The 144,179-nt window shown below is 39.7% G+C and overlaps 4 protein-coding genes across 10 annotated transcripts in view; 2 read left to right on the top strand and 2 right to left on the bottom strand.

Annotated features, from left to right (window-relative positions):
• KLHL7 (kelch like family member 7) overlaps positions 1-23,668 on the bottom strand; it is a 24,741-nt gene extending 1,073 nt beyond the window's left edge. The window contains exons 1-11 of the mRNA XM_017823847.1: positions 23,434-23,668; positions 19,261-19,363; positions 17,768-17,861; positions 16,436-16,560; positions 14,512-14,687; positions 11,729-11,903; positions 10,151-10,293; positions 5,310-5,550; positions 2,157-2,358; positions 1,764-1,861; positions 1-171 (exon numbers count right to left, since the gene is read on the bottom strand). The exon at positions 1-171 is cut by the window's left edge and continues 1,073 nt beyond it. Coding sequence (XP_017679336.1) covers positions 1-171; positions 1,764-1,861; positions 2,157-2,358; positions 5,310-5,550; positions 10,151-10,293; positions 11,729-11,903; positions 14,512-14,687; positions 16,436-16,560; positions 17,768-17,861; positions 19,261-19,363; positions 23,434-23,553 — 1,648 coding nt within the window. The 5' untranslated portion in view covers positions 23,554-23,668. The remainder of the gene's footprint in view (positions 172-1,763; positions 1,862-2,156; positions 2,359-5,309; positions 5,551-10,150; positions 10,294-11,728; positions 11,904-14,511; positions 14,688-16,435; positions 16,561-17,767; positions 17,862-19,260; positions 19,364-23,433) is intronic.
• Positions 23,669-48,116: 24,448 nt separating this feature from the next.
• On the top strand, positions 48,117-93,435 carry FAM126A (family with sequence similarity 126 member A). Of its 7 annotated transcripts, none has more exons than XM_017823884.1 (12): positions 48,117-48,220; positions 69,283-69,362; positions 70,245-70,346; positions 73,962-74,141; positions 76,959-77,039; positions 77,444-77,559; positions 77,893-77,988; positions 80,160-80,276; positions 80,984-81,071; positions 81,552-81,711; positions 87,872-88,166; positions 89,026-89,440. In XM_017823884.1, the coding sequence occupies exons 2-11, from the start codon at positions 69,312-69,314 to the stop codon at positions 88,138-88,140; spliced, it is 1,260 nt and encodes a 419-aa protein (XP_017679373.1). In that variant the 5' UTR covers positions 48,117-48,220; positions 69,283-69,311; the 3' UTR covers positions 88,141-88,166; positions 89,026-89,440. The 7 variants fall into 7 exon arrangements, with proteins under 7 accessions (XP_017679373.1, XP_017679374.1, XP_017679367.1 ...); XM_017823885.1 differs by having other exon boundaries at positions 87,872-88,086; positions 89,026-89,182; XM_017823878.1 differs by lacking the exon at positions 87,872-88,166 and having other exon boundaries at positions 89,026-93,435.
• Positions 93,436-119,872: 26,437 nt separating this feature from the next.
• TOMM7 (translocase of outer mitochondrial membrane 7) lies at positions 119,873-125,338 on the top strand. Its single transcript, XM_017823854.1, has 3 exons — positions 119,873-120,064; positions 123,872-123,920; positions 125,114-125,338. Exons 1-3 carry the CDS (start codon positions 119,962-119,964, stop codon positions 125,127-125,129), a joined length of 168 nt encoding a protein of 55 aa, XP_017679343.1. The 5' UTR covers positions 119,873-119,961; the 3' UTR covers positions 125,130-125,338.
• A 7,188-nt stretch (positions 125,339-132,526) lies between these two features.
• Positions 132,527-136,581, bottom strand: IL6 (interleukin 6). Its single transcript, XM_017823837.1, has 4 exons — positions 136,333-136,581; positions 136,115-136,228; positions 135,752-135,898; positions 132,527-133,905 (listed from the first exon to the last, which is right to left on the bottom strand). The coding sequence occupies exons 1-4, from the start codon at positions 136,579-136,581 to the stop codon at positions 133,714-133,716; spliced, it is 702 nt and encodes a 233-aa protein (XP_017679326.1). The 3' UTR covers positions 132,527-133,713.
• Between the last annotated feature and the right edge of the window lie 7,598 nt (positions 136,582-144,179).

Raw genomic sequence — 144,179 nt, 5'->3', positions numbered from 1 at the left:
TGTTATATTCAAGAATGTGCCCTAAGCGACCAACACCCTGAAAACCAGCCAGGACATAGACTATAGATCCCACTGCAGCACACTTCACTGTTACACCTTTCCATGGCATTGGAGACACCATCTTCCATTCATTCATCTTGATATCGTAATATTCTACATTATCAAGGCCACCTACAAAACAATGAAATAGATAATTGCTTATTACATTATACTGTATGGACTGAACTAGAGCATGCAAATATTCCATGAAACTGAAGTCTTTATTTTTAAGGTTTTAAAAACCCTACAGTAAAAAAAACAAACCTGAAAAAACACCCTAGGTTTCTAAACTAGCAGTTTACCCTTGTATAAATACAGAGAAAAGTAAAAAGGAGATTGAAAGTAAGATGTGTTGTAACAAATTCACATTAGACGCTTTCTAGAGAATCCAACGTGTTACTACTTCATGAACAGAAGAACTAATGATGCTGAATTTGTGATGGATTTATGGCTAGTGACTAAAACTTAGGAATCTATCTGAAACTTCCCTATAGTTAGGGCATTTTATTCTAGAGGACTGACAGATACTTCTACCAGAATTGGCCATTTACTGATAGAGGATGTCTCTCTTCATGATGCTAGTAAAATCACTGAAGTGTAAAAGCCTTTGATAAGGGCCAAAGAAACCAAGAGTTATTAGAGAAGAGTAGATTTTATGACTAAGATTCGCTTCTTCAAGAAATATGTTAGTAATTACACCTTACAATAGCCATAAACATTCTGTTATCCCTGTTTAGCAACTCTGAGTCAGTTTTCACTTCCAGTCCCAAATTACTAGATCTGAGAGATTAAGAAACATTTCTATCATGTTAAGAGGTATGAGTCTTTCACCCCATACATAACTCTTCCTCATTCTATTCCAGTAAGAACAGTCATTAACACTTCTAAAAGGAGCATTCAGCTAACATTGTACAAGATGGCAGCTCCGGCAGTTACAGATTGATAAAATGTTTGGGCAATAAATGCATCTACCGTTTTTGCATTAGGAATCAATCACGACGGAATAGTTTTAGTAGCCAATTAAAAATCAAGCTGTATTCTAAAATAGCATTCATCTGATATCAAGTATACCAGTTACCATAAATAGTGACTTTAAAACCTCATAAATTAGAATTTTCCATTTTGAAAAGCACTTTAGAAACCCTCGGTAATTAAAATTCAATTATTCTGGTAAATAAACTATTATTCTTCTAGTTTTAAAGACAAGGAAACAGGCAGATCATAAATGACCTGCCCACGACAGTAAGTCTTATTTCAAAGCTGGGCACTCCAAAGAGGTCTCACATTTTCACCACTTTATAATATCTGACTATCTTTAAGTCTTTGGACTGAAGTTCCTAAAATAGTGGCTATACCTTTACCTGTCTCTCAAAAGAATGCTAAAATATCTCAAAACACATCATAAATAACTAAAAAAAAAAAACCAAATTAATTCTCTTTTCTTAGATGCCTGGTTTAGCCATATTAACTACTTCAGAACTGGGCTACAGTAGAGGTACATATCTGAACTTGACGGTACTCTTATTAGTACAAGAATTTAAAAAATAAGATACAGTGAAGTGGGGAGGTGAAAAGAGGAAGGCAAGACTAAAGTGGCAACAACAGGATGTTTGATGGTGTTGCTCAGAGTTTTTCAGTTGAAAAGAGCAGAATTCATTGCAAAATAGACCAGAGCAGAATTCATTGCTGTGTGACCAGCTAGAGAATTAATAGAATTCAAGTACCTAAACCATTTTGTCCACCCACAGCAAATATTTTGTCCTTTACAAACACCAGCCCATGGTTCTTCCTGGCTTCAATCATTGGACACAGTTCAGTCCACCTGGGGAAAAAGAAACCCAAACACAAGAGGAAGAGTCACCATCTAGTTCATAGAAATTAAGTATAAAATATGTAAATGAAACCTATCGTTAAGAAAATGAAACAGGGATGAAAGCTGCTTAAGAAAAACTGCCTTTCAAGTAAAGCTACAAATAAGTGATTCCTCACTGCTGACTCAGGGAAATTCCTTACCATATACATTTTTTCCTTTAGTCATCTATACTTGAGTCATTTACAGAGCTAGCAAAGACCCAAATGACTAAAAATAACATTAATACAATTAATACAATACTTACGTTTCGGTGGCTGGATCATAAACTTCACAGGAGTTTAGGACTCTTCCAGAAACATTGTTTCCCAAGCTTCCTCCGCACACATAAATGAGACCGTTCGCCTCTACCATTCCATGGCTGCATCGCTGAGTCAGCATGCTGGGCTTCGTGTGCCAGCTTTCTGTTCTCGTGTCATAGCATTCAAATAAATACAGTGCAGAATTTCCTTGAAAAAACAGAAACCCACCAAAGTGGCATTAATTTTTATGGTTGTCTTTCAAGGGAAGAGTCTAACAGCAATTATCAGACTGAGACTTGGTTTCTTAGTTGAAAAGGGAAAGCTGCTTTCCCACCTCCAAAAGCAGAGCTGACCAACTTGAAATTTGGGACTATTCAAAAGCACATACTTATAGTTTCTTTCACTCATTTATTCCAGTAAGTAAGTTGATTAAATTGCTATTTTTGTTTAAAAACAACAAGAAAAAAAATAAAGTTTGGGTTTTTTTGAGGGGAATAAATGCTGAACAGATATATATATATATATATATAGATTACTGATCCCCTGTCATCAGCTCATGCTACTCTTACTACTTGGAAATATATTGAACTTTCAGATGTAAAGATGTAACCATCTTTGTAAACTTACTACAAGTTCATGAGTTTTTTCTGTATGCAATGTGATTTGCCCAATTCCCAGAATACTCATTGCCTTTGGAATTTTGATAGCTTGATTATGTCATACCATACTCCTGAATTATTAACAATCACCAAACAGCTACCCCTCCCCACTTTATTTTCTTCCTGAGGAGTAGCAGATACGCATTTTCTGGAAGTGCAGGGTCTGTGTACTCCTCCCTCAAGGGCCAAGAAAACTATTACTGAAATCAAAAGCGATTTTTCTAATGAAGATAGATGGGAGCTTAAAGACTTGTGCTGAAGTAACTGAATCACAGGCAAGGCAGAGAAGGCTGCATACAACTTTCTCAGAAAAGAACCAGGGTCCTTCTTCCCTTTGCTTCAACAGATATATTCTCCTAGAACAGTTAAAGGTGGCTTTTCTTGTGCCTCTTCTTCCTTGGATTTCTACTTCCAAAAACTGTGTCATACTAGCAGTACTCACTACCAGTTGAGGGTTTGAACCTTCAAAACAATGCTATGTTTCCAGACCCAAAATACAGAAACAGACTCCTATAAACTGTGCATTTGTTTACTTCTACTCTGTAATTCTCAATTTCACCAAAAATTGTATAGAGTGGGATGTATTTTTTCTTTGATGTAAACAGTCATCCTTATTGTTTTGAAGTTGTAGAAATTCCCATCCATAGAAAATAAGGCAGATCTGTCTTTAATGTCTTTTTTTAACAGATAAAAACTTCCGTTTTCAGTATAATGATAAGTATTTCTCCTGTACGAAAACAGAGTGGAACAATTCAGCTTCTAAACTCTGCTAGTTATTGCAAATAAAACAGGACTCCCATCAATTCAAGAAGGGGAAATGAGCCATGGACTGGCACAGTAATCCAACCTCTTCAATTGATGCAAAAAACAGGCAATTTTTTTACATTTCTTTGTAGCTAAACACACTGCAGCATTTTATCAGATTAATGCTTTTACGTAATTGCCTGCTTCAAATTAGAAAATACTAGATTCAGGAGAGACAGACTTTTCCAAACATTCAGTGTTCACTGAATCTAAAGAAAAGAGTACAGGCAAAATAAACTGCATTATTAAATTTGGGCTTTTACTGTTCTGTCTTGAGTAATATTTATGGAAAGCAAAGTGAAGCTGTGCACAGTGTGAGGGTAGTTTTCAAAGAAAACCGCTAAATTAAGACCTCCATTACAGTTGTATGGACTATTTAACACGTATTCAAAAATAAACTATACAATCAAAAGTTTCTATCATTATTCCCCATGAACTGAACTGTGGGAAACTATGAAGATTTATGAGATTTTGTAGTGTTTCAAGTTTCCCAGCGCAGCCTTAGTTAAGTCTATTTCAAGTAATGGGAAAAGTGCTATTTCACATTTACCACGTGAGGTGGCAGCTGGGAACTGCCTATTCTGCTGCTTTATTAGACCTCTTAAAATATCTGAGGCCAAATTACACGGCCTACATGTTACAACCTCCCATTAAATGACTTATCAATGTTAAGCACTGATTATGACCTTTTTTCTCTGTTCACCTCCCTCTGCACCGATGCAGAACTCAAAAGGATCTACTAGAAAATTTCATTCTTCTAGGATTTTTTTTTCCCCAGAACATAGCTTTTTTTAAAGCTCTACTTTCAAGGATATAGCATGCCTACATTACAACTTTTGGGTTGTTGATGATGTATCAGGTGTAGACAAAATAAAATGTTCCTATAACATGATAGTATAAGTCAGCCTCTAGGGTTTTTTGGAGAGAGAAAAAATCCCAATGGTCTTATTTTTTCTTTACTATTTTGAGTAATAACATCTAGAGAAAGTATTTTATCTCCCTTTGCTGAAGCAAATCAACAGAATAACAAAATAAAAGAAGATAACTTCTGCCATTTGAAAGAAAAATTGGACAAATTCCTTTAGAGGACCAGGTATCATTTCACCACCAAGAGCAATAGTTTTAAAAGATTTCTTTTCTACCTTTCTTTTTTCCCCTTGAAAAAAAATCTCATTAGGCTCAACATATGCTGCATACAAGGAAGCTGTTGTCAAAACGCAGCTGTTCTGGCCACATATCGCAGAAAATTTTAAACCACTCTAAGTTTTGTCGATTTATAGAAGTGGGACTCCCAAAACATATTTCATAGAATCACAGAATAATTTGGTTTGGAAGGAACCTTAAAGATCACCTATTTCCAACTCTCCTGCCATGGGTAGGACACCTTCCACTAGAACAGGTTGCTCAAAGCTCCATCCAACCTGGCCTTGTCCCTAGTCAACCCCTAAGAGCTGCAGTCTACTTTATGCTCTAGTTAATGTAAAGATTAATCATTTCATTCAGTGAAACCATTTTAAAAACACAGGTTGTTGGATTGGGCAAAGGGGGATAAAATCCTAAATATAGGAAAATAATCTCATTAGGCTAACATGGCAAAGTGCAGTTTCTTGTCAACAGTCATGCAAAAACCAGAAAAATTTCCAGCTATCTTTCTTTGTGCTTTTTTGTTTGTTTTAAAGATTTTTAGTGTCTTACCCACTTCTGAACCACCAGATGTATAAATTTTGCCCTCAGCAGCACAGGCTGCAAGGCTATCTCGAGGTGTTGGAGGTCCTAGCTTGGAATACCAGCTATCCTTCACCACATTGTAGCAGTCCATTCGCTTTATAGGGAAGAGCTGGGAACCACCCAAAATATAAACTACGTTGTCCCAGAAGACACAAGCTGCATCCCTGCGCTTTTCAAAGGGACATCGGATGTCTGTCCAGCTGTAATCCTGCATTACAAAGAACAAGTAATGTCTAATAGATTATAACACTTACCTGCACAGCGAGTGTTTTTCAAACACAGCTTTTCATAGAGATTTAGATATGGTCAGTTTTAAGTTCCTTTTCAAAAAAAACATGAACACTGTTTATTGAAGAATACTCCTCAGGCGTACTCTTAAAAAATTCTTTTAGACACAGACACGGTTAGCTGCAATGAACCATGACATTATGAATTTCTATTTCATTCCCTGTGTGCACCCAGTACAACGTCCCTGAAAAACAGTTGTGTTTTTTCCAACAGAATTGACCTCCTGCTGCTATTATGTTAGAAACAATGCATGTGATCAATAAAGTAGGATTGCATTTTCTTTTATAGCAATGGAAGAAGACATCTTACATATAGTAACAGATTATTTCTAAAAAATAATAAAATACAGAGTGTACCAAAGACAATGGAAAAAGGAGAATATCCAAATTGACAAGCAACTCAGTTAAAAAGCTCTGATACATACTTTATTACCATGACAACTAGAAGCTTATTTACAGAATTTACAAAACACAAATGATCTCTAGCTATCCACAGTTGATCGCATGAGAAATAGGGTAATGCTCCATCACAAATACTGGCAGTCACGTTGCCTAGAAACTGATTTTGCACAGATTGGCAAAATCAGCGAGTATCAAATACAGGCAGTAATGCCCAAAGCCTTAATAACACCAAACTCAGCAACTGATGGCAGACCAGGATAGCATACAGCACAAGAAACACTTCTTGAGTAAAAGCATCTCACATATTCCATGAGCATAGTTTGTATCCTATACCGAACAGGAAAGTACGGGACCTTAACTGTTATCTGTGCCACCTCAAGATGGTCTACCTCAACCTGCTGAATGACCTTCACTGCAATGGTTCACACAAGACGTTACATCATTACATTTTCTTAGCAAGGACATACTTCAAACACCTTGGTCAATGAGGAAGAACAGCGACTCCTACATGGGGGTTCAAAGAAAGAGAGGCAGAGCATGTTATAGTCCAAAACATCTTACAATCTTTTCTTGTAGCATCCCCCATATCAAGAAGAGCTGGCAGGTGCATGTGGCCCTTTATGGTGAGAAACAGGTCCTGGGGCATCCTAGAAAGGAAAGCCATACTACAGCATGGCAAAATAAATAGCTGCATAAATCTTAAGAAAATGTCTCAGCGCATTGTGCAAGATCAACATACTTTCTAGCTTAAACTGGCAATTTTACAAAAAATCCTGTTGTTTTCCTTTACTGTTATAAAGGGCTGTGATCTGACCCACTTTTATAGCTTCAGCTCACGTATCCATTTCATCCATACCTTTATCAAACGGAAAGCCATAACTTGAGCATGCTCAGCAGTATCCTCCTCTTTCAGCAGGAGGCAATTTAGGCCATCCTCTTGCAATGCTCTTCAGTGTTAGTCTGTACCACATAGAATTGATTCAATTTTTGCATTTAACACATTTAGGAATTATGCAGAAGAGTTGCTTTACACCACAGCCAATATCCACACAGCCCTGGGCAGTGCAAGCCTCATTTCTGGGGGCCTGAGTAAGGAAAGACAGACCAAGACAGGTATACGGTGACACTTCCCCTGCTGATCTCTGTTTTCAACAAATGGTTGATTTCATCAATTTACTTAACCACTTATTAAAACTATCTGAACTCCTAAGAGCCACAAGACCCTGTGATAAGAACGGCACGTGCAATTATGGGTCATGTGAAAAAGCACATTTCTTGTTTAAGACTTTTCCCTCATTTTCAGTTGATACCTTCTCTTCAAAGTTTGTCACAGAAAACAGCAGACATGCTCAATATGGACAACCTCCCCACTAACAGCTTATTGACTACACCTTCATCTCCTCCTAAAAGGTATGCTGTTTCCCTTAGTCATCAAGAAATAGCGTTGCCAGGCATCTGTCCCTTTTTACTTGATATTGTTGAATTTTACACTGCTAAAAAGTTAAAACTTCCAACCATTTCTGGTCACTAGAGACAGCAATTTCAAAAGAATAAGCATATTGCTGACCTGAAATCTCAAAGTCATGTATAAATTTTTTATCAAGAACTCATAGAACAAAACAACCAGTATGTTATTCCCAACCTAGGGGAAAAAAAAAAGAATATATTTTTTAAAAATAATATGTGGAAAATTCAACAAGAAAATGCTTCCCACAACTGTTAATAAGATTTCTAGTAGTCATCTGAAAACAAACATCTTTACTCAAATTAGTGCCAGACTGCTCCACAAGTGTTATACCCATCTGCATCTGCCCCATTGCATCATTTTGCTCTCTTGATGAAGTACATGCATCAATAGAAATACCAGTTACAGTGCAACACAAACAACAAATATAGTCTTAAACTCATACTGCTAACAGTCTCAACAAATAACACACAGTATCCAATCCAGTCTTATTTAAAGCATCCTTTTAACAAGAAGGAAATGAAAATCAGCATTAGAGACTAATCTTGTGTGCAAAGGCATCAGTGAAAATTAAAATTTTTGCACTAGTTTTATCGTGTCAGAATACAGAAATCTGCATTACAACTGTCAATTTAGGTGACATAAGATTTTAATTAAATTACTAAATTTAATTAAATTCACAAGTGAAGGACTAGGTCACTATTCCATTAACAGACAATAAACAAAATTTCAATTCTTTCCCAAGGTCCTAACCTTGCAAAAGTACATACACAAGCTTAATTCCCTGCTCTGTGACCCTTTCATCATCTTTTGATGAGACTAATTAAAGTGAGTTAAATGCTAATTCAACGGGGGTTCTGGATCCTTGGCTTGTTGCATTTAAGAAGCTACTGTCACAGTTTTAAATATCAAACTCAGATATTCAAGCAGAACATTCAGAAAAGGACCTTTAAATAGATTAGAACTGGAAGTTAGGTAAAAGCTATCCAACGAGACATGACAGGCTAGCTAAGAACACCCAAGAAAGGATACAAGCACTAGGAAAACATGCTTGTTAGAAAAACAATCTCCAATTTCCCACTTCTTGAATTTTCCTTCCCTGCCCCATTCTCCCCCTGCCCATTAATCCACATGGCAAGGCCATAAGTCTTGATCGGGAGGCAGTTCTGTAAAATTTCTTCCCAATTCAGTTACTTTTTGGTGTTATGCCTGGACAAATAGTCTATGAAAGAAAAAGGCATTTTATCCTATGCTTTATGTAGACTTTCATGGATGGTACTTTTTGTCCACAAAACAGATTTCTTTGCCAAAACCATGTAACTGTTTGAAAAGTTCTGAATGCCCTGATCAAAGACTTCCTCAACTCAGACCTTGGAAAGGAAAGGATTATCTGCTCTGCACCCCTCACCTCCTCATCCCCAGCTGGAGTACTGCTTATCTTGGGTATGTGTATGAAGGAAAAAGGTGGTCATTAGCTGGGAATCTTGAACTCCAAATGGAAATTCGTATCAAATGTCTCTCAATCTAAGTCAGCAAAGGTAGTAGGTTTTTCTTCTCCCCAGGTTTGAGTGGTACTCAAAGAAGGTGGCTTCAATTTCATCTTACATAGGAATGTGACAGAAAAGTTCAAAACACATCCCCAAGGCTCATTCATTCTGAATTAATTTGACAGGGCTCACATTGACTATAAAGTTCACACAGATAACACACAAAACCGTTTGAAATCATAACAAGCATTTAATATGCTGAGTTAGAACCAGAATTTCTGCACAAAATATTACATGCATGTGATTTCATAACTTAGAGAGCCCTGATGTTTATGTAGCAACTTTTTTCTGTATTACTACATGTGCTTGCCTGGTAAAACAGAGTATGGGTAAACCTTCTGCATGCACTTGATGTTTCTAGACCATTTAGTCTGTATAGCTGAAACATACATCATTCCTGTGGCTCGATTTTATTCAGGAAACACGGGAACAAATTTCAGGCAGAAATTTCAGTTGCTATAAATTGGCCAACTCTAAGTTTTTTGTTGAAGAAACTCACTCTTTTCCACTTATGTAATACTTTCTCCTCATTCCCCATCCCACTCTTTACATACTCTTAAGAACAAACAAAATCCTGAACCATTAATATTTAGAAGTGGTTGCATATTTATAATAAATGCACTAAAAAAACCCAAAAAACCCTTGCACTTCAAAACTGGATTCTACACTAAAATATGAGCCAATAACTTAACAGTGCTAAAAAAAATTGCTTTGAGTTACTCTAAACACATAAGCGCATGCACATGCATACAGACTTTTCTATATTCCTAACCAATTGCCTGATGTTTTGGTGACCTTTTATTTCTTTGCAGCTGTGTGATGCACATACCAATCAATTCTCAACTCATGGATTGATCAGATCTCCGTATCTAATATTGCCAAGAAACAAACACAATCATTCTATTCAAAATGACGTATTACATCTTGGTACACAGACTTAAAAATAGTTAATTAACCATATTCTTCCAACTGCATACCCAAGAGGCAGGGAATAAATCCTTCCTAATACCATTTTGTAGATCATAATCTCTTAGTTAATACCATCAGCAAATAAAACAGGTGAGATTACAAACAGTGAATCTTAATGCATTCTGAGGTAACGATTACCTTGGGATTAAAATATCTGCAGGACTGGGGCTGTGAGCCTCCAAACAAAGCAATGCGATAATCATGTTTTTTTCTTCTTGGCCGTGTGCCTTCCACCAACTCTTCTCGGTCTTCTGGGGAAAGGAGATGGTACCGCATCCCACCTGGAACGAAGACAGCAACTGTTGCAGATCTAGTGTAGCTCACACATAGCAAGGGAGGTTTCAAAGGCAGGGACAGGGGAGAGAGGGAAGAGAAGGAAAAGAGAGAAACTAAGTTTCTATATTACACCTATATATAGCTTTGATTTAAAAGGGAAGAATAATGCACAGCAGCACATGAGGATAAGGGCATACATCCAGACTTACACCTTGTCTCAAACTGCCTGCTCCCCACAACAAGGACATGGATATAGACTCATGTTATATACCAACTGATCGATAGCTAATTTATACAATATTAACAAGCAATTAAGTTTGTTGCATTGAAACAGGCAAAAGGAGTCAAACCCAAAGAAAAGGAACAGCAAAACTGGGAGTCTAAAGAAGGGACCTGAATACAATCAGAAGTCAACTGTGGCACTTCCTCACGCCACACTTTCCGATTGATAAGAAGGCATCTCTAGCACACTGCACACTCATGAAAACCCCTTACTTTTGTTCTTAGCTGACAATGCAAAATATTAGTTATAACTGGTAGAAGAGAATAAGCATTCGCCTAAGAAACATTCGAGAGAATGCAAAAATATCGGTGACATTACAAGCCACTAAAACTACACAAAAATCCTTATTTCTTAAACAATGCATCCAACTCCATGTTACACAACAAGTATGACTGAGATGTCAAAGGTCAGCAAATACTTACCAACATATAGGTTAATTTGAATCTTGCTCATTGAATCTGAAGGAAAGCAGTTGTGTACTGTTTTTTAGATCTACACTAAAATGAAGCCAACTAGTTAACTGCTACTGAAATCAAAAATTTATTTCCAGAATATTTATTAACATCTAGGCTTTTCTTTCTTACATGACAAAATTTCACAAGTGGTATCTAAAAACAAAGGGGAAGCTTGTTCCCTATCTTATTTGCACCTTGAGAATGCAAATGTAGGATCAATCATTTTAGGATCAATGGTCAGTATATACTAGAGATAAAAATAGTGCAACATAGAGTTAACATTCTAATTTGCTTAGGGAAGCTTTATAATACTCAAAATTTTGACATGAAGTATTTCTTTTATTAATTCACATATGAGCATGAATGATATTGAAATTACTAGTGTGTCCCAAAGGCAGACTAACTTTCAATTACTCTAATAAGTCATTGACAAAATCTCCATTCCATTACTTCTCATGGAGTTCATGTCATTTGCTAGGAGAAAACAAATGAAAGTCACACTGTTACATAAAATAGGTTTTATTTACGTAATCATCTCCTAATCCAACTTCAACTAAAGGCAACATACTAGAGGGAACACAGCCAGATGGATTTAACGTGGATATGTTGTCAGAGCATTTAAAGCAAACAATCCTCAAAAATTCCACAACATTTTTTTAATTATACAGAACATTATAAAGATTTCAGCTAGAGGTCACTTACTGATCACCATTTTAAGGCATTCTGGGTTATCCTGAATAAGTGGTTCAGCCTGAACTGTTTTACTTAGGAAGTTCTTTGATATCAGAGGAAATCGGACTTTAGCAAGAATATCAACCATGTACGGCTGGCGATTGGGCTCATCGTACTTCAGCCATCTGACTGCTGCATCATAAACCTTAAACAAGAGAGATGGAAAGAAAAGAATAAGGTACATCACCATACAGTAAGACACATAACTGAACCCTAATGCTCTAAACTGGAGGTTAATTTGTTGTATCATTTTAGTATGTGTGGATCCATCGCCATCTTCCAGAAAAAACCCAACTCCCACCGCAACAAAACAGTTACTGAAACCCAAAAAAAGACAATGCTCAGACATGAAGTAAAACAAATACACAACCATAGAATAAAACTCATCTACAAATTTTAAAACTCCTACTACTTCTGCTATTTAACTTTTTTCCTCCAAATGGAAAACATGAATCTGCAATTCACATTTATGTGCGTAACTCCTGTACCAGGTTAAGTCTAGTATTTGAAGTTCAATGCCATAACATCAGTAATAATTCCCCAGAAATGTTGAAATAGCTTCTACTTGATATGGTTTCCTAAGATGACAAACTGCTTCTGTTACCAAATAATCATGTTAGGGATCCAAATATATTGCTATTGTTGTGTCTCAGGGGACCATTTAAATCAGAGTTTTTAGCTGCAGACTACTGTAAATTTATCAGAGGGCCTCCTCTCTTTCTCCTCTTTACAGGAAAAGGTAATGGGTTTCCTTAAAGGGCAGTGAAGACAGAACAGGGAAAGTAATCATGAAATCTGCTCTATTTATGACTGTACCGCGAGTCAGGAAGAAATGAAACAAAAGTCTAGTATTATACATGAACTATGATACTCCCGTGCTGCTCTCGGACACAGCAGGCTTTATCTAGTAGCACTGACTCTAAAGTGGCAGGATAACTTCATTACAAGCACAGCCAATACCTATGCCTGTAGCTGAAATTGGTCACAACAACCAGTAGTGAGTGACTGAGACATAACATGGAAAGAAACTTAATGGCAGAATTATTCAGAAGGACTACTAAACCACCCCAGCTATAATTTTGCAAAATTATCACGGAATGAGGGAAAGTAGAGAAAAAAATACTTATGGCTCAATTCCATCAGCTAAGGAAATTCAACAGAATGACTGGGATGGAAACATTGTATAGGACAGGCAGTAATTATTGCCACCTTTCTTTTTGTACTAAATGCAAATATGCTTTACACCAATACAGACATTAGAGTACTATGTCAATTTTCTAGCAGTACTCATGAGAAATAAGATTCCTATAGTACCACTGGCAAACTTCTGTAGTTTCATACTGCACACTGCTAGTTTCCTAAAGGAATTGTAATGATGATGTACAATATGTTTTCTACCACTGCTGCCAGGTTAAAGCATGCCATCCTCCTACCTTACCAACAGAACTTCAAGAACATGAATTCCAAAGTGCCATTTTGGCTGCAAGCCAAACAACACTTCCAGCTCTGAGAATGTTACCCTGTGACCTGATTTTCATCCAGCACTCGGTAAGAATGTGGAACTGTGACATAGCTCATATTTATACTTCTAACCGGCCTACTACTATATTCAATGACCTGATATTATCCCCCACTCCCAGGAATTCTTATTTTCATAAAGTACATCACCACACTGTAAGACAGATAACTAAACCTTAATGCTCCAAATTGATTCTTCTGCCTGTTGGAGGTCAACATAAATGGAAACTTTATAGTCAGCAAAACATCCACTTCTAAGTGGACACACATACCATCTTGGCTGCAGGATCTCTCTGTTGTACTTCAAAAGTATGAGTCAACTCATGATGCCATACCCAAAGAAAGTTAAATTAAATTAGATTTCAGTTTGTTTTCAACAGATTTGACTGAGAAGCTACAAACATCCAGCAGCTACAAGTACTACCCAGCTGCTACGACCACCCTACAATCAACTTTTTGGGCTGCAGTGCAGACACCTATATGCTTCCTATTTTCCTGCAGTAGGAAGAACAAGCTGGCAAACAGGCATTCAGGGCTGTGCTGTAAGCTGAATCAAGCATTCCAAGTAGGACAGTTGCAAATGTAACTTCTACCACAGCTTACAACCTTTAACTGAGTGAAACTCCAGGCTCCTTTCAGCGACCTAAACTTTTTTATGTCCGCTCCCTAAATAAGGGCCTTCCATCACTGCCAATTCATCTAGCTTTCAGTGTTTTGCTCATCTTGCTTCCAAGTCCCTCAGTTCCCCAGGCTTAACTTGTGTATGCATATGTTTCCATCAGAAGCAACTCCTCTCTAGAATAGGCCGAGACCATACTCAGGTAGAAACATGCAGCCATTAAGGCCCAGTTTGCTCACACTTCGAAGCACATAAATCCCAATCTAGAAGCAACTGCTATGATACATCAAACTTAATTTAGCTCATATACTACGGAATCAGAAGCCCTATAGCTAACTCAATAAAGGAAACTGTTATGGTAATTCCCTCTGTGACTTCTTTCTTCCTAGTTTGCTGAAACACATACATAAACCACACCTGAAACATGAATATTTATTAAAATTTGATTTTGACCAAGCTAGAATGCATGTTTTATTCCACAATTTAGCAAGCACTACGTGCATCATATCCTCTAGGAACATCAGAAGTGAGATACTTGAATGCATGCAACAACTTCTTGATCAAAAAAAGATAGTGAAGTTCAGTGCTCTTAGCTGGTATGAAACAGGGATCTCACCTGGTCTTCTGCCCTCACTGTCAATGTATCTTGGTTCAGGAGGTGTGTCACACGCTTAACATCCAGCTGAAGAAACTCATCTGTCTTGTAAACTTCAGTGAAATGCTGATGGATGAAGTCATCTGCAGTGGCTTTCAGTTCTGGGCAGTCTAGGCATTCTGCTAGCACACTTATGCCTATGAAGTAAGAAAAAAACCCTTCCGAATTTGAACTGCAATTACCTTTAATATATTAAAATAGACTATAATTACCGTAATTTCAGTGATACTTGCAACCCCAGTTTAATATTTATTACCATGTTTGTTTTCTTTTTTTAAACACATGCTATCATAACTTATCTGCAACTCAAGACAAACTAAGACAAGGACAACCTGCTTATTCCTATCCCTTCCAAACTAATTGGAATGTCAGACTTGCAACATTTGCTGTATTAAGTATCTTTCCAGCACTATTTCCTCATGTTTCTTTCCCCATTATGAAGGTGACAACAGTACCCTAACCAACACGCCACAACAACAAAGTCTAACCAGAACAGCTTGAGAAACTGGATCCAGGTTTTATGACCTTCCCTGACCTGCTCATGCAGCATCAGTCACCAACCAAGCCCAATTTCCTTCAAGAGTCATGGTGAACTGTGACTTTTCTATAGAGGTAGCACAGTCAGCTGCAGACCAACACAAAAAAGTCATGTCCATGTTGCTGGAAGGGCAGAATGTTTGGCACAAAGTTATAAATAGCAACTGTTACTGAGAAGCACCATTGCCAGCCTTCCCACTATAAACTACATAAGCACAGAGCTTTTCAGCAGGAACTCCTGCTCATCATGCTACAGCCTTCCTCCTTTTATGGAGGAGATGGCAAGTGTACTAGGAGTAACTCACTATCCCATGGGCTACAACTAGTCAGAGCTGCTCTAAGTAGTAAAATGCAAAGCAGAAAGATAAAATCCACGTCTATGACCTCTTGACAAAATTTCAAGAGACTCAAATTAAGCCATAGTCTCTTTCAAATCCATTTTTTTAATAAACCATGCATTTGCCTATAAGTCTGCACAGAATATGTTTCAACTTACAAACAATGCCTTAAGGAAAAAAATTATTTAATCTTTATCTCCCTTTTTGCTATAAATTAGCAACAAAGTATGCAAATGTTAGCATAATTGATTTTCCAGCTACATAAAAGCCACTCAAAGCAAGCCTAAGTGGCATTTTCCTTAGTAGATAATGCCTTTCTTCCAGCAGTTGTTTCAGAGCCACAGCTGTACTGCATCGAAGTGTCAGTTGAATCTGTAATTCAGACACTCTGCAAAACATTTCTATTGCTATAAACATCTGTAACATGCTTGAGCTGTTACTAGGAGAATTACCTAACAAATGTCAGTAAGAAACCCTAAAAAAAATTTTCTCTTTAATCTCTGATTAAATGAAGTGCACCAAATCTTAAGTATGAAAAAGTACTTAGTTCTACTTGTTTACCTTTTCTGTAACACCAAGTTCACATTACAGCTACAGAACATATTATATCAAACCTGCCCAGATGACATTCATGGATTTCAGTCAAAATGAAAAGTGAATAAAACCAAAAGTAACCTAAACTTATTCTGTTCATTCTTGTAGAAGATATGCTAGTTTTGTAAGTTACAAATCTGTCAAATTGTGTCTGCAAGTACAGTAACAACTGAAAGCTCCACCTTTTCAACTGTGGTTCTCTAACCAACAAGAAGCCCCAGTGTCCTGCCAAGCTGGATGAGATCTTGCACATTCAGTGGGCCCTGTGGCAAGGGGAAACAGTTCAGATCCAGAGCAAAATTATTTTTATTTGCCTAGATTTAGCCAAACATTACTGTCTTTTAGACAATATTATCTACTTTTCAGGAACAGCAAAGTTAAAAAATAAACAGTAAGTTTAAGTCTATTTCTCTTACCAAGACAATTGGAAGCATCAACTTGTTCTTTTAAAAAGTCCACACACATTTTTTTCACAGGTTCAATTTGATACTGGTTTGCTGCATCTAGTAAAGACTGGACATTATTGCTGTTAACTGAGATTCTGAAAAAGAGAAGGTATAAAATTAGCATCACTGAAATTACCTCATTTGCTGCAGTAAAAAAAAAAAGCAACTTATGCCAATTCACAGAAAAGGCAAAATTATTTCCCTGCTATATGCCCAAGAATCTTTCACACACAGTCTGAAGACACAATCCCCCTTTATGATCTTTCCAAACTGCTTTCATTTGCTCTGCTTTACCAAGGCAGGGCAAAGGGTAACCAGTCTTGGGATCTGAAGAATAAGCCTGTAACACAGGTCCACTGCAGTCCTATACTATTGCTTTGACTTGTGTGGTTAGACACTAACACAAAAAAAAATCAAAACCCAAAAAGACCTTTTTTGTGACAGTTTCCTACTCCCAAATAGATGTCAGCATCAGCAAACTGTGTCTAAACCACTGTCAGAACTGCCCTGGCTGATTTGCCCAGAGTTCATCAGCAGAACTAGTATGGCAGTGCTTCAAGAGAAGGTACAGAACCCACAGACTAGGGCTTGGGCACCAGGGCAAGCAACCATGTGGCTGGGGTGGGGTGTCTACATAGACTGTCTCTCACCACTCACAGAGTATACAAGAAGATTCCTCTTAAAAAAAAAAAAAGAGAAAGCCTCCCTAATGAGAGCTAATCCCATTAGTACAAAGATGAAAGGTCTGCCATCCATAGATCTAATTAAAGCTGATTAAGTACTGTTTACAATCCTCACCATCTGTAGGAGCTCTGTTTGAGGGAAAAAACCAAACAATCCACAAAAAATCCCAAACACACTGACAACCTGAGATAGGAGGGAACTGCTGTCCACAGAACAGTTACCCACACTACCTGTTTTGAGACGAAGGTATAACTCCTGGAAATGGTTCCATGCCATAGCTACCATGGCCACAAAGAGAGACTGTGCTGACAACAATAAAGGCCTGAATTTCAGAACAGTGGGAAATATCATTTGACTCTAACACTGAAGTCAAAAGCTTGATGTGCTTTGAATTGCCTTCTGGAGACAAATACCGTTCTCTTTGGTCTGTAGACCTTCCTACTCATTAAAAAGGAAAACGGAGGAAGGATAGAAGGTCTAGTCACATCAGGCTTTAAACAAAGTAAAGAACCGTAATAGTAACAAAACTGATGAATCACAAAAGCATTATTTTAAGATTTTATCATTTACAATTGTCAGGCTTCCTAGAAAAAGGGTAAGCTTAAATAACAAAACTACCTTGCGGTATAAGCAAACTCCACAAGCTGTTCAATAATGTCAGGCTCTGCATCTTTTAGCTCCACTTCAAAGGACTTTGATTCAATCATATTTGCTGCAAATAGATTAAAAAACAAACTTTTAATCAATAAAGCCACTCCAGTTATTGTATGTTTTGCAAACAGTAGAAAATAAAGTGATTACACAAAGTGAGAACCTGCTAAAAACAGCACACAGTTGATTGCTGTTTTCCCAGGGTTACTAATGCAAGTCAGGAAAGAAAGGAGGCAGTGGAACAAACAGGATCACTGGTGTGTGTACATGCTTGTATTATGTAAATTATGATAACTGTATTAAATAGAAAAGGTCATAGATATCATTGACTGCAGCACAGACTGCCAAGGTAGCATTACCAAAACCAGGAAGCACACGTTGCACTATCAAAAGCCATTTCCACATTCAAGCCGAGTTTAGGAATAGATACATTTCCAGAAGAATTTGTAATGGAAAGTTAGAACTCCTTTCACTAGGAAGGCTTTCTGCCTAAATGGTAACTTTCTCAAAGGCAGTTTCAATTCTTTCCCCCCCCTTCCCACAGCAAGAGAAGCTCTCAGCCTTGCTCTCTGGTATGCAGAGAGATAACATGTTTGCAGACATGTACAAGGCCTCCTTGGGCCAGAGAGAGTGTGAGGGAGGAGAGAGAGAAGATACAAAAAGCCTTGGAGGAGGCGGGACTTTGCCTTTTGCCCCTGGAGGCCTGATGTGTGCAACATCATAAAAAAAGTGGTCCTTGCATCTGAAATAAACCTTTTTTTTAAATCCTTCCACAGCCTTGGCATTCTTGGGAAGAATATTTGTTACACTGATAACAATGGAGACAGCTCCAAGCTTCACACACACAGGCACAGCACTAAGCTTGCCCACAGATGGTTACCAGCTGACCACTGGAAGTCATGGTTATTTTACTTCTACTTGACTTTGATTTCACAGTAATTTTACAATTAATGGGTAAGGCATACAAAAGATAAGATACCATGCAACAGAATTTTTAAAGAGAGCATAAACACAAGTATTATAGAATTACAGAATCACTGAGGTTGGAAAAGACCTCTAACATCATTGAGTTCAACCATTAAACCATGTTCCTAATCTCTGAAAGCCTGTCTTATATGCAGAAGTGCCTAAGGGAAGCAACGGGGCAGACAAATTCTGTCATGGGAGCAAAACCTCACAGTTTTCAGGTTAAGGGAAGGGGATCGACTCTAATAGAGAGTGTGGGCCCCAATTATTAAGAGAGCTTACATATGAAGTAACACTTGACTTGATCAAAAGAGTGTTAAAGGGAAAATGAGGGGAGGGGTGAACAGAGATGAATGAAAGGACAGAAAGTGAGAAATCTTCATTTATACCTATCCCTCGACTTAATCACTTTCATAAAATAAAAACTTGTCAGCCACAAATCTAGCAGGACATAATCATAAAAGTTTAAAATCAATCAATTTTAAAAGACTTACTAGTAAACATCAAGTTAAAAAAATGACTGGCTGAAGCAAGCACAACACGGTGAGCTGGGATCTTTCTTTCTTGAACCATAAGAATGACATCACAGAGAGTTTTCTAAATCAGAGGAAAAAACAGACAAAAACCACAAAAATCAGCATTTTTTAAAATATTTGAGCAATATTTCTTTAAGAACAACTTACAGAAATTCATTGATTTTTGTAACCCGCACAACTCAAGAGCATTATGTGATAAAAAGGTTTTCTGAAAGTCTAAGTTCAGTAAACCTGGAGAACTATCAAAGGTCAGTTTAGCCCTAAATTTGTACCTTAAGAATGGCCACAAATAACTTATGAACTCTGATTATAGTTTTTCCTTTGGCATTTACATCAGCCTCCAGTAACGTAGGTTCTGCAGCACCTGGCAGGGGCTGCACTCTTTACATCTCTCAGTCACTTTCCTCTACTCTGCTGCTGATTTTCAAGAAAATTCACAGAAATCTCATATCGGAAGGCTGTCATCATATTGCCCAACTGGAGTGAAAGTTATGAATGAGTTAAAAGCATTCAATGGAACATTTTAAAGAAAATGTATCTGAAAAATACCACTTCTGTGGAAGGGTTTGACAGGTCATACCTGATGAGCAACTAGCATCCAGACAAAAAAATAATTTATTTCTCATTTGTTTGCTATCTATATGTAGGCAGCTAGTTTCTCCCCTACATGTGAACTGTCATGCACTAGAAGGAGAAAGGAAAGCGACAGAACTTACAAAAGTTGTCAGAAGAGGTGAGAGGAGAGTAAGGGACTGGGGTAAAAACACATAATTTGAATAGATTCTGAAATGGTATCCTTTCCAAGAACATACTGACTGAAATAAATGCATATGATACTGCAGTTAATTATAACATACTCTCTATTAAGAAAGAAAAACCAAGCTGCACTGCTTCCTCAAAATACAGGAATTCATTTTTGACTACTACCTTAAGTTCATGGATCTACCTTCAGAAACACCTATCTACAGTCATCCCAATGCTAACCTCGAAAAAGAATGCTTCTACTGTGGGTAATATATACATGCTTAGAACTGTGTCAATGTTTTCCATGTAGAGACAATATTATCTAGGGCCCAGGTCAAGAGGTTGATAACCCATATGTACAGTCCCTTCAAATATGTCTGTCTTCTTAGTTTTTTTAAGGACATTCAGAAGCAAATGTTGGACAAAATATAAATAATACGTTTCAAAAATATTATTTAAATGAAAGTTAGATGGGGGTGACATACAGCTTCCTTTGTACATCTGTAGCTTTAAACTATATAGGACTGAAACAACAAAAGAGACCATTCTGGAAAAATTTCAGAGAAATCCTTTAAACCTGAAATTCCTAGCACTTCTGGTTCAAAACAAGCATCAGAAATTAACAGTATAAGGTACCATAAAATCCTTTGGCCAAGTTTTGCCAAGACATGCAACTGTTGCTTGAGCTCCACACTGCATTTGTAAGACATATTTAATGCCTCAGCTCAGCTTTAGAAGCACCTCGGATGTTCTAAGGCTTCCGCGAGTGCATTTGCCAACCAAAACAGACCATCATTTTAATTTCTTTCCCTGGGATGTTTCTAGGTGTGACTATTCCATTTCAACTAATGCTCTCTGAAGGATTTCTGCGCTTCTTTCCAGAAGAATCCATTGTTGTCACTGGGTCGCCTCCATGATGCAACCAGTGACTGGTGTTAACCAAAGGACACACCCAAACATGAGCTTCTGTAGGGCATTTCACCTTCCAAGTAACAGGTTCAGCAACACCTTCCAGCTCTATCCCAGCTTCATTTCCAATGACTCTTTCTTGGCTGACCTCCACTCAGCTGCAAAGTTGCAACAAAGGCTTTATGCACATGCTGTCCAATAGTTCTGTAAACCCACAAAAACGTGTTGGAGATCAGCAACATGTCCTCCTGCACTAAACACACTTGGCCCCAACACCTCACCTGTACTGAGTGCAGGTATGGCCATGGTTTACTCTAAACACCCGTACTCATGGAGGCTACCTCTTGATCTCAGCTCATACAAAAAGCAGCCTCTTCAGAATTAGCTCTACTTTCCCATCAGCACATCTTCCTACAGCACTAAACTACTGCAGATAAATATCTAGTGTTCCACATGCATGTTGACATTTCCATCACAAGAAATTTTTAACTCATATTCAGGTTTTATAACCACAGCATAGTTCTTGACTTATCAAAATACAAGAAGAAAGAGTTGCCTGTAAATCCTCTTTAACTTTAGCACAACTAATCATCTGAAACCAGAATATTTTTCCTCTGGCTCCTGCTGACTTCCTAATTTTATCCTACATAATCACAGCTCCCCCGTCCCCTCAATAATAGTTAACCTCCTCTTACAAACAACTCCTAAAATAAACACAAGTGTCATGAAATATGCAAGAATTTCTGGAGCAGTCAGCATTGGGTGGGATATGCAAAGCCACCATCTGAGGTCAGATAAGAAGTTTTCATGCAAAATTCAGTGCTGTATCTCCCTGGGCATAACAGAGTCTGAAATCTGAATCACAAGTACACACAGATTTCACAGCACTTAATCCCAATGCTCTCACTTCATGTGTTTTAGAGTAAGTCGTAGCTACATGAGAGTTACACCTTACTACACTGAAAGATGAGGTACTTACACAGAATGACAATGTGGTGCCACATAGTGGAACAGGGACAGGTAAAGCACAAATTCCCTGTGCTGGGGACTGTACACACATCTAAGGGAGGGCAATATTTCTTCCATCTACTTAAAAATCATAACAGCATCTGACATCCCCTTTTAAACAGTGACAGAGGTATGAGCTGAACACTGATGAACTAAGTTATGAGCTCAGCCACACCTTGGGATATGTTTACGTGATTAGATCGGAAACAAAGCCTACATCAAAAAAGTAGATCCCAGGCTTCAAGTCTTTACTTTGCTACCTGAAGTCACTGAAAACAATATTGTTTTTCATATATAGGAGCTTAGTTCCATGAAAAAGTTTATACAGACAGCATAAGTGACTGTGCTTTAGTGAGAGAAGAACAGGGCTGAAGCGCTGGAGAAAAACAGAACCAACACTGGTATCACTTCTGAGGCCAGGACCCAGACAGCATTAAAAGCTGGACTGAGTCTCTGGCAAGACTAACACTGGAGGACAAGCATCTAAACCGCAGAAGATACAACACATGACAGTGCCAAGTATGAAGCCCCCACGTGTTCTGCCTTCAGAGGTAGCTTTTATTCTGGCTCCACATCACTGTGTTTGAATGAATCAAAGTTCCACAATCAAGCTAGCTCCTCCAAAGAGAGGAAAGGTTTCTTCATATGCAAGGAGTTATATGGATGATCCGTCTGCTTTTGTATCAGAAATTTAAGCTTTTTTTATAAAGAAGAATAATTTAAAACCAAACATTTCTTTTAGTTTTAACAGCTCAACTGAAATGCACTTGCACAATTGTAATTTTGGTTACTACTCTTGCTCTACTGGTAAACAGAGGAGTCACCTTTAATAATCATTGGACTATTGACCAAGAAAGCTGATCAGCCCAAAACGTCAGAATTTGAGGCCAGATGAGGCCACCAGACTCCTACAGTGCCACTGACCTCCCTGTAAGATGGCCAGAGGCATTCAAGAAGAAATGCTACCTGTGAAACCAAACCATGGTTACAGTCATCCCTCTCCTCCCGTTGCAGTTTCACTGTTCACGGGCACACAGCCAGTTCGTTCAGAGAGGAATTCTGGTTAAAAATTCCACATCACCACCTTTTTACTACCCTTAGGTTTCTGTTCGAAAAGGGCTCTGTGAATGCTCCAGGTGAAGACACTGGGCCACCACTCGCAGCCTCACTCCTGCCCTACCACAGGCAAGGCGTTAACAGATAAGGAAAAGCGGCTCCACGGCGTCTTCTGCCTCCAGCGCCCACAATGAGCCCACGCAAGGGAAATCGGAGCTCGCTCTCTCGCTGTGCGGCTGCCAGACACCCTGGGCCTCCCGCGGTGCCATGTTCGGTGGGTCATTCACCGCATCACGCTCCAGGGACGAAAAGCCCACGGAAGCCCACGCGCGGGAGCTGGATCGGGATGTGCCTGCAGGGCAGGAAGCGGCCCCGCGGGGCTGGGACTCACCCTGGCGAGCGCCCCCCCCGTACCTGCTTGCGCATGGTGTTCATGACGCCCATGAAGCTGGCGAGCAGCTTCGCCTCCTCGCGGGCCGCGAGTTTCTTCTCCGTCTTCTTCTTGCTGCTCTTCTCCGACCCGGGCGCGGCCATGCTCGCCCGCGCTCACCGCCGGCGCGCCGCCCCCGCCCGCGAACATGCGTCCGCCGGCTGCCGGGCGGCGAACAGAGGCTCCCCCCGCTCGGTGCCGGGGAGGCGGGCGGCGGAGGGAGGCACGGAACCAGGGACGGGGACGCGGGGACGCGGGCACGCGCAGTGCCCCCGCAGTGCCGCTGTGCCCGCGGCAGACGCGGCCAGGGGCGGGGCTTGGCGCGATGACGCTCTCGGCCGGCGCGCGGCCCCCACGCGAGGTAAACAAAGAGCGGGGCGGGGCTCGGGCGCATTACGTGACGAGTGGAGAGCAGCGCATGCGCAGTGCTGGGAGCGGCCCGGGGCTGTTCCGGGGGGCGTGGTCGTCTTTGTGGTGGCTACTGGGGGCGTGGTCACACCAGGGACACGCCCGCGGGGGCGGGGCGCGGCTCCCATGGGGGCGGGGCATTGGCGTGGCGTGGCGCTCCGAGGGGGCGTGGCCTCGGCTCGTTCCGGTTGGTGTCAGAGCGCTCCTTCCCAGGAATTCCCATCCCTGCCAATGACAAGCGCGCCCCGAGGTTGCCGGTTCTGGGCGTGCTTGTAGAGATAGTGCCATGCCAATCGCGCAGGGGAGGTCGAAGCTGCCCTGCCCAAGGGGCTGGCGGGGCTTTCGCTGCCCGTATGGGTGAGCAAGGGGCGCGTGGTTTCTGCTGCTCCCGCTGGAGGGACCCCGTCCCGCCTTGGCGACGTGCGTGTCCCGGGCTCGCGTGGGCTGGGAAAGGAAACAAACGTGACCCGGAGGTAAACCACGTTCTCTTGACAGCTGCACTCACCCCTCTTCCAGAAATAATGCCATGGACAAAATATTTGGTGCTTTGGTCCTCGTTCTATGAATAGGATTGTGACAAAGCTGTGTTTCTGTGTGAGTTTGCTGTTTGTGCATTTGTGTGATGTTTCCAATTTTAATTCCACAGATAAGAAGGTGTTGAACAACTTCATGCCATAACTTGGAGGGAGAGAGATTCGTGCAGAAATAACACGAGGTTATTTTATTAATTTTCACAAATTCCTTTTATTAATAAAATGAATGAGCCGCTTTGTTCCTGATATCACATCTCATATGGTAAACCTTAATAAGATGAACTTTGTGGTGTAATAGTCTGTGGTTCTGCTATCTAACAGTTATTACTACATGGAAGTTGTAACAACTTTGATGTATTTGACATTTGTTTTGTTGAAATAAACAGACAGACATAGCTATCACTTGACTTACCAAATTTTATCATATTACAGTATGAAAATGAGAAATCTACGCCTCTCTTGCCAAAGTGATAGCCTGAGAAAACCCAGAATGTACATCTGGGCAATTTCAGATTTCACAGTATAAAGAATTTACCTATAGAGTTTTAATTTCATCTTGAGGGCAATCATAAGATGGCTTTTTTTCCGTGGGATACACAGAAATATCCCACTGTGCTGGATCCCTGAGTGCACTTCCCTGTTCTGGGAGGTTAGTTGGCCCAGTTAAGGAGTTCAGCTTGTTGTGTCCAAGGTCAGCTCCTTTGCTGATGAGTGCTGTGGTGAGGAAAGCTAAAAGCAAATCTCTGTCCTTCCTTTCTCTGGAGAGCTACTTTTAAGCAGAGAATTTACTGCTGGTTCCTGCTACGCTGATAGACACCACGTGAGCACTTCCAAACACTGTTAGCACTCAGTGTGGTACCTTCCTTCGTACTGCTCTGTGCCTAGGGTGGGCAGTGTTACCTGACCTAAAGATTAGCATTAATGTATAGCATTAGTCATACAGTATAGTAGCATCAGTAACAGCAGTTGTGGAGATGTCCAGGAAGTTGCCTGTAACACAGGCAGGCAGGTAACATGATGTCTGTATCCAGACCAGGCTCAAATGAGGGGTCAGCCATACCCAAATTCTGTGAGCAGCTGCACTGGGATTTGACACTGAGGGCAACCTGTGATGCAGAGAACCTCTCTACTCCCTAAGGGGCAACATACCACAAAGCCAGTTTCTTTCATGAAGTTTTCACTATTTCAGACCACAGTGCGAGCTGCACAGCTTGTGAGGGATCAAGCCAGCTGCTCCGAAAGGGATTTTGAGGGGGGAGCAAAGCATGATCCCAAAGCAGGTGGGAGCAGTTGCCTTATCAACAAAGAGGTGGCATGCTGTGCAAGAGAGGTCTAGATTTACTTTAAATTAAAATGCTTTTAAGGTAAAATGTCACTTTATATGAGGTAAGATTCTATATTCCTGTTTGACTAAAACCAGCTATTTTGTGTGTGTGTACATATAGAATCACAGAATCATAGAGTGGCTTGGGTTGGAGGGGACCTTAAATATCATCTAGTCCCAACCCCCCTGCCATGGGCCAGGACACCCTTCACTAGACCAGGTTGTTCAGAGTCCCATCCAACCTGGCCTTGAGCACTGCCAGGGATGGGGCATCCACAACCTCCCTGGAAAACATGTTCTGGTATCTCACCACCCTCACAGTAAAGAATTTCTTCCTAATATCTAACCTAAATTTCCCCTCTTTCAATTTGTACCCATTACCTCTTGTCCTATCATGAAGAGTCCCTTTCCAGCTTCTCTGCAGGCCTCTCTCAGACAGTGGAAGGCTGCTATGAGGTCTCCATGCAACCTTCTCTTCTCCAGGCTGAACAGCCCAAACTTTCTCAGCCTGTCTTCGCAGGGGAGGTGCTCGAGTCCTCCTATCAACTTGGTGGCCCTCCTCTGGACTTGCTCCAACAGTTCCATGTCTTTGTTATGTTGGGATACATGTGCATGCATGTGCTGCCATGTGTAGTTAAACAAAGCCATACAGGGAGAACATGCCAAGATTAAAAAAAAAAAACAACAAAACCCAAACAAATAGAGGTCCTAGATTTCAGGTCCAAGAAATTAGATGCTTGAAGGGATGGCAGAAAACACTGTAATCTCAGAGACAGAAATCTCTTATTCAAAATTTCAAGATAAGGATTGGAAAGAAGGGTCAGCTTCTTGTGAAATCCGAGAAATTAAATTAAAATAATTTAAATGAATAGGAAGTTAAACAGATTTAATACAAATGAAAGCATCATAATGTACCATGTCTCTTCTAAGCACATTATTATTCTCAAAGCACTCTACAAACACTTATAGTTTAATGATATTTTATCCCTCAATTCACAAAGTGAGGTTAAAATTAAAAATAGAAAAGGATTATGCTCTGAAGCTTACGACAGGAAAACTATTGGCCTGGCACAAACAATATCATATTCATTGTGGTTTCAAAAATGTATCAAATTACATTTTAAGCCATCAGCTAATGCTACTAAACAGACTGGTGCAAGATAGATAGCTATCCTGAAATGTTTAATGAATGTTGTTTGTTTGATCCAATAATCTCTAATCCGTACTGTGGTAGAGATCTTTCAATCAAGAAGCTGAAGTAACAAGTATGTTGTGCTGATATATAGAAGATTAGTAAGGCCTGATTTCACAGTATGGATTCAGAATGACACAGAGTAACTTCTTCAGCTGTTTATACTAGCCTGGCACTGAAAATTAGAATATTTACAGCATCCTTTTCTCTCAGGAGTGCACATGCTTCTTTGGGCAGGAGGAATGCTTTTCAGTTACTTTGGCATTAGTAATTTGTTATATACTGTCTACAAATGCTAGTAGTTCACCTACGCCTTGTTTTTTTTTCCAGTTCACAAAGTAACACAAGATGTAGAAGTTCTGAATGTGAATGCATGTGATATCTCATTATGTTGTCCCAAAATACGTACTTTCACCCAGTGTGCAAGAGATCAATCCACACACAGAGGAGAAGTATTTGATTTATTTACTGTTCTGCACAGAAAGTGGTGCTGGGTGGGAAATCCACAAAGCCAGCATGACTACCAAAACTTTTGACTTTTTATACATTTTAGCAAACAAACATTTTAGCAATAATAGTCATTGGCTACAAGCTAACTAGTTCTTTGATTAATTAGTATTCTATCTTCTACTGGTAAATGGTTTCTCAATTCTCGTGCTAGTTATTCTGTGTACTCAGTCTTTCTCTTCTTTTGGGTTGGTGTGTTTCAGGGGTCAGTGGTCACGATCTTCCCCTGCTAGAATTGCCTTTTACCCAGTTGGAGCTGATTTCAGTACAGTTGCTAAGTTGTCTTTTTAGTTTTTTCCTTATCTTGGGAGTTCTGCCAAATGTCCCTATGGCTTGTAGATTCTTCATTCTTTGTGTGTGCTATCAGTGGTACTTCCTTCTCCCCAGGCTTTGTTAACCTCCCCCTAGGTCTGAGATCACTGAAGCATGTCAGGCCCTAAACTTTAACAAGGCAATTCTACCAATAAATAATTTGGCTTTCTAATACATGGACATCAATTATGTCACAATGATATGGACGTGGTATGGACTCTGCAGCTACCCTGTGGATTCATCTGTCATTCCAGTTTTGTGTCTTTTTTCTCGAGCCTGGGTCTAGTAACCCATCTCCACGTGCCACTTATTCATTCAGATGAAGCAACACTGCTCTCAAGTCCTCCCCCTTCTTTCCTTTCCCATCATCTTGTCCGCAGTGCCTCTGCCTTTTGTGGGCAACATGTATGTGTTTGGGAACATGAGGAGAATTGTCGGTCCTAGTAGGAACTCGAGTGAGAAGGGGAGGGTTGTGCTGGATGTAGTGAACATTTTGTGTGAACTTGCAGTGCTGCTTTTGCCCTGAAAGGAAGACTGCCAAGGGAATGCTGCGCTCTTCCCACAGAGATCAGGAAAAATCCCTCTTTCCCACGCTAAGCCACCTCTCTTCAAAAGCACAGTGATCCTCTCTGAAAGATTTCATTCTATTATGACACTTAGCAGTGCTATGATCCTATTTCTGGTAGAACTGTAGCTAGAGTCTCAAATGCCTTCGGTCAGCTTTTGTGGCCGGTCGGGTGCCCTCTACTCATGCCAGCATGGAGGACTGATGGGTGCAAGCAGTGCTGCTGTCGTGGGCAGAGCCAACAACCAGGTAAAGCAATGAAATCAAATAGGAACCTCTGAATTGCGATCGGTAACAGGCTTCATTCAGAGTATGATGACTGAAGAGGAGCTGGTACATTTGGCATGAGATCTCTCAGATGAGGCCCTAATTATACATTTAGCACTGGATTAGTGGAAATAGTACATCAAAGAAGAAAATAGATGCTTAGTTGGGACAGTATTAAACCAGGGATTGTCAGCAAGTTTAACTTTTTGAAGTGAACTTCCTGAGGGTCTCAGGTATATTTCTAACAAAGTGGCAAAATACTTTCCAAATTGTAATGTTTCTGATTCTTTTCATCTTAACCCATCATAGTTTTGTTTTTTTTTTTTTTTTAAAAAACCCGACTTCAAGGCTGTTCTTTGTTTATCCCAGGCCAATCATTTTTTTTTTCTCCATATAGCTACATACAGGACTTTATACTGTGTTATGCCAGAAGGAGCACCAGGCCAAGTTGATGCTCACAGGAGACATAAACTTCATGGAGAAAATGGGCTTATCACCACACTACCAGGGTGCCTTACTGTATACGTTAGATAGATCAAAGGTTTATTTCCTTGTACTCCCAAAAGCTTTGGAGAGCTTTGGAGAGCTTTGGCTTCCTGAAAATAATATTCTGGTTTTGACCAGTACATTTGTAGCTGTTGCTGGTCTTTTCAGGATCATGCTCTTATTCAATGCCAGCAAAATCTTGAGCAAGGACGCCTTGTCCCACTGGGCCGTGCTAGAGCACAAGGGAAATTTGATCTGAACCATTTCCTCGTGTTTGAAGTATTTCCAGGATACTCTCTCCTGTACAGTTTACTAGAGGTCCTTCTGATTTTTTTGCTTGGAGAGTTGTTTAACATCTTGAATTGACTCACCACTTGTTTCTAGAGTCCAAGTACCCTTTTCTCATGGCTTTATTTCCCTTTTCTTAATGAAATCGTTCCTTTTTTTCCCTCTAAAGTTTTAGATTTTTACCCTCAGTGCTAATGAAAGGAAAAATCTTGGTTTCTTACCGTGCTGTGAACTGTGTCTTACAACATCCCATGGCATCCCAAATTTTCTGAGAAAGAGAAACTAAGATGGGTTTACACTTTATTTGCTTATTCGTGATTTAAGGAAGGGGCTTTTTTCCTTTTTGCTTTAAAGATTAAGGTCTCATTTTAAAACCCGGACCAAGAAATAATTTACACTTGAAACCCCAACTGGCAAAGTGATTCTTTTTCACTGTATGTACTGTGTAATTTTTACTGCTTGTTCATCCAAGCAGTAATGCTTATCTCAAAGCAGCACATTTGTGCTGGGGAGCAGGAAGAGTGGGGCTGCCCCAGGAGGGAGCAGGCTGTGGAGGAGACCCCAGCATGGCACGAGTGCCCTCTTGGGCGGGGTGCCGCCACCCACATCCGAACAGGGCCAGGGTGTTGACAGGACCTGCTGGTGGTCCAGTGGTCATCAGAGGAGGTGAGGTGACAAGGAGCTTCAGTCCCTAGGCAGCCAGCAGGTGTCCTGGGCAAGGGTGGTCAGGGCACTGCAGCCTGCACAGGAACTCAGGGCTCCTATGGTTTGGATGTGGGAAGTTGTTCCAGCAAGACAATACCTAATATATTTGGTTTTGAAAGCGTACCTCCTGCATTCACCCAACCTGAACTTCATGCTATTTAATTGCACTGTTGTTGTAATATAACTCCTCTGTATTTCAGTGGTCAGGCTTGGGACGTGACGGGCTGAGGAGCAAGTGCAGCTTTGTCCTGGCAACCAGGCTGGGACGTGCCTTTTGTCAAGCAGTGGTCCTTTTTCATGCCAGAACTTCCATTTTAGCTTGTTGTGGAATGATTTATCGCCAGAGCCAGCCAAAGGAGGTAACTGTGACAAATGAATACTCTGAAAACAATCTCCTTTCGGGATCAGATAAAGTAAACAAAATACGGAAAGCAGAGGATTCCCTGTATCCCTATTTGGCTGACCCCAGCCAGCAGGTGGGATGAAGTGAATTCTGCCACAAGAGGTGTTGCACAAAGTCATTAACATCTGTTGTAGGCTGAATGTACCTCCTGGGCTTTGCTAATGTTTGGAAGTAATTCCAGATCTTTTCCTTCATTTAGCTTCTTTGCTCTGAAGAACAATAAATATTTTGGCTGTCTACAATGATTCTTATCCACTTCTCTGCCCTTTTGTCAAGGAAAAGATAATATTTGATATGTCTTCAAGCCAATTCAATAATTGCTGTAGCAGAGGTTGCAACAACATAGAGGTAGAGCAGCTGAACATAGCAAGCCTGTCTAAAGTATAAGGATTTGAGGTTGGCTTTGCTGTCTGCCGGTAGCACAGGCTCCTGCCCTCTGGAGCTGACCTGTGGGAGCTTGCCGGCAGCTGGGCCAGAGGAGACTGAACCTGCTGACAAATTTCTGGATGCTGCAAAAGTCCTAGTCTTCCTTGCCCATGAGAGGGAAAAGCAAGCAGTCCTAGCAAGGGAGATTTTTGTAGTAAGGTCATAATAAACATAGGATTTAAAAAAAAAAAAAAAAAGAAATGTACAGGGGAATGAATTGAAAAAAAAAGTGCCCTTCTTGATTTTATTGCTTAAAGTTATTGGGCATCAATTTGATGAACACTTAAATATGCATTCTTTTTAGTTATTTTGAAAGACCATAACCTAAAAGAGACAACATATTGCCTTGTCTTCTTCCAGCATGTTCTGCCCTTCTGCATGTTCTAACAACCAGAGGCCTGCCAAGAGCTGTCCTCTCCTCTTAGGAACTAGTCTTTTCTTGGGAGAAACCTATCAGGAAAAGTATTATTTTCATCTAAATAGTTTCTGTTAAGGATGGCTCTCAGTGTTAATAAATCCTCTTGCTAAATAGGGGATTTCAGGCAGTATGTGCTTAAGTGTCTGAACTTGTTTAAGCTCACAGTAGGTTAGCCTCCAAGCTGGAAACCAGATCAGAGAGTAGTAGAACTATTTGTGCCCAAGTCCAAATCGATGGTTAAAACTGCTGCCTTGTGTTACAGAGACCATCAGTCTCTCCACAACTAAGGCTCCATCAATTCAGATTTATTTTCAGCCAAATAATAAACATTCCAAGAAAAATCTGTATTTGAACTCTTTGAATGTGGCTAGTTTCAACATGAATTTATAACTGAGTATCTTAATCTTATTTGTATTTTAATTTTTTAAAATAGGAAATATAGGACAATGTAGAAACAATGAAGCTGGGGACTGAGTTTATCTGAGTTTAACTTTGCCTCTGTGAGCTTTACCCACAGATAAACTGAGATACAGAAAAGAAGTGTAACAATAACAGTTGAGCAAAGTTTATGTCATCTCACCTACAAATGAAGGCTAGCAAAACAGAAAAGTTGGTATCAGCTGTTCTAGTTCAAAGCTTTTACAGATTTCTCAAGATACACAAGGGGTACTCCTCAGACCCTTCTACTTGAAGAAGCCAATTAACTGCTTCTTGATCAAAGACCAAAAGAAAAAAGAAGGCAGGATTGCCCTCATATAGGGAAAACTCTTAGCAGGGCACAAATTTAATTTTTTTTGGTAGCAGCACAATAGAAAATAGCAGAACTGCCTTCATAGTCATGTTGTATCATTTAAAGGAACTCAGAGCATTTATGCCCCAACAATACCTTTGATGGTAGTTCTGTATATGTGTTTTTAAACAAATCATATTTTTCCATTCCAAATGCTGCCTGGAATGGGATGCCTTCAAGGAAACATTATGTGAGTCATCCTCAAGAGACATGCAATTGAGGCACCTCCTTTGGAACAAAGTCATCTACATCCATCTAAAATATCCAATTATAAACAGTATTATGTTACTCACATAATTGCTCAACGGCCTTAGAAGCAATCTGTTTTTTTATGACAGTAAGAATTAATGGTGAGTTGTTGATGCTAAAGTTAGAATAACATCACACAAATATTAAAATGTCATTTCAGTGATAGTTTATTCTGGATTATGTTAAGAAATACGAGCTTGTGATCATTTAAGACTCATAAAACTTCTACTCCTTGTTAAACACTTGTTTGAATGTCTGAATGTAAAAAGTACTTTCTGAGGGTTAATTCATGTGGGAAGCTCAGGGCAGATGAAGAACTCACTGTGGATTTGCAGAGTAAGATAACACTCACAAACTTGTGCGAATTGTTGGGTTTATTTTCTGTGTACCTTTCTGTATTATGAAAATATTATAGAACAGATTTTCACAAATTCCCAGTCATACGTGGGCTTAATGCTGGCTGTGTTTCTCAACCCCTTGGCTCCAGTTTTGAGTTCTCCCATTCCAAGAGATATGGAAGAATTACTGCAAAGAGAGAAAGGTTTGAGAAGAGGTAAGTATATACCATGCTCATTGCAGGTGAGAGATAGAGGGTCTCACAAAATACAACAAATGGTACACCTTAATTATAAGGAGAAAAAGCATTTTATGCAACCTGATGCATGAATTCAGAGACTATGTAATCCTTACCTGCAGCCAGCAGGCCCCTGTTCAGTTGTAATACTTTCTTGCTGTTGTTGTTATTCCATCCTACTGCTAGAACAGGTCATGTTGCTCTCGTCATTCCTGGGATAGCATGCGTGTGCCATATGGAGCTAGCACAAGAGTAAATGATAAGCTGAACTTCACACACTCTCCAGAGAACTGACAGGGCCCAGGATGAATAATATGGGCTGTAGAAGGAAATCCAGAAAACACTGGTTAGTTAGGAAAGGCACTACACAGACAAACCCTGTCATTTTGGCATTTACTTAAAGAAAATTAAATACCTAGCCCCTCTAACTCATCTCTTCCCACAGGGCTGAGTTTTTTGCAGGTTTTCCACAGCACAGATATGGGAGACCTTGAGAGCCTGGGAGTAGCCTGGACTCTGAATGACAGCTGGAGGAGTAGTGATCCTTGGTGTTAGTAATGCATATGCTATTGGGAGTAACTAGCTTTGAGGAATCATGTTAGAATGACACTGATGTATTTGTCACATTCATTTGCACATTTATTTTGTGGGTAGGAAGAAGCTGGTTTTGAAAGAAACAACTAGTGATAATTAAAAGAAGGTATTCTGCAGTCAATTGTAACTGCTTTATGGAACAATCATGAGGATTGATGGATTGCCATCTTTCACTGAGGCCTCCAGTGACAGTGGTATATCCCTATTTCCCTACCTGTAACATTTTATGCCTTTCTTTTCAGTGTTCTTTCTCCTGAATTCTCTTGGAGCTCTTAACTATCCCTATTCAACAACTCTACCTCTTTAATTTTCCCTTCCATTATTTTGCCCAGATTTTCTCACAGCATTTGGTCACAACCTAGCAATTCTCCCAGAGGAGGCAAGGTTATGCAGCTAGGCCACATTGGATCAGATCCTTGGCACAGACAGCTGAACCCCTGGGGGCTGACAGAGGAGATGACCAAGAGAGGTTGAAAGACACACTAGATAGGAGATTACAAGGTGAAGTAATCTGTTTGGATCCAAGCCCAGATGGTGCCAAGTGAGTACATGTTGCAGGGATGATGGGAATGGTATGGCTGCTTTCAGTAGTGTATCATCCGTTTAGAAAATAATCTGAAATTCCAAGAAATTAATAAATGTCTTTATGATTATATAAAAGTCTTCATGAATATGTAAAAGTCAGATGGTGCCTGATACACGCTGACCTCTGATACGTCCCTTATTCAGTCGTGGCAATGTGTTAATATGTCCCCAATAATACATGTGCAACTGGGATATAATAGGGGCTTTACTGGTTTCCAGCAGGGCTACAACACAATCACTGACTCACTTTTATCTGAAACGAACAACCCTTCTCTCTCCTCCCTGCAAACAATAAGATTGTTAGATCCAAGGCTGAATTCATGTTGTTGTGAACAGCTGCAAATCCACTGACGTCAGCGGAGCTGTAACCACTTAGTAAAATGAGAGTCCAGCTTGTGGTGATGTTTTGGATGAATTTCAGTGGAACAATTACATTCTATCTTTCTACAATTCTCTGGACTTTTCCTTTAGATGGATATGTTTTAACCTGTCCTATGTAGCACTGAAGTGTGCTGCTGAACAGCTGCTTGTGCCATGTAAGTGATTCTTGCAACTCTTTATGAAGGAGATTAAAGTCTGGCTGGATGAACTAGCTATATTGTGGAAGTGTATGAGATTGTAAGAGGAAAAATAAAGCTTTTTATCTCAAGGGCCCAATAAGCACGATATCCCACAATGTAGGAGCTATGGAGCATAGGAGAGAGGTGCAGGCCCTACATGGGCAGCAAGAAGCATGACTATAATATTCAAGGGCTGCTAAAATAGTCTTAATCTTACAAGCTGCAGTCTGCTATGGCTTGATCTTGCAAAGTGTCTAAAAACATTAGTCCATTGACCTCCAGTTACACAGATCTAGAGTGAAGCAGAGAACCAGTACTGCAGAAATTTGAGCTTAAGAGCAGTCACTGCTGATTGCAAGGACTTATTTTTTTCTGTTTTCCTGAGAAAAAGGAAACTCCACATGGAGGTGGAGAAAGTGCTGGGAGGGCATAATGATCTCCAGTGGCTTCAACACCCAGTTCCAGACCAACACTACTGTGCCTGAATCATGGTGGAGCAAGTTGTTTGGCCTTTGGTACAAGAAATTTCCAATAGACTATGTCTACATTAGATTAGATTGTGCTGATCCTGTTCCCTAATCAGGTCAGCTGCATGGGAGTTGAACTCCAGTTCTTCCCACTGAAGTTGCATCTGTCTCAGGAGTTGGTATTCTCTGTGTTGGAATGGAAGACAAGTAAACAGGAGCTTTCAGGGGAAAAAATATGTTTTCTTTTAATTTGGTCAAAATTATTTTCTGTATGGACATTTGTTTAAGTAAGAAATTCTGATAGTGTAAAAATGTTCACAGTTCCAATCTTCATTAAAGTTATACAATTAAGTATATACAGATTACTAAGGTGGACTTTCTGAGGCTGACATGAGCCTAATACAACATCAGCAGTCAGGGTCTATTGATAATGTTCTTTTTGCAGAGTCACCTTTAGGCTGACCTTTGATCCAAGCAGTGTGAATGACAGTGGTTTGGGATGCTTACAACAGGTAACTGAAAAAAAATGAGGGCATGTAATAAAATTATTAGCACTGAGATGAAACAATGTAATGGAAGATACATGTCTAATCACTGAGGGAAAATGCTTTATGTACAGGATGGATTCTGAGTGTCCCATCTTCATCTTACTTAGCCTGAGGCTGTGGGAAGAGCAAACAAAGAACATGTAATTGTTCCCACACAAGAACAGACAAGCCTACATTGAAAAGATAATGAGTGAAACTAGCAGGATTCAGGGCCGTTACATGCAGTCTCCAAGGAGAAACAAAGTTCAGTCTGAGACCTTGAATATCAAAAGAAGTTAAAAGACTTATAAATCCTTGGAGAAGACAGAGGAGGGGAAGATCACTTTTTAGAAGTTCCCTCTGGAGACAAATTGAAGGTAAGAGATTGTGAAGAGAATTTAAATATATCTGGCTGTTTAGAGGTGTTGGTTGTTTAGATTAAATAAGTACCTTTTAAACAAAATGAGTCACTTAGAGTTGTAATATTGTGTGATTTAGCATGCTGTTTGCTTAGCTTTACTTGCTTAGCATGAGTAACTGGGTTTGCTGAAGCCTTAGGCCACAAGCTGTGGACTTTCACTGACATCTATGCTTTTGGCTGGAATAGAACTTGTTTTCTTACTAATTTTCCTAGCAGCTAGCACAGTGCTATGTTTTGGATTCAGTAGGAGATCAATGTTTATAACACACTGATGTTTTAGTTGTTGCTGAATAACATTTTGACAAATCTAGGCCTTTTTTAGTTTCCCGTGTTCTATCTATGAGTAGGCACAAGAGAAACACAAACCAGAAGATAGAGAGGCGGTCGGCAGCAGAAGATGCAACTCCACCAGATAAGAACAGTTAATGGCCGGCCTCTGTGGAGAAGAAAAAAGAATCCCACAAGGTGTTAGAAGACCCCAGACCACAAGTCACCACTGGACTAAAAAGGCACATGCAGAGCTTGTAAGGCATGGGTGCATAAATCGTAAGGATGAAGTTGTCCAGAGATTTCTTTTTTTGCAGCAGCTCTCTGGAGGCACCCAGCTCAAGCTGACTCTACTGCTGTAACACTATATTAAATTATTTGTTTTTATAAAATCCAACACCTGAGACTCTGCTGTGGGAAACTGAGGGTTGAGCCTGGAGGAGGAGGGAATGCACCTGAGAATGAATGTGTGTGAGCTAGGAGCCGAAAGGAGCATCCATTTGCTCACTGGAGCTGCCCGCTGCAAAGGAGCTCTGGTCCTAGCAGTTGAAGTCTTGGGTGGTGTGTGTGCAACTCCTTGAATGGCGTGAGAATGCTCAGGCAGTGTCTTCTCCCTTAGCACAGCCTTCATGGACCAGGAGAACAGCAAACCTAACAGTTGTACATGCGGACAGTTTCATGGTTTAAGGATATCTTTATCTTTCATATGCAAATAACAGATAACATGATTTAAGCTTGCTGTTCTTCACACCTGTAATTAACAGCAGAGAAAACAGAAGTACAGTTATATGTGAAGGGCTAGGGGAGCCATAACTAGTAGTCTGGAAAGTGCAGACAGGGCCCCAGCAGAAAACAGAAGCATTATGATATGTCATCACACACACAAAAAAGATGATAGCTAGAGCCTTGGGATGTGGGAAGAAACTTGTTCAGACTGTGGTCAGAGTTATAGCAATGCTAATAAGCAACTTTCCCCCTTTAAAAAAAAATAAAAGAGAGAGAGAGGACTGTGTTCTTCCCTTCATGTCTTTTTCCTACTCCAGATCTTTGATTTTGCCTTTTTCTGTCTCCTCCTCTTTGATATGTATAATCCTCATAGGAGTAGTATTTGATGAATGGGGGTGTTAGATAGTTGCATGTACTAGTAGTTCTTGTAAGTATTACTCCAGCTATGTGGATGATGTCCTTCGAAGAAAAGGCAATAGTGTTTCCCAGAAGCGTGACTTATCTTCGTTGTTGGCTAAGCCTTTTGTAAAATCCTTTTGAAGCATCTTCTTTTCTTTTTAATAGAGGTGTGGTGGTTTTCTTTCAGCTTGTGACTAGTACCTTTCAGAACGTTCATTGACAGCACGTTCCCAGCCTGCCAACCCTAATACCTTGTGCAGTAGATGGCTGCTTTTAGCAGCAGTCATCTGCTGCCAAGTTTCTAGACAACTTGAAATCCAGGGCAGGCATGGTCTGGAAGCTTGACAAACGGCACATCAGGATTCCTACCCATTTGTAGACTGAGCAGCTGCTCAGCATGTGTCAGATGCGGTTCTCTTCCTTGTTGGACCCCTGGCTGCAGACATTGCTTCTTCCCAGTTTGTCCTGCATTATCTCACACTGCTGTCAGTATCTAGATCTAATTTTGCAGTTTGAAGCTTTTGGTGTCTCTCTATCTGTTGCCAAGTTTAAGATCCAGGGCCTTGCTGTCAAAGCCCCCTGTGACACCCTCTCTAGGATCTATTTCCTCTCCTCTTGTTTTCCATCACATTTCTCTCACAACTGATGCCAACTGAAATGATTCCTTCATGTTATTCTTCTGTTCATCAACTCTCATCATTATTACAGTGCATTTCCTTCACGTGGAAAAAATTTCCTGACTTTGTATATTGTGGTTTTTCTGAAAAATTCATTCATTTCAGACCACCTGCTCATCTGCAGGCACCTGTTACTGTTTCTCTTCCTGCATGAGAAGGGAAGGGGAACTCCAGGAGGCAAAAAAAAAAAATCTTTTGTTAATTAAAGCCCTTTCTTTTTTTTTGTTATTTTTTTCCCATGAATCTAGGTTTGTGTAGCGTTACAGCAGAAGTTTATTTCACCAGGACTGGTTTTGTTTGCTTTGATTTCCTGGCAAAATCTGGTCTGGAGTGCACACTTCTCTCGTGGGAAATTCCTCTATAAACTTACTCAGAAGCAACAGCCAGAATCCACATGTACCTTCTCCATCCCAGACACAGACTGAGCCTGCAGATGCCAGCAGTAGCACACAGAATTTGTCCCACGTAATTATTCTCTGCTCCTCTCCATTGAAAAGGAACAGAATAGAGTGAACAAGAGGACCATAGGGTAACTTGGCATATGCTGTCCCTCATCCAGGTGGAGGACCTCCACAGGCTAGGAGGAGGCTGCCAAGGTGCAGCCATAGTCCAACAGTGATGAATGGGCTTAAAGGAAAACAAGCGTACTTCCCTGAAAATTTTTATTTTGACAAAGCATCTTGAATGGTTGGTGACTCCAGTTTCAGTTAAACAAATTGCAGAAATTCATTTCCAGCAAAAGAAGTTTGATGTGATGCTTCAGAAAACATACTCATTCTCAGCTCTCAGCTATTGAGAAGATCTATTTGCATTTGCAAATATGAAGTGAAAATGTAGCAAGAATATACACTATTTTTCCATACCAACATATAGTATTTTTATTGTGGAGAAAATTAAAAACCTCACATGTAAAGTGTTGCATATATTTTTTTTTCTAATTCATACTGTTTTGCATAGCTGATTCCTAACATCTCCTTTGTTTTAACAAAGCTGTGTTTCAGATTAGCATATCTTGGGAGTGCCACAGTAACATGTATTATTGTACAGTTAATGCTTATTGACTCTTTCAATAGATATTTAACAGGTTTCTTCTCTTTTCATGTAATAATTTAAAATTATCTGGCAGGGCCATTTTTATTTACACATACCAGATGAGGTTTGAAGGATTTCCTCTAATCTTTTTTTATCTTGTGTCTCTTGAGGGAGCTGCGATTTAACGTATCTGGAACACTGACATTGTCGTATTGCTTTCCACACATTTCAATACTGTAGTAGTTCTCAGTGTGTGAAACTGCACTAACCCTGCTGATGTTAGAAGCTTGAATACTTTGTAGAGAGAAGTAGATGTTCAACCCTATACCCTCCAGTAGATGTCATCGTGACAATGGAGAATACTGTTGGGGATACTGGTGTGAAATCTCCTTTGCCAAGGCAGGAAACAAGCTTTGCTGTAATAGACTTTGTCAAAACAAGGTAATTCTCTCAATGTTTAGTATTTATGGAGACCTTTTTCTTTCTATAATGCCTTGAAAAACATGCTGACTGATAAAACACAGTCACCAGTCAGGTCACACAGGGCTGCAGTTTGTGGCAGTGATATCTATGTGCTCTGAAGGTGGGCATAAATATAGATATATATGGACAGACGCACATGTGCAATACTCAGTTTGTCAACTGCTTTTCCCCCCCCCAACTATATAGTTTCTTTTGTATGACACACCTTGCTCAAAACTATTACATCTTTTCTTTTATATTTCCCCCTCTCCACCCTAAACCTCTTTAGAAATAATTTCTCCAAAGGAAAACTCAAATCCTTAAAAGGAAAACCCAAATCTTCCTGCTTTATTTTTACCAAGAATTAATCTCTCCACATGTGTCAGCACCTGAGCTGCCTGGCGTCCAGTCAGTTTTAAGGTTCACAGCTGCCTGCGTGAGCGATGGTTATTGAGCGGTGAGTAATCCACAACCTTGTACTATTACTAGGTATAATTTTAATCCCTCAAACAGAGATCAAATCCCCAGAAAAGTCGAGAGACAAGTCAGTCACTGGCAGTTTTACATGCACCAGGGCTGCAACACACACATCTACAAATAATTTGAAAAGCACATTGAAAATATGTTTAGCTATTGTTCGATAGCTGATTTGAGTTTCTCAGAAAGATTGTGAAGTTCATGACTAGAAAAAAATATCAGACACCTTTCCCCACCTTGGAAGTCCCAACAGCTTTGATTGAATATGTGATATGTATCTAGTATATGTTTTCCCTTTTTAATTTTAGCCAGTGCTATGTCTGTGTTCTTCATGACAGACTGACATTATGTAAGATTTTGTCAGATAAAATATAGCACAAGCTGAACTGCATGAAGCAAGCTGCTGAGCTGAAATGTGACTTTCTAAAAATCAACAGGGTGCAGCTATATCAAATAATAAGTACATAATCTGAATGTTCTCTTTTGTCTAGATAATAGCCCTATGAATAATAAGTTTTTATTCTTTAAAATGGCAGGCTTTGGGGAAGCAGATAGCAAGAAAGCAGAGCACTAATGGCCTGATTAACTTAAGAGTCTGCTTCTCCTCCTTAGTCCAGTCTTTGAAAGTGAAGCAGGTCTCTGCAACCAACATTATGAATTCTAGGGGAAATGGCCAAACAATTAGAACAAATTTGTGACCTCCCACAGTAAGAGGAAAGCAAGTCTTATTGGCAGGATTTTTGTCATTGTTCACATTCATAAAAAAAAATTGTTGGCTGGAATTTTGTCCTTGACCAAGTGGAAAGCCTTTCTGCTGGCAGGAAAACAACATATTTGATCAAAACAAAGCTGCTGATGCTCTTGACAGAACAAGAACAGACATCTGTCTGGCTGCTCTGAGTAAGCAAAAATACCAGAAAAACTCCATAAAATTCTATTAAAATAAATGGGGTAATGAAACGGGTGCAAAGAATGCATTTCTTTGTAAGTTGTCTCCTTTGGGCACTGCCAGAGAACCTGGGAAAAAAAGCATGTCTTTTATAATCAAGAAATTTAGGGTTAACAATGAAAACAAACTGTAAAAACCCCTACAGTAACATTCTAAGAACTGGGTAGAAATAGCTATGAATTATCTCTAGTTCATAAACAAGCTTATCTATAAACTATCAGAAAAGGTAACAAAGATAACTACCTAACTCATGTTTGCTTTGTATTCTGCTTCTAATATGTCAGATTTTTGTTACATATATTTTCCTATTTAAGAATACTTGTGTTCCCATACTTCTTGTAAAAGCATTTCATGACACTGTAATTTAATTTCACTTAAGTCTTAAAATATTCAATCTGTAACCCATTACTTTGAAAGGAGAGAATAAGCATAGCCAATAAAAGCCCAGAAGCTCAGAAAGGTAATCATGAAGAAATGTCACTCAGTTCTCTGTATCTCTCTTAAATCAGGGTCAAATATACCTAAACTGTTCTTAAAAACCTGAACTGATGGTAATTCCACATTTTCTTCCGGTGATCTGCAGTTGCAGTGCTATCTGTACAGTTAGAGCAGGCTTATAAGAATAATGGGGACAAACTTTTTAGTAGGGCTTGTAGTGATAGGACAAAGCATAATGGTTTTACAGTAAAAGAGGGTAGATTGAGACTAGATATAAGGAAGAAATTTTTATGACGAGAGTGGTGAAAGACTGGAACAGGTTGCCCGGAGAGGTGGTGGATGCCCCATCCCCACAAACATTCAAGGTCAGGCTGGACTGGGCTCTGAGCAACCTGATCTAGATGAAGGTGTCCCTGCTCACTGCAGAGAGGTTGGACAAGGTGACTTTTAAAGGTCCCTCCCAACCCAAACTATTCTATAATTCTACGACTTCCTACTTTCTGTCCCCCTTGCAGCTTAGCCTTGCAATTTGTTTCCCTTTCAGCTTTAAAATAAACATTATCCTCTCTCAGGATTATGAAACTTAGTAATGTAGCTGAAGCCTTAGCTTTTCCTGGGGAAATTGTTTGAAATGTGGAGTCTTCAAATCAGTGCTGGTTCTGTACCCTGGAATAGCTACAGCTGAGAGGAGGATGGGGCCATGGCAGAGGAGTTGGGTCAGACCAAAAAGATGTTGCTGTACAGACACACTCGTGCTGCTTTTCAGGGCTGCTTCCACTGGTCCTGTATGGAGCCAACCACTGTACATGTACTAAGGGCTTCCTAATACAGCTGGGTGTCAGGGTGTTCAAGCAGGACATCAAGCTGCTTCTCTGGGCTAGCAGAAGACACATGAACTTTGTGGGCTTGGCTCTAGTGTTTTGTTTTTTTGGGCTAACAGGATTACATCAGAAGGGAGAGCTTCCGATAGAAATATGTGTGCGTGTGCTTCTAGCTCTTGTGATTCACAGGAAAAGCTGACAAGCATTACCCAGGAGTAAGCAGCAATGAAATGTCAGCTGTTAGCTCTGAGCCCAACCACAGCCTCTTCATCAGCTAAACACACGCTGAGGGAGGAAGTGGTGAGCACAGCTGGGCAGCCTCGTACACACCCAGCACCACTGGCCTGCTGAGTGGCTCTGCCCTGGCCCCAAATGCTGCCCCAGAGGGACAGGGCTGCTCATGGGGGAGCCCCCAGGCCAGTTGGGAGGCAGGCTGGAACACTGGGAGACATCCCATGACTGTAAGTTTCTCGTGAAAAGAATATGCAGCTCTTGGGCTGGTTGGGGGTCTGACAGCCCTTGTAAACCGAGCTGTTTCTTTTCTGTAGTCCAGCAGCAAAACAATAAATATACACACTCAGAATACTGTCAACGTGCCCAAGCACACGTGGGCTGGAAGAGGAATTTTCTGTAGGAGTAACAATTAGTGAGCATGAAGAGCCATGAAAATGCAAAAATCCTTGGATTGCCTTGCACAATTGTTTCCTCATCTTTCTCTCTTTTACTTTCACAGCATCCGCACCAGCCCTCCCTGTTCCTCCTTGTGTATACAGCAAGGAAGAGCCCCCAGCCAGGGACCAGAAACAGTTGTGGTTAGGGAAAAGAAACCCAGCTCAGCTGTGATAATTAAAATAGCTGTGATTCTTTAATTGAGCTGCTAATACCAACGCAGGAATGTTGCATAAAAGGCCTGGTGGGTAACAGATTTTCTTTTAGTACTTCACTGAGCAGGAAGGACTGTAGCGCTGCAAGGAGCATGTGCCACAGAAGATGCTCTGCTGTAGCAGAGCCTTGTCTCTTTCTAGCTTCCCCCCTCCCAAAACCAGCTTTTCCTGCTGTTGATTCTGTCATGATGTTGTGTGTTTGGTTGTAGATCTCATAACAGCAATCTCCACACTGTTCTCCTCTGCCCCTCCCTTACCTTGAGGGATTGTTTCTAGGATTCTGGGCTACGCAGGCTTTGATGCAATGCCTGTGTCTTTCCACTCAAACATTTTATCTTGTGAACTGCTGTGCTTACAAACCTATGTATGTGCTTTTAACCTCTGCTTTTAAAGTGTGGTGAAGTAATGGATTTCCTAGCTCTTGTGTAGTAAGGATAGCTTATGTATTATTTATGTTTATGATTATTTGCTTGCTATGTTTTTTTAAATTTTGCCTTATATTAGTGGTACAGTTAGAAAAAGCTTTTTCTGTTGTCAAATTCTTACAGTAGTTTCTCCTCAAGATTTAATCAAAATCAGGAACTACTACCTTGCATTTTCAAGTGGTGTGAGCATCATCCCTTAGTGCAAAATATTGATACGGACCGTATTGTTTATAAAACTGGCCTTCAACAACAAGTCAGACTCAGTTTTAAATTTGAGTTATGTAAATTTAAATTTTGGGAAGCCTTTGCATAGTAGAATAAATTAACTAATTTGTTTTTAATTCTACTGTAGTGTTTTTGTAATAAATATTTTTTGCAATATTAGCAAATAAAAGGCATAGTGGTGTTAGGCTTGTGTATAAGCTTTGCCAAGAAAAACGAAGTAAGGAGTTCTCCAGGTTGCCGGGAGAACTCCAGGTTAGTAAAAAGCATAAGATAAAAGCTATATTTATTTAGAATAAATAAAACATTGTAAATTATGAAGTACGGGATAATTTTTTATATTTCTATGCTAATGTATTTTTTTTTAATCTGAAGTTCTGGTAAGAGGATTTTATTCAATCAATTAAGCAACAAAATGCTTATAGAGTCCTTCCTTCTTGAGCAGTTTCCTTTAAAATGTTTTGTGAAAACATGAGAAATCTGAGACACCGAGTTCTTCAGTGTTTCAGAGTCAAACAGATGTTAGTGATTTTTCACTTTCCGGAAAGATCTGGTAAAGAGCTTTCTGCTAGAGCAATTTTCTGTCAAAACATGGATTTGATAAAATGTAACTTTTGGTAGGAAGATACTGGTTTCTTTCACGTTTTCAAGGGAAAACTATCAAAATATTTTATTTATGCTTGAAACTAGAATATAAAGAGGAAAACCATAAGTCAAAACAGAACATCTGACACTGTCAAAATATCATATTTGTCAGTTGTTTCAGAGGTCCAAAAATAAGAATTGCAGAATTTGTGTTTTTGCAGAAAGTGCTGTCATTTTATTTCCATTGGAAAGGAAATTTCAGAATATCTGTTTTTCTTCCTACGTCAGCATGATTGTCTTACTTTTTTCTTCCTGACTTTTTATATGCTTTCATTACTGAAACTGTTTTCATGGAGAATGTCAGACCAAGAGTCTCCAGAGCCCTCTGCATTTGATACAAAGCTCTTGGACCTCTGCTGACTTGAAGGACGACTCGATGCTTCCTTGTAGTTTCAATTAGTGGAGTTAATCAAAGGCTCTGTAGGAGAGCAGTGTGAGTTCTGAGTGTCTTTGGAAATGTAAGCTGAATTTCTAATCAAGACTACAGACTACTCTTAATTCTGCTGTGAGTGTTTTTCCATCCTAATGAAAACAGAAGGGCTGCTCCACGATGGTCCTACCATCCATCTAGCAGCCTGTGCAGTTGCTGCGGTCACAGCCAGCCTGGCCTAGGCTGGCAGTGGGACAGAAGACTAACAAATTGTCTTCTAGAGTTCGGTCTCTTTCCCTAAATGGTGCCCTTCTTGGTGTCTCACAGGCTATGGATTTGGTATGAGATCAGATGACTGGAAATAACTGCTATTTTTTTCCCACAGTCCAGATGTACTATCTTTTAAAAATGGTCTGTGTGTTGAATTGAGCTTTAAGAACATGGTCATATGACAGAGATTAAGGTTGTTAAGTATTTATTTATCAAGGATTTCTATTTTTAAAGAAGCTTACAACTCCATTATATATCTAAATATAAGAACTTGTAATGAAAAGGCGGAGACTAAAAATTATAAAGAAGGCAGAAGCTCTAGGTTCCAAATTATGTTTCTGAGCAATGTTTTCTGAAATACAAAGGGGACTTCTTCCTGGAAATACTGTTTGTGAAACAGCACTGAGCAGTCCTGACTACTGGGGAAGTGGAACAAAAGTTCTGATTCTTTGTGGCCCTCCTCTGAGAGGGCAGTTTGAAATGGATTGCTAATGGCAAAAAAACCTCCCATGAACTCAAGGCTAAAGTGCAGTAAGCACTGTGCCCAACTCTGCATAGAAATATAAACACATTAAAAAGAAAATTTATTGCATACATCTTTTTGCATTTAGAAGATATAAGGCTAATGTGATAAGAGTGCCTGAAACACTAATATAATTCAGGAGTTAAAAAGTTATAATCTGTGGAAGTAATATAACTTAACCAGTTTCTTTTGTTAATGTGACATGACATTGAAGAACAGTTATCTGCTGCATGTGAAGAATTTGCCTGCCTTTTGTTTGTGGATGATTCATTACTTTTGCTAATCATTAGAGTCATAACACATTACTAACAACAAATTAATAACTAATGACAGTGTGAACTCAGTACCTCATTGAAATTATCAGGGTCACTTAGTATGTCACAAGCCACATCAGTACCCAGCATCCCTACTGACACTGGGTCTGAGAATGCAGGCTAATAAAGTCCTCCTGTATTGCCATATCTTTGCTTCCATTGCTTGTTCTTTGGTCCATGCTGCTCTCAGAACTGCAGGACTGAGCAGTAAACCAGCTCAGGGAACAGAAAAGTGTTAAAAAAAAACACTTGTCTCTTCTACTTGGTTCTCTTCAGACTGAATTATTTGGTGTTTTGTGTAACTGTTGGGTCACAAAACCCAGAAGGGTCTCAGGAATAGGTATAGGCAGCAGGTGGGAAAGGCATTGTGATGGAAGCTGTGTATGCCTGCAATGTTGTTGGCAGAAATAATGGCAGAGAAAGTCAGATAAAGAACTTTAAAAAAAGCCCCAAACCATTAAATATTCTGATTCAGATTTGTATTCTTTCGAAGGTAGAAGGTTATTATCTCCCTCAAAAAGCTACATTTGGTTGTTCCTAAGATTATGGCATTTAACTGTCTCTCTTCATCTTAGTGAAATAATAAAGCTTTTTTATATCTTTGTTGGAACTAATATCCATCTTTTCAGGAAAACAGACCTATTTTATCCAGTGTCATAGAAACTGATGGCAGAATGAGTTTAGACCATAAGACAGTGGGAGTATTATAAAGACAAATGGCTTAGTAAGACATTTATATTCTAAAAGCAATATTTATTATAGTTTGTATTATAGTTTGTATTACAAAAGATCCTTGAAAATAGTACATATATTTTATTGTGAATAAATTGATATACTATATACATAGGGAAGTGAATGGTAAAATAGCACAAGTCTAGAAACAGCTCAGATAGAAAGATACTGATGTATCTATGCAGGATGGCCAAGCAAACTTGAAGAAATGCATTGAACCTGATATTTTCTCATGTTCAAGGCTCCAGGGAAGTCAATAAACTTGTACGTGAACATGTTATCTACCTGTACAGTCACTGAGGAAATGAAGACTGGCATCGCATAGAAGACTATGATTTTTAAATGAGTAACTGTATGAGAAGCACTTTGTGACAGTAAATGTTGATGGTGTTAATCTGGGCTCTATCATTATCATGTTTGATACTGACCAAATCACACCCTCCTTGCCTTGGTTTCACCACAGAGCAATCAGATTAGTGATTAATTAAATCTTTATTAATCCTGAAGATTACTATAAGCATGTGCTTCTGAGGATTAAAACTTACATCTGAAAGCACACTTGCAAAGTAACTCTATTGGTAACCAAAAAATGTAAACTGAACTTTAACAACCAAAAGCAGCTAATTGTGCTGTATGCAGATTTATTTCAAGATCACTCTTCAGAGCATTCCAAGGATGAAGTTAATAGAAAAAGGGGAAAAAAAGGCAATTGAAAAGGCCTTGGAGTGCTGTGGAATTAGACTTGCTCAGAATTGCTTCACTTTGAGAAGGCCGATAAGAATCCAGCATCTAAATAATGATTAAGACATGCCTGATGAAACTTCAGAGGCGTTCAGTTCGAGGCGTTCCCATCAGGGTGCCTGGAAACATTCCTTTCGGATCTTCAGCCGTACCTCTGCTGGGGCTAGGGCAGCACAAGCTCGAATCTGCCTCTGCCGCCGGCTCTTTTTTTATGTCCAAGCGATGGCAGCGGGACTGTGCGAGTGACATGGGACAGCGGTAGACCACACGCCTCTGGTGCCGGCTCCCTGCAGCCCGGCCCAAGCGCTGCCGCCCGTCTGGTGTCCCGAGCGGACACTGCCACCGGCGCTCGAGGGGCAGTTTCGCGAGCGGGCGCTCCCCGCTGCCCCGGAGGGCGCATCTCCCCGCGGGGCACGACCCTGCCCAGCGTCCCGGGCTGCGCCTCAGCTCACCCCAGAGCCACGTTCCCGATGCAGCCCCGGCTGAGAAGCGATGACTCGGCCCCTCGTTTCCGTGCCCGCCCCCGGGGCGCCCCCACACCGCGGCGGCTGCGGCGGCAGCGCCCACCCCCCTCCCCGCGCTCCCCCCGGCCCGGCGCCCTCACCGCCCATTGGTGGAGCGGGGCGCCCGCCCGGCCCGCTCCGCCGCGCCATTGGCTGGCGTGACCGCGCCGCGCGCGCTGGTTGGTTGCGGGCGCCGCCAGGCAGCGGCGGGGCCGGGCGGGGTCCGCCCGCGCTCCGCTCCCGGCGGGAGGGGAGTTTGAGTCGCTGCCGCGGCGGAGCCGCCGGGTGGGAGGGTGAGTTCGGCTCGCGGCCGCTCCCGCGGGCACAACTTTTTTGCCGTCCGGGGCTGTCGCATCCCGGCGGGATGGCCGCGGCTGTCGGGCAACTCGCGGCCGGCTGAGCGGAGCCCCTCTGGCTGTGGGTCCCGCGCCTCGCCCCGGGGCAGCCGGCGGCGCGCGGCTGGGGCGGCCGGGACCCGCCGGGGCGGCAGTGGGCGAAGGGAGCAGGAGGGTGCGGGCGGAGAAGGGAGGGAGAGAGGAAGGGAGGGAGGGAGGAAGGGGGCGATGGAGTTGCCGGGGGCAGGGCCGGTGCCCAGGGGCGATGGAGGGGCAGGGCGGGGTCCCTGCCCCCGGTGAGGGGCCGCGGGGCGGCGCTCCGGGTACCGGCTACAGCCTTCGTCCTTTCCGGGAGTCCCCCCGGGGCGCCCCCGGCATCCCAGCCGCGGTGGCCGCCAGCGCCCGGTCCCGCTCGGGAAGGGCAGTGCCGGGAAGCGGCGGCAGCGCCGGGGCCGTTCGGGACCGGCGGGGCAGCGGCGCCTTGTGCCGCCTGGAGAAGGCGGCCGGGGCTGCGGGCGAGACAAAGGAGCTGCTCCCGTCGTGTCCCCGGAGCAGGGCGGGCAGCGCCGTGCCTGGCGCTTCCCGGCGCGCGCGTGAACCTTCATCGGAAGGGTTAGGGCAGAGTTCGATGGCGAGCTGTGAAATATCTTAGTTCTAGCCTGTCTTATCTGTGTGTTCGGCTTTTTCGCCGCCGCGTCGAGTTCGGTGCCGGCGGTGCGGATGCGAGAGGTGGCAGCAACAGTTACAACCGCTGAGAGTTCGCGGTGCCCGGGTAGGAAGCGCCGCAGGCTGCAGGGCTTGTGTCTGCGTGGGCTTCGTGCTTTAACTTCGAGCACGTTAAATGGGAGTAACCTGTGTGCTTTGTGTTGTAAAGGTAACGGTGAAAGCAGAGGTAAAGCCCGTGGTTTTGGCTCGTTCCCTGTAATGCCGACAGCCATCACGTTTGTTTCCCGTCCAATTCAATTCCAGCTCTGTGCCGAAAAAGCTCCTGAGTCTTATGCTCACGGGGAAGAGATGTATGTTCTCGAGGATTATGAAGTCTTGCTGAATATCTTTCAGAATTTTTAACATACGCTGCCAGTGAGTGAGGAAGTGACTGTAGAAGAAAAAAATATGGAATTTTCTATTAAGTGATGTTGGTTTGTTGGCTGTTGGGTTTGTTAGCTGCAAATTCAGATTTGGTGACTTTGTTTTGAAGGTAGCTTGCGTGAATGACATTGCAAAGAAGCAAAAAGCAGTTTTATGGAGCAAAGTGTAAAGTGACATTGATGACTGCATGTCATGGCATCTGAAAGCCTTTTCTGAAGTTTTTCCCTCCAGTAATGTACTTATATGCTACAGTGTCTTTTCATAAGTTTGGGCTTTCCCCAGAGTCATAGAAAGGTTTGGATTGGAAGAGACCTTAAAGATCATATAGTTTCCCCCCGCCCCCAGCATTTCACTTTTGTTCCCTCCACCTTCCAACAAGTTATTTTATGTTGCAAAAAGTACGTAGTATTATATAATGTGGTCAAATTAATCTCCAATCTGTTTTATTTTCACCAGTGAAATACTTTTGGTAAAAGTAATGTACTTTGAAGTTGAGTTGCAGATCCTTCTGGCAATGTTCTTGGACGCATGTTTTCCTCCAGAGTAAGAAAACAATACGAAAATACTACTTTTGAAATGCAAAACTCAGCTGCTTCTCTTCTGTGATAATCTCTGTGAGACAAGGCACCTCTAACATGCCTTTTATCAGAGAGATGACAATTTTGAGGAAGTTCAGTCCTACTTAGGATGATTTATGAACTGTAGCAATTCACTTCCTTTCAGCGTTGAGCTGTTTTAAAGGTACATGTTAAATTTAATCAGAAAGCTTCTTCCCAGAAACAAGGTTTTCAGGGACAGAATCACGTTGAACTTTTGCTGTAGTCTCCTGAATGGGCGGTTTTGCTTTCACTTGAAATAGTCCATGGTAGACATGTTCTCAGGCATAGCTGGATAGTTAAGTCACTTGGATTCTAATTTTGCAAGGACTTGTATCACAGACAAGCATGTGCGTGAGATATTGTAAGGCTGGGCACTACAAATGGTATCTGTCATCTGTATTGTACTTAGCACAATGGGGCTGGGTCTAAGCTGGGAGAAGAGCCTGTTGGCTGATGTGTATTTTATGACTGGGCCAAGTCACTGAGTTAGTCTCATTCTTAGTACGTGTTCCTGTAAAACCCAGATATCTTGAACCTTTCTCATGTTCATGTCAGGAAATCAATTTTCATTAAATTCTACCTTAAGATAAATATTAGGTTGTCTCTTAACCTGTCACTGACTTTAACGCATCCAGTGTGAGAATCACCTTGTTCATTCTGGAGACTTAAATTATTAGTTATTGAATGTTGGCTAATGTCTGGCTATTTTAATTAGAAAATAAACAGACATTTCATGGCTCAGTATGACACCGTTTTTTTTCCCAGGTTGTATGGAAAACGCATAATTTGAGAAACCTGCAGGATTTGTTAGAGAAAAGTCACAATTCATAGGATTTCCTTAGGGACTAAGAACTTGTGGAGTATTTGAGGCCTTCAGATGACACTTTTGTGAGGCTTAAATGTTTACATTGATGAGAATATTAAAATGCAGTAGCATTTGGGCTCTTAACAAAGATCACCTGGGCACTCAGCAAACATACAAAGCCTCTGTCAGGAAGAGCTTAGACTTAAATCCGTTAGGTGAATCACCAGGTCAGGTTTCATTCCCAGCCCTTCCCTTTGACAAATGCGCTCTCTGTGTCACCTGGCATGCTTCCCCTCTTGCGAGTGGAAGATTGGGCACAAAGCTTATACTTCAGTCTGCCATAGGATTTGTGTGGGTGGTTTTGTTAGCAGAAATGGAGGTTACACGTGTGAATCACTGCACCTGTGTGTTACTTCCAGTGTTACCAAGTCTTCCAGGAGCAATATGCATGAATTTTAAAAAGGAGATCCCATCATGCTGTATGGGAGATGAGACAGTGTGACCATGACTGTGTGTATACTCTGTCTTCTGTGAAGTTAGGAGAACTAGGGTCCAAATCTCTTACACTCTAGAAAAACTGAAAACTGTCAATCCGTGGTTATCTTCTGAAGTGAAATAGCTTGACTGGAGTGACTCTGTGTAATCTCTGAAACTTCCATAGGATTACGAAAATACAGTGTGCTTAAAACCTGCATTTTATATGCAGTGTCTTTAAGTATGTTGATTTGTACTTGGTAGGAAGTACTTGAGTTTGTTGATTTACTGGAATCTCATAGTTTTCCTGCTCAACAAAATTACGGCTTTTGATTTGTTAATACTGTTCTGTTTAATTATGCAAGTATATATATAAAAAAGATCACTTAAATTAGAATTGTAAGCTTGAGATCTTTTCTTTAAATCTGTGTTTTCTGTTCCAGGAAAAATAGCTCTCTTGGTAGTTCGCTGTCCTCAGCTGCCAGAATTGAAATGGTGGTGTATTAAATGCGCATTTGGGAGTGAAGAATGGGTTGGAATTAAAGCATTTTTTATTAACAACAGTTATTTAGGAAGTTAAATTGGATTAATTTATTTGAAATGCTTCTTGAGATAATCTTGGAAGGCAAAACCAAAGTGGTGTCAGAATAAGGACTGAGATCTATGTCAGATCAGTGTTATTGGAGACAAGGAGTACTAAAGTATAAAAATGTTTTTAATGTGTAGCAACTGCATATTGCTACAAGGCTGTGTTTAAAGCTCCTGGGCTGCTCAAGCTCTGCATACCATTAAAAAGTTTTGTTAGTTCCTGCAGTGGCCAGACTCTTCCCTGTGCCCATAACGTGTAAGTGTATGCATGCACTTCTAAGATGAAGTACTTCTGCATGCCCTTGAGATTTTCTTTATAAATAACTGACACTTGAAATATTTAAAGTTATTTGAAATCACTGTTGAAATTTAAAAAATTTTCTGCAAGGCCGAAGGGTGAAATGCTGCTGCATTTGTTTTTACTGAAAATCATCAGATTTCTCTCAGAACTTGTGCTGGAACTTCGCTAGCATGAAAACTCAAATAATCCTGGATTGGATATAAACACAACATCCCCACCTCCCCCCCAAAACACCAGAAACAACATCTGAAAGATCTAACAACTGTACTGGTTTTCAATTGATAGCATTTCTAAACTAATGCTGAATACGAAGTGTTTACTTGTAGTTCTGGTGAAACTGTTGTGAAGCCTTTGCCCTAATCAGGGCCATGTTCAAGAGGAGCAGACTAAAAATAGAATGTTGGCTGAGTCTATGAGGGCGACTGTTATTTATGGCAATTTCTTTAGTCGCATCCCCACATGAACTTACATGCTTTGGTAACAACTGGAAAGATAATAAGTGCAACATAACATAAATTACAGCCAAATTAGTACTGAAATTGTCTGAAAGTGACCCCTTCTTGCAGTGCCAGAAACGGGAGGATGTTGGTGTAGTTGTGTGATGAATTAAGGATTCTGTTTATAAGGCTTCAGTGTGACTTCTAAATGGTGTACAAATGTAATACAGGGAGGTTCGATAAACAGTTGTTACTAGGAGGCTTATTTATTAGATCTGGAATCAATAAAGCATGTGGAATTTGGACAGATACTTAATTATCATCACTTTTGTCTGTGGAGAATGCCATGAAAAGCGAGGGAGTGCATGAAAGTTGTTCTTAAATTTATTTGAAATAGTGAGCATTGCTGAAGAATCATCTGATTGTTGAGAGGAAGACTTGGAAATGGCTTATCTTTTCAAAACAAATATATGTTTGTGTTCTTCCATCTCTAACTTCTGATGATATGAAATGCTATGTAGCAATCAAAGCATAGCAAAGAAATTTAGGTAAAAGCAATACTAGTAAAACCTGCCTGTTGCTGATGCAGAAGTTGCTAAGTATTGCTGTATTCCATCCTGATTGGCACAAGAGCTCTTATTCTAAACTTTGTGAGAAAAGCTGTCTGTTTAGGGCACTTTGGTAGCTATTAAAAACAGCTTTCTTAGGACACCTTATCTCTTGCCTTTACATTTTACTACTTTCTTCTATCCGGAAGCTAACCTTTATTTAAAAATAGCATAGCATGCTCTGAAGCGGCACTGGGTACTAATTAACTCACTTCAGTGCTTAAAGCTGTGCTGTCTCCTAAGGTTTCCTGCTGTTTGTACTGAATAAATATTTGTGCTTCAGCGAGGCATTAATTTCAACTTGATGAATAGTGCATACAACTTTAATATTTTGCTAATACTAAACATAATGATTCACTACTATCGCTATATTTTTATTGCAGTTCTTATTTTTTAGGAAGGGGGAAGATGCCTGTTACACTTTAAATTCTCACTCACTCACTTTATATATGCATTAGAGAATTAAATCTAATACTCAACAATTAAGCAGTCTAGCAGTCTGAGTATTGTACAGGAGCTAATGCTGGATAATATAAGGTCTCCCTGACTGTCTGGTTGATGGACAAGGCTGTACTATTTCATTGTGATTTTTTTTCAAGCACTTGAATTGTGTTCTCATATGTAAAGACAATTGGTTTTTATTTTTAATTATTTTCAATCCTTTCACAGTATTTTCTATATTAAAGGAAATAACTGGAATATATGTAAAAGTGTTAAGTTGACCTAATAAATTTTAAAAAATGGCTTTTGACAGGTTTTTTAACACCAATCACCATCTCTGTCAGTTAGGATACTGAATATTTCAAACAGTCTCTCGTATAAGACATATTGAGTATAAGACATATCTTTACCTGAGGAGGAAGACTAAAGGATCTTCAGGTACAAAAATGGAATTTCTGCTGCCTCCTCCCCCCAGTAATACTCCTTTGCAGTGTTTGCTGGCTGAAGGAAATTATGTTACTCTTCCAGATTTGAGGTAGGTTGCAAAATCAGACTGCAATGTCATATATTTTGTGTTAGGCTGAGGAAGGAGAGGAAAGTGTGATCAAAGTGTGGGGAGGAGCGATACTGGGGAGTTCCTTAGCTCTTGGTACTTAATGCTAAAGCAATAATTTGTGTTCCTTGCAGTGAATTTACACTGGATTGTCAGTGAAATTCTGAGTATTTTCCTTTGGTTTGTGGTTAGTAGCACATCTGGATGAACCAATTACTGTATACTCAGTTAAAAGAGTATACTTCTTGTTGACTTTCTTTAGGTTGTGCCAAAATACCTACCTGCTTTATGTCACGTGCTGTGGACATGCTACTGTTTTTACTCAGTTACAGCTTTTAGGCTCAATAAGCTGTAGTCTTTCTGCTCATATCTCTCATGTCCCTAATTTTATTGACTCCATGTGTCAGGTCTAGAAAGACTAATAGGCTCCTGCATTTTTTTCCCTTCCTTTGAACTAAATTCCCAGTGCAGCAGCCAGAGGAGCAGGTGAGAGGCTTTTGACAGTAATTCTGCACATCTGCTTACAGGTGCATTCTGTAACTTTGTGAGTGCTGGAATAATATTTACCAATTTCTGCCTGTCTTGAGAGAATGTGATTTACATTTAATTGTAAAGCTAAGGAAAAAAAAATTTTCTTCATCCCCTCCCTGTTTTCTCGGCAGCATTATGTGTCAGTACTGTAAATGAAGGGTATTTTCACCAAAGTTGTGTTGTGATGAGACACTTAAGACAATCAAATTTGTCATGTTACTTAGTGAAACACAACACAGGAAACATCTATTTTGCAAAGTGCTTAATGATACAGCTTGAAGTGTCAGGACTCTGATGTTTCAACTGGAATTGGTTAAAATTTTGTTGAATTTTCAGTAATGTGTACAAATATAGCAGAACTATTCTTCCAGCACTTGTGTATCATGCTGGGGATTGGATGAGTAGATTTGCAGTCCCTGCTACTTATAATTTTTTTGCTGCCTTCCTCACTTTTGTTTGGTGTATGTATTTTCAATATTATTCTTTTTGTTGTAGACTAAGATTTAAGAGTATCTGAAGCATGTGAATTTGCACTGGTTACCAAGAGTTCTGAGTAGAATGTAAAGGTTATTTGTGCAGTGATATTTTATCCCAGACCGTTGTTATTGGCAAACTGTAGCTGCACAGGGAAAACTGATAAGAGTTTTCCACCTGAAACTTAACATGAGCAGAGGAGATCTCTAAGCTGCGCAGTTCCTTTGCATACATAACACACACATTCATTTATTCTTTAAGGAAGTAATGAAAATCTTTGGTCCATTCCCATTTTAGTGGTATTCAAAAGCGGTGTAGAGGTTTTGTCCTGTTTTGGCAAGAAGTGGGTGCTAGTTCACCTATGTTCACAAAGCTGCAGCAATCTGGTGAAACAGTGGCAAGGACTGCTTAACCATTTACAGCTCCTTTTTGGTGTGGTAGGATAAAAGTGCTATATAAGTTCCATAGGAGCAGTAGGATATTGGTACATTTGTTGTCCAGGGAAGAAGGAACACCTAAATGAACACCTAAATGAAAGTCCATGCTTGTACAGTAAACAGAGGAACTGACCAGAGGAACATAGGAAGTTAACTGAGTGATGAAACAGGAACCAAGTGAGGCCACATTTACCTTTGAAGATGTTCCTCAAATGTGTCTATTGATGTTAAATGATAGTTGTATGATTTTTTTGTGTTGTGCGATTAACCCCATCGTATTGTTTGAAAAGTGGCCATTCACTTTGATTATATTTGGGTTTTCCCTCCCATGTGATTTAGCTTACTTTGCTATTGGGTTCATTGCAACTCTTCTTTCATATGCGTATGACAGTTTTTACAAGCAGGACGTGTTGCTTTGTAGGGTTGTCAGGCTGTATTGATATCTTTCTGTTCTGGTTCATTTGAGTGCACTGTGTCCCAAATACACGTGTAGTCAATGACCAGTTTCCATGTATTTTCATAATCACATCTGCCATTCAAGTGACTTCTCAGTTGCTGCTTGTAAACAGAATACACTAAATCAAATTCCAAGTTCACAGACTTCAGATTATTACAGAAACAAATTTTGACTACTTTTGCTGTAAATCATCAAGTCTGTGCTCTAAACCAGGTCTCTGAATTTGTAACTGAATATTGAAGTACTGCTCACTTATTCTAGAACTACTAGTTAGGAAGGTCTCAAAGAATGCTCTTAAAAATCAGGCCTATCTTGAGCAGAAGACATTGCGTGACTTAATGAGAGTGCAAATAAAAGAAACAGGAAAAGAAAATGAATGTACGCTCTGCTATTTTTCATCCTTAACTGTTTTCTGCTATCCAGTTGATATCAATATAAATTCCATAGAAACTTTCTGTTGTTGTGGCTTTGAAACAATGGCAGATTACTTGGTGATCCTGTTTACCCTGGAAATCTGAAATCAAATAAGAGTCTCTCCAGAACCTATGTAATTTGAGTTTCATTAGCATTTTATTTCTCTCTTGGAATAATTAATATTCCAAGCTTTAGATGCTTTCTTGAAGTGGGAACTTCTTACTTGAAAAGCTTTTTCATCTAACGGGATTTCAGTTTAAATTAATATGTCTTAAAATGTAAGACAATTAACCTATTTTTTTCTGCTTTGACACTATTATGCTTTTGGGATTTGACTTTTTTCTAAAATTACAGTGCAGAGCAAGACATCCAGGGTAGTAAATTGTCTGGGACTTCGAGTTTCATATACTCTGTACTACAGCATTTAAGTTATATGTGGCAATAGGACATTTCATGTATTAGATATCTTTTTTGAATGAGACAAAAGCGTGGGTCCTGATAATTTAAAAAATTTTAATTGAGAAGTCATGTTTTTCTGTAGCTTATAAAGTATTTAAAGAACTCACAAAATTGTTCTTAGTTGCTTTAAAATGCTTATCAAATGAATGTGTCCTGTCTGGTGAGTATAGCAGGCTCATGCAGGAGGGCTGTTGGGGGAAAGGGAAGGGATAAGAAAGAACGAGAGAACCGCCATGGAGAGATAAAGCATGTTTTTCCTGAAACTGTTTAACACAGCATTATGTGCATGTATTGATGGATAATTATCGACCACTAAAACTACGTCCTAAGAATATTTGCAGTATTGATGTACCCCTCTTCTGGAAAATGCACCTTTGTATAGCATTTTTTATTCTTCTGTGAAAATGAGCTACTAAAACACATTTCAATAGACTACCATAGACCTCCTTTGGTGTATTCCTAATAGCAAGGTTTCTGCTTTTCTCTCATGATCTTTGAGGAAATGGTAGAATAGTATACTGGAGATAATATTTTGCAAATATAAAGTTATCAAGATTGCTAATGCTGCTGCATTTGGTTGAGTTGGGTGATGGGATGCGTCATATCACTCATTTAAAATAAAGGCTTTGGCGTCAAAGTAAAATCAGACCCTTCGATTTTAGTTATATTTGGTCATATCTGATATTATTACACTGTATTGTAGATCTACCCTGGTAAAACACACCATAGTAGTTATGCTTGCAGCATACTAAGTTCTTTAAAGTCTGTTTCTGGATTATCGCAGTATTTATACCAAAAGCATAGTTTCATGCTTGTTTCAAATGCAGTGTGTTGGACTTTCTTAGCTACGTGTGGAAGCACTTTGAAAGAATAGTTCATATTTGTGGGTAAATGAAAACTTAAAAATGCTTGCAGAGAAAGAGCCCAGGTTTTAGAGGGAAACTTTAACTGGACATGTGCAGCTGTGCTGAAGGAGGGTATGATTTCAAAGGAGACAGAATTACCTTTAAACGGTTTCCATGCTAGTAGTACTATTTTAAAGTTTTTCGAATTTATAGCAACTAACTTTTGGCAAATGAAAATAAGTGTCCTGGTTAATTTTTGCAGTAGCCAGGAGGGGACATGGCCAGGACCTGGAGGTTATTCTGTAACATCTCACGTCACTGCCAGGGGGCAGAAGGGATCACTTCTGATAGAGTAAGCGTGGCAGAGGGAGTGGTTTGGGTGGCGCTTGTTCCAAGGCATTGTTCACCTATCTTGTGCACTTCTGTTATTGTTGCTGTTCATTTTCTTATTTCATTGCTGTTTCCAGTAAATTATTCTTATTTCAACCTGTGATCTTTACTTTTTGTGCCTTGAATTCTGCTCTCTAACCCACTGCAGTGGGGAGGGAAGGGAAAGGAGAGTCAGTGACTGACACGTGGTTTGGAGTGTTTCAGTGGGAATGCTAAATTGGAGAATACCATTCCTAAACCACGATAGCCTTATTTGGTGCCCAGCATGGGCAGAGAGTAGACTGTGAGTAGGAGGGATGCTGCAGTGAGCCTTGAAGCCTGGGGCACAGCCCTGGATGGAGCTGCTGCACGTGCAGATCTTGGTGGTGGTAACAAATAGTCCCACAAGAGCTTTGAGGGCTGAAATGGAGCAGGGTTCCACATAAACAACAGTTGAACATGGGTCAGCTGGGCCAGAGCAATTAGGCAAGGACCATTCCAAAAGGATGAGCAATAGCCTCTGTTGCCCTTAGCTGATCAATAGGAAGTCAGGTTCAGATCCATCAATCTGGAGCGGCAGAGACAGGCACTGAAAGGCTCCCAGTGTGGTGATGCAGCTGATCCTGGAGAAGCCAGCAGAAGCCCTAGGAAGAGTTTTTTCTTTGTGAAGGGCCAGGTGCCCTGGAATGGGTTTGCCCCAAGAGAGGAGCCCACGCTTTACCAAATAAGGCTGTCATGGTTCGGGGATGGTATTTCCCAATTTTGTGTTCCTGCTGAAGCACTCCAAACCATGCACTGCCTGCTCGCTCCCCTGTCCCTTCTTTCCTGCATCTGGATGGAAAGGTGAAGTGAAGGCACAAAAGGTAAAGATTACAGGTTGAGATAAGAACAACTTACTGGAAACAGCAGTGGGATGAGAAAATGAACAATAACAGCAACAGTATCATTAACAAAGTGTAAAAGATATATGAATGATTCACAGGTGGTTGCTCACCATGTGGAACTGGCACTGCCCTCCTGTTCCCTGCACCCACTCCCTCCTCCATGCTTACTTGACCAAGAGGGACCCCTTCTCTCTCTGCCCCCTGGCAGTGACCTGAGGTGATAGAAAATAACCTGTGGGTCTTGGCCATGCCTCCTCTTGGTGACTACAAAAATTAACCCTGTCCTGGCTGGAACCAGGACATAGGTCACTTCTGAAGCACCTGTAACATTTGCAACTCAGTTCTAGGTTTGTGGAACTCCTTCAGTTTTTTTGGAGGCAGAAGGAAGATTCAGTTGAAATGAAGTCCCAAGAGCTGCTGTGGGGCTTGTGTAGTATCTTCTAAAGTCAACCTCTGGCTTGCAGGTAGATGTCTCTGCTTTTCCAATTTGATGAGGTGCAGATACCTAGAGCAGGGTTGGAAATAGGCACAATCTCCTAAAATCTCATTCTCAGCCATCAGAGTTGGGAAGTTTTGGACAAAGGTCTTGCATTGTTAATGTTGCTGCTAAAAGTAAGTGAAGAGTATTAAAACTGGAAGGCGAAGAGCCTGTCAAACCCGTCTGTGAACTGAGTCTTGTTCCTTCTGATAAATCACTGCTAAATTTCTTGCCGGATGAATGCTGCTTCAGTTGTGCTAATTGAAACTACATGCTATAATGGTAGAAGGTGGTGAAATCATGCCTTTTACAGTTGATATTCAGAGATGAAGTAGAGCCCCTGCTCAATTCTCCACATGATTTTTAGGGCATTCTCAAGCTATTGTGTCACTGCATTGGTACCAAAAGTAATGCTCTGTGCTTTTGAAAAGACCATTGGTTGGTTAAAGACTTACCTGCAATACTGAAATTAAAGCTGCAACAGGATTATTCTCTCTGCATAGGTTATTGTATTTCACTGTTTTAAATTTGTCTTTGGGTTTTGGAGAAACTTCCTGACTTCATAGGGTTGTAGTGTGCTTTGGGCTTAGGGAACTAGGATGGGTGAGAACAGTCAGTTTACTTTGCTTGGGGTTCTGCAGAGAGCATTTCTGATAAGTGGGGAAGTTGTGCAGCACTGCTTTCCTTTACAGAAGTGGTAAGAGCACTGTACCATGTACACAGATGCTCTTGACACAACTTACAGGAGTCCTGATAGATAGAAAAACAGACAAAATTTAAAAAGCTTCCGTGTTCTTATCATACAGTCATAGAATAGCTTGGGTTGGAAGGGATCATTTAGTTCCAACTCCCCTGCTATGGGCAGGGACACCTTTCACTAGACCAGGTTGCTCAGGGCCTCATCCAACCTGGCCTTGAACACTTTAAGGATGGGGCATCCACAACTTTTCTGGGCAATCTGTTCAGTGCCCTCACCTTCTTCCTATTATCTAACCCTACTCTCTTTCAGTTTGCAGCCATTTCCCCTTGTCCGATCTCTACGTGTACTTGTAAAAAGTCTCTGAGGATAAAGAAGATAACTTATATCTCAGTACTGTGGAATTTTATGACTAAAACAAAAACTGGAACATATGTGTGGGTTAGGTCACTTGTGTAGTATTACCACACTGTTCCCTTTTACGCATTTCTTTTTGTTGTTTGGGTTATATTTGGTTAAGCTTGTGGTTGTACTCCTTTTAATATTACTTTAAATTCTACTTCCTTATGATGCATATAGTTATTATCTAGATCTTTCTTTGTGTATGTTGAACTTTAACTGTATTAATCCAGAATAAGTAAGGACTTACTTTACGACAAAACTTTTCAATTATGTGTATTTTATTTTATCCAAGACTGGGCTGTTTATATCTGTTCTTTTTTAAAGGGTCAATAAGATGTAAACAGGAATGTTTGCATGACATGGAACAAAAGTGACAACAAGTATATTTTAGCTGCTAAGAAAAACTGCTTTGAAAGTAATAGCTCTTACTTTGTTTTCCTATAATGAATGTAACTATTGGTATATTACAGATGATAGAAAAGCTAACATTTGAGGATATGCTCCAAATGAAATAGCTTGAAAGAGTAGGGGTTCTGCATGCCAGAGAATGGGATGTAACTGGCATAAGTTGGCTTACAGGTGGTCAGTTTTGACTGACTCTGTCATTGCCAGTATGGCAGTTGTACTTAAGGTGTGCTTTTGTGCAGAAGGCAACAGGGAAAAAATAGTAAAGGGGGATTAAAAAAGGCAGCAAGAAGGAAATAGCAAAGTAGGATGACAAACAAAATAAAGTTCAAACTGTGGAGGTTATTTCCTCTTACTTCATTTTGACACTGCACTGCTAGGGCTGCTTAAACAATATAGATCTGATTTACTATGGCTTGTATAAATTCAAGTGAATATGTCAGTGTGTGTAATCTGATATCTCTGTGCTGGTGACTTGTTCGACTGGCATGAGTCATTTGGTTGTCTTGGAAGAGTTATCTCCTTGGTAGTAAAGGGTAAATACTAGGTTAGTTGTGTAGAAATGTGGTTTGTAACTGCTGTTTGCTAATCTGAAGTTGAGCAAATCCAGGAGTCAAAGATCAGAATTAAAATATTCCAAAGCCTGTGCTATTAGGGATCTTACATTCTGCTTGAGGCTTTTTAGAAAGCTTTCATCATTATTGTTTTGGGTCCTGTGTGTCCATGTGACTAGGTGCCAGCATTGTAAATAGCCTTATGACCTCAACTGTATGTGCTTTGTTGGGGTTTTTTCCCCCTATTGACAGAATTGAAAGGTTATAGAAGTCTGAGTTATAATTTGATATGCCAAGTGTTTGATGCTTTGCAGCCTAGAAGCCTCCACACAGTATTCTATGGTACTGGATACTTTGCACTAGAAATAACTGCATTTAAACAGTTACTTATAGTTTCTATACAGTCTAGTTGAGGTATGCTTCTTTCTATAATTTTTTATATAATTTTTTTCCCCTTATTTGCTGTTATCAAAACTGAATCGAGGTCTCTCATCTGTGGCTGAATATTATTAGATCTATGATGTTTTAAAAAACTAATGGATATCATTCAGGACTTTTCCATTTGATGGGCAAATATCTACCATTTTGTCATATCCCAGATGTAAACTCTTCAAGAAGCACAGGTGCACAGGATCAGGATATCTTATTTAAATCTATGTCATGAAGAAGTCTATTGGCACCTGAACTCTAAGGTTGATGCTCCACACTGTCATCTAAAGTATAAGCTGCAGATAAGATGGTTCCTTCTATTATTGACAGAGAGGAGGGGAAAAAGGGAAGCAAAACTGAATGACGCCCTTGGCAAGATGAAATTAAAATTGACTGCAGTTTCAGTTCCTAAGGTTCAGTAATCTCTGCAAACCATGTTCAGAACAGTTACCTTTGTAAGGCTCACCACTGTATTGTGAGAAAGAATGCAGAAATTACCATACTGAATCACACCAGAATTTCTGAACCCTCAGTGTCTAACAGTGGCTGTAATAGAGGCTTAAAGGGAGACGAGAGGGGAAACTATAATTGTGTGCTGGGGGAGCAACTTCTGACTCCAGCTTTCTGAACTAGAAGAAATGCTTATGCATTTAGTGGCTGTGGATGGATTCTTCCATGGATTCTTTCAGATGGCGGGTTTTTTCTGTGCATTTATGTGTTGGACCTCAGTGCATACTTCCTTCACGTTGTTTTTGGTAACTCCTGTTTCTTTTGAGCCTGTCACCTATGGTTGGACCTAATACTCATCTGTCATTTTAGGAATTTGCTTGAGCCTTGCTTGAGTGATGCTTTGGTGCACCATAGCTATCTTGTTTTACACTGAAGATAGCAATTATCACAGAATATTTGATACCAAGTCTTTGAGCACTGTTTGCATTTTTATATTTGAATAGAGCATGTGACTGTTTCAGGCTTAGCACAAGTTTTTGGTTTTTTGTGGAAGTTTGAAAAATGCTAAGAAGTCAGACCTGGCCTTTATGGTTTCTGGAACCCGTCAGAGTGGCTTTTGGGAGTCCATGGTACCATCTGTTTCTTTTCTGAAGAGACTTCAAATGATTTGCTACCCATTACTCCACCATTACAAGTATCTAGACAGAACAGCTTGACCATATTCAAATTTGTATAGTAAATGAGCAGATCCCTGTATCACTAGAACGAGTGATAATTAGCATCAGGAAAATATATCCTCCTCTTTGGCAGTTTAATCAAGAATACACTTGCCTAAGTGCTGCTTCCTGTTTGAGGGTTACCAAGGATTGTGTCTTGGTCTGTGAAACAAGTGGAAGAGAAAAGGGTTCAACAATGTGAATTTTAAGTGTAGGCTGTAGTCCTTAAGTGAACTTGATGTATCATGTAGAGGTGACTAAAAGTCTTTTAATACTACTTGTACCACTTCAAAGGGTAAGAAAAGTTGTGTCCTAATTGGCCCTTCCTTACTTCTGTATGCAGACTACTATAGAACAGAAGATCAACATGTACTAGGGACTCAATCTTTTATAGGTCTGATACATCCTAATGGAATGGTCACAAGTTTACTTTATTCCTATTCTGGGATGAGCTGACAAATTTAGGTTGTGGTTCATAAATAGCTTAACTTTCTGCTCCGTGTTTCCTTTAGGCTAAAAATTTTTTTCTTAGCAAATAATACAGACTTCCAAGAAGATACTTTACAGATTAGGTAAGGGCCCAGTATATGCTTTTTCTCCTCTTCCAGCAATTCCCAGAGGATGGGACTTAAGCAGTTTTTGGCTCCTGGTTTTGTTTTTTCCAGCTCTGGGATTTCCCGTAGCAAATATCTAATGATGTGGTTTCAGAAGGTCAGTTCTGCAGAACTCAAGAGTTCATTCTTCATCCAAGTCCAGCCTCCTTGTACGTAATCCAGATTTCATTTACACACATGCATTCCATGGATGAATTCTACAAAGGCTGGGTAGCTTTAAAGAGCAAGAAAGCCACCTATTGTGAGAATTTATTTTTAAAGAAAAATCTGTGCATGTGTTATCTGTGATTTCATTAAAGCTATTATTTGATATTATTGTATTAAAGTCTTGAGTGACAGGTATGAAAAAGCAAAGCCATTTAAGTAGATGGAGGCATTAGTAAGTTTGCCGGAGAATATGTCTTGGCTTGCCCTCTGCCAACTCAATGCATAGCAACTTTTTTTCTCTATTCTATTAAAAACAGTAAATTCAGTAAGTTCCTGGTGAGTTTTTGCCGTAATAGGGGAAAGAAAATTACCTTCTGGAGGACTTTGTAGGAAGTGCCTTCTAAACGAGACTTGTTTTTGTCAGATAAACTTGCTTGGTCTCTTATTCAAGTTATACTGTTCATCTTGAAACAAAGCAAAAATTGATATCTCCCATGTAAGGAGACTTTTATTATTGTATTAGAATAGAGCCAGATGAATTAGCAGCTCTCAGAGGCTGCTTAGTACTTGGGAACAGATCCAGAGAACAGTCTTACCTCAATCTATATCAAAACAGATTGCAGACTTTGAGTGGAAAGTAAGTTAGACTGATTCTTCTCAGGTTAATATTGGAGCTCAAGCTGAATATGTCCTAGGGTTTCAGTGTTAGAGATTAATAAGGGCTCTATGATTTTAGGTACCCTTACTTTAAATAGGGGTTTTAGGAACAGTAATTATAACAGTTAATAATAATTAACAGTGTTAATTATTATTTAGTATAAATCCTATATTTTGCAGCTTATCCAAGTTGAGAATCTTGTGGAAAGTACTCCAAAGCACTTTTAACTCACAGAGCATAAACAAACAGATTATATTAGCCATATAAATAATTAGTCATGTATTAGCTAGACTGCAGAAGCTATTCTTGCTTTCATCATGTGGCAAATGTGAAGGTAAGACCTGCAATGAAAGAGTGTCACTTAAAAGTGACTTTACTTCATGTATGATATAAGCTAAAAATATATATGAGTCTAATAAAAATTCAACAGAGATGAACCACCTGACTGTTACTGAGCTGCATCACAAGTGTTTTAGTGGTATCATTTTAATAATTGAGTCTTCTTCCTCTTTCTCATAACAATCTTCATCAGGACATCCAAATGACTCTGCCTCAATCTTTTGGAATGAGAAGCATGGGGACATTTGAAGCCGCTCATCAGTTTTAATCAAAGTATTGTTTGATTTGTGGTGACAAAAGCAAGTTGTTTTTAAAGAAATTCTCGAACTCCACTCATTTGAAGTCTTTGCAGGGACTTAGCAGGAGGAGATCAAGGAAAAAAATTCATTTGAAGGGAATTACATGCCAGTGTACCTTAAAACAAGACTTTCTTTGGAGAAATGCTGTGTTGTGCTTGCTGTGTTATTTGAATTTTCATTACAGTTTTGGTACTTATAAAATACATTCCTAATATAATTTTACTCTTTTTTTCCCTCCAAAGTAGCAGGTATTTACTTTATCCCCTTTTTTGCTTTAATTCTATAGTGACTGGGACATCTAATGCTTACAGTGGCCTATATCTTGCAGTTATATCCACTGAAACAAAGCTGTAATTAAGGCATGCTTTTCTTAATCCTTTGGGGATTTTTTTTCTGTAATAGATTAACAGATGCTATAAATTAAGCCTTACTTTGGCCCACTTTGTGTTAGAAATTTCATTTTAGAGTTACTTTTTTAAACTTTCCGTGGGCTCTAGAAAAAAATTGTATTAACTGAAATTTGTTGATACTTGTTTTAGAACAGTCTTGGGTTTTCCATCTCTGTCCACACATTGTTGCAGTTCAACTTGATCTGTTATTTAACTAGGACAAAATGTGGCAATCCTCAGTAAAGTGGTAGGTTGTCTGCCTGTTTTAATAGATCCCACACAGCTGATGTTGTAATTGAGGCTTTTTTCCTTCTGGGAGAGATCAGTCTTTGTCTTCACAAAAAATAAGTGTAAAGTTGGAGTTCTTATTTGTGACACTCAAATGTGTGTTGCTGTGGGTGCATATGTGCTTGAGGTTAAATGGGTATATATGCATTTTTTAAATGCATGAAGGTAAAATAAGGACAGTCTATCTTCTGTGCATTTCAACTGCCTTAACTCTCAATGGAATGCCTCTGCAACTTTAAAAATCAAAGACCTGATCAGCAAAACCTTTGTCCCGTTTCTTTTATCTCAGCTTTTTTATAGATTTCTCTGGGAACATTTAATCTTAAAATAGTGCTTGATGGATCAGTAGAAATAGGTGGAAAAAGTGCATCTCTTGGATAAATGTGGTATCAACTATGGACTTGGAGTACCCAAGACTCCTCTGGACTCTTAAAAATCATGGTTTTCTTGCTTTGAACAGTTAATACTAGGGCAGGTATTTGTGTTATTAATGGGGCTTGGTAGGGAATGGTTACTATTGTTAGCTGTGCTGAAGCATGAGATGCTGCAAAAGCCTTTGTCTGCCTTCACAGGACTGAAAATAGGGTTAGTAGATTGGGATTCTGTAGAAACTAAGGTGGTTACTTCAATAATTGTAGTAGGACTAGCCTTTTTGTTTGTTAGCAGACAGTATTATCCTTAGAAGTCTCACTTCATAGCAGGGTTTGACACAGTCTATGCAGAATACTGAGAGGCCACTCATCTGTATTGTCATTGTTATATCTTCAGAGACTATCAGTGCTGATCAGAAAGCCTTGGAATTTAGCCAGATGAATAATCTTCATGACAGTCCTTTGTTGATGCAGGATGACAGAATGGCTGAGGTTTGAATGGATCTTTGGAGATAATCATGAAGTTCAACCTCCTTGGCTCGAAGTAGTGAAAATTGAAACAGGTGGTTTCTCAGGATTTTATCCAACTGGGTTTTCAATGTCTCCAAGGCTGGAGACTCTTCAGCGACTTTGAGTGACCTGTTACATTGTTCAATAACCATTACATGAAATTACATTTAAACCCTTTTTCAGTGTATTTCATTTTGTGCCCATTGCCTCTTGTCCTGTCACAGGGACAGCAGTGGGAAGAGCTTGGCTCTGTCTTCTTTACTCCTTTCCCTCAGGTAATTATCTACATTTCATAAAATCCTCATGAGCCTTCTCTTCTCCAGGCTTAACAGTGCCAGCTCTCTCGGCCTCTTCTCATGTGAGAAATGCTCCAATTTGTCTGTCAGCTATGTGGCCTTCTCCCAAACTATTTCCAGTATGGGCATATATCTGTTGTGCTGGGAAGCCCAGGACTCCAAATGTGTCTTACCAGCACCCATCACAGGGAAGGATCACTTCCCTTGAGCTGATGGTGATCTGGAGGCTGTTGTCCGTCTGTGCTGCAAGGGTGGGTGTGGCTGGCTCATGTTCCCCTTGTTCATGGGCCCTGTGTGTGCTGGTGCTTGCATTTTTTTCCCAGGAGTAGGACTTGGTACTGCCTTTAAACTTCCTGAGATACATGTGTTGGCTCACACCTCCTGTCCATTGGTGTCCCTGTGAACGGCAGCACATCCCGCTGGGCTATCAGCCTCTCCTCCTGGTTGAACATGCTGAGGGTGAGCTCTGTCCCATCATTCATCTTCATTAACAAAGGTGTTAAATCGTCCTGCCCTGGGTATTGACCCCTGGAGTTCACCAGTAAGGCCAGGTGTCCAACTGGGCTTTGTGCACTGGTGACAGCCCTTTGATCCTGACACTTGAGGCAGTTTTCTGTGCTCTGAGATCCAGAGTTCCTGGAGGCTGCTCTTGCTGGTAACAACAGAAGCAAAGGTGGTAGTGAGTACCTTGGCCTTTTCTGTGTGTCCTGTCAGCTGGTCCTCTGCCTAATTTAGTCATGGTGCCCTAGTCTTCCTGTTGCTGATGATATTTTTCCAAAACCCCATGAACCATTCTAGAACATTCTTGGTCCTCCTCCTTGCTTTGATCCTTCTTGGATTCCTGTGTTCTACTATGTCATTGTCATTGCAGCTGTGTCTTCCCTGACCTTGACGTCACTGGCCAGTTTTTCCATGTTTGTAATTATGATGTTTAGCGCAAGTGAGGAAAGGGAGGCACAGAAGTCTCTGCTTGCATACACTATTATTGTGTATTAAAATGATTCAAGAAGTTGCTGGACAGCCTGTTTAATTTTATTCCTTTTGACATGCATGTCTCAACAATCATTTCCTCACAACCCTGCTTTTGGTCACTTTCTCTTTAAGTAAAGCCTTACATAAGTTTGTTTCCCCCTCTCCCCCTCCACCTTGCTTTGAAGGGTTATAGGGAGCTCTCACTATTATCATATTTAGTTCTTCTCCCTTCAGGCTTCTTAAAATTTTCTCTATATATTCCACTACAGTCTGTATCTCAGAACAAAATATTTGTATTTTTGTTACACAAGACAGTTATTCCCTCCCATCATTTCCTTGTTTATCATTCATTGACAGCCCACACTTTTGATATCAGTACTTCAAAACTAATTTTAAATTGCTGAAGCAAAACTTGAGAGGATCTTCCATGACTGAACATTTCACCAAGACAGTGCTACTTTTTTCCTTAGATGAGTATTTAACTTTGTCACTGTTTGAAATCCATGGTCACAATTTGGGTAAACTAGCAGCACATTTTTTTAAACTTCTAGTAGTTTTGTATCTTTATGATATGTTGCTCTTTTGTTTAAGAATAAGCTGCTTCAAGGGAAAGTTGTTTTTAAGTGGCTTCTCAAAATCGAAGAGAAATCAGAAATTAATTTCAGAAGCCACTCTGCCTTTCTTGTCTTCAAGTCCTAGTACTGATAATTTTGCTCTGTCTGAGATTGGACAGAATGCTGGGCAAGGAAGTCTGTCTTAGGCTCATTGTCTTGCAGTTGCCACAGTGGGGGAGGATTGAAAGGTTTTCCATCCGCCTTTATTTCAGTGACCTTTTCCAAGTTGGAGTAGGAGTTGACTAGGAAAAACCTAAACAGTCGTTTCTCTTCAGTGAGAGAGACTCAGTTTTCTCTTGAGTTTTGTAAGCTGAAAAATAAATTGAAATTGAGAAGATAATATTTCCTGTTTTCAAAATGCCATTTCTGCAAATCTTTGACTTATTGAGCTTCCCACACAATTCATACTTGGAATTTATTAAACTGCTGTATGTGAAGACTCCTGTGTTTAATGCTTCCAGCAGCTTGCGTGAGGTAGAATAAAAGTTCAAAGTAATGTTAGCATGTGAAATGTTAACAAGTAAAAGCATGAAAAGATTCTTTAACCATTCACAGGGACTTAATTTTCATTATCTGCTTAATGCAGTGACTGTAGTTTCCACAAACTCTGTTTCCTTGCTCTTTCAGGCTGAAGGTTTGGAAACGGATGTTGGAAGATGTTAGCTGTGGATACTGGGGTTGTGGAGGAGTGGTTATCAGAGTTTAAGGTAATACGTTCTCATATATTTTGTCAGTAGTGTTTGAATTGCTGCTGGAGCAGTATGCAGGACTGCTTGATTCCTGTAGAAAACAAAAAATAGTAACCTTGGGTTTTGCTGAGATCGTGTGATAAATACAAATGTCTGCTTGAAAAGATTTTTTTTTATTTCGTTGCCTCCTGGAGGATGACATACTTCCTGATACAGAGCAGTGAAAATGTGTATCATAGATGAATGGTTTTGTTGGTTTGAGTACTAGACTTGACTATAGGTTTTGCTGCTGGTACATAGGTCTGCTTAGGTACACTGGGAATGTGTTTTCCTATCTGTATAGTGGAGTATAATCTCCTTTGAAGGACTGCAGGTAAGTACTGTAAGAGCTATGTTAAGTTTAAATATACAGCTTCCGAAGGGCTGTTAAAAATATTAGATTTTTACCTTCTTGAGTACTGGCAGAAAATACGTTTAGTGTTAGAGAAGAGCTGTTTGCATTAACTGGAATTTGTGTTCTTGCAGAGTAAACTGTATCTGGTAATAATGTTCACTGCCTGTGTACAGTCAGTCTTGAGAACTCCTTGAAGTATGGATCTGAAAACTGTTAAGTTTCATGGTACTGACATTTCAAGTGAAATTTCAGTGAAGGTTGCACTTCTGAAACTCTTGGTTTTTTAATCTATTTTGCCATCTACTGTCATTACATTCTGTATAAAACTGCAAAATGATAGAATGCAGTGTGTCTTCTGGCAATGATTTCCATAGTAAGGATTTCTTTACAAAACAAGTTTTAGTTTATAGTTAAACTCTGATAAATAGTAACTTGCAATGAAAAATTGTTGTGGAAATAGCTGTTATATTTTAGTGATAAAATTGCTTATAATATTTTTATTTCAGACACTGCCAGAAGCATCCATATCCAGCTATGCTACCAGTTTGAAAGACAAGACTGCTTTGATTTCATCTCTTTATAAAGTAATTCAGGATCCACAGAGTGAAGTAAGTATATTGGATTTCTCACCCAAAATGTCTGGCACAACGCTAGCAGAATAAAAATGAGACCTTGCATGCTAGTTAATTGTGTTCTAACTACATGAACTACAGAACTACATGAAGAGTTTCCTTCAAAATGTTTGTTCTTAGCAATGACATACTATCATGGAAAAAGAGAATCATAAGTTTTGTAACCTGATCACAGCTGAATTTGTAGATCCCACTCATGGACTTCAGGACTTGGATATAGAATTGAGAAATATATTAAGGAATTTGAGAGATGTTTGAGTCTGACAGAATTCTTTCTGTAATTGAATGTGAATCTATAGATGTCAGAAGCTTGTCTGCTACAACCCAAGAGAACAAAGATAGGTTTGTGATCCTTTTGTTGTTGTTTGAAATACATACAGTTTAAATACATGGATTTATAAATTGGATGTACCCTTGCTGAAATAATGGAAAATATGAAAAAAATTGGGGGGAGGGGGGCAGATTAGCACAGTACTTGTACCAGAATAGGTTCCATATCCCATGACTGCCCTTGTTTTAAAGTATCTGGGTGAATTCAGAACATGCTGAGCTGGGATTAGCTGTGTGTTGACTCACTTTCTATGGTCCAGCAAACCTTGAGTGTATTATTTTAAGATTGCAACAAGTCCTTATTTCCTCTTCTGAAAAGGCCAGCAATAAGGCACCTTTTCAAAGTTTGAGATTATGCCAGCAATAAAGGTGAGAGGATAAAACACTTTCAGTATATACATTTTTAGAGAGAATGCTCATAGTGAAACTCTCAAGTTGTCCAGCAAAGAAGAAATGTAATTTTTCTTTGCTGCTCAGAAAGGCATTCGGAGTTATTCCAACTACTGAGTCAAGCCTGTCTGGTCTTCAGAATGCATATCAACATGTAAATTAATCTGTTGAGTCTCCCTGTTGATAGCCAAATTAATATTTTCATATGTTCTTTGATTTCTTACTACTTCTGGCTATCACTAGGTTTCTCAGGGACTTTAGTAACAGGGTGCTACTGCAAATTCTGCTTGAAAAGGTTGTTGGGATAATTCCAGGGGCAAGGTATTGAGGATTTCCTTGTTAGTGAGACTTTGAATTAAAATGAAAAACCAGTGCTGACACTGTGTTGTGCTGCCTTGGTAAAAAGTTCTCAAGTCTTCATTTGGACCGTTCTCCGAGTAGCTGTCCCTTTGTGGAAAGGGTTACTTGGAGCTTTCCACATTGTGAAAATAATTATGAACTAGCAGTTAAAAAGACAAGTAATATTTTTCAACTGTTATTTGAGATCTGTTAGCTGCATTGTGTAATGGCATCTTGCTATACAGTGTGGGGTATGTGCTGTCCTTTCTTACCTCACGGATGTAATGCAAGGGGGGAGGATTAATGCATGAACACTACAGATACTGCTGAGATTGTACACCTTTGAATATATGTACTTCTAATATAATTGTCAGTACTGTAAAATTGTGAATTATCTTGTTTTGGGGAATGGATGTATTTTTTTAAGCATTTGAAAAGTAATCACATGTATTTGCATCTGTAACTGCATTTTCCTGTTGGTTCATGTTTGCTTTTCATATGGGTTATTTTGGTTTTCTTTTCCAAAAATTAATAATCCATTTTTGAGCTAAATGAACTGCTTGTTCAATATCCACTTCATAGTAGCTTTGTTAGTAAAGACTTTGTTATTTACTTTTGAGCTCCTGGGCCACTGCTAGGTGAAAAATGTAATTCAATAAAAGGAGAGTCTTCAGTAGACGTGAAGATTTAAAAGACTTCTAATTGACTCAAGACTCCAACAATAATAAATAAATATGTGAGGTTTGTTTTTTCACTGTCGCTGTCCTTTTAGATAGAAGCCATGCAGACATTTGCATTAGGAAATAGTTTTTTGAATGTGTGACACATTTGGATGGAGCTTAAAAGGAAGAGGGATGAAATTGCTTGGACATTTTGTTCCAACACTAAAATATTTTTCAGTCTAGATACTTTTTAGGAGTGCTTGGTGTAAAATGATATCTTGAAATGGCAACAATCATTAGTGCATTTTGATATTAGGTTGTAGCATGTGGTGGCATTTCGAGGAAGAAAATCTGGTTTTGTACTGATTAGGCATTTAAATGTGCTGATACAAAGCTGTCTCAACAGAGATAACGATGTAAACATGGATACCTGTCATAGCTATTTATGTGCCTTTTAAATTTCAAGCACATCATTCAGAACTGATATTTCATTATGGGAAGCATGCAAATTATGGGAAATATGTAAGCAAATTATGGGAAATATGTAAGCTGGACAGTAGTTCTGCTGGTAAAGTTTTCTAGAAAGATCTTTGCTATACTATTAAAACTGATGACTAGTTCAGCTTGGCATGGCTTTTTTGCCTGTAGATTTTAGATTACTTACAGATTTTTCACATATGATTTTTCCAAAGTGAAACTATATCTGTCAGAAGCTAAAACTTCCTCCTTTTTTTGAATGGATGAGATTGTCCCAAATTACTTCTTAAAAAAGAACCAAAACCTGCTAAGATCTTTCAGTTTCAGAAGTAACTTTATGAGGTAAGAAATGTTGACTCGACTTTTTGTTCAGGAGGAAAAGCTTAGGAAAGCAATCAGATTTTTTTGTAGCATGATCTGGTGGTTTTGCCTCCTTTGCTGAAATATAGGGCACAATATAGAATTGGGTTTCTTACTTTTCTGAAGACTTGTTCCAATAAAACTAGACAAACAGCAGAAGAACTGAATTTAGTAGTTCATCTGGCTTTGAAAGTGCTTACTGTTTTCAACAGTATTTTCTACTTGGATTAGGAAATTTCTTAATTTCCATTCATTGACGCATGATGGTTAACACAATGCTTCATCCTATAGCAGAGGTAGGTGGTAGCACAAGAATGCATATTAAATCAAGACATACAATGCAAGCTGATTGCTTAATTGTTTTTAAGTCTTTTTTTAACTTGATCTAACTCAATGTATTACTTCCAGTTCAGTATATTACATCCAGCTTAACAAATTTGATTCTAAAATTACTCTTGAGGATTCCCACTTCTGTCTCAAACATATAAATACATGGAATTTTCTAGAAGATTTTAATGAGAGTGGGAAAATTACTTAGTTATTGTAATATTTAAGTGTTAATATTGTAATGATAATATTGTAAAATTTAAGTGTTACGCAGCTTTTCTCACTAGGTGGGGAAAAAGCTTCCAGCAATTTGTGTGTATGCTCTTGGAGTTCTGGAATAGCAAGACCTTTAGTTCAGGTACTTTTCCTGTATATTAAAGATATTGAGAGCATGGTATGAGGTTTGTGATAACAAGTATCCTCTATTTATGCCTCTGAGGCCAGAGGAAGTGAGCAAAAAATGAACGAAAGTGGCCATTGGAATTCTTTCTTCATGTGGGATGGGTGGCTCTACTTTTATCATCCAAAAGTATGCTACAAGGATGGAAATTGTGTAATGTGAATCGGACAGTTATTGTATCAGTCATTGCCTAATAAGTAAAATGGAATTTTTATCAGTTTACAGTTTTATCTAAAGGATTAATCCAGACAAAATTGCTGATTCTTGTAATGTTTTATTCATTCACAATTGGAACTTCTGTTTCAGCTTCTGGAGCCGGTTTGCCATCAGCTGTTTGAGTTCTATCGCAGTGGTGAGGAACAGTTGCTACGGTTTACGCTGCAGTTTCTGCCAGAATTGATGTGGTGCTATCTTGCTGTCTCAGCCAGCAGAGATTTGCAGAGCAGTGGGTGCATAGAGGCTCTTCTCCTGGGAGTTTATAACTTGGTTAGTATTTGTATGTCATTCAGACCTAAAATATTAGTGTGCTTCCAGGGATACCGTGGAATGTTTTACTAGGGAATAATTAACAGTTTTGTTTCAGAATTGAAATGAAGTGATTGAGTATTGCATTTTGACACTTGAAATGGGTGTCCGTGTCAGAAATCTGCAACATGAGCTTTTATTCTTTGGTCAGTGTTTTTTCTGTCCTTTCTGTGGTTCTTAATTTTTTTTGTTACTAATTTCTTTGTGTGGTTATTAAACTCACATTCTGCTTGAGAGCTTTTTGAGTCACTACTTTTGAAGTGGTTGCCCATATTTTCCGCAGTATTTTGACTATCTTGACTAAAACCACAAAAAACTCTGTCAACAAATTCTTAGTATTTGACTGCTGAACAGATTACCTAGCTTTTAGAAATTAAAGGTCTCCATTTTGAAATAACTTTGACATTTTGAAAATATTTTATATGAAAATATCCTGTTTGATGCTAAATTAATGCTATGAAGAACAGAATTAATAAGGAACCTATAAGAGCCCCACATTTTAGTATTTTTATGGTTATTATAAAAAACTCAGTGTAATTATGTCCACTGGCATTCTTGTCAGTGTAGTTTGTATGTTCTGGATGTTCTAGGAAGGCTTTTTGGGAAGTGAAAAGAGTGATGAACTTGGTTGCTTCTTCCCATTCTGAAAATCTGGAGAAGGTGGCTGCTATCCTCCTTCTAGAAATAATCACAAGTGTCTTTACCAAGCAAGTGAAAACCTTTTTTTCACCCAGGAATCCAGTTAAAAAGACCTGAGCCCTTATATTCTACTCCTCTTTGGGTGCAGAGTACAGGCTTTGTGTGCTTTCTTCGTGCTTAGTTGTATCTGACAAGGACACTCCTGGAAAGCATTTGATGTGTCTTATGCCTTAAGTCAGTTCCCTCCTATATTTCCATTATGAAGTCATCTAAAACGGTTGACGGATATGGCTATAATCACTTGTTTTTCTCCTAGAAGAGATTACATTTACAGTTAATCTTAAAACCAGTTAGTCCAGTAACATCATCTCTTAGCTATGAACAGTTTCTTTCTCAATTAGTAACTTAGCTCTCCATCTCCAGCTGCTTGAAGTTGTAAGAATTTTACCACAAGCTTCTGTAGGAAGCTGTAGATCCAGGTGGCTTTGGGAAACTTTTTTCCTCTCCTTCTGCTTTAAGACAGAATGAATGCTTATGCCAAAATAATGCCACGTTACTCATATAAAATTTGTAATTTAAACAATCAAGATGGTGTTGTTCTTCAGTATACAAGATTGAAAAGGTAGTATGTGACCTGCTTAGATACTTTTTTTCTCTTTAACCGGCTACTTTGTTTTCAAAAACAAGAGGAAATATGTAGCCTAATACAAATAACAATTCTTCTGTAAATTGTATATATAGTGGCTTTTGGAAACTTGAGGGAATTAACATGTTCAGTAGGAATCCTGCAGTTTCTTACTGAAGGAAAATGAAAAATTAAGTATTGCTCAGAATAATTTTAAATTCATTCCGTTGTGAGGGGTATGGAATTACTGTGGCTGAACCTTGAGATCATGAACTGTTTTTTTTTCTACCTTCAGCTTAGACACATAACAATAGTAGTGCACATAGTTGAAAGTTTTTGCTTTCCTGGCTGTAGGTATCAGGGTTTTTTAATATGCTTCAGATCTTGAAATGTACTCCTAAAGCTTAATTACAAATCTGATTAGAATGAAGAATACAAATATTGTTATTTTTGGATTTTTAAAGTTTGGATATGGCCAGCTTCTTTACTCTTCTCCTGTATATTGAGGAAAATGTTTTCCATATTGATGCAGAAGCAATATTGAAAACTAAAGTATAAGTGGAGTGGAGGAGATGTGTAGCTTTTCAGAAGGAACAGCTCTGTATGCCTTTTTGATACTTTTCATTCTTCATTTACTGCTTCATATTCTACTTTTAAGACATAAGTTTTAATTATTACTATGTGAAGTCAGTCCTTCAGCCTTCCAAGGCATATGGGTGATAGGAGACACTGAAGCTTCTCTCTAATCAGTACTTCTGGATATATGGAATCTACTGCTGAAATTTAGAGAAGAAGAAATAAAATCTGGTGTGTGGTGTTGGTTATTGATCAAGCCTGCTTTGGATCTTCCAAAGTTTTTTACTTGAAATACTTCAGTGCTCTTCTGTGGTACATAACCACATCTTGTTTTGCCTTACCCATTGCTTTCTGTTAACTTAGAGGAGTGAGAAGTCTGCCAGCATAGTGCTATGGTTGCATCTTTCAAGAAAGTAGCTTCTCCAAGGCTTTGCATTCATGCTTCTTTTAATTCCATACTTACAGAGAGAGTTAGCAGACTTGGCTTTTGCAAATGCTATGCTGTCTGCTGTTGTCAAACCATATGAGGCTGCAATCATTCATTCCAGAGCTGTAATATTTCCAAAAACAAATTACTCGTAGAGTCATTACTTGATGGTTAAATAGTTTTCAGAACAGAATTACTGAGCATTAACCTTTACAATTAGCAAATAGTGTATAATTAAAAAAAAGATAATGCTGTTTAAACATGCTGAGATTTCCTGTTACTGTTTTTAAGGTGGATTATGTATGCAAAATGCATGGGCCCTTTGCTAAGTCATTTGAATAGTTTTCAGAAACAAACCAAACGCACTGTGATAGAAAGCAAATAGATAATTTCTAGCTTGTAGCTCAAATTTTTATAGTATCCCTATCTTTCCCTATAATAATATCTAACGTTTTGGGGTGTCTGGTTTCTGCAGTACAGTGTAACCACCGGTATCTTCTGTCTTTTTCAGGAGATAGTTGACAAAGAGGGACATAGCAAAGTGCTGAGTTTCACAATTCCATCTTTGTCCAAACCTTCAGTCTATCATGAAGTAAGTAACATACACAAAGTGAAGTTGTTATTGATTGGGAAGGTAGAATGCTTTGAGGCCCTTTGCTAAGAATAAAAGTGAAAATTAGTTTTAGCATGTTGCATGGTGACATAGGAACATGTTTCTCAGACTGCCGAGTGCTGGTAACTCTCTCTGAGGCTTCTTCAAGGCTGAATAGTCATAACTGCATAGTATCCATGCACCAACTGTATCTTTATTCTGAAACCATATGCCTTTTCTGGTGTAAAATGACTTCTCAAATCTAAGACAGCTAAGCAGTCAATTAATCTTAAGCCTGTTAAAAATTTATATACAAATATGGGTATGCTGATCGTTGTCTATTTTTACTTGCATTATAACAAGATTTGGGGTGGACATGTTTTGAGTGACCCTTTTTCCTTTAGCCTTCCAGCATTGGCTCCATAGCTCTCACTGAAGGAGCTTTGTCTCAGCATGGTTTGTCCAGGGTTGTGTACAGTGGACCTCATCCTCAAAGGGAGATGCTTACAGCGCAGAACAGGTGAAATTGTATAATAGGATTTTGCTTGAGAATCAATAATGGATCTTAACTTCTTCTAATTTTTAGTATAATTGTAGACTGAAGGTGGATAGGTGTTAAGCTGTGTTTTGTGGTGTGGTTTGTTTTGTTGTTTTTAAACGCATGTAAATGTAGATGCAGAAAGACTAGCAGGGCATATTACTACATGAAGAGGAAAAGCTTATTCAGTTGTCAATTTTATTGAAACAAAATACCAAATATGTTTAAATAAGTCTTGGAAATTTTCATATAAACTTGTTTCCTCTTAAAAAATAAAATCAGTAATGTAATACTGATGTTTCTTATAAATCCCAGGTTTGAAGTGCTGACTTTCCTTCTGCTCTGTTACAATGCTGCCTTAAGCTACATGCCTGCAGTGTCTCTTCAGTCATTGTGTCAAATTTGTTCAAGGTAATTTCTGTAGGCTGTTTACACTTAAAATGGCATTTTCAACTTGAAATGCAATCAGTTTGGCTTTCTTTTTTTATGAAAACAAGCTTTGTGTTCCCAAAGGCTGCTTTTAAACTTGACTTCATAAGTATTTACAGATGCATTATTTGCTTTCAAAGTATCTCCTATATAACTTTGTTTTGGGATCTCAAAGTGGGGAAACAATAACCTGGTTTATATGCAGATTAAGCTTCTCCCCTTAGTGGAGAGTTCAAATAAAATGAACTATTTGTTCTTAATATCAGTAGTTGTAGTTGTGTTAACTAAAGAAAACAAGAAACGTCTTTTAAAAGTGTGGTAAATTTTGCATTGCAAGTTTACTAAATATATTTGAATGCTCTTGAAGTTGAATTATATTATATATTATTTCTTGGAAATATAGTGAATATTGAAACTAGAAATAAATCCATTTTTACAGATAAATTGTGTATTTCCAAAATCAGCTGTTGGTTTATAAAAACCAAAATAACAGGGCCAAAAAAAAAAAGAAACCCAAACCCTGAAACAAAATGAAAAAAAAAAAAGCCCACCTTAGCTTTAATTACAGTGTCTCTTTTTTGATCAATTTATCTTTTCAAAGGGAAAGAACTGATAGTAAACATGTCTGTGTCTGGATTTTTGAAAGGACTTAAGGTTAAGGGAAAAATTAGAATGGTCTCCTTCTCTGGGAAACCAAAGAGACCTAGAAGTCAACTACAGCACCTTTTTTCTAGTTGTAGTTCCTTGGTTCCTCACACAACCGAAACATGACAATGGATGTCTGTAAGATTTTCTTCTCTTCAGAGGAGGCCAGAGACTTTGGAGCACTTGGCAATATTTACAAGAGTTTTTACAAGATCTTTGATAGATAAACTGCTCTAAAATGTAAGGTAGAAAATATTTAGAAGCTAAGGATTGTGCAAAGGAAACTGTTGCTTATTCTGCTTGATTAGGTTTTGATTGTATTTGGAATAAATAATTTTTTGAAAGCCTCCAAAAGCAAGCTACCAGTAAATGCAAGCAAGTCTTCCTACTTCAAAATGTCTAATGTGTGGATCATCATCATGGCTGGGCTTCGTGAACAAAGATTTAGGAAGGCTCTATCCACATTTGTTGCAAGCACGCTGGTGGCTAACGAGACCAATACGAGATAGACATATCCGATTGCAAAAGGCACAGCAGAAAGACTCCTTAGGTTGTATATTCTGCAAGACACGGTTCTTTCTGCGTTGTCTTTTCTCCTCAAGAGTGATCCTGCGTGCGTTCTCAAAGGAAGCAGCTGCGTTATAGATGGTGTGTCTCCAGACCTCCCGATTTGAGGCCAGAATAGACCAGTTATGGTGATCAATATGGCCAAGGCTGAGATGTTGTTTCAGGGAGTTCTTGTATCTTCTCTTCGAGGCTTCTCTCTTGCAGCAACCAGTGGCAAGTTCACCATAAAGCAGGATCTTAGGGAGGCGGTGGTCCTTCATCCTGGAGACGTGCCCTGCCCATCGCAGCTGTGTTCTCAGCAACATGGCCTCAATACTTGTGACTGCTGCTTGTTCTAGAGCAGATGTATTGGTCACATAATCTGACCAGTGGATGTTTAGGATTGTCATCCATGTTTCTCTGCTTACTGAAAATCTCACCTTGACAGCATTTTAGAGATTCAAGGGAATATGTTTTAGAAGCTCAGAATATCTTTCAGTGTCCTGTTTGGATGTGGTAGAATCAATATTCTGCTATTTGGCTATATAAAATAAGTCCTTTAATTGGTTTGAGTGATGTCAAATGTAGGGGCTTTTTTTGAAGATCTGCAGTGAATGTACTTTCTTCTAGTAAGTCTAATTGAATTTTTATGACTTTTCTAAAGAATCAAAATTATCTATTTCTTCTTATTTACAAACATAAGCTGTATATGTGAAAATTACAGCACAAAATATTTTGTGCTGATCTCTAATTGTAAATCCAGATTTTTTGCATCTGGGCAGTTACTAAGTTTCTTTTCATAAGAATGTACCTTACTGTGAAGCTGATGTCATTCTAGCCTTTTCAGAGAAAATAACTCAGGGCTTTTAAAAACTAATCAATACTGGAGAAGTATTGAAACTATATAAACTACAAAGATGGTTCTACATTATTTGCTAATGACAAATGCGTGATTTTTTTAGAATTTGTGTCTGTGGATATCCTCGCCAACAAGTGAGAAAGTACAAGGGGGTCAACAGTAGAATTCCAGTTTCATCTGAATTCATGGTGCAAATGCTAACAGGGATCTATTATGCCTTGTAAGTTGTTTTTTTTAATATGCATACAACGTAGAGAAATGTCAGCCTAATTTCTATACTTGTTTAGGCATGCTCCATTGGAGGTGTTTCATTTTCTAGTGGACAGATGCTATGTCTAGCAGTAAGGTCCTTGGGAAGAGTCAGTTCTCCAGCTAGCTGGCGGAAGTTACCTGTGTCATAGTGGGGAAGGATGACTAGAACAGCACTAGATAGGTGTAACTGCTGGTGTGAATAAAATATTTTAAAAAACCTTTTCCAACCGTTGTTGACTGTCCACAGTTTTGCATGTTTAGTTCTGACATCAGTTGAGTTGAAGAAAAGAGTTTTTTTTCTCTGAAATGCTGATGTCATCTACCCTTTGATAGTCATGTCAATGTGTGAAGCTTTCTTGCTGACTGAAATAATTAGAGACTAGTAATACAGGGATACTCAAAAGGTGCAGGAATATTAGAAAATCCTGTTTGAGTTTCAGAATATTTCATGACTAACTGATCAATAGCTAATAATAAATTTTTAAACTGCTTGGCATGGCCAATGAAAATAAAGCTTTGTCTCCATAGATGCTACTTCAAAGTTCTATCAATAGTTCATGCTAAAGAATGCAAGTAGTTCAAATCCTTTAAAATGAGCTCTCAAGGAACACTAGATCTGTGAAGGTTATGTGACCAAGAAGGTTCATCTTATTACATATATATTTACCTTTGCAGTTATAATGGAGAGTGGGATCTGGCTCGTAAAGCTATGGATGACATTTTGTATAGAGCACAGCTTGAACTGTATCCAGAACCTCTGCTGGTAAGTATTGTATTTCAACATTTTGTTGAGTAGAATTTTTAGTCTAGGAAATTCTTCCTGTGAACATGCAGGATGCAACATCATACAGGAACTGATAAATCTGTGTGTCTGTGCTTGTGGGAGCAGCTCCACCTGTAAGGTATTTTCAATGTTACTATGTCGTGTTTCCTAATGAACAAACTATTTTCAGTAGAACACTTCTAAGTCTTCAGAACTTAGACAATAGCAGAGAAGAACTCTGAAGTAATAGCCACATCTTTTAAATTGGCAACTTTCTGTTTTAAAAGTGGCAAGTATTAGTTCTGAGAGCTGATTGCAGCCAGCATTCTTTATAATCTGCGCAAGAAAGCTAGTGTGGATTTTGACCTTAAACTGGAATTGCACACAGTATTCTTCTTAAAGTAGTAATAATCCCTGACAGAATTCTTCTAAAATTTGGGTCTTTGTGTTCAAAACTTAACTACATCTCTTCTGTTCTAGGTTGCTAATGCAATAAAAGCTTCACTGCCTCAGGGTGCCATGAAATCTAATAAAGAAGGTACAAGATGCATTCAAGTTGAAATTACACCTACTTCTTCCAGAATATCAAGAAATGCTGTAACTAGCATGTCTATCCGAGGGCATAGATGGAAAAGGCATGGTAAGAAACACACTTTGCAATGAAATCTCAACTTTTTACACATTTTTGAAATAATAATGAGAATTTTTTTATTTCATATCTTCATTACTTGTAGGCAGGCAGCATTTGGGAAGGTTTTATTTTCTTGACTGGTGAATGGGAATCTCAACGCAGTTCAGTTGAAGTATAGTCTTTATTTCCTTAACCGTGTTTAAAAAAAACAACACAACATACAGAAAACCTTTTTGTGAAAGGGAAGTGTAAACAGTTATTGCTTCTTTTAAGAGACTGATGTTCCTGTTTTCTTCTGAAAAGTAGTTCTAGTACCTGGAGCAAAGTAAATATTTAACAACTTTACCACAGAAGCTCTCATGTCTTAAATTACTTGAATAAAAGTTGGATTTAATGTTAGAGAGATAAAACATTATGTTTTGATGTTGGGGTTTATCCCTGGCCAACAATTAAGCCCCACATAGCTACTTACTCCCTGCAATGGAATGGGGGAGAAAATTGGAAGAGTAAAAATGAGAAAACTTGCTGAGATAAAGACAGTTAATTAGGTAAAGCAAAAGGCACGCATGCAAGCAAAGCAAAACAGGGAATTCATTGACCACTTCCCCTGGGCAGGTAGGTGTTCAGCCATCCCCAGGAAAGCAGAGCTCCATCACACATAGCCATTACTTGGGAAGACAAATGCCATCACATTGAATATCCTTCCTCTTCCTCCTTCTTCACCCAGCTTTATATACAGAGCATGATGCCATATGGTATGGAATATCTCTTGAGCCAGTTGAGAGCAGCAGTTTTTTGTGCATCTCCAGCCTGCTCACTGGTGGGATGGTGTGAGAAGCAGAAAAGACCTTGGCTCTGTGCAAGCACTGCTCAGCAATAATGAAAACATTCCCGATTTACCAACACTGCTTCCAGCAAAAATCCAAAAGACAGCCCCACACCAGCTACTGTGAAGAAAATTAACTCTGTCCCAGCCAAAACCCGCACATTCGGGCAAACTAATATGAAGGATTCTGCAAAGCAGAACATAGGTCTGGGCTGAGAAGTACAAAAAATAGTGCTGAATGTGCTACAAAAGCAGAAATATCAAAAAGGGATTTCATGAGTCTAAATGTTGTATTTCACCACTTTTGCCATCTTCAGATGAGGGAAGAGCTGCTGGACCAGCGATGAGAATTGGGAATGGCTTGTTCTGTTGTTGTTGTATTTCTGGTGATAGGCTGAGAGTGTGAGTGTAGATAAGAGTGCTTTCCTAATAGGTTCAATGAAGATTTTGTAGTACCAATAAAATTTCTGTACACTATGAGCTTTTGTAGTATATGGACAGTTCAGTCAGAAAAATTTTGCCAAGCTACTTGTCTTTAATGACCAAGAGGTTCAGGTAAGTGTTGAGAAAATTATTTATAAGTATGCTGGGAGAAGATGACTTCAAAATAATGATAGAACTTCCTGAGCAGTAATGGTACGCTTTGGTGGTAGTATTGCCAACAGTAAGCTGCCAGAGGGGCTGAAGAGCAGAGGAAAGTAAAACAAACAAATTTCTTTTCAATTGATTAAAAACTGCTTAAAACTGTCAGACAAAGCTGAGGAGCAAAACATTTGTGTCTTTTAACACTAATGAGATCCAGGAGCAAGTCATTATTGAAATCTCACGGCTGCTAAGGACCATTTTATTTTTCTCTCTTCAACCTTACAGTTATTAAGGATGGATTATGGACCAGATGCAAGAAAACTGTATGATGGCTCAGATTTTAAATAGATAAATGCCCTCTGAAGCTTGGCAATTTTGTTAGCTATTATTTTTGAGTAGTTCTATGCTTGTCCAAATGAGGTGGTGGAGAGAGTAAGGCAGCTCAGAGATACCGAGTGCTAGTTCATCCAGAGAAATTCCAAGTGTATTAAAATGAACATTTCCTTTGTATTTGTGTTTACAGGAGAAAAAACAGGAGACGAAAATGTTACAGAATCAGTATAACAGCCATCCTTATAAGAATGCAAAATTTTCAGGAAATACAGAATCTAGAAGTTTTTACAGTTATTGCCTCCTGACAGGGAGTCGTGCTTGGTGAAGTTCAAGAAAAAATGTGTGGGACAAGTGTGCCCTGCAGCAGATAACAGTAAGGTGAAAGGGAAATGAGAATAATAGTAGAACTCAGAAATGGGGTGGAATGCTGTGTTTGTGACTTGAAGAGCCTTTTTTAAGTCAGAATGGATGGTCTCCTGTTTTCAACATTCCTAATAACCTAATTCAGTACCCTACAATTCTTGATGAAAGAAAGATATGAAATACATCTTCAGGGTCAGCATGCAGAAAGAATAACAAGACTTGTGCTTACAGATGATTGTTTGAATTAAAATAAATATTGGAGTTGGTAGAGATTAGATGACAAGCCTTGTACCTCCTCTCTCTCATGGTGTAAGGGAAAAAATGTGTTTGGGTTTTTTTTTTATTTTCGGTATAATAAAAATGAGTATAAATGGATTAGGAAGCCAGATGAGACAGCTGAGACATATTTTGACCTTTTACGTTATGTGAACCAGGAGATCTGATGAAGCAACGTATCTCTTGGGCAAGCAAGGGCAGCAATTTTCAATCACTAGCTATTTGTGTAAAATAAATAAAATAGAAGAATTAAAGTGAATCACATTGCCAGCTAAGCATGAACTTTATTTTTTTCTTGTCTTTTAAAAAAACTCAGTTTCTTACAAAAGTTTTCAGACATTAGATCTTGCTGGCCTTTGCTACAACTCTAAATCGAAGTCAGTTTTGAATAAAGGTAGACTTAACATTGAATCTTCTTGTGATACTTAACCTTGTAAGTTGTTTGTTAAGAGCAGTTACTTAGAAGGACTTTAGGAATTAAATCGGTATTGTGAATGTAGACATCTAAGATACATACTTTAGAGGTACTAAAGGTGAAGGTGATTTGCAAAATGGATCAATCTAATCACAAATGGGTAGTGTTTAGAGTGAGTTGATACTAACCACCGTTTAGCAACAAATTATTTATTGATATTGGTTTGGATTGCCTATAAATTATAAAACTTCAAAAAGAGCAACATTAGCTCTTTGATCTAGCATTAGTTCTTTGTAGTTTGTTTAAATTCAAGCCTTAAGTGGCACCTCCATTTCCATTCACAAGTAGAGGAAACCAGAAAAACCATACAGTGTGTAAAGGAGCATCAATACTTAAATGAATGTTTATTTATGGAAGCTAGGGAAAAAAAGCAGCAAGCCCTATCAGTGCTTTCTTTATTAAAGTAAAATCTTCCAAACTGCCATATAAAGGAGTTGCTTGGGAAAAACCTCTGGTGTAGAGGTAGTGTGTGTAAGAGAAATACTGTGATTTAACAGACTTAAGAAGAGCTAAGCAGATGTTGGTAAGATACATAACACAAGAACAAAGACATCAACTAGCAAAGAAGTTACTTTTTTCCTCACTGCAGAAATTGGCTTTCGTGTAGTACACAATGTTTAGAAACATTAGTCTTTGAAATCTCTCTGTGGAGAGAATTTTCTTAGTCTTTTTTTTTTTTTTTAACAGTGTTAATTCCCAAAATTGTTGTAACTTATAAGAATCTGGAACGAATGTTAATTTTGGGATATGAGCTTGATGCTTTTGTGAATAATTCAAAATGATAACTCTGTTGTGCAGCTTGAGCTTGTGGTGGTTAAAACTGAATTGCAATCCAAGTGGGCAGTTTGCGTGTGCGATCTATAAATGTGTAAATGATCTCGGCAACCGTAATAATAAGGTAGACTGTGACTGAAATACCTTTTGAATTAAGTCTTAGCAGTTAGTAATCCGGAAATGCACGTATCAAGATTGGTCGTACTGCTCAAAGCTTTCAGAAATGTGACTCCAAATGCATTTTTCTTCACCTGCTATGGGCATATTCATATTAATATTCAAACTGGCATAATTTTTCAGTTTTGTCTCTACACTATTTAGCGGTGTCCTTTGTTTTCTCTTTTGTTACATTGCCTTATGGACTGGGTATTAATCTCTCTCTTTCTCTCTCAAAGGCTAGTTGCCCAGAGTTGAAGCAGTATTATCTTCAAAACCAAGCACTATGAAGCTGAAGGTGTGGTTTAGGTGTTCTTAAAAGTTTTAAAAGAAGGAGGGTATGCTACTATAAAGGACATGCATTATGTAGTCTTATCCTGCCCCAAAATGCTATGGTAGACAGTGTTAATTGGAACTGAGATACCCAATATCCCATTTTTTCATTAGCTTCCTCCTATAGTTGAGTTAAACTCAGAGAAAGGTGTATTTCCTTTCATTAGTAGTTACTAGCACTTGCCTAAAAGGTTAGACATAATTATAATGAGTAAAATTCTTAAAATTTTGGGGTTTCTTTTCCTCAGTTCATTATGGTAATGGCTATTTTGTTATTCCCACAGCTGTGGGAATGCAGCAGTGATGGGTAAAGTGCTGATATCACAGCAGGATGTTACATTTAGAAATGCACACCACCAAATAGCAATAACTGGGTATTGCTTTTATACAGCATCTTTAACAAAAAAAATCTACCTCTTTTTCTGATTTCTGCTGTCTACACTGAGTCATCTCTCTTTGGAATTAGATGATTAGTGCTTTTCTGCCCTTGGTGGGGAAGGAACTGACAGTGTAACTCTGTCCTGTCCTCTCCTCTCTCTGGGACAGCAGGAAGGAGTTTGAAGATGCCGTAGGAGAGGCACAGGTTCCTCACCCTAGTGAAGTTAGAGCAATGAGGCCAATGAGAACATTGATCTTCTCTCTTCAATAACTTTTCTGCTCCTGTGTTTTTGGAAAAAAGGCTGTATTTGATAGTGGTATTATTATTACTATTGCAGTTCATGTTGCTCAGTTGTTACTTTGTTATTGACAACAGAAGACTTTTACAGAAAGTGCTGTTAGAAGGAATAAGGAGTTCTAACTTGAGTTTCCTGCCAAATGTCAGGCGTTCAGTGGCTAGTAGCGGCAGTTATTAATACCATTTCCTTTGGATAGTGCAACTTGTTAAATAGATATTTTCATTAGTCATTTACTAGTTAGACTCGTGATACTTAGACTTTTCAGGTAAAATCAGGAATAGCTCTTACACCAGGGAACACTAATGTCCATCCCTACCAGAATAACCTTCTGGCTCTGTTCTGATCAGTGCAGACAGCACAAATGCCAGCAAAAAGCCCAGTGCTGGAGCCCACCTGACCTAGAAGTACACTGTACTTGCACAAGAGTCCTCAGTGAGGCGACAGGAGGAAGAGAGGATCCCCTCCAGTTAAAAGAGCAGTAGAGCTGCCACTGTGAAAAATCATCTCATTGTAAATTCCTCTGGTTTTGGACTTCATACTGTCAGTTAAATGTCTGTACTGCCAGCTTCTGTCATGCGCAGTAGCAAACTGCTGGGATACTCTGGGTGGTCCTTACTTAATCCTTGGGTCTGAAAGAGCTGTGTTATGAATAAAACACGAGGACTCAGTTGAGCTTTATTTGGAGCTGTGCTTTTAGTGCATTTTTAGTCTTGTCAAGTTTGTGGCCGTAGTGTTTGCATATATTATACACATATAACACATACAGAATATATAATCATACAGCATATAGTGTAGTTCTCACTCTTCTTCACTTGTTTTTCCGTGGTATACAGAAATATCTTTCTGATTGAAAAGAATTTTTTCAAATGACGAAAGAAAACGGAAATCAAAGTGTGCTTGAGCTGGCTTAGTCATTGCACTGTTAGGTTTCAGGCTGACCACTGTGCCACACGATGAAATTGTCTGTGTATTTCTGGTCTTGCATATTAATACATGAAGTTGATATGCCATTTCATTGTAAAAATAAGCTTCACTTTAGCATGGTGATACAGAGAATATAGTCATGAAAGTGAAGTATGGGCTGTTCTTTGGTTTCTGATAATCTGCCTCATGACCCTCAAAAATGGCAATATTGCAACATCAAGCATGGGCCTTTCCAGTATGTGGTGCAGGCTAATAACTGGAAGATTGAAGACTGCAATTATAGAAATAAAGCAAAATTCCATACTTGCTAATATTGCTAATTAACAAGAGGTTAATATGTGTACATCTGCTTTAATTTATAATGCTTAAGTCATCTGTATCAGCTTTTGTTTCATGTTTTGTTTCAGACATCTTTTGTGTTTTTTTCTTATCCATCTTTAATTCTAGAACAACCAGAGAATGGTAATGATGCTACTGAATTGGGCAACTTTATCATACCTGAGATTAGTGTCACAAGTGTGGCTGGAGAGAGGACCGGGAATGGGGAAAAGAGCAGAGCACTAGCAGAGAATGATGTTCAGCATTTACAGGGAGTACAGGAAACAGCTACAGATCCTAGAACTGACAGCAAAGGCATGCCAGAAATCAGGAGGCAAAAATCTGTAAGAAAAATGATGGAGGATGGAATAAACTCATCTGGCAGAGTGCAGTTTTAGCAGAGCACTTGTAGCTGCACTCTAAGGTACCGCTGTTGATTGAAAGGGTCACTGCTGCATGTTTCAAGAATTACAGTATGCAGTTAATGTATTTGCATGTGTAATAACACAATTGCATGTATTGCACACAGCTTTGTCTGTGCCACAGACAGTGATGATATATACTTACAAGTAGATTTACTTAATCTGGAGAAAATACACTGAGACTCAACCTACCTTTGAATTTATTAAACATATATACAGAGTTTACAAAATCCAGTGATCAATGGTGTGAAAAATCCATAGAAATGGATGTCAAAAGTATTTGCCGTGTACCTTAGACTTCCCAAATTCAACCTTTCATGGTGTACTGGAGATCTCAACACTGTGCTTGAGTTTCAAACTCATACTACCAGACCTGTGATGCAGAAAGTGACCTTTCAGTCCTAAAGCATTCTTGGGTTGCTAAATGTGCAGGTACCATAATGGGTGTCCTGGGGCATTGATCACATACCTCTGTAATTAACAAGCTTTGCCAAATCATGTAATGGATCACTTGCTGAAAATAAGATTTACACTTTTTTTTGTTCCGTGTGGTACCTTCTAATCTCTAAGTTTCTAACTTCCTGCATGAATTAACAAGTCCGCATTTCTTTTTTTTTTTTTTCCTAAAATCACAAGAAAACGAGGTTGGGGGCATGCTTTTGTGGCATTATTTGCTGTAACTATAATCCTAATGAACCTTAATTCCAAAATGTCATGGAATAGGTAAGTGTTTTGTCTTCTGTTCTCTGCTCTATTGCTTTATGGCTTCACGCTTGTAAATATCAAAATTGAGCAATACGTAAAATCAATAAATGTGAGAAAGTGAATTGCTAATTCTTTATTTCTGTTTCTACCATGCAGGTAATTCTGATTTAGGAATTCAAGAAGAACTAATAGAGGTATCTGAAACTGATGAAGGGTTTTACTCTAGGGCTACTTCTAGTGCAAGTCAGTCCGCCCTGTCTAACAGCAGCAACACGAGCAGCAAGAACCTTCTAGGGAAGAGCCAGCGAAGGTCTGGAGGAATCAAAGCTGGAGGAAAAGAAAAAGAAGGAGAAACCTGTAGAGAACACTTATCACGAAAACAAACTCAGAGAGCCATGAGTGAGAATCTAGAGCTTGTCTCTCTGAAGAGACTGACACTGACAACTAGCCAGTCCCTGCCTAAGCCTGGCAGTCACAGTCTGGCCAGAACGACCACTACTGTGTTTAGTAAATCCTTTGAACAGGTCAGTGGTGTCACAGTTCCAAATAATCATGGTGGTGTCTCTGGTACAGAGGCAAACAGGTTTTCAGCTTGCAGTCTTCAAGAGGAAAAACTGATATATGGAACAGAAAGAACAGATCTTCCGATTTTAAGCAAACCACCTAATCAGCAGCGACCTCCAAGTATTAGCATAACTTTATCAACAGATTGATATTAAATTGGCATTATGAAAAGTAAATTATTGAGGATTTGTCCTGATATTGGTATATTAAACTCCTTAATATGCTATACATTACTTCCTTAACCCCCAAGCTTGTAAATTCTTGTTTGGCTCACATTTGACAGTAATAGTGAATAGACAACAGTTGTAATTATTTTTGAGTCAACTTCTGATAGCTTGGAAAGTGTACTCTTTTTACAGCTTCGTGAGAAGTTTACACCTTCCCCAGTTGAACAAGCATTAATTGGTTGTTTGGCCACTGATGAAGGTGTGTGGCTTCTTACGATGTGTAGTGTGGGAACAAATAGAGCCTCTCTCCCAGATTTTGCTTTTTCACTACCCTTCATAGGCAAAACTGCAAGTACTTCTTTTTTTGGGGGGGGGGGAGGAGTCTTGCAGTATTGTCATGAAGTTTTGGAACAGCATCATAAGAACAAACATTCTCTTGCATTAGCCATGAGAAAGCTGTGCTTACATGTAAGGTTAAAACTAGAAGCATCACTACAGCGTTTGATGTCGTGGTTGGTTTTGTAATGGTGGTTAGTACATGTTGCAGTGTTCATACTTCTTATGCCTATATGAGTCCAATTTATAGATGCATTTTGATTTTCCTATATGTCTTCAAAACTGGGCCAATTGTCATACAGCAACAGTGCTTCTGGATGGGAGTTATTATCACTTGCTATAGTAGTCAATCTTTAATCTTAAAAATTATGTGATAGACTCTGTCTTTCTTTAGGATTCTTAAATATCAGTTGCAAAGCCACTCATTGAAAAGTCTGTCATCAGTATTTTTATTATTTGTGGGGAAGAGATGTGCCTGTGTATCAATGTTATGTAGGAAATATGAGCCCTTTGCACTGACTCAAGCAAATCAGGAGTGTGAATGTGTTTAACATGAACTTTGTACTCGAGCCTAAGAGAATACTACCAAAGGATATGTACTTTCAGTAACTTGCAAGCACAAAGGGAAATTATAATGTAAATATAACTAACACTGTAATTCCTAGTCTTTTGTATCTATTATTTTTCTAGTTTGAAATTCTAAACCAGCAGCCTTTTTAAGGTTACCTAACCCTTAACCTTCAATGAGTTTGTTTGATACCAACTTCTATAATGTCAGGATTTTAATTAAAAAAGAACATTAAAACTTCTTATGCAGAAATTTGAAGAAGCAGTAGTTGACAAAACCACTCCAGTAGCAATGATTGGGTGATAAACGGACAGTGTATTATTATGAGTGGAGAAATAGGATGAAGATCTAAGGCATAGTCACACCCAACTGTCCAGATTTCTGCAGCTATTGTCAAGAACCTTGTAAGAAAACAATCACTAAAATTCTGGTAGACTTTCCCATTTGCCTAGAAATGAATTTAGATATTCCTTTATGACTTAAACTGAAGCACAAATAACCTTTAAGCAGCTAATGTTATTCAGGTTTATAGCAATTAATAAGCTGGTTAATTAGTGAAAAGAGATGAGACATAGTTGATAGAGACAAGTTATATAATTGTGATACTAAGACTGCAGACTAGATGTGTCCCTTCCTTAAGATTCACCAAAGTATGCAGAATAACTCCATCAGTCTGTAGGTGTTTGTGTTCACCTGAGAGCCTGAGCTTAAAGGAGTATGCCACACTTTTTCATTCTTCAGTTTGTTGTGTGACACTGTTCTATTCTAGTAGCATAGTATTTCACCTTTTTACAGTGAAATGTTTTCTTAATTGTACATGAAAACTTAATTCCTAATGTATAAACTATAAATTTGCCCTGTTAATTTTTTAATACTTTGGCCAGTGAAAGAAACTGGTTCTTTGAGGTTGTATACTTTTGTAAATGCTTTGTACAGCAGAAAATTTTGCCTCTTTTTTTTTAAAATTTTTTTCTGCAATATACATTAGCATGTTTGTTTCAGATTGGCTAGTACATGAGGCTGCTGAAGCAGACATGACCACGAGCAACAGAAGGCTGTTGGGCAGCTGATAGTAGGCATTGGCTAGTACTACACACACTGGATGTAGAGCTCTTCCTTCCCCTGAAATTTGTTATAAATGTTACAAAGAAATAACCTGCAGATCTCACAGCAGCCTCCTGATCTGCTTTTGCAGTGTAGGACCTGAGAATACTTTGGGAAAATTTTGCAGTAATTTAAATTGAGATGTAAACTAGAATAGATAAGTAAAATTGCAATAGACAGATATTTGTTGTGATGGTATTAGTTGTGAGTTAGTGTTAAGGGACTTGAATTTTTAACTAATTTTACTGGGTTTGGTTTGTTTCATTTAATTCATGATTGTCTACCATGGAGGTAACAATCTTTCAAGCTGGGTGTTGGTATAAAAGGTATTTATTATACTGGGAAGATTTAGTCTCTTTAGCTCTAAATAATTAGGATTTTGAAGGATCTAAAATGCCATACAATGTAGATGTGTAACATGATGTTTACAATACTGTTGGCTACAAGTCAAATGGTGTTAAAATAAAGGTAGTTTATTCTTTTATTTTATCCAGCTGATCTGGCTTGAACCCAAGATATAGGCTCAAACTGGTACAACTGAAATAACATAAAGCTTCATACTTTTTTGAGAAAATGATAAAAGGAAAGGTTCTTGGTACTATGGGCTGCTCTTTCCATACATACGTGGCTTCATGTAAATATGTATGTATTGGTCTATAGAGAAGTTTACACAGTGAAGATGTTTTTGTGAGCTGACATCACACCTTGATACTGATTGAGTCAGAAGAATTTATTTCCTGATATGAGTACCAAAACTTTCAGTTGTGCGTCTTTCTTTTCTTAAAAATGGAAAAGATAAAAAAAGACAGGACTGGGGAGCGGGATGGGGGAAAGTAGGGCAGGAAACAGATATTTCTAAGTAAATCTCTCTTTTCATGATATTTCTAAAATTGTCAAATTCTGGGGGTTTGGGCATTATCTGAGCACTTCAGACTGTTATATGGAAAATGTATGTTAAAAAAGTAGATGTCTTCTAACAGCGTAAGGAAAACCTATTAAGACAACCCATATTATAGTCTGCCTGGGAGTGGGTAGTTCTGATGAATACCTTCCGAGCACACACAGCTGCAACATCCTGCAGGAAAAATGTTATGTAGGAGTGAATCATCTCAGATGGTAATAAGAGAAGTTGTTTCAATGCTGACGTTCATGACTGACCTTACTGTTTTAAATCGGAGAACACTGTTTCCAAGGCTTTGAACAGCAACACTTCTAAAACTCTGTTGAAACAGAAGAATTATTTTTGTTGTGAGAATCTAACATTCGTGCACAAAGCGTATGGCCTCTAACCACTTCTTGTAGAGCTGCAGTGACTTTTCTGAATTGATTGAAATGTCTTGAATTGCCTTCATTACCTAACAAATTTGAAAGGTACCGAAATATATAGCTATTTTAGACACATTTCTCTGTAAGGAGGTTTCCTATGAGGATTCTAGAAATTTCTAACTTAATTGTCTAATACCTTTTGTCAGTGTTTGTGGCTTACAGTGCTGTATATAGGTGTGTAATATATTGCCTTTTGTATTTGTATAATTCTACTTCTAAGACTAGATGTGTACATTTCCTAATATTCACTGAAGTCTGTGGAATATCTGCCTCAGTCTATAGATGTCTGTCTTCACACGAGAACCTGAATTTAAATTACTGCCACACTTTGTCTCATTCTTCAGCTTATTATGTGACACTGTTCTTTGTTTTAGTAACACACTGTTTCACCTTTTTTGCAGTGAAGTATTCTCTTACACTGAAAACTTACATTCCTAATGTATAAAATATGAGGTTGTCTTTTAGTGTTTAATAATTTTGGCAGTAAAATAAATTGGTTTTTTTGAAGCTGTATGCTTATGTATGTACTTTGTACAGCAGAAAATTTTGTGTCTTTACAGGCTTGGATGAATATACATTACATAGCAATGTGTTTGTACACTTTTCATTACACACATCTAGAAGTCACAGTAAGGTTGACTGCATTACTTAAAATATGCTTAATACCCATTTTACAGAATGTAGGCTCTGCAAATGCAGCCTTCTCAGGTACGACACTATGGCTGAGAAGCACTGGCAGGTGAAGGGTGAATTCAAGCAAATGAGTTGTCAATCTCCAGAAGCAGGTGACGATCCTGTCAATGATGTAGCACTACTTGGGCAACTTGATAGTTTTGGTGGTCTTAATATAATAGTGGTTTGATACACAGCCATTATCTGCAATGTGTCTTTTTAACTAGTTTTTTTTATGCTGCAGTCATCACTGTGTTTGTGACCTGATGGTGATCTGGAGGCTGTTGGCTGTCTTTGCTGCAGGGATGGGTGTGGCTGGTTCATGTTCTCCTATTTCATGGAGACCCCCAGGGTTGCTTCTGTCTGGCCCCTGTGTGTGCTGGGGTTTTTTTTCCCAGGAGCAGGACTTGGCAGTCTCTGTTAAACTTCCTGTGATCCACATGTTGGCTCACACCTCCTGCCCATTGGTGTCCCTGTGAATGGCAACACATCCGTCTGGGCTATCAGCGTCTCCTCCTGGTCCAACACATTTAGGGTGAGCTCTGTCCCATCATTCATCTTCATTAACAGAGATGTTCAATCGTTCTGCCCTGGGTATTTACCCCTGGAGTTCAGCAGTAAGGCCAGGTGTCCAGCTGGGCTTTGTGCACTGGTAACAGCCCTTTGATCCTGGCACATGAGGCAGTTTTCTGAGATCCAGGGTTCCTGGGGGCTGCTCTTGCTGGTAACAACAGAAGCAAAGGTGTTCTTTTCCATATCTGCTCTCAGCAGGTCCTCTGCCCCACTCAGTTGTGGAACCTTATTTTTCCCTAGTCTTCCTGTTGCTGATGGTGTCTCTGCTAAAGCTTTTTTTGTTGCCCTTCACCTCCTTGCCAGATTCAACTCTGGGGCTTTCCTAACCCCATCTGTGCATGTGTGGATGGTGCATCTCCCTAGGTTCCCTGCTCTTGCTTCTACCTCTTCAATGCTGTTTTTTCATGTTTAGTCAAGAACTTCTTGTTTGTGCATTCATGCCTCCTGCCAGCTCTGTTTGTTTTTGTGTATGTAGCCATAGACCATTCTTGAGCCTGGAGGAGATGGTTCTTGAACATCCACCAGCTCTTCTAGTTCTTCTTTCTAGTGTGGTCTCCCATGGGCATCTACAGAGCAGATTCCTGTGCAAGGCAAGTTCTGCTGTGTTGGTCCAGGGTCATGATCCTGCATTTTGTTTGAGTTTTTTTTCTTTTCCCTTATAAATGTAGTCTCTGGTGCAATGCTGTAGAAAAACCTGGATGAATGGTAGAGCTCTAGTAGATGGCAGCAGTTGGAGATCCCACTGTGCATAGTTCCACTTTTTTCAAATGTCAGTCTTTAGCCTTTTGTTTTGAATAGGCAAAACTCAATTTCCTTTCATCTAAATGGGTGAGAAAGGAAATCTGCTTTTGAACATTTAAGAGGGTAAAAGTTTTCCTTTGCAAAAGGTACAAATTAGACTTCATGCTGTGATTGTCCTATGAATGTGTAGGATTTGCAATTTCAGTTACAGTGAGTGAAAGGCAGAGCTTAGAATGGGCTTTTGCGTCATTTCAGGCTGGAATACCTATTGATTAGTGAAATACAACATGAATTCGAATACCTCTTCTCTTCCTAAAATGTAGTACTCCAAAGTGCAGCCCTTACTTGGAGGCTGAGACTATCTGAGAGCCTGCTGGACAATTGATAGAGAGAGGGATGTGTGAAGGTATTACAGGCAATTAGTAACCAGTTATAAAAATTACATTTGTTCCTACAGACTTCACAGCTGGTTGCCTGCATTGAGCTTATAATAATTATTTTTCATGTTTTATGTTAATCTAGCTCTGTATTAAAGATGACTTCAGTGTGGGAGTTTTCTCCCAACTCACAGCTGCCAGATAATAAATACATCTGCTAATTCAGGATAGTGGGAAGAATGTCACCGTGACTCTAGAAACCTTTGTGCAACAAGCCTTCACATCGTACTGTGCTTGCTTCATTAACTTGATTCCTAAAATAAGGTTGTGTTTAATCATCTGTTACTCTACATGTGTTGGGACAATTCAGAAATTTAATGGTGCGGAAAGACTTGTGGAAGTTAGTCTGAGTCACACCGCACTCCTGACAAGCTGCCTAGTTGTTGTTCTCATCACTAGTGCTGACTAATACTGGCAGTCCTCTGCATAGCTTCTTGGTCTGGAGTGTGATGGTAGGTTTTATTACTGTGAGAGGGCACATTTCAGAGGAGGTGAGAAGAAATACCCGGTTTTCCCTCCACAACACAACAAAGTTAAAGAAGATGTGTCAGCTATTGACATAAGAAGTCCATGGTGTGAATATGATTTTCCAGTGTTTATGCAGGACAAATAGTGAACCAGAACAATGACCATCCAGTGCTTTTTCTGAAAAGATACTCTCTTCATGTATGAATATCATAGAATCACAGAATGGTTTGGTTTGGAAAGAATCTTAAAGATGATCTAGTTCCAAGCCCCCTGCCATGGGCCCAGATTCCACCCGCTACACAAGGTTCAGAGTCCCGTCCAACCTGGCCTTGAGCACTTTCAGGGATGGGGCATCCACACGTCTGAGCAATCTGTTCCGGTGCCTCACCACTCTCACAGTTAAGAACTTTTTCCTAATATCTAATCTAAACCTGATCTCTTTCAGTTTGCAGCCATTCCCCCTCCTCCTGTTGCTATATGCTCTTATAAATAAATCATCTTTGATTTCGTTGAATCATTGAATATCATATTTAATGCCTATCAAAGTAGGAACAGAGCAGTGACTCATTTAAAACATACACATAAAAACATATCTGTTATGTGTGTGTGTATATATACATTTTTACACATATATACACATATATGTTCTCCTCTTCAGCTAGCTGGCAATGGAGATTGTAGAACTCTCAGTAAGACTGCTGGAGCTGGCAAAGGTTTGGACCAGCACTGATGTTGATGACCTAAGGTACCATCTAAAGTAGATGTAGCTAGGCACTGAAAAGTTGTGTTGACACTGGTGTATTTTCCTTGTGGTATTATCTGCCAAGAGTAAATTGATTTGAATATAAATTATAAAGGTTCTTGCACTTCTTAAAGATGTCATAATACTCATATTTTCTCATTTGCTTTTTTACTTTTTAAAATGCACTGTTTTCATTATTGTTAATAGCCTGCAGTTCAGACTTTGCTAAAAATTGGGAGTGAATTGGGATAGTATTAAATACGATAACATTTTGTAGCCAACTGGCATACCAAATGTCATCTTTCAGCAGACTGTCCTGCCCCTAAAATGTTGGTGTTTAAGAAATCTGCTGTAATAAATCACAAAGGGGAAATACTTTCACAAGGTAACAACATTAATATTTCCTAGGAAATTATTTACTGTTTAGTTCATTGGGATTTATATTCTTCATTTTAGCCATTAGAGAAAAGCAATCCAACTGTTATTTAGTGAAACTATTAATTTCAGCTCTCCCTGTATTGACTGAAGAAAGATACAGGCACTGTCATACCGATTCAGGGCCTTCTGAGCTAGGGAGATCCTTTTGGACACTCGCAGAGTGTTCATCCTGTCTCTTACTTCCCCTTATCCTGAACAACTGGCTTAGCGTTGCTGCCTTCTTACTGATTCCGACTGAATTGAATCCATACATTCCCCTTCTTGCTGCATTAAGCCAAAAGAAGCTTTAGCATAGCAGCAGTGGCTTCAGCAGAGCTCTGAATGTCAGCAGCTGTCTTCTTTGCTAAAGGCCTTACAAGCAGACAGATGTCTAGGGAGAATAGATCTGGTTTAGTAGTTCTCTGGCCAGGCTGTAAAAATCAGCTTATAATGATGTGGACAGGTGCTGGGATTTAAGATTCCAACTGCATCTGTTCAGATTATTTGACTAATCATGAAGTAGTTGCATTTTTAAATGTCTAAAGCAGGGAAGAAGGAAAGAACTGGAGCACGAATTTCTATAGCATTCCTGTGTCTGCTATTCTTGCTTCATGATCCCACTTAAAAGTATGTAATAACTTTACCAGCTTTTGAATTTTACAGAGGAATAGCAGCAAGGCTGATAAAGCTTCCGTACAACTGGATGATACCTGTTCAGCTCTAGCTGAGTCCTCTGACAAATCTTGGTTCTTAACCATTTGAGTTGGGAAAGAGCTCCTTGGCTGCCTCCATACTGTGTCAAATTCATAACTTTAAGCTTCTTTGGTTATCTGTGAGAACTTGCTTTTTCCTGCTATCAGCGTAGGAGGGCATGCTACAAAAACATTGCCCTTGAATGCAGCATGAACCTGAATGTGTTTCAGGTGTTCAAGGCTTAGTGAAGGACTGAGGAGAGATTTTCATAACTTCTGTAGTCTTTGCCCAAGACAAGCTTCCTGACACCATCAGGTGTGTTAAAATGCTGCCAGCCCAGTGCTGAGGTGTTCATGTGGCAGCCAGTTCTGCGTGCGGCCATAGGAGTGAGGACAGAGGCCAGTGCAATCCAGCTTCTAACTGGATTAATTCCCCGCTTTGACATCACGACCCAAAATAAAATGTACTCATGGACAAATAACTTGAAGAAATTACCAAGTAATGTATTTCTCCAAGATCCACAGTGTATGACCTATCTTTATTGTAAAGGCTGGCATATGTGATATATACTGCAGCACAATATGTGTGCCCTATTCTCGATGAATGGCAGCATGGTTTTGCACCTTCGGAGCAGTATTGAATAAAAACCCGTGATGTTTGGGAGCACAAGGAGTTTTGACACATTCTGGTAATGTGAGATGAGTAACTCCTTAAATCCACGAAGAAAATTAGTTAGTAGGTAGATCTACTTATAAGGTACTTGATGTCATAATTTAATTTCAGGCAGAAAAGCAGCCCCTTGGAAGAATCTTGGTTTGTTCTTGAGATATTGAACAGTTCTAATATGCCTTGACATTTGGTACCATGTTCATAATCCCTGTAATTACTCCTTCCTACTCTAATATAGAGGAGGCAGTGTACAGCACAAGTGCTGAGGGATAGTTTTGTTTTATGCTTGAAAGGAGAAATGTGTTGTATAAAGCATACTTTGTACTGAGCTGTGGGAAAAGAGGTGAATGGGAGGTGAAACCAGAGGCTTTAAGGGCAGTTCAAAACGTCTAGTGTGCTTCCTCTCTGCCTGTCCCTGTGGGCAGTTTTGAATGAATGAAGAAACTGTGCAAAATGAGACACACAGAAAGCTGAAAGATTACCAGAGGAGGGAGAGCTTTTGGAAGAAACCTCCCGTGGCTCCCACCTGACTGCAAGGGCAGGCATCATCCTATCAAATAGAGCTCATGCTATGGCATTCTGCCCCTTCCCTGCCTCTGCCTCCTTCTTAGAGAGGAACCTGAGTGCTGGAACTACCACAGTAACAAAAAGAGGAAATTTAATGCTGAAATAACCCTACACAGGACTAGAAGAACGTTTGTGGGCAGCACTGGTGTCTGCACTCTCCTACATAGATTTAAGCATTGATGTTTTTCTTGTCATGCTTTGGTGTCAAGAAATGCTTTTGGAAAGCAAAAAGCCAAATGCTCAAAGAAACTTTAGCTGAAGGACAGAGTCTCTGGCATTTGCCACCTTAAGAAGGGGAGGAATCCTGTGTGGCGTTGCATGTAGAATTCCCTTAAAGAATGTACTTGAGCACCTGTAAGGAACTGAAAGGAGAGGGAGCAGAAGAGAACCTACCGACTACAGGGGTCAGAAGGTCTTCGTGGTGAACTATTGCTAGAATAAAAAGCTGAATTCAACTTTTTCAAAGGAAATTAAAATATGAGTACAGATTCCTTACCTATAAAAACAGAACAAGGGAAAAAGCACACAGGGGAGGAACAGGAGTTGGGGCTGAGGCAAGCAAGTGTAAGAAAGTCTTTTCCAGAAGATTGACATTGCCACCCCATGGCCAGTCAGTACAAGGACGAAGGATAAAGGTGGTGTTCCTATGGTCAGTGTCACCGCTTCTCTGAAATGACAGTGGAAGGTCAGGCATCCTGGGCAGTGCACAGCCTGAGCTGTGCATCATTCCCCCGCAGGCACCGCGGTGACCCCCACAAGTTCCTTTACGTGCCACAGTACATTGTCTGAATAGACTCCTTATGCCAAGAAGAACAATCCGGTGACTCACAAGGTCAGTGTCTGATCTCCTTTCAGTTATCACAGCAGATAACATTTCCTTGAGGAAATGTAATGGAAGTCTCCCAGTGGTTTATTTGACTGTGCTATACAAAGTACTTGAATTAACCTTTTTCTGTGCAGCTTTCATTGCTTGGACGGATGACATGAAGCACAGCAGGGCTCCAGTCCTGAAGTCACTCTATGGGTCCTTCTGTCGGAAGTGTGATCTGACTTGACCACATTTGCTCAAATCTCTCAATATCTGCTCAGTGGGCAAGTTACTAGCTAGCATAAACTCCTCTCTAACCTTGCCAGTCACCTCTTCTAATCTCTGCACTATTCTGACAGGCAAATCAAAATGTCAAGTCAAATGAAACACCAAGCACCTATGACAGCAGGCCACCATATGGAAAACAGAGGAAAGTCAAAAAGGAGGTTCAAAGTGCCTTGGCAGCCTTTTTTCTATGGACTAAAATACAGTCCACGGGAAAGGAAACAGCATAAGAGAATATACCAACTCTCATTCAACAACGAATGTGAAACACCTGCATCGCTTTTCAGACACCACAGTACCTCTTAGTAGATGTGCACGTGTCTGTTGTCAACTGCACTTATCCCAATTCATATTTCTTGGGAAAATTTTCTTTTCCTGTAGGGTTATATAGATGCTGACTGAATTATCTGAAAAAACTACATCGAACTCCATGAGAACATGTGATAAAGGAGAAATACTGGTTAGCTAATTAATAAAACAGATAAAACCTAACTTTTTATAAGGTACTGCATTGTATAGATGAAATGAGAGTTTTGCTGTCATAGTTGATCTGTGCTAATTACAGCAATTATAATACTTGCAGAGAAGGAAATTTGCAAAAAGTATATTAAGTGTTCAACACTCAGCTGCTTGTCAGCTGAAAGGAAGGCAAGTTAATTGAATGTAACAGTCTATCCTCTTTCTGTTGTTAATCAGTGGTTAATTATAATGTGCAGCTACATGGCCATATGTCACTTGCTCTGGCATGACAGTACTGTGTCACATTATTGATCACTACACTGGTGGAGCTGAAAGCTGCTCTACCCCTGTGCTAAATGCCTTACAGAGGGGAGACTGGTTTTAGTGTTGCATAAAACTAATCTTCATTCAAAGTGTGGGAACTAAAATTAGGCCATATATCCTACCAGAATCTAACATACATTTAGTGTGTTGTATCAGTCTGTGATTTTTTAAATTATTGCTATGTATTGTAAATAGACGTAAAAGATCATAGAATCGTTGAGGTTGGAAAGGATCTTTAAGATCATCAAATCCAGTCATTAATCTAACACTGCCAAGCCCACCATTAAACCATGTTCCCAAGTGCCACATCTACACATCTTTTAAAGACCTCCTGGGATGGGGACTCCATCACTTCCCTAGGCAGCTTGTTTTAGTGTTTGACAACCATTTTAGGGAAGAAACGTTTTCTAATATTTAATATAAACCTTCCCAGACACAGCTTGAGGCCATTTACTCTTGTCCTCTCACTTGTTACCTGAGAGACTGACCCCCACCTTTGCTGTAGAGAATTATAAGGTCCTCCCTCAGCTTCCTTTTCTCCAGACTAAACACCCCAAACTCCCTCAGCTGCTCCTCATAAGTCTTGTGTTCTGCACCCCTCACCAGCTTCATTGTCCTTCTTTGGACTTAAAATCAAAATAAAATAGATGAAGTGGCAGAAGTATCTCCTAGGAGCAGGCACAGAGTTACTGAGAAAGGAGATGTTGCCAAGTGCAATTTTTATGTAGACTTCTTGAAGCTAAGTAGAACTGATTTAATGTCCCCAGGTATCTGGAAATTGGCTACTTTTAATCTATAGCAGCTTTGGTTGTCCATTAAAGTACAGAATTATCTAAAGGACTGCTTTTCCCAAAAGTAGTTGTTCCTGCTTTAAAATACTGCTTAGAAACCAAGTGTGGTTTTGAAATTAGTGTCCCATAGAAATCAGTCCTCTACCTCCCCTCTCCTTCAGGCCCAAGGATAGGTCTGTGTAGGTGCAGATACCACAAATGAGTGTGGGAATGAAGACAAAGCCTTAGATCTCAGAGGATGGCTGTTTGGTGTAGTAAAGCAGTCACTGGGAACTGGAGATAATGGCACAGTTACCGCAATTAAAACAGGATAATAAGGAATATATGCTAGAATATATTGCCAGATATTCCTCTAACTTTTCCCTGTGTAAGCACTTTTCATCTGTGAGGATCAAGCTGAATGTAACAGTATGTATGTGGTATGAAGGGCAAATACAGCATGGTGGAGAAGGTGGCTTAATGAAGCTAATGAGGCTAATAGTGAAAGGGAGGCACTTCCCAACACAGATCCATTGTGTCTTCCCTTCTGCTTCAGGTAGCTCAATACTGGATGTTGGATGAAAACATATGTGGTTTTGTGATGCCAGGAAAACCATTGCTAGTCCAGTGTATTAGATTGCATGTGTTCAATCTTTTTTATTCCCTATTAACTTAGTAAAAATGTGAGAAACATGTTGAAAAGGGGAATTGGGTCTTTACAACATTTAGTTGTTTGAAGGTGAGAAAGCATCCAGCTACCTTCAACTATAAGAGAAGGCATGCTGCTTATTCATTTATCTGTATCTGCCTAAACATTTGCAGTAACTTACACTGAGGACTCCAAACCATGGATAAAAAATTAAAGGAAGATTAAAGGGTAGTTAATGCTTTGCCCATTTAGACCAGAGCCCTTAATGTCACTCATGACAGCTGCAACCAGAAAGATTTGCTCCAAAAGGAGAGCACAGCATGATCTGATTTGAATAGATCAGATATAGTATTGCTCTCTTCTGAAACTATTCACAGCACTTCATGGGAGGCTTCAGCATCCTTTCACAATATTTCCACTTACCTGGAATGAAGGTGGATATTCTGTTTTCTATCAGCAAACACCTTGACTTCTGAATTCAGTAAGAGTGGTGGTGTGGATGCTCATGAGACCACAATGTCCTCCTTCATCTTAGACTCTGTTTTTATTGACCCTACATGAACCTTCCTTTTTTAGGTACATGGCTTCATAAATAAGCATTGCTTGCATGCAGATTATTACTTAAAAGTCAGTGGCTTTCAAATTTGTTTTTCCAGGCCAGCATTGAGAAATCTCACAGAACCAGAGCTTTCAACACACAGGCTCTGAGATTTCTGTAGTGGCTTGCTCTGCTTGGTGCTATGTATTTGGTGCTGTGGCTCTGGTTTTGGAGCATCTCTGGAGCTCATCTTTCAGTCATATAATAATGGCCAGTCTTCGCGAGCGAAGATTTGGGAAAGGTCATTGACCCTTCGAGCCTGCGCAGTGGATTTTTTAGGTGAGACCCAGCGTGCGCTGAACTGAGCCCACCCTTTAATCCTGAGGTTCATCTGCCGGGGCCGAGCAAGCTTGGACAGTGGCAGTGAGGTTCTCAGGATGTAGGTTTGTTTAGAGTGACCTTCTCTTAGATGGATTGCCTTACAGGGCTGACGAGCTCCATCTGCCCGGGGGGCTGGGAATCGAACCCGGGGCCCTTGGTGGTCTAGTGGTTTCAGTCATATGGTGGCTGCTCAAATGTTAAATCAGCCATGTCTGGTTCTATGGCATAAGAGCCCTCTCTAATTTGACTGAGCCTTGGGTTGCTCCCCCTCACCTTGCCCTCATAGGAAGGCATGAGCAGAAAAACAGGTGAGTATCATTCTGGGGCTCCCTGTTCCAGTAGGCCAAGATGAATGGCATTTCTGAGAGGCACTTTTACTTCTGAAAGTACAGAAATCTATCCAAGAGCTGATATCTGCTCAAACACCAGACTGTTTGGGGCAGCATGCCCAGAAATGTTGGCATTTGAGTTGAAAATGTAAGTGTTCATACATCCCACTTCCTGCATTTTTCTATCTAGTTATGGTATGGATCTGCTTTGTCAGGCAGAAACAAAAACATCATTCCCCTTTTTCCCTTTTACTCAGATGGTATTTTGCAACGTACGTATCTTTCACAGGCTTCTGTGGGTACAAGCTCTTCCTGAGAGCTGTTCTTGGGTTAGTGGTGGCTGCCTCTATCGAGCTGTTTGTAGGCTTACTAGGAAGTTGCAGTGACAAAGACATAAGGAATCCTTCTGCATAAGGAACAACTACCATTTATGATTCCTGTGAAGGAGGGATGGAACATCCCAGGTGAACAGGTGAAAAAGACACGAAGGCACCAATACCACTGAGAGCCTACACAGACACCACATTGTCACAGCTTGAGAAAAACGGAATTTTTTAGTTCTTGTTGCATGATAGACTGCACATTTTCAGATAATATGGTCTCCTATCAGTGTTTATCAGACTTTTCACTTTTCCTCTGTGTTAACTGAAACTCAGCTGCCCTGAGGTGAGTGAGAACAAACCAGAGTTTCTGACAGTAGTGCATACCCTCTTCTAGAGGAAGGGAGCTGATCCCACTAATTAAAGGTATTTTATAGTTACAGTGTCAAGGCATTTATTCCATAATTGCAGACTTCGCAATCTAAGAAACACTCACCATCTATACAGGGCTGGAAGGGAGCATGAACTTCTTTTGCACAGAAATGCTAGCATTTTAAAATGCTCTGTTCCTAAATGGGACTTTTACAAGGAAAGTGTGTCAGAAACACTGGTATGTGTCTTCTCCATTGTTCGTCTATGTGTTCCATATAAAATATATAAAAGGAAATAACCTGTCAGGTTGGATGGGACTTCGAGTAACCTGGTCTGGTGGAAAGTGTCCCCGCCTATGACAGCTCCCAAAGATGACTGTCCATGTAGCTGGATTCTGGCATTCATGGTCAAAGATCTGCCCATGACTGTTTTTGTGTCACTGTCACGTAAATTTCACAAGACAATTCTTAGACGTGCCTGTCTTTTGGTAGCTTCCCTCAGATTTATCTCTTGCAAGCAGTTAACCAAAACTGTATTTAACATGTACCTACCAGCAGATGATAGACCACCCCTTCCCTCTGTAGCTGGAGTAACATTCCAAGCCTTTTAGTCAGCATGTGCCTCATATTCTTGGAGATTTGATAGTCTGAACTTCATTTGCAAGTGATGCCTGGGCCATGGTCTTATGCAGGCAGGTTCATGGGTCTTTTTGGGACGATGATAGGGTTTGTCCAATAAGCTTCTTTATTTTTTAAGAAAAATGCTTTTGTGATGTCTTCAAAACAGAGCTGTTACGCAGCTGGATGAGAGCTTGCTAAATTTGTAGCTCATGCACCTTTTCCTTTGAGCTTCTGGTTATTGCCTTGCTGCCTACTATGGATGCTGCAGCCTTGTGCAGAACTGAGGCTGGGTTCTTGTGGCATGTCTGTACTACTGTCAGTACCTGGTGCTTGGTTGCTTTCACAGCTTAATTAAACTTCAGTAGTGTAATTTTAGAGTTCTGTAATTTAGTAATGCCTGAATTAAGACTCTTTATCCTTGAAGATGATCTAGAAAGTGGATTATTCGTTGTGCTGGGCTGCTATGGCCTGTCTTGCCTGGCAAGTCAAAAGTTGATGTGATAAGCTGTGAGGGATCAGATATAGCATAGAAGTCCTGAGCACCTCCAGTGGACCAGCATTTGTTATCACTACAGGCTAGGCTGGACATCTTGCAGTCAGGTCTTCTCCTGCCTCTATCAGCTCTCGGTAGCCAACATGACTGAGAGTACCCCTCAGGTCACCTACCCAGGTGACAAATGGTCCAGCTGTGTGAGGGAGCAAATTGGGTTTAAACACACTTTTGCACATCACTTTTTCCCCCCCAAATACGTAGTTTATTGTCTGGCAGATACAGTTCTTAGCAAACCAGGCTTTCCCCCTCCCCAATGCTCCTTTTTTTGATTTGAGTGCCAAACAGATATGAAGGCAGAAGTTTGGCAAGCCTTCTAACATCAACTGTTAAGAGAAGAAAATACTGAGCAAATTCCTGCTCTTAAGCTCTGTAAATCTAGAGGCACTGCAGAGAAGACAATTATGAGATTGTGCTGGATTTGAGGCATCTTACTTGGGTAGAAAATCCAGTTTGTGAATGCCAATAATAAAACATTTGAGTGTTTGAACACAAACTTAGTTTCTCAAAGCTTTCACACTTACCAGGCCTCTGATTAGCATTGCAAGGCATTGATCTCTAAGTAGTAACAATCCCTTATAGCATCTGCCCTCCTTTCCTTCAGTTGTTGAGGGAGTCTGTTACACAGAGGTGAGCACAACACCAAAGCAAATTAGCAAGTGTAACATTCTCAATACATTTAGAAAGACCAGCTCATGGTCACCTCTGGGGACAGCAGAAACCAACTGGCTGGTGAGTTACCAGTAGACTTCCTACTTTCTGCAAAAGTCCAAACTAAATTTGAAAGAATAACCATATAATTGTGCCAGAACAAATATCTAAGCTCTTTTTCTGATCTAAGATCAAATACAGCCAGCTCCCAGGTAACATCTGACTAGTCGTCTGAGAAAAGGCTTTTGTGGTAGTTAACATGAGGACTTTGAGCCTCACTGACATCTGGCTGACCAGCTAGATGGATGCACATATTGTAGGTTCTTTTAATACTACTATGGTAAAAGGCAAGGACAAGGATATTTATTTCTCCACCAGATTTTTACTGGAAAGTGCAAAAGGCAGTGCAGTCTGTTGCCCTAATCCTGTCATTTACAGATAGGATATGTAAACACTATATGTGAACACTATAATGAACCAAATCTCCATTTCTGCATGCTACAGCTCAGCCTCATTGTAACTGAGCCCTTCTAAGAGTCTCCTTCTCTGGCACTATGGATCCAGAGTAGTGTGGGGTGTTGGAAGGCATTATTCAAGCTTTCTACCAACTTTGATGTTGGCCAAGTCCATATCATCCTTGTATCAGGCCAACTTGTTATTTCCTCATTTTTATTGTTTTAGAACTTAAAGTAGACTTTTTCACCCTTCCTCCTTCACTTTCTCTCCAACCCTTTATTTTTCATGTGGCTTTCCATGGAGTAATTTGTTCTTTATCAACAATTACTCAACTATCATTCTATGATTATTTTACTCCAGTAGTGCATGGATTTCCTCAGAGAAGCTTAAATTCCATGTCATGAAATGCTGTACAAAGTCCCTCTGGGTTGAGCAAACCAAGCATTTGGAAAAACAATGGGAGGAAATGATCATCTATATACTTGTAGATAAAGCGACATACAGTTCGTTATTATGCCACATCTAGGAAGGAATGCAAGAGTTAGAGCAAGTCATGAGCATCTCTGTCCCTCTGTCTGTGGGGGAGCTAGGATATGATTCTCAACATGAATGACTGTTCATTCATGTAACAATGGGAAATTGCTGAATCAGTGTGAGAAAGTTCGGTGTGAGATCTTATGAAAGGGGAGAAGGTATTTATTTACAAAATCTTTAAGCAAGTTGGTTTTATGCACTCACACTCATTCTCCTATAAATTTAATTCTCTGACACTTGTATATTCAGGAGCACCAAAACATAGAGTCCCAGTGGCCTGGCCAGGATCACTCGAGTTTGACACAAAGGAACAGGGATGCCCACTGCCAAGCCTTCACTACAAGCCCTTGACTAGGGACAACAAACTGGTTTCTGGACAGATCTTTCATTCCCCTTTAGGAGGCATCAGGTGGTATATGGTCATCTTTCACCTCAGAATCCTGTTTACTTTGTTCTCCATAAATGATAGGCCAGGTTGCTGCCCATTGCCTGTTTTATCTTGTTTTCAACACATGTTTTCTGGACAGGCTAACACAAAAGGTAAGGCGTATCTGATGCTGCAGCCTTGTTACCATCCCCCTGGGGTCAGGATAGGTCTTTTGCTGACAGGTCATCTGTTTTCGAAGTGCAGGTCTTTGGCCTTGACATAAACAGAACAATTCCTTATTTTTCTGCTGGGAATGGTTTTCTGTGTTAACAAGAGTCCCTCCTTTTAACTCTCTGTTCTGCTGTTCCTGCTGATGCTTTCACAAACTTCTATCTACACTTCATTCATACCAGCCTTCACTGTGCTGTTACACATCTCTACACCTCCTTTGGACATTCCTGATGCCCTTTTATTAAAATTCATAATCTCTCTAAAATATATAATTTACTGCCCCGTGGAGTCTTTGACAGGACACAGGTGAATGCTCTGTTGAAATGTAAATTAAGCTTGTAAATCTTAATATATACCATGCTCAGTGAAAGAAACTCTAAAATTTGGGGGGGAAACACACACAACATCCCCCATGTCTGCTGAAGCACAGATTTCTTGAAATGCTGAAATATGTGTGAAATTAACTAAAACACCGAGGTGGCCAATATAAACAGCTTGAAAATAACAAAATTATGCCTGCCAAAATAGTAAATGGAAAACTGATAGTCTGTATTTCCCATGACACGTGCTGGAGGATTTGAACACAGCGCTCTCACTGATGTCATGAAGTTAATGCTCTAAATTTATGGTTAGTAGGAGAAAACCAAACCATTGCTGGTTTAGTATCTTTTCACTTGTGCCCAGCAATGTGATAGGTTACTGCTGACAGGAGGCAGTACTTTACCCCAAATCTTGAAGCTGAGGTTTGCTAGTCCTGACCGGTGCTGGGTGTGAAGTCAAGAAGGGTGAGTCTGCATTTAGCAGTCAGTATTATAGTGTGCAACTATATGACAGCATTAGACACTTTGAAATGTAGGGTAGCACAGTGAAGTCAATAATTAGTCTTTGCAGCTAGTTATTAAAAGCCAAAGTTGATCAACTGAAAACTGACCAGCAGGAGTTTGCATGTTCCTGGCTTTTAGCCTTTTTTTTGCTTCTCATTATTCTTTGGAAGTAAAATCTTAAAACCCATTCTTTTAGTAATCTTGTTCTTCTTTCTGTAACCGGATTCATTTGAGACACTGGGGCTAAGATGTGTTTCTGATGTCAGTGCCTTGTGACACAGATGCAGTCAAATGGGATAGCCTGAAAACTCCAGCTGCCTTAAGGGCAGAGAAAAAGTGCAGATTCATGATACAATACCTGAAAGAAAACAGAACTTCACTGATCTAACAGTTTATGAGTTCTAATGCAGAGCAATGTCTTCTAGGGACAGGTATTTGGACACCCTAGGGACTGGAAGCTGCAAGGCTGGATTTATCAAAGTCGGAGATAAACCAAATTTTGCACAAGCTACAATTTGCGTTTTTATTTCCTGGTGTTGAGATCTAATTGAAAATGGAAGTTAAATGTGGTTAAGATCCCATAGAAGAACATAGTAAGAGATGCCACACACTGCCCTGTGTACAATCTTAATGCAGAATCCTTATTCTCAATCAAGCATGCAACCATGGAACCATGGTATGTGACTATTTTTGTCACCACACACTTTCTGGCTTTTTCAGAGCTTGGACTGGACTCTGGTGTAGCATTCATCACAATTGTACAGGAAGTGCATGAAAAACATATTTAATTTGTTCTGAAAACTGGAGTCAGAAAATTCCAGACTATCTGTTCCTACTTCTGCAATAGAACTGCTATGTATCAACCTAATCACTCCAATCAAAATGCTTCTAATTTTCTAATGTCAAATATTTGCCTAGGTGGTTCTAGGTAGCTGAAACACTGAGAACTTCCCAGCTGCAGCTGAGGTTTGCTCAATGTGTCTATACATGTATCCTCAGTAATGGTGTTGGTATTGATAGCCAAGCTGGCTCATTTTCAATTAATTCTGATAAACCTACAGTTCCATACTGTATAAGTTTATATACATATAATGTGTGTCTAGACACGTGTACACAGAGTCATAGAATGGCCTGGGTTGGAAGAGATCTTAAAGATGATCTCATTCCATGAGGAGGGACACTTTTCACTAGACCAGGTTGCTCAGAGCTCCATCCAGCCTGGACTATGTTACAGCAAGATGCCCATAAAATGACAACAGAGAAATAATTTTATTCAGTGCATTAAAACTGAAACAAACACTAGTTTAGAAAATGCATTGTAACCACCAGTCCATTACACAGCAAACATGGCAAGTACTGAATTTACTAGAAAAGCATCCGGCAACCAGAGAAGCAGAAAGAAAAAAATATTAAAAAAACCTGTGAGCAAGGTTAAGAAGCATTTGTGCAAATGGATATATTTCTGGCTTGTAGCCATGTGGGGAGAGAAAGAAATTACTATAGATAGATTCCCAGAAGGTGTAACAGAAGTTTCAGCAGGCTGTTGGAGGCTGAAGTATGTCAAGAATGAGGTTAACAATTAGTAGTTTCAGAGAATTTAAGCAGAGTCTGCTCACAGGTAGCAAACTCTACAGAATTCTAAACACAGAAGCAATTGTTGGTATTCTTCTACTACTTGTGACAGTAAGTATAAACATTTTTGATTTACTAAAAGAGAGAGGAACACTTCAGCACACATTTAAGGGTCCTGGCAACTTGACAGTAGCAGGCTTTAAATTCCACAGATGTAGACGTATCTTTACCCTGTCACTAAAACTCTCATCTCTGAAGGAACATTACCAGAACAACTGATCTTGATCAAATACAAGCTTAATACATGGCATATTCCAATTTTTTTTAATCCATAAGTAAGTATACTTTTCCAAAAAAATACTCTTGTATTTTTTGTCACAGGCACACAACAACATCATGTTCTCTACTCAGACAATACGTACATCTATCCCTTTGTTTCCATGTAAAGAAATATAGGGACAGGCTTTTGACCAATCTGCCTATAGCAACAGCTGCTGTTCTAAGACAGGTTTTTTGCATTATCTGTAACTTCTTCTGTAACTGAGCTGGAACCTACTCAGCAAAACAAATACAACTGTATGTAACAATGATGTGGTGGTTTTGAGGTAGTAATATCTTAACTGCTCTTAAGGCACTAATTTTTTGAATATTTCACACATATATTACAAATAAAAAGGAAAGTTGGGTAGAAACAAAGAAAATATACACCATCTAGGATTAGTATAGGAAAAGATCATTGTGGAGCTTACAGCAGGAAAAACCTGCCATGCTCCCAAAACCTCAGACTTATTTCTCCTTAATAACAGTTAACAGTTTTCAGCAATGTATAATTAGGGATGAATAAAATAAGTTTCACACTGGAAAACACACTTTTCAAAGCAGCAGTTTTAGTTAATTGAATCATTATCTATCTTCCTTCTTCTTGAGCTAAGGGATCCAGTGGTTGACTATAAAACAAGTCTGTAAACAAATGCCTTCAATTAGTTGTTATTTTGAGGACAGTTTATGTTCTGCAGTAAAGCAAATTAATCTTTTCCCTTTTGAGATAACTGCATATTCGGGCTTCTGTGAATTATGGAAAATGATGACTATTAGGAGGTGTCAGCTCTTTGTGAAGTGTAAAATTACACAAGGTACAAGGAGAAATCACCAAGAAACTTAAAGTGGACTCCTTTGTAATTTATTCTTACAAACCTTCACACAGACCTTAAAAATGTTGAACATAGAGTTAAAGAGGCAGTAACAGGCTATCATAAAGGTTTTTGAAAGACTACAACTTAACTTAGTGAATGACAAAGATATCTAAAAATGCAAAGTACTCGTTTTAATAATAAAATACTATTCTTAGAACTGATTTTAGCCATCTGATCTGATCGCCACACATCTTGGGGAGAATATTTTTCTTAAGATCTACAACCTGGCTGTCAGTTGTCTGTCAGTTATTTCATCGGTGTAAGCTCCTCAGTCTCAGCGATTTGGGCTGCTAGCAGTCATTTCTATAATGTTTGCAAGAGTTAGAAATGTCATAGTTTATGTGTGCAAAGTGCTGGATCAGAAATCTGGATTTTGTTCTTGTTTCTGTAAGTCACTCAGATGGCTAACCTGCAAACCTCTATTCCTCAGTTTCTTCATCTGTAAAATGAGGATATTGATATTCACTAGCTTTTAAGAATCATTTAAAGATATACATGGGTTAATGATTAAGCAGTGTGAATTATCCCTGGTGAGTAAAACACAGCTGCTAATCCACTGACTGATTCACTCTCATATTAGCATCTTTATTTAAACATTCGCAAAACACTCATTTTGTCAAACAGCAACTGCAAAGAAGCTTTTATCCAGCACAAGTGTAATTAGAGTAGTAGAGAAGCAATGAGACTGTGATCAGCTTTGAGCTCAAGGGACTATCTGATATTTTACGTTCAAGTAACTGAAGTAGCAAAAAGAGTTTCCAATTCAAGTCTGCCCTCTGCTGGCTTTAACAGAACACTGCTAATACATTTTGGATCCAAGGTGTCTTTCTGTAATGAAGTGGAAGAACTAAATTAATAGAGGCTGATAGTCAGCATTTTTTATACTTTTTAATAGTAGTTAAATTATTTTTAATTTTGTTTTTTAAAAGTCTCATCTAGGCTCCCTGGCAGATTCATGTCCTTCAGGTTTTCAAAAGCCCACCAGCATATCATTCATATTAGAGTTGCTGGAACTAATATACAACATGAAAAGTAACATTCTGCATGTGGCTTTAAAGACATTTAACAGAAAAGTTGCAGAAAAATATTTTGCTATGATACAATTAATGACTCTAATATATAGTGCTGTATGTACTAGTCAAATACTAATCCCCTAAGAGACCAGGATCAGTCTAAGTCTAATACTCTGTCACTGGAAGCAGCCTGTCCCCTTAAAATATGAAAGGAAAGAAGAAGAATTTTTATTACTGTGTTTAGTTTAGAAAGAATTTGCCATCACAAATACTACACACAAATAACTCATCTCTCAATTCAGGGGGACTCATTTTCCTTTCTATATTTAAAATAGGAAGGTAATTGGGGTGTGGGGAACTATCTCAGTTATACTTACTCGCACAGATTCATCTAGCATGATTTCAACCCCAAGGTGACATTTGTGTCTGAAATACAAAATCTGTACCATTATGTGCTGAATGATGCTATCGAGCTGAAAAGCCTCTGGTTCATTTATCTTGTAATCTTCATGCTTCATTACACTTAACAGCATCTAATCTCTTGTGACTGCTACCTAAACTTAAAATAAAGAAGTAAAATATTGTTTCTTCAGATGTGTGCCTAACATACACTTTTAAAAAAAGGGAAAAAAAGTATTACAGAAACGGCATTTTGTTTTGGCCGTTCACGTGCTTGGAAATCAGGGTCAGACTCATAGCCTGTGCCAAGTGCACCTAACAGACTTTATAAGGCAGAACCTAAGGAACGTTCACAAGTTCTTGGAATGTCTTCTTCATCTGCTAAAACTCTTGCTTAAACAGCTTTCATGCAAAATGAAACCTTTAGGAGTCAGTGTAAGATTTTACAGGAAGCAGTGAAAGGCACACAACTAATTTGCCCTTGCTGGTTTGGGGTTTTTGTTTGTTTGTTAACTTTTATTTTATTTTATTTGCTTTAGGTAGGAAGCTATGCAAAAAGCTACTGAAATCCCATTAATCACTCCAGTATGTACTCCTACAAATCAACTGGACTCCAAAGAAACCAGTATCTAAAATGACTCATTCTGCACTTACAGGAGATTAATGTTTGAGATTTTTAATAATCCTAACCGAAAAGCAGCAGCATTGATTAAAACACTGATAGGTATTTCCCTGAAAGGTCATTTGTTTTCTATGCATAAGTGGAAAGAGTCTTAGATGAACTTATAGGCATGTGAATGAGGCTGTCAATACATAGAGAAGATACACTTGTGTGTCTACTTGACAATGTTTTGAAATTAGTAAAATCTAAAAACATTTTTCTGGGCTAAATATGGGTTATGATTATGCTAAAATAGGCAAAGTATGGACAGAAATTGTGTATGAAAGGGAAGCATTTTAAGAGACTAAATTTTATTTTAATAGAATAGTAAAAACTTCATTAACCATGAGTTGCGCTTCATTTAATCTGATAGCACCAGACTAGACTTGCAAAGGAAGAAGAGAGCTTTCCTTGATCACCTTCTGGTATCTTGGAAAGGCCTTAATTAGTCTTCATTATAATACTAAATTACTGATTCTAATCTTCCATGTGCTGAAGATCCCAGAGAATTTTCAGTGAAATCTGAACTACTGAAATGCAAAAACTAAAGACACACATTACTGCTGATACTTTTATCCATATTGGTTGGGTTTCCAAGTTCTGAATGGCAGCTTTTGCTGGAGTGTCACCTTGAGCAGGCAGCTCATGCAGCACACTCTGATGGAGCTTGGCCAGAGGAGGTGTGAACTGCCTCTCACCTTGTTGGTCATGGTTAGGCCATGCTGAATTAGGAATATGACAAATGCTCTGTCCTTAAGTTTCTGAATTCACACATAGTGAACAATGAAGATAAATTAATACCTATATTCACTTTACCTAACTAATTCATTCAACATTTTAATATACTATGAGTTATTCCATTTGTACATATACATGACAGATTTACTTCGTTGACTGGCAAATCTTATTCAAGATCTGAAAATTCAGATATTTTTACATTTCCTATTAAGCTCTGAACTCTATAATTTTTATTACAAGTTGTTAACAACTATTATAATGACAACACTAAAACCTAGACTATGCTGTGCTTTAAATTCTATTTAAATTAAAGACATGCTAAATTAAATTTTAATTTATACTTTAAAAAAAATCTCAATTTTAACAAACACCCTTCTTGTTTTGGAGGTAACAACAAAAAAGGATACTTAGGGATATACACAGTAACTGATACACTATATAATTTAACAGTGACTTAACACAAAAGCCAGAACAAACATTTTGGCAGGAAACGCATAGACATGTTTCACATCTACCTGGCGTATTACAACTTTGAGGTTCTTCTTTTTGCTTTACTACCTGTTTTCTCTTTGCTTATAACCAACGTTGTTAGTAACTTCTTGCTGTTGCATTTATCTTGTAAAATCTGAAAGAGTGCATCCAAAAGCATTACTGTAAATCAGTGAAGCAAATGCTGTGCATCATTCAGTTGCATTTTCAAATACTTCATTGTCAGAAAAAGTTGTTTCAGCAGCATATTTATTTTTTGTAGCTGGATGTTAAGAAAGACTATTACACCATTCACAAAAGAGAGAAAGCAGACTACGAACTTATAATTACTATTTTTCAAATCTCACGTTCTACGTTCTATATCAGAGAGAAATATTTCATTTTCATGTGCAATGCTGCCAACTGATTGCAAAGACTTACATTCTCAGTTTCATGGTTGTTTCACCATAATACAATTCATTAAGGTCAGAATTTGTACAAAGGCAAGTATACAAAGCAAAGACTGTTTTGAAAATTAGAATATATTCATTGTTTTCCTCATCTTGTTTCAATCATAGTAAAAATTTGCCTAAAATAAATATTTTTTAAGTCCTTTGAAATCTTTATGGATGTGTGCTGTTAAAACAACATATTCTTACGCAACAAAAATCTACTTGAGATCTATTGACAAAGAAAAGGTTTACATTCAAATATCTTTAGAGGAAAATCCTTCTAGAGTTACTGAAATGTTCACTGTTCAGATACTAAAAAAAGAGCTTAATTTAAAAACAGAGAATGAGTAAATATATATATTCGTTTTGGCCTCAGAAAATCCTTTCATTCATCATTTTTGCGTATCAAGCATGTAAAGAATCAGATTATTGTTTTCATCCTTGGCCAAGTAGTGCAATCATAAAAACATGCATTTAAGAACTGTGGTGTTTTTAGACATGGTAAAAGGTAGCAGTATCTTTAAGTGTAACACAATTTTCATTATTAAATGAAGATGGGGAGAATGGGAAAGCCACGCTTCAAACAACACTAAAGTTTTGCAGCAGGTAATATTCAATTTTTAAGCACATCAACAGTTCTTGTCAGACGTCTCTAAAAGCACTGGATGAGGTTCTTTGATTGCTGTCTCACCTCAGACTGCTGTTCCTTCTTCCCTGGCCTCAGAAGCTGTAATGAAAAGTAATGATTGTAACTAGACTCCACTCAGTTTTGGTTTATCTTTAAATAAATAAATTGTACAGTTACTGTATGAATATACAAACTCACTACACTTTCCCTTTTGTTCCTACCGCTCTGATAATTCTACTAATTTTCTAGATAACCATCTGTTGTGGTTTCACCCTAGCCAGCAGCCAAGCCCCACACAGCTGCTCACTCACTCCCCCACCAGCAGGACTGGGGAGAGAATTGGAAGGTAAAAGCTTGAAAACTCATAGGTTGAGATAAATACAGTTTAATAGGGAAGGCAAAAGCTCTGCATACAAGCAAAGGAAAACAAGGAATAAATTCACTGCTTCCCATGGTCAGGCAGGTGTTCAGCCATCTCCAGGAGAGCAGGGCCCCGTTACGGGTAACGGTGACTCGGGAAGACAAATGTCATCACTCCAAATGTGCCCCCTTTCCTTCTTCTTCCTTCTACTTTATATACTGAGCACGATTCCATGGTATGGAATATCTCTTCAGTCAGTTCAGGTCACCTGTCCTGGCTATCTCCTCCCAACCTGCCATGCACCCCCAACTTTCTTGCCAGCGTGGCAGTACGAAAAGCAGAAAAGGCCTTGGCTCTGTGTAAGCACTGCCCAGGAAAACCAAAAACATGTCTGTTATCAACCCCGTGTTCAGCACAGATCCAAAACACCACCCCATACCAGCCACGGTGAAGAAAATTAACTCTACCCCTGCCAAAACCAACACAGCATCTGACAATATCACTTTTCTTGGAAATATGCCATATCAGACAGTGACCAGGGTACATCCAACAAGTATCATACAGCAATTCATGTGGAAAAGATTCAAATTTGGACAAATTTTGATATGCAATACAGCTCTGCATTCCAAGCATGTTTTGAAAATATGTCCTCTTGCCTTTGTGAAATGACAAGGAACATTTCCCAGACCAGTGGTTCTGCAGAGGAGCTGGGATTTATTAGACTAAATAAATAGGAATATTAAAATTGAATAGAAGGAAAATCATTAGTAGGGCACAATAAAAACAGAGAGCCTAATTATAATAATGAAGTGAAACAGAATGTCTAGTCATAATATGCTACCATTTTTATTGACATGGTAAAGATTCAGCCTGCAATGGAAATCCATTAATGACCTCTTCCTAATGTTCTTGTGTTATTTATACTGATTTATGGTGTAATCCTCAAGTATGAAATATCTACCATAGCATCTTTGAAATCTAAGCTCCTCCTAAACAGAGTCAAACTCAAACTTTCATCCCAAGAAGACGAATTTAATGCAGTTTCTTGTCAGTAAAGTGAAGGGAAAAATCTCAGAAGTGAGAGTGGTAAGCACAGAATGGAAGTTTGCGGGGATTTCCTATGTCGAGTTTACAGTGATTTTTCACAGACTTCAATGCACTTTGTCTCCTTCATCAGCCTTCTGAGTTGCACATACTGTTGCATGGCTTTACTTTCTGGTGCATTGAGATAAAGCTTTAGAGGTCTGAAATTCTTTAATGTGAAAGGTACCCTTTGCACTCAAAACCAAAACATGTTACAGCCATCTGACCGAGTGACATTACTTCCCCAATCCTGAGACAGACACTAAGAGTTATTCAGTCATGTCTCCAAGAATATCAGTTCTCTAATTTACTCATAAAAATGGAAATATTTGGCCATTTTACAATGTGTGTTAGTGGTATTTATTTGCTGTGAAAACACAGCACTTGTGGAATTACTGCTAATCGAGCTAGTAAAACAGCACGCATTCATATTCTTGTTGTCCCTGTTAAAACCTCTGCAATTTTATTTCTGATTTTATTGTTATTGCTGATCACATGAAACTACGAGGCTAAAAGAAATTCAAAGAGATTTTCTGTAACAAAAATCTTTCAACACATATGGTATTACTAATTTTCTTTTTCATTCCAGCAATTGGGGCTCTTGTTCTTATTTAACGGATATACCATTCCAAGTGCTTTTGTCTTCATTAACAGCCATAAAAAAAAATGAAATAAAATCAAAATCCTTCATGAAAGGGTTACCACAATAAACTACAGAGTAATACCCACAGCACACCTACATCATCTTACTTCTGTCTTCTCTGGGCAAAGCCTCCTCCATCAATTTCTTATGGTATCCATTTCTTTAGGTATTACTTATCCCTTCAAAACAGCTAATTTTTTCATGCCCCATCATAGGAATCTTTGTTTTAAGGGTTAATTTCCATTATTTCAATTACTTGAATACCACTGTCTCACGAACTTGCAGGAAGGATGCCTGCTGCTCTCTTCCCCCTTTGGCTGAGTCAGTACTTCATCAAAGGACTGCCGAGCTCTTCGACCCTCTAGCATCCTAGGTGCCACAGGAGCCAAAAAAAGGCATGGAAAACTTCTGGAGTCAGTACAACTATTTACTCTTTGCATGCTCTGCAGTTTTTTCTTTTGTTGTGGAGGTTTTGTGGTTTCGGTTGATTGGTTGGGTTTTTTTACTACAAATATGATACTTTGGACAGTATGAGACTATGGATGTTTCTTATGATGGAAAAAGTGCTGTTCTCCAGTCACTTGTCTTAGTTTACAGATATTCTTTCACAGCCTAGGTACATAAAATCATATAAATCTAAACCAGTAGCTATACAGAACCAACACTGGTTTATTTGCATACCAAACACACCCCCTTGTGCTCTTATAGGCCACAGCACTGATTTTGTTTGCGAGAAAACTAGCAAAGAAATATTAACCTTCTTGCTATTCATTTCCTGGCTTCTACAGTTAAATCAAGGAAATAACCTACAAGCTTTTAGTCTAACATTCAAATTGGCAGACATGAGAAATGAGAGCTACTAAGTTTCTGCGCTCTGAAAATTATCCCTTGACTTAATGCACGAAGTGAAGAAGAGCCGGCACATGTAGCACACTTTGGTGAACACCCTTTCTCAAGAACATCCACAATAAGATTATACGGTGTCACATGTGACACAGTTAAACCAATTCTCAAAGAAGACAGAGCTTTTTAACCCTTTGGATCAGCTGATCAGTACATCTGACCTTCTGAATCCCACTTACACTAAAACTACAGGAAGTTTAAGGAAAAATACCTTTCGAATTTAATTCCACTACAGTGGGTGACATTTTATTGTACTATTTTGTAAGAGATTGTTAACAAGCTGTGGGCTGTAATGAACAGTTGGTTTTGTATGTTTGGAAAGAACAAGCTGTAACAGTAACCACAATGTGGAAACTGATCTTACTTGGCCTCACCTACACAGGAAAACCAATTTAATACAAACTTCTGGAAAACAGGTTTCTGCAGCAACCACTTCTCCTCCTTTGCAAGACTCAGAAAAGCAGGTTCAATAGTTTGAGTTCTGTTTTGAGTATGACAAGCCATTACTGACAAATGAATGTGCCTCTTGCACTACACGTGTTTGGCAGAGACTACTCATTTATCTGTTAAAAAAGAAAGTGCCTCAGTGCTTATACAGGCTGTGAGTTGTAAGGACAAGGCCAACGTGCTCTACCAAAAGTTTTTAGACATTAGGTCTCTCCCTATATTTCTAGTCAAGCTTTCATTCCCTGAACTCTTGTTCATGGACTGAACACATTGTGCAGCCTGGTATCAAAGATCACAAAACACCCAGAGCTGGAAGGAACCAATAAGGATCATCGAAATCCAACTCCTGGCCCTGCATGGGTCACCAAGAGTCACCATGGGACACCATGTGCCAGAGAATATTGTCCAAACACTTCTTAAACTCTTGTCAGGCTTGGTGCTGTGACCGCTTTCCTAGGGAGCCTGTGCCAGCACCCAACCACCCTCCGGGTGAAGAATCTTTCCCTAATATCCAACTTAAACCTCTGCTTGACACAGCTTCATGGAGAGCTTCGTGGAGAGGCATTTCCAGTTTCACGCAGAAATACTTTCCTCATCACTTCACCTGTACCTTTCACTTACCAAAGGCACTTCCCACCCTCCAGAGGCGGCGCGCGCGTGTACACCTCGAGAGCGGCGGGGAAGGAGCACAAACATGAGTCCTGCAGGACCTAAGGCAGACGAAGAAGACCCACAGCGTTTGCAGACCCTCCCCTCCCAGCCGCCCGACTCTAGTGGGCCACCCCCGACCCCAATCCCTCTGCCTGTGGCAATGACACGCGGGCGGGACCAGCCGGCGGGCGCAAGCAGCCCCCGGCCGCCATTTCCTCGCCCTTCCTCGGGCACAGCCGTGCCTGCTCCCCGCCGTGCCTGGTCCCCGCCCCGCAGCCCCGCCATGGGTCCCGCCCAGCGCACGGCGCCGTTACGATAGCGGCTGAGCTCCTCCTCTTCCTCCCCCTCCTCTCTGCCCCGCCGCCGGGATGCCGAAGCTTAGCAAGGAGGCCAAGCAGCGGTTACAGCAGCTCTTCAAGGGCGGCCAGTTCGCCATCCGCTGGGGCTTCATCCCCGTGGTGCTCTACCTCGGTCAGTGCCGGGCGGGCGGGGGCCGCGCGGGGGGCGCTCGGCGGCCATGACCGGAGTGGGGGCCGGAGCCAGGGCGGGCTGCGGAGCCTGGGTAGCTCCGCTCGCCGCTCTCCGCCCCCCGGCCCGTCCGGGCGCTGCCGCCCGCCGGGGAGCGGCGGGGGCGAGGAAGGGCCCGACGGGGCAGGACCGCCCCGCTGCCCGGGCCCCGCGGCCATGGCCGCGCATGTGCAGAGGGGCAGGGCCGGGGTTGCCCTTGGCAGAGCTGGGGGGCAGTGAGGCTTCGTGTTGGGTGGTGGTTTTGTTGTGGGTTTCTTTTTTTTTCCTTTCCTTATAAAGAAGAAGAGTGTGGCCAACGGGTCGAGGAAGGTGATTTTCCCGCTCTACTCGGCCCCAGTGAGGCCACATTTGGAGTTCTGGGCTTCTTAGTACAGGAAAGACAAGGACCTACTGGAGAGGGTCCAGCAGAGGGTTACGAAAATGATGAGGAGTCTGGTCTCTCTTAGGAGGAGAGGCTGCAGGAGCTGGGCCTGTTTAGTCTAGACAAGAGAAGACTGAGAGGGAATCTCATTAATGCATATAAATATCTCAAAGGGAGATGCTAAGAGGACGGTGCCAAACTCTTTCCAGTGGTGCCCAGTGACAGGACAAGGAGCAATGGCCATAAACGAAAATGCAAGAAATTTCACCTCATCGTGAGGGAGGAACTTTTGTACGTTGAGGGTGGCAGAGAACTGGAACGGGCTGCGCAGGGAGGTCATGGAGTCTCCTTCTCTGGAGACATTCAAAACCCACCTGAACACATTCCTGTGTAATGAGTGCTAGGTGACCCTACCTTGGCAGGGAGGTTGAACTAAATGATCACCAGAGATCCCTTCCAACCCTAACAGGTCTGTGATTCTGTAATAAAGAGTTTTCTGCTCCTTTTCCTCCCTGGAGGCTGTTTCTGATCTGTGTGTGTCCAGCGATGGGAGGGCCCCTCAGGGGAGCAGGCAGAGCAGGTACCCAAGCGGCCAAACAGCAGACGGAGCTGTGATTTAACCTGTGTCAGTGACCAGCTGCTTCAGTAGGCGAGGCTGTGTTCCGTGCACAGGGAGGAAAAAGCTGCCAAGTGATGGGAGCGCTGATTCGTGGCACTGAGGGGGTTGCGAGCCTCTGGCTAAGGTTGAATTTCCAGCATAATGTACAGGTTACGGTCTCTCTCCCACCCAAAATGGGACTCCTGTTTCCAAATTGCAGTGGAACATTCAGGGGATGCCTTGATGTCGTGCCTGGTGCCCAGGATGTATTTCACTTGCTCCTGTCATGGGACTGGGCAGGTGTCACTACCACATGGTAGTTCTCCTGCTGAGTTAGGGCTCTGTGCCATCAGCTGTCCTTATTAAAGAGCCTGACCCACTTAAGATAGGCAATGTGCCATAGGCCTGACACTTTTGTTCACTTCTTTTATTACAGGGCACCCCAGAAAGGCTGATCCCTGCAATTCATCTGGCTTACTTTATGCCCAAACTCAGTTGGGCGTTTTTGGGAAAAGTAGCTAAACCAGGCAGGCATCTCTGCGTGGAACACAAACATGAAGGAGAGCCGGGAGCTTAATGTATTTACAGTCAAATCTGATAGGTTGTTTTGCTTAATTGAGGGGAATGCAGTGTCCAGTTTGAAGGGCTTTAATTGTTCATAGATAACAATCAGGGAAAAGTTGGTCTCTTCAACTGTTGCAGAAGTGCTTTAACAAAAACTACAAGAAAGTCACTTCAAAAACTATGGAAAAAAACTAATTGGCATTATTAGGTTTAAACTTTAATTGCATTTCCATTTTTTGTTTATAATTTATTTAAATTTATAAGTATTGGGTGGGAATTTCAGCAGTGTTTTGTGACCTGATTTTGCTGTTGCTGAAGTTTTGTTTTGATTTTACTTTCAAGGCAGTATCTGTGGATATGGGAAAGATGCTCTTTGTTCTGAGTGACGTCAGAGGACATTAAATACTTAATACTTACTGTATAAACTTCAAGTTATATAAAGCCATCTTACTGTATTTACAGTTGCACTAAAGTCAGGCTGCCTACTACAATTTTGCTATGTAGCAGTGAGAAGCTGAAGTTGTAGTAGTTCGGGTTCATACCTCCAGAAAATAAGTGTGCCGTTCCATGTCTGCATTGCCGCCTTATAAATTTGCCTGCAGTAATGAAAGAACATTAAGTATAAGCAGATGGGAAGGGGATGTGTAGATGCTAGCTTTGCTTGCCATAGACATTTGGAGGTGGCATGCATTCGAAGCCTAAGGGATTGAAAGAACCTCTTCTATGCTGGGATTACCTTTGAATCTGGGAGGGAAGGTGTGACACAGTGGAAAAGGCAAGAGGCTACACGGTAGTTAGTGTCGCTGATTGAAGGGCAGTTTTTTTATTGATCCCTGTGTAGAAGAAATACATGCTAAACTAAACGTAGGCAAGGAAACGTTCGGCAAATCTGAGCTTTTAATTTCCTCTGAAAGGCTTTCTAGCTCAGGATGGGATGCTCCAGGGCTGTACAAGGGAGCCTGGTATGTGAATGTGCAATTATAGGTCATTGGGGTTTTTTTGTTGTATTTTTTTAAACTTGCTTTGAAGTGACTGCCCTGGTTTTAAGTTGATAAATTAGATCAGTGTAGTTTTGTTAAACCTGGTTTGCTTATTTAAAAATAATGGGGGTGGGGGGAAAGGAGCCAGAAACATTCACACAGAGAGAGAGTGTGACTTGTAATACAACTTTATGAATTTTAAAGCTGTGTTGCTGGACAGTATGGCAACCAAACAACTTGTATCAGGGTATTTGATAGTCTCAAATCATGCAAGGTTATCTTCAGAGAGCTTTTCCTGTGCCTGTGAAGTTAATGGAAGTTTTCCCATTAACCTTTGCACCTTTCGGGCAAGGTGACATAAATTATTTATTTTCTGTAAATAAGGGAAATAATATACTTTTCATAAATTATCCACTTCTAGATAGCCCATGTAGGAGGGAGTGTGTTGAACAGTGCCTGAATTGTGTGATTCTCCTTCAAGATTTTTAATTTACAGTCCAGGGAGCAAAGATACTTCATATATTAACCCTTAGTTGCTTCTCCAACATTTGTTTACTTTAGTCAGTTGGTATTTGAGTCATTAGCTGGGGCAAACTCTTTGTAATTAACTTTCATTTTCCTGGGTGTTAGTAGATTGACAAACATCTTGTTTGTTTGCAAGCTTTAGTACTATGTAGCTTTTCAAAAAAATGCCAGTCAAAATAGAAGATTGGAGGTTTCATTGATTTAACATTTAGAATTGTGTCATCCTAAATTGAGTGAATTGTTACTGAAAAACTGCCTTTAAGTTCTGCATCAGATGTCATTGCAGAATGTTGCCTGTTAGGCCTCAAGGTGCTCGCTTATACCAGGTATAGGCGTTTCTGTTGGTAGAGCCTTGCTAGGCTGCTTTCTGAACATCATCTAAAATCTATGTGTTTGTGTGTGTAAAGCTGTGTCTTGCTCCTCAGGGTAGATAACTTCCTTGATCTCACAGGTAGTTGACCCTGAATTTTAAGTCAGGTGCAGATGCAGGTAAGACTTAAAAAAAAAAAGTACACTTGTGTTTATTTTCTCTGCTTCCTAACCCTGATAAGAATGTACAGTTTTTATTCATGTTAGTGTACAGCTTCATGAATCATAGTTCTCTATTAAGTAGTTTTTTCTTATTGCAATTTAATGGGCTGGAATGATTATATAGTGATTTAAGTAGGAGTTTGCACATACATATTTTTATATATATGTATGTAATGTATGTTTCACTTCAGGATTCAAAAGAGGTGCAGATCCTGGAATGCCTGAGCCAACTATCTGGAGGTATGTATTGATTCTGCATGTATTTACAAACCCAGTGCAGATAGTTACTGGTTTGGGTGTTGTCTCTGCACAACAGTTGTGAATATTGTGTTCATCCTTTGTATTTAGTGTTGTGGTTCTTGTTTATTTAGAAATCCAAAGGACAAGTCAGCAAAGCTCTACTTCTTGGGAGGGCCTTTCTCTTAATCTGGCATGGCTTTTAATATATGGAACTTCCTGTATGTTTTGAGTAGCAGCTGCCCTTCTGACAATCTGTTGTAGAGGTAGTTTGTGCAAGTTTCTGCACTGAGAAGTAACTTACCAGCTTTCTAGCAAAAATTTAAAACATGACCTAATCTCCTTTGGCCTTTGCAAATGAGGTACTAGAACTACATAAAAGCTGCACGAAATAAAGACCTATATCCTTCAATATTAGTCACTGTCATGAAGCAAAGTGCATTTGTTCATGTTACCTTTTTCTTGTGGGACTTTTTGTTAGTGCTACATGCCATGACATTAGTAATGCTCATGTTCTAGTGGTATTTGAGTTTTATTGAAGGGCTTCTATGGATCAAACTAAGTAAAGTTATGAAGAAAGGGTGACTTCAATTTTTCTTGAAATACTTTTGATTACTATGCAGGACCAGGTATTCCTAAAACAAATTGGACTGTATTGTTTTCAAAATCACACATTAACTCTTCTAGCTTCACATAGTTACAGTGAATGGAAATCCCATTTTTAGGATTCAGTGATTCAGTAGAAACAGTAGAAAGCATGGGGGAAAAGTGTCAAGTTCATGTTTCAATTTCGGTAGAATCTTCAGTTGTCTTAAGAACTAAGTTGCTGCGATTGTTTGCTTGCTGACAGTGTTTCTGTGTTTTTCTGTGTTTAGCTTTGCTAGCAGTTTGAGACTTTTTATCTTGGTCCACTGAGTAAAATATGTATTTCATGCCAGAATATATGTACATAGATACCAGAAGCAGATATTTGGGCTAATCTGAAGCTTACAGACACTTATTTTCCTGAGCACATATTTGTGCTCTGTAGGCTTAAATTTTGAATTAATGGCATTATTTCATTATTTTGGAGCTTATCATTTATCCTGTACATTTATAGAGCTGTTCCTTCAGAATTGTGTTTTACAAATATCAATTTAAAGACAAGTACATGCTGCAAATCTGACTTTCATTTCCCTCCCCCCCTCCCCTTTCAGTCTACTTTGGGGATGAAGGATGTGGTGGTCCCGTTCTAGAACCAGCGGATGAACAGAGAGTGTCTGAAGATACGTACATTCCAGAGGATGAGGCTGACACTTAGACCAGCTGGCACAATCAGCTTGCTAATGACATAGGTTGTACATATAACAAAATGGAGTTTATATGGACCTAACTTATTTACGTTACAGTGTAATTAAATAAATACAATTCGAATGGATAAACGTTGTTTTTAAGTCTTTAAATAAGTATAAGTGTAGTAATTTCTTTATGACAGGAGGATAACCCATTGTGTGGGTTCTGTTTTGTTGGGGTTTTTTTTCCAAAATATGGTGATATTCAAGCCCCATATTTATCTCTTTTATGATCATATTTTGGGTAAAGAGTCCTCTTTGTCCCCACAGTAACCAGAAAACCGAGCTAATGTTTTAAATACTTCGGTATTCTTCAAACATTCCTTCCCCAAGTATTGGTAAGCCTCTGCGACTGGTTACTGTGCTGACCTGTTTAGGTTTTTTTCCTCCTCAGATATTTTGTTTTACTAGCACAGTCAGATAGTAAGTATACTTTTCTGCCAAATTCACCTTTAAATACTATTTATGTTTCCTGGGATTTAGGATGGAGGGGAAGGATACAACAGGAGTGCTCTGTGTGCGCACGTATATAGTGCTCTTAGTTTAAGAGGAAGTTATTAATGTGTAACTGAAGGAAGAAATCAAGTACACTAACAAGGTGTATGCTTCATTTTTATGCTGATGTCTTGCTTTTTGGACCACTGTTGGTCCAAAGTGGTTGTTTTTCTCCCTTTTTCAGTTGGTTTTCTCCCTTTTTAACACCGAAGTTCAAGCACTAAAATGGTGACCATGTGGTTTCTGTTAAATAAAAGCTGTGTTGGGTAGTTTGCTCTCTCCCCTCCAGAACTTTGCAGGCTAATTTGTATCTCTACAGTGATTTTTGAAAAAAATGTTTATTGGCCCCAAATTATGATTGCAATGAAGGTAATCTACATTTTGGCTTGGCTTTTTTTTTTTAATCCTCATAGGTTTTCAGATAATTTTTACATTAATTAAATGTTTAAGGAATAGGGATTTCTCAGTTTTTAATCTGCCATGAAAATCCATGGTAAACTGTTACTGTGTTTAAGGGCAGACATGACTGGAAAAAAAATGAGAAATGAGCCAAGAGAAAAAAATTAAATTGAAAGACAAGAATTGGGAAGGAAGAAAGTAGAAACATTTATGAGGGTTAATGCAAACCACCATGTTCCTTAAAATTCCATTAATCATGATAATTTAATCAAATGTTATGAAATAGAGGAATAGCTAATGATAATAGTCTGCTGACAGGGGAATAGAGCAAGGACTGAATGCAGAACATCTTCTTGTGAGTATATGCTTTTGCTATTTCAGCTTTTCTAGTGCTTTTCTGATGGTAACTTGAGATTAATGTAACCACTCATATATCTTAAATTATGAAAGGAATTCAAATTCTGATCCTTTTTCTTGACTGATCCTAATTACAACAGTAATGAAATAATCTGTTGGTACTTGATAGTGGCTTTAATCATGATCAGGAACATTTTTCTTTTCTTGAATCTGGTGTAACAACCCGAGATATTCCATACTAATACTGTTCAGTTCAGCGTGAAGTAACTCAGATTTCTCCATTAGATTTTGCGTTTCACAAGGGTGTACAATACCCAAAATGCAGCAGTGGGTAGATAGACCCAAACACCCGCAGTGGTGTATTTCATGTCTTCTCTTCTGTGTCAGCCATTTTGGGGATGTGGTTTGTGGGTCTTAACCGCCACGTGGTTGCTCTGGATGCTTTCCAAGAATGATAGTATTTGGCAAGAGGAAGCGAAGCAGGGAAGTGTCCTTACCTCTTTCATTAAAAAGTTTTACAAAAGCACGGATATGTCAGGCATAGGCCAGATTCTGTGACCTCCCCATCCCGAAATTTTTTTTTTAAAAAATAGTTGCAGTTCAGTTTTTTTGAGACTTGGAATGATTGGATTAGTGTTGCTTATGTGGTTCTTGCTTTAAGCACATTGGATAGCAAACTTTTGGTAATTCACTGCTACGCAAGTATCTTTCAGGAAAGTCATTAGCATAGAACCCTTGGGTTTTCAAATTGAGTGGAAAAAAAGTCTTTCGTGCCACCTTCAAGTCAAGTTAAATGCAATGCCAATATGTAGTATTTTTCATTTATACATCCAGATTTTAATTCCATGTAGTGTGCTTTCTGTAATTAAAAGGTGAGTGAAACTCCTTAAATAAACACTCATTTTTTTTCCTGGGGGAAAAAAAAAAGTAGTATTAATCATAAATCTTGGTAATTAATTGTAAGGTAGCAAAACTGATTATGTTTAAAAATGTTTGCTACCAAAGATTTCTTCATTTTTAATGTTTTGAAGTTACTTTGCCGGTTTTGTCATTTTCACAGAATTTGGATGTGCTTATAAGGACAGATTAGTGTTCTGTGAAGCTGTACATTAAATAGATTCCTATGAAGAATCTTAATTCCCTACGATAAGTTCAGCAAATATGCTAGTTTTAGCAAGACTGGGGAGTTTCGGTGGTCCTAGGGAGAAGAGGGCGAGTCTCTGGAGTGAAAGGGAAGGACATTCATGTTTTTCAAGGCTGTGGACTGGGGACTTTGGTGTTATTTGTTCCAAGTGTTTTAATCTATGATTTTTGCCTTTCCGTCTTTGTCCCAGTAAAACTTGAGAAAATTTTGTTTTGCTGTCAGATGGGAGACACTTAGAAAAGAACAAATATGATCTCCCCTGCTTCACTGTATCAGTCTCTGTCAGTGAATCAGTGGCTTCCACAGCCAAATACGGACTCTTTTCTGTGGTGGAGTTTGTGATGCAGTCCTGTAAGACCACATGTGAACTCAGTGTTGGAATAAACTCAGTGAGTGTAGTTTACTGAAACGAGCTCTGACATCTACAGCTGAGCTCAAGGCTGCAGTTGAGATGTGTGAAATAAAATCATTGATGCCTTGCTGTGTTTTGTGGAGATTGTACTAACTTCGGGGTGTCCAGTTGATCTTACCTGGAGATAGGGATTGGTCGGCTTAGCACTTTGTGGCTTCAAAGTGGAAGTGGAGCATGCTTGTGGTTGTCTTAGTGTCAGGGAAATACCGAAAGTGGGAGGCTGTCTCTGGAGCCTGTTGTACCTGGTGACAAACAATTGCGCAAGCGACCAGAGGAATGTCTCCATCTGGACCAGTCTTAGGAGGATCAAAGGTTACTCTGCTCAGTGTCCTGCTTGCCGTAAGTGAAGGCATCTTGAGGATTTTAATGCAAGAAGAATACCCCATTCTCTGTCTAAAGTGACCTGCAGTCCTGTGCCCATGGTCCTTTTACATCTTGTCAGAAGGTGCTGCTCTGTCTCTTGGCCTCCTCCTAGGAAAGACACAAAGGTAGCAGTGGCTTTCATTTAGTCTCCAAGGTGTCTGTGAACAAAGGATTGTTCTTAACTCAGGACTGAAGGAATGGGCTGTTTCTCCTCCAGCCAGTCTGTGAGTGAAAAACCAGCAAAGTCCCAGGAGCTTATGGTGGGCAAGGAGCAATACAGTATCCTGGCAGCTGAATAGCTTGTTTGCTGGCACGCTGACTGCAAGAGCTGCTGGTGGTTTTACCATTCAGGAAGAATTTCCGTATTTTTTATCATTCCTATATTTTCTTAAAACTGCCTCTCCCATTACTGTATTGAGATGAAGTCAGAAGATCAGATACAACCTGGTAGTGTTTGGTAATCATGGTGGGCAGAGACTCTCCAGCACTCAGTGCTGACAGGCCTTTTAGCAAAGCATCTCCTGCAAGCTCAGCTCTGAGGAGTGGCCCTGGGATGTGGGCATAGCAAGCAATGCAAAGGGGGATAAAGACAGGCTAAGAGACAAGGAGGATGGAAGGTAGGGAGAGAATTAGGGCCCTGAAAAGAGAATAAAGACAAGGAGGTCAGTCAGAACAACAACAAAGGGTTTTAATCATGGACAAGACTTATAAAGGTGGTGAAGTGAGAAGTGAGAAAAAAGCATGCACATCAGAGGAGCCACAGAGCCCTGCGGGGCTTCTGTGACACTTGGTGTGCAATCCTGAGGGAGTCTTGAGTTTGGTGGTTTTCTTGGTCTCAGTGTTTGGCCTGTGGATCTCCTGGTAGTAGGCTGTGAAAAAACAGTCAATGTAGTGTCATCACTAAACAAAGGAGAAAAAAAATATCTGGATTTCAGTATAAATTTGTTCTTAATAAGTTAATCTACAAAGGAACCTACATGTTTGCTCTAACAACTCTTCAAGGATAGCCAGCTGTGAGGCAAAGTTAAGGTGATAGGAAATTTGGAATAGGTATTTCCTTCTGATACAAATTCCTGGTGTAGACGTGGCTGGTACAAAGTAACTGTACTGTTATCTCATCAGTTATAAAACAGAGGCTATCTCCTTTTTTTTGTTAATTAATTAATGAGCAAAACTCTTATTAGTTTAAACTCTAGCTTTTAAACACATAAACACTGCAGACCAAAGCAATGTTCAGAGTTTTGTCACAACAGGCCCCAGTGTTGGCGACATGTAAAACACGTCCTTTGCTGCTTTGTACGACTGTCTTCCAAAATGGCTGTGGGTGACAAAGTGCTGCTTAAGATCTAGTCTTCTTGCATTGTGTTGTAAGTGAAACAGAGATCTATCATATTGGCTTTATATATAAAGCATATACCCTGGATATTTTTGGAACTATTTTGTTACAGGCTTGGAATTTAAGCTATGATGATACTAATGATATTTGGAAATTAAAGCTCATTACATCAGTTTTCACCACAGGAATAGAGATCACATCCTGTTAAATGTCATATGACTAATCTAATTTTTGCAAATAACCACTTAATTACAATTTCTAAATACTTTTCCATGATGGCCTGTGATGCAATAGCCATGTCTTGGTTAAGCTTGTGGGTTACATGCATTGTTTCCTGGTTATGCTTATATTAATTCAGGATTAGAGAATGGGTGAGATGGAGGGAATGCTTATCTGCTAAGTGCAAAAGGGTATTTTCTAAAAGGGTATCTGCTAAGTGGAAAAGGATATTTTGGCAAGGCAAATCAAATCTCACTCTTCTGATTCTGAAAATAAATGTTTAATATTTTTAAAAATGGGTTTTCTCATGAAAGACTGAATCTTCTTAAATTCTGGTCACTGAATAGAAATTCAGATTGCAAAATCTCTGTAGTGTGTTTTCTGATGACTGCCAAGGTCAGTCTTGAAAATATGCCAAGATTTGGTTAAATATGTTTAGATTGCAGGAATTAGTTGGTTTTGCTAGGAGTTCGGGGAGAAAATGGTACTTCAGTGTTGAAGCCTGCAGAGGTTGCATTTCTGGGGAGCAAGGGTGGGTTTTGGTTTTCCTCTTATCAAGGAGAAAGAAATTGTTATCTAATCATTTGACTTGAGAAGCAAGGGTTTACAGAAAACTTCCCACCCAATATCACAAGCATGGTAAAAAAAATGAAAAATGATACTTCAGAGACTGTAATTGGAAAAAAAAAGTATTTTTGTATTACAGATGACTTTAATATTAGGTTGCATTCTGTCTTTTTAATTTTTGTTGTTGTTTCGATTGTTTGGGTTTTTTTCCTCTCTTGTCCAGCATTCTACTGTTATGGCAGCATTGTTAACACTGTTTCTTAATACTGTGGGCTTTTTCTTGCATAGAGTGTATGCATACTTTTCAACATAGCTTCACCTTCTTCCTGCATTGGGATTTCAAAATCAGGATGAAGGGAGCTGCTAATTTGTTGAGCATTCCAGAATCTCAGTATGGGGTTACTGAGTAGGGATGCAGTGGAAGGGGAAGGGCTAGCAGGGATCTATAGGGCAAAGCTGGTCCTGTACAGCAGCAGCCAGAATGCTGCTTTGTGTGGTAATTTCCTCTTTTTTTGGTAATTATTAGCAGGTCTTTTTTTGTTTGGGTTGGTTTGGGGGTTTTTTGTCATTGTTTTGTTTTTTAGGTTTTTTTTTGCCTTGCTCAGTGAGTTAGCTGTCAATTAGGAGGAGCTCTCTTCTGTTGAAGTGTTGAGGTATTTCATTGTGGCTAAATGTAGTTAGGAATGCCCATTTTTACTCTTGTTCTGTTTTTTTACGTGTTTGTGCTGGTCTGCCAACTAAAATAAATGCCTATGTGTGTTTTTTTGATTGTTGACAAATACTTCCTACACAGCAAACTGGATAAAGGACGACTAGTTGGGTCATTTGAGAGGCCCCATAACATGCTCAACAATGTTTAGGTCTCCTCTGACTTCCATCTGAATTCCCCACTGCAAATCTTCCTGTGCCACAAGCACCAGTGAGCGTTGGTTTCAGCAAGCAGCAGTCCCTGAAGTTGGCACTGTGACAGCAGTGATGGCCAGCAAAGCAGCTGCTGCATTGAAGTGCTCTGAGAATTGCAGGTGGCTGCGGAGGAGCCACGTGTAAAATAATGACAGCTCCGCAGCAGCACCAGTGATATCCTACACTCCAGGAAGGACTCAAAAGTTGACCTCCCCACCAAACAAGTGGTGATCTTTGCTCATCTTCTACATCCTCAAATGTGGCAGCATTTAGATCTTTATTACAGTTGCAGACCACCCGGAGTGGCTGCCAGCTGAAGAGGTGTGGGTGCTTGTCTATCAATTGCAAGGGATTTCAGTACCTCCATTCATAGATGCTTTCTGGCCTTTAAGGAGATGAGTGCAAGTTTGTTTCACTCCAGTGTACATAAGTAATTAATGGTGATCTCAGGCAGCCACCGTCTACTGGGAGAGGTGAAACCAGGAAATGCCTTTCCTTTTGGTCAGTCTTTATTTTTTTCTCCTTTCTGTTCTCACATAGTAATAAGGTCCGGTGTGGGATCCACATTTGGGTCTCATAGCTGTTATTGTGATAATAAGGGCCGGAATGATCACTAACCAAATGGTCACTAAAAAAAAATCTCTTCTGAAAGGAAGCAGTGAAAAAGCCAAACCAGGCTTTCCTATGTTTCCTAGCACGTGCCAGGACAGCTAAAGCAGGATCTTACGTGCTGTGAGAAAAATGGTTCACCACAAACATCTTTAAAGTGACCACCTTGAGGTGTCCTCATTCTTTCTCAAGATGTTGCACAACTTAAGATGACAGTTTTACCATATTGGGCAAAGCAGTGGTTTTGTTTGTTTAGAGCATCTGAAAAGTGGGTTGTGACTGAACTGGTCACTGTTTTGGCATCCCCAGTGGTGGAATGCATATGTGGACAATCAGATCGCTCAGAGGAAGAGGAGAATTTACTGGCATCCTTATCCACATTCCAGGGCATGCCTTTCATCTCCTCATCTTCACTGCTGTGCTGGAAGAAAAAGACAGAGGGTAATTAATATTCTATGAATTTTAGAGACAAAGCTCGAGTGACTTTTGCTGCCTGCATCCATTGTGAGGCCTGTGAATTCCTCAGAGTTTGGGTGTACCTGGTACTTGCACAGCTCCAGTGCTGCAGGTGATGCAGCTAAGGAAAGTTTCAGCAGTTTGATACTCAGGCTTAGGTCTTGTTTTGTTTTGGTTTTTTTCTATACAGTATTCAAGAATATGCATTTGTGGTTTGTGGCCTGTCCATCCTAGTGGAATATAAAAGACAGATGCATTGTATCAACCATGGTCATTGACATCTCAGCAGCAATATGTTGATTTATAGCACCTAAGGAAAGAACCTAAGATTTTTTTCTGCTTCTTGAGAGAGGAGGGAGAAATGTTTAATCAAACTTGGAAAATTCCCTTGGATGACAGCAATAAAACTAGTCAAAAGATAGTATTCATGTCAAAGTGGTTAATGTGATTGTCTCACCATTTTATTTATTTAAAAGAGATTGTTAAACTTGTAAGAAGATCCAAACAATTACAGTTTTATGGAGTTTTCCTTATTAAATATGGGGGACTTATTGTTCATTTGTTTCTCAGGAGCAATGGTAGTTTATTGTGTACACTGTTAAGTTCCATGTTCACTACATCTGGTTCCTTTATATCCAGTTTTATGAATTATATGTTGACCAAGTTGTCTGTTTATGTGTGTACATACATGCTATATAGATAACTGAACTCATTATACAGATAAATTCTTGAAAGTGGTTATTCTGATAATTGCAGGCATTAAAAACTTGAATAGATTAGAGTACCTTAGTCTTATTTAAAGTTCACACGGGTTATACAGGCCTTTTTTTAAAATCAGCTTTTATTTGTTTTAAAAATATAAATAAGTCATAAATAGCATCTTTCAAATAGTTTAAAAACATAAGGTATGCAACAATTTTTCTGGGTTCTGAAAATATTCTTTTGTTGAGTACGTATTAAATAAGTTGCTATTCTGAATAGTACCATTAGAAAATTGCTTAAATTATTTCTAAATATTGAAAATATAAATAAGAAACATTAGAAATTAATAAATATTTTAAATACAATAAATAACTTCCTAGAAGGAAATAAGAATGTATATAAATGCAAACCATTGTTACTATTTCTGGTTCTTAAAACAGAACAACACTCTTGTCTGCCACATGACAGATGTGTAACAAAGGATTGTGCCTGAACTAAAACATTTAGGCACTGAAACTCCTGGTATTTTTCAAATAGCGCACAGCCCTCACTGTTTTCTCCATAAATGAAGTAAAGTCTCGGAGGATGAGGTGGGTGGTGATTTTCTCTATCCAGGTCTTACTGGACTTCAGCTTTGTGCGGAGGGATTCCTGGGTGGCTGCATCTGGGATGATCACTTCTTCGGGATTGATCACCTATGGAAAAAGACAATATTGGGGGGATCCTGGTTAAAACATTGTAAATGAGCTTGTTGGAGAGCATCAGTTTGTTTATTCCCAACCAGCTGCATATCCACAGTTTCTGTACTGCAGACAACAGCCCTCCCTGGGAACTGTGCTTCTGTACAGCCATGCTTCTTGGAGGGGTTTGAGCAATGCTGATGCCTGCTACGATTCCTGTGTAAGAATCTCTGATCTATACTGTTTGCTCTGGTTTGAATGCAACGTCTGGCATTGTGGTCCAACACTGCACTGAGCAGATCAATGCACCTCTCCTGCTGTCTGTTAGTCTTGTGGGGAGGTGGGAAGGCCCTGATCATGGTTTGTTCTAACCTGTACTGGTTGCTCCATCCTGAGTTACATAAGCTGACATTGGGAGTAAAAACTCTCATGTTTTGTAGTAGATTAACAGTTTCCAACGATGTCAAATTTGTTTAGTTGCTTAATTCTTACTTTCCAGGCATTTAGTCACAGAGGAGACTGAGTGCCGCCAACTTTCACTGATGTGTGGGAGCACAACTACAAGATGAGTGAAAGGAGTTATGTACTTTATTATTATGCAAGCCTCCTTCTGGAACATCTTTCTTTTTGTGAAATATAAAATATAAATATTCTTTCTGTCCAGACTACTTGGAAGTGGATTCTGATCACACCCCCTGTTACTGATATACCCAGCTCCTTGTTGGACTCTGTAAAAGTTTGTGTCTGGATATCCAGACAAGTATTGTCCTGGTGGATCTATCTAACCACAAGTGACAGATTCTTGCCTTAAATAGCAGATTTTTCTCTCATAAAGAAAAATTTCCAACTTGAAGATGAAGACTTTTTCTCAAAAATTCTGTAGTTTCTACAAGTACAGGTTTTGCTTTTGATCACTGTGTTTAATTCTACCTGTTTGATTACATTGATTGTACTAATTTTCCAAAAAAACCCCCTAATTTCCCTCAGTTATGAAACAAACTTTCTGCAAACTAATATATCAAGTTGGAAGCCAGTAGTCAGTTGCTGTCTTATGATGGGGCTATTATTCTCAGCTAGCACTGTGTGAAAAAAGCAGTTCAGCTTCCTTTCACTTTAAAGAATGATGGGCATAAATCAATATGTTAGGAAAGGTATGGCAAGCAAACAATGGACTTTTCACACACCAAAAATCATCTTGAAGGAAATGATACCCTGAGACTTTTGCAGTCCTTACGTGGATGATTTTTACTTGGGCAAATAGATCCCCCAATGACAAAGGAAATATTTATGTTAAGGATTTTTAATGTGAGCAAGAACTACAGGAAATAAGTGAATTTTTGAAGTGTGATCTTTCAGAGCTCTCCAAAACATGGAAAATGTCTGTCAGAAATAAGTAGCATTTAGTTTACCAAATCAAAATAGCATTTGTCAAGACAGGGTTTTTTTTCCATGATCATTACAAGCAAAATATGTGCTTTTTAATAGGCAGCTATCTTCCTTGATTTTTAAGCTGCTGATAGATATTTCAATATACCATACAGCTTGGCTTAAAAGTTTGTTTTGGAGAGTTTTAAAGATCAATACTATTGTAAAAATGTATTTGCCTTTTTTTTTAAATGCATTTAATTGGTTTGGAAATTAGAAATTCAATAGAAAGTAGGAAGAAGAGTTGTTCTTTAAGAAAAGAAACCAAAACTTTGTAAAACCTCTAAATTAGTCATGAGGATAAGATCTGAGCATAAGGAACTGTCACCTGTTGTTTCATTGGGAAATGTTCAGCTTCACATAGCATCCTCTATCTCTGACTGCACATCAGTATTAAGCCATAACAGTTATCAGAGTGAATTTAAAACCAACTCACCATTTGTCTTATGGTATGTGCCAGGTGCTCTGTGCTATAGCATAGCGATTCAAGGTTTTGGTTTTCACTAATAAAAGTTTCTTGCACATATTTGAGGTATGTCTGAAATGTATAAAGCCCGCTGGAGATTTTTTTCAAGCATTTATCCTGAAATGAGAGAAAGGTGAGAAAGTCACTTACAGCTCAAAATGCCTTGATCGCAGTGCTGTGTGCAGGTTAGGAGATGATGCTTATACAGAGTGTGGAGGTCTGGCTAAAGCCAGCTGGAGCCGGCACAAATCTTTAGGTCAACTTCCACAGGTTTTTTTAGCAGGCAAAAGTTGCCCCAGGCACATGGGGTTAGACCAGAAAGGAGTTCCTTGCCTCATCGAAGCCGGCATGCAGACACCCGTCTTCCTCCGTCACTCTGGGGAGGTTCAGGTTGTTCCGGAGGAGCATTTCCATGCTGTTCTCGCAGACGGTGAACTTCTCGCACATCTGGGGAGAGACACCAAGAAGTTTCGGTCGCACCTTGGCCGGAGGCAGCCCCTCCCGGGCCGGGTGTGTGCGCGAGTGCGAGCCCGCGGGCCGCCCGTACCCACCTCTCGCTGCAGCTGAGCCGCCCGGTCGCGGAGCAGCTGCGCCAGCCGCAGGCTGTGGGGCAGCGCCGCCCGCCGCGCCGCCGCCTCCTCCGGCTCGGCCTCCCCCGAGGAGTCTGCGGCCCCGGGCAGCGGGACGGCGGCGGCCCGCGGCAGCAGCGGCAGCAGCAGCGGCAGCAGGAGGATCGGCAGCGCGGGCTGGCGGCGGCCGGAGCGGGCACGGGCGCAGCCACAGCTCGGGGCGAACTTCATCGTGCGGCTTCTCGGCTCCGGCCCCGGCCCCTTCTCGTCGGCGAGGCTGGCGGGCTGAATGAGCTCCGGGCATCCCTGAACGTGTATTTATCGAGGGGGCTTCGAGATTATTCATGGCCTGGGAAAATCCGGCATGAGAACACGGAGGGGGGGGCGGGTGTGCTTGAAGGAGCGTGCCGGCTTGACACTGTTGGAGAGCGGGATTGTGAAACGGGGCCGGTGGGAACATGAAGTAATCCTGCTCCGTAATTCCTTGACGGCTGGGCTGCCCCCTGCACACACCGCCGGCTCACCTGACCCCGCGGGGTCTCGGCCAGGGCCAGAGCTGGAGCCCCCGTGGTCCAGCTGTCTCTGAGCCTGCGAACCGCACAGAAAGGCTTGGAAATCACCTACCTATTTTCCATGCGTACACTATATATGCCATATACTTTCTGGTATTTCAATATTTTAAAATTTATATTTTGATATTTTATGTTTATTTAAAATATATGGTTTAATATTTTATGAATTTTGTATGATGTATATTTATCTCTGTATTTTGGCTATTTTTATTGTATATATATATATATATATATGTGAAACTAAACACCCCTGTTTAGGTGCAGGGTATGTACAAGTTGTAAGTTGCCTCTTCCCCTGTGAACTACATATGGGTAGATTAAATACATCACATTCATACACTTTAAGTGGACCAAAACCAGCTCCCACAGCTCCAGCAGGAGGGTGGCTGCAGGAAATGCCATGAAATTCCCTGTTATCTGCTGCCTTATCTTTTTCTGCCTACCTGGTCAGTGTTGCAGGAATTTTAACCTTTCAGAGGGACTCTTCACCCAGGGCAAGTGTGCTTGTTTAGATCAATCTTTTAGAATGCAGACTGAGTCAAACTGGGCAAGGCACGCTGACATTGAACTTCTGGAATGTCTCGAACTGATTTTGGCCAAACTGACTTTTTTTTTTTTTTTAATATGAAATCGGTTCTGTTTTCTCACATAACGAAGACCAGAGTGAGACCTGATTCTCCTTTGGGAAGTGCTAACAGGCGGGTGCAGAGTGAGGGGAACAGAACATGGGGCATAAGAGAGGTGATAGACAACACAGTGACTGAACTTGGGTGTCCTCATTTGGATTCTCCCTTTAAAAAAAACCCCAGATACTTCTAATTAATTTTCAGCTTGAATTCACATTCAGCTTGGATAGAGAGCCTCAGGAAAGAAGCAGGGTGCTACTGTTTTTTATTTAAAGTCTCGTTCTGCCAGTAACAGAAAGGGAGCTGCAGTAATTTTGCCCAGTTGAGAGATATTAGAGCTGGAACACAAGTGTGAGAGAGCAGTTTTCAACTGAAGCAATCCGTCTCTGCCCAGGTCCCTGAGCACAGCAGAGGGGATATTGCCAGAACAGTATCTGCTGTAATGTTAGCTCTCCCTTACTAAGTCTGTGGAGTTAGGCATAGAAGAAAGCATACCGCTAACGGTACATTTGACTAGTATCAATTAAAAGATCCTATTGCAATGGTACAAAAGGATTAAAACAGCCAGAACAGATGAGCTCAGTGCCTGGTATTTGCCTTCTGATGACCATCAGAGGCAGGTACAGCAGGGAAGGAACTCCTGCCTACCTCTTTTTCCATTTGCCATAGCATATGGATGTACGTGTCTCAGAGAGGGATTTCCTTCCGCTGCCAGGCGACTCATAGGCTGTTCCCTGCAGACAGTCAAACTTTTCCTTTACCTAACCAAAGTGAAAATACTGCTCTTAAAATGACCAAAACTTGGTAGAAGCTTGTGTTTCCTTCAGAAATTTTTTTCAGCAGGCATTCTGTAATTGAGTCTTGTCTGTAGCTCTGTAAGTTTTAATTTTGTAACCTGATTTTATGGGTTGTCATTTTCTTATTATGTCATGAAAGTATCTATTCCTTAGCAATTTTCAGAGAACCTTTTTGTGATGATCATTGTTATACAGTCTTGATGATGTGTGTAGTTACATTTTAAGAGTGAAATAAAAGCAAGTTTCAACTGTTGTTCCTCACATAAAAGTCTCTAAGCCTTCAGTTATTATTTTCTCATTTTGGGGTTTTGTTTACTTTTTTATATGAATGTCCATGTGACTTTTCAGAAGTACAAAGTATACTTACATGCTCCAGTGGAAGTTGCTCATTAATGCCTTAGAAACTCCATTTGATAATCTAGGACAAAGCATAGCATTCAAGGGAAGAAGGAACTGGAATTTACACAACAGCATTAAAATACTTCTTCTATTGCTGGGGACAGTTTCTTATGGAAAATCACTTATTTAATTGGTACTGTACATAATAGAAATACTTTGCACTGATCTATCTATAGTAATGGTTAAAGTTTGTGGAGTGCTTAAAGGAGGTCAGTTAATCCACACTGTACTACACTGAGTTACACTGATTTATCAGTAGTCACGTTGTTCAAAATGTATTAAGCCCTGAACAAACAGCACTTGCTCATGAGTTAGATACAGGTCAGAAGATCTGCCTGGTATTTGAAATGCATGAGTAGTATTGCTGAGACTCTAAGTTGTAGTTTCTAGATACCAAGGAATTTCTTTCCTGCATAACATCTCTGTAATGCTGCCAATTACTGTTCTTTTTATTTCTATTGCACTTCATTTCACTGTGCAGGTTATTTTTTTCCTTGGCATTTATAGTATCAACCAGATGGCTGCATTCTGACATGTAAAACCTTCCTAAGGTGTGATTTCAGAAATTCTCAGTGTTTATCCAACTTTTTCTTCTGTCTGAGAAATGAGAATTACTCCTGTAGGTTTCTGTAGGAGCAAAGGGTCCAGTTATGAATGTTCTAAAAAATCTCTCCTCTCACACTTTCCACACATGAAATTGTTCCTGATTGCAGTCAAGTGTGAGTTTATAGCCAGGGAGCCAATCCAGAATCATCCCATGTGTCAATATCTTGTTTTCTAGGATCAATGTGCAACTCACCGACCTGTTCTGGAACAGGTTCTGTTTCTTCTAGAATTGCTCTGCCCGGGAGCAAGCCCATGCCACTTTTGCTCCTGATAACCTGGGAGATCTGTAGAGAGGAAGCTGTTTTCGGGAGAGGTGGTTGACAACAGCATGGAAATGGTAGTGCCACTAAAGAATTCAACAAACTGCTGAGCTGTCACGGTCAAAGCTTGTCTCCCCTCTTCTGTCGGCTGTCAGGCACATGTCTGCAAGGAGCCCTACCGTGAGGCAAGGTAAAACACAGCAGCAGGAGACCTTGCTTGCTGAATGCTGTGAGTCAACTAAATGGCTACATAAATGGCATTCCTAAATAGAAAAATAAGGTATTTTAGTAAAGTAGAATTACTAGGGTTACAGTATGATCCACTTTGATTTGTGTTTGCTTTGACTGTCTTTCTCTTTCTAATAATCTCCACTGTGCTACAGTATTAAGACAAACCACTGATACTTATTGGGGGATTATGACTTTAAATAGTACTGTTCATAGTAAGAGATGAAATACAAATGGAAATATGGTGTTCTTCTATAGAAGTGTTAGATTTTGTGTGGAAGAAAATGCCAATTGTCAGAAGACTGTTCAAGAGGGATCATGACGGTGACTGAGCAAATAACTTCCAAATGTCTTGAATGAGGTTGGAAAGCTGATGTCCCCTGACATATTTTTGGTTGAATTTATCAAAGCTTAAAATGAGGGAACTTGAGTTCCTACAGATCTTGTAAAGAATGTCAGAGTTCTTTGTAGTGTTAAACCAAGCTGCCCTGTGCTGTATTTGAAGTGAACAGGTTGAACAGGTCAGTAATACCCTGTGTTCATGTTTCTCATAAGCAAACATTGCTTTGACAAACTGCATGTCACCGAAGACCGATGGAGCACTTGACTAACAGCCTGTTGCTTTTGTGGCTTTGCAAGTTCTTTGATTCTCTGTTGGTTGTTTGCCAGGGAACTGCAGAGCTCTTTGGGGATTTTTTGGTGAAAAACTGGGGGTTGCTCATTTTTCTTTCCTTAAGGAAAACATGCATCATTTTTAAACAAGACTAGGTCTTATTACAATAAGACCTAATTTTTTTTCTTTGAGTACATCATATGCAAATACCATGGATTTCCTTGCCTTCAGCTAAATCAGAGGTCTAAAGGAAAAATGCTTGCTTACCTTTAAATTATGTCCTGGTTTTCAGCTTTATCTGCTTCATTTCAAGAAGAAGAATCATGCCATGGTCTTCTCTAGTCAACTTCTAGGCATGCAGGCAGGCAGTCCTAGGAGAAAGAGGTCCTAAGGATAACTGTTCTTGGGGAATATCTGAGTGGTACAAGTCACTTTAAGTAGACACATCTTCAAGTCAAAATGATTTCAGGCATTTTAATGCTGGAATGGGAACATCGTGACACTTGACAGTGAAACTAGATTTGCACTAGGAGCACTTTGCTGTTGTGGCTGCACCAATAAATGGCATCAGGAAGCAATTCCACGAACTTTTCTTATGGAATGAAAGTAGCTGTTGCTTTGTCTCTATCACAGTGCTGTGTGTGGTGTGGTGGGTACCTCTTCATAGGGCTACATCAGGCACCAGATCAGAGAACTGGATGAGTTAGGAATACCCCAATGGCCTTTGGTCTTTCACAAGCACACTTCCACAGTACCTGCATGCTGTTATCTGGCTTATTTGTGAGCATTACCCACTGTGGCAACACGCTGTTTTGACAAGGATCCCATTTGATGAGTATTGTGTTTTGAATTTTGTAGGGCTGTACTTCTAAAGAAAATCTCCTTCCCCTTTTAAAAATAAACTGAGTGTAAATTCCACTTGTGTTCAAGGAACCTGTTTGTTCCCTTTGAGCTCTCTAAGCATAAAAGATGAAAATTCAAAGAAATTGTATGACGAAGCAGAAAAGTGAGGGGAAGTCACGGGGGAAGATGAAGAAGCTGAAAAGAGAACACAGTGAGGAGCCTGAGTGTATGGGAGGTACTGAATGGTGTAAGTATTTATCTTTATTGTTTGCCATTTTTAACATAGTACATTAGACGTAGATTGTGTTTTACAAAGCATTCAAAAGGCAAATTCTCCCTCCAAGGAGCTTGCTCAATGCAAAAGGAAACTGAAGGGGTGCCAATGTTTATCCATAATCACACTCATGAAAGCATACCAAGTCTAGTTCAGCTTAGTAAATAGAGGATCTATTCAACTCTTATATAACAGTTCATATGTTGCTCAATGAGATATCTGTATATCTAAATGTGTTTACACTTCTTCATGACCAATGTTTTTGTGCCCATAATCTCATTACCAGACTTGTCTTGCTTGGTTTGACATGTAGCCGTGCATCCTCATTTCTTTTCCTGGTGATTGCCTTTCTGTGACATTGTAAATTACCTACACATAACCCAAGTCACTTAATGAAATTTTTGTGTTTTTTCCTCGATAGCAGCAGTTTCTTTCTGCATTGAGAACAGAAGTTGGGTGGTATCAGCAGTTATTTTTGCCAGTGTATGCATAATGATGCAAGAGAGAGTATTTCTCATCCTTCGGGGAGTTTTATTTCTCCCTCAGAGCTTAGAATAGGGAAATAATGCTGAGTGTGGGTATTTGTAATTTATATCCTGTCTAAGTACAATGAGACATGTAGACTGTCCAGCTGGAGGGCTATCTTTTACATAATCTATAGCATGGTAGTACTGCTTAACAGGACCACTGACAAAGTAACTCCCTTATCATAATCAAATGCAAGGCTCCAGTGCATTCCTTTTGGGAGATAACTTTTCAATAGTACTTTACATGTGTTGGAATTTTGTCTTAGCAGATGCGTAACTAGAAAACCAAAATGCGCTATGCTTGTGCAGTAAGTGTTGTGTGCTTTTATAAACGTTTTCTAGCTCAAGGGTACAGTGGAGCTGCTGTGCAGTTTGCCACTTTAGTCATATATTTGGCATTACAATCTTGTTGAGAAACCTGAATATCGCTACTCAGTGCTGTATGCATTGGGGGTTTTGGGTCTTTCTTCCTTTCTGGGTGAGTTCCAGCAAACTCCTTTACTCTTCTAAACTGAATTCATGAGTGGGAACCTTCTTACTATAGCTGGAGCTCTTTCTAATGACATGCCAGTGCACTATAACAGCATTTGTAGGTTATGCTGGATCTGTAATATTCACTCTTCCCACACTGATGTTATTGAAGCAAAAGTATCCTGGGGGCCAGGTTGGCTATAAAGACTTTGATCCTATCACCAGAGGATTTGAGTGGTCTAGGTCCAACTAGCTTTTTCCTTTGGATGGCCAATTAGGTGGTCTAATGCTTTTTGTTTAGATTGCTCAACCAGGATGTGGGAGATGTTGAATCATATCCCTTCCCTTTTTAAAGGGATTATGAACCCAGATTTACTCCTTTACAGGAAAGTCCCCCAACTCCTAAGTGTCTTGGCTAAGATGTTTTTCTATCTCTCCTCTTAAGGTGAACCTTTTTTGTCTCAAAGAGGAGATCAGGAGCCTGTGTGCCACCTTGGTGGGTTGACTGGGATTCCAGGGGAAGTTTGCTCAAATATGTAGTACGAGAAATTCGGACCTCAGGCAGAAATAGAAAGTGATTCCCAGGGAGCACTCTGACCTCAGAGCTGTTGAGTAAGCCTGGGCATGGGTAAAGGCCTCACTTTCTCCATGGACTGCCTTTCGGAAGGAAGAGCTGGTCTGTATGGTGAAACCCAGGAGGATTGGATGTCAGACCCTCCCTGGCAAAGGATCCTGGCTGCCTGGCAGAGATGCCTGCTTCCTGAGAGGGAAAAGCTCCTCTCCCTGGAGTTTCTTACGGGCTGGTGCAAGAGCTCCTCGTACAACTCACCAGCTCTCGCACACCCCTTCCTTAGCAGTGGCTCTGCCCATGCCTGGCAGGGGAACACCACAGCTCTGCCTGCTCTGGTCAGGCGCTTCTCTCTGTAAAGTCCCCTGATATCGCTCATCCAAAATGCAGAATGTACTCCATTTCCTCTGCTGATGTTAAAAATAAAAACCAGAAGCAGTCAAGTTCAACTGCTTTGATACGAAACTAACCCCCAGCCCTTCCCTATGCCTGAAGCTACCGTTGACAATGGCAGTTTTTGTGTGGAGAAGGAACTTGTTGGGTATCTCCTTTTGTACTTTAGCTCAGCATCATCAACTATCACTCCCTGCTGCTCTTACTTTGATCGTCATTGTTACTTACCGGTGCTCAAATCTTGGGATTTCTATGGTCTACTTTTTTCTGATACTTCTTGTCTGGACTTGCCAGCACTTTGAAAGTGCCTAGACTTTCAAAATGTGTCTATGTGAAGGCAGCAAAGGGTATTCTCTTTATTCCCTTTGAATACAGTAACCATTGGTAAACATGAACAGAGAGCAAAGGCCTCAGTCAGAATTACAGGCATTTTTAAGAAAGGATAAAACTAAACTTTTGTGTTTCATTTCACAGTATTTTCCTTATGCATTTCCAATAGTTAATGCAGATTTTCTGGTGAGAAGTCGCATATTTTATACATTTTGTAAAATTACTACTTTTAAAAATTGGATTTTCTACTATTTTTTTTCAAGGTCATATAGAAGATATATAGACTGCTGTGCTGTTACCAGCTGCATGCTAAATCTCCCAA

Source organism: Lepidothrix coronata, unplaced genomic scaffold (assembly GCF_001604755.1).
Source record: "Lepidothrix coronata isolate B3197 unplaced genomic scaffold, Lepidothrix_coronata-1.0 Scaffold106, whole genome shotgun sequence".
In the NCBI taxonomy this organism is placed as follows: domain Eukaryota; kingdom Metazoa; phylum Chordata; class Aves; order Passeriformes; family Pipridae; genus Lepidothrix; species Lepidothrix coronata.
The sequence above is the reverse complement of the archived record's forward strand: the minus strand, read 5'-3'. Positions and strand labels throughout refer to the sequence as shown.

Bases quoted from the DNA above. Each gene is read 5' to 3' on its own strand.
- TOMM7 (XM_017823854.1), top strand. From the start codon at position 119,962: ATGCCGAAGCTTAGCAAGGAGGCCAAGCAGCGGTTACAGCAGCTCTTC. The intron at 120,065-123,871 runs GTCAGTGCCGGG...GTTTCACTTCAG, and splicing joins CCCCGTGGTGCTCTACCTCG to GATTCAAAAGAGGTGCAGAT.
- FAM126A (XM_017823878.1), top strand. From the start codon at position 69,312: ATGTTAGCTGTGGATACTGGGGTTGTGGAGGAGTGGTTATCAGAGTTT. The intron at 77,560-77,892 runs GTGAAATTGTAT...TATAAATCCCAG, and splicing joins ATGCTTACAGCGCAGAACAG to GTTTGAAGTGCTGACTTTCC. The intron at 81,072-81,551 runs GTAAGTATTGTA...CTTCTGTTCTAG, and splicing joins TGTATCCAGAACCTCTGCTG to GTTGCTAATGCAATAAAAGC.
- IL6 (XM_017823837.1), bottom strand. From the start codon at position 136,581: ATGAAGTTCGCCCCGAGCTGTGGCTGCGCCCGTGCCCGCTCCGGCCGC. The intron at 135,899-136,114 runs GCAAGGAACTCC...CTCTCATTTCAG, and splicing joins TGCATGCCGGCTTCGATGAG to GATAAATGCTTGAAAAAAAT. The intron at 133,906-135,751 runs GTGAGTTGGTTT...CTTTTTCCATAG, and splicing joins CACATACCATAAGACAAATG to GTGATCAATCCCGAAGAAGT.